We start from the raw sequence: 144179 nt of genomic DNA on the forward strand, positions 1-144179 counted from the left end.
GTAGTAATGGTGCGAGAAGACAAAAAAGGTGAAAAGGGGCAAGTTGTGGGACACTTTAATGGTAGCTGAAACAGTTTCACATTGCCCTTGGGGAGCGGACAGGTGTGGGGTGGCTCCCAAGAGGGGACAAGCAATGCAATGAGAGAAGAAATGTAGGTTTAGCTGTTCTGTTTTATACATGTGGTCGTGAGGATGGGCAGCAAGGGACATGATGCTGAGCAAGGCAGGAAAGTAGGAATGGTTGGATGAGAGGGTTTTTTCTTTCTATGTAGAGAGAAGTCCGGTCTCAGCAAGTCTCAGCAACGCAGAGGCAGATGTGACGGAACTTGGCCATAGCTGGAATCACAGTAAATCTGATGGTACGGTGTTGTGAGTTTGGTTTTTTAACTGTCGCTGGAACAAATTGAGAGTTACCCAGTTGGCTCTTTGCTTTTCTACTGATCAACAAATCTTACAAGCCCTTTTAACAAACTGTTAGTGATAATCTTGTGGGGCAGGGCCATGTGCAGGTGTTTTATCTAATTCAGTATTATTGTGCCTGGCTTTAGTGTAGCTTTAGCTTGTCTTGCAGCTTCCACTTTACCTCCTGGTGTTTTACTGGATGAAATAAAGCAAGTGTTCTGTTTTAAAAAGGGGGAAAAAAATGTCCTGTATGTGAATTTCTAGTTGAATGCCAACCAAAACAAGCTAAATGAAACAGACTTGTTAAATGAAGAGTTAATGGACTGAGCGTGATCTGTCTCTGAGAAACTTGAAGCAAAGTCATTACACTTTATTATTTTTTCATCGTGTTTGTTTGCTCAGGCTGGGTGTGTGCTTCTACAGTTTTTGTGAGTTCATTAATGGGTTAGCTTTGGCCACTTCTGCAAAACAGAACAGCCATATATGGTATTTGCTAGTTCTGATGCTAAGTAAAAATTATGGAAATAACTTTGAATGTTACCTTCTGTCTCTTGCACACAACTTATAATTATGCAGTTATTTTTGGCAAATACAAAATGTCAGAGAAGGAGGGAGGATCACCATTCATTTCAAATGGAAATGATGCATAGTTTGGGGAGCCTCATTTTTTTGTAATTTATTTAGAACTTTTGCCACGTGTCACTAATATTAATTGAAATAATACCAATAAAACCAGGGCAAATTAAGGCAGAAGACAGTTAAGTGAAGAATTATGTTGTATCAGTGCATGATCATGTATATAATGGCCTAAGACCAGGTAGGGTCACATTCAGACAGCATAAATGATGTTGCTGCTGTTGACTGCAGTTTCACTGTGACCCTTCGTGTAAACTAAGGACCTGCCTCTCTTCTTTTAATAAAGGTTCCATCAATCCTGAAACAGGCTTTCAAAACCAGATTTTCATCCTCTCTGCAAACTGGCCTTTTACAGTAGCTGCCCTGCTTCCCTTCCTGATTCACATGTGCACTTTCCCACTTGTGACTATTTATACCTGAGAGACTTGCCAAGTGTTGGAGGCTCAGGTTGTGTTTCCAATGCAAGGCTAATCCAGTTCCTTGGATTTGCTTCTAGCCCACTTTTTGGTGCACTTCCAGGCCTCGGACGCTAGAACTGCTTTTCTTCTAGTGCGTGGAGACCTGGACGCTGTTCTGGTTGAGTAAAAGCACCCACCTCTGCAGTGAGAAAGATTTATCAAATTTTAGAGGCAGACCAAGTGCTAAGGTTCAGGTGAGAGTCTTCAAGTTCATTCTACAGTGCAGATACAAGCCTTGTTTTAATTCTGAGAGGGTTTATTATTTTCCAAAACGAGAGACATGCTTTCAGAACAAGAGCCGTTAAGGCCGCTTTTTTAATGTTTCCTTCTTATTTTGAATTCCAGCAACCTCTTTTTCTCGAGGGGAATGGTCGTAGTTTGGCAGGACTTGTCAGAAGTTGGATGTATTGGCTTATTAGAGGGAGTACAAGAAGTTGTTCATCTAAGCTAGAGGCTGAACAGGTCAAGAAGAGATAACAAGGAATTATGAATGAGGAGTGGAAAAGGAGCCAGGGAAAAATACATGGGCATATGTGAGAAGGTAAATTGGTGCCATTGCCATTTGTCAGGAAGACAGGAGGAATGAAGAAGCAGCTACCCTTTCCCTTCTTCCCAACCTAACCTTAGGCAGTAATGTGTGTCTTCTGTCTGTGCTTCAAGTTGAGTTCTCAGTCTATCACAATCTCTGCAGTAGCTGCAGAGGTGTGACCCCAGGTTGTCTTCTGGGTCATGCTAAAGGCCACTCTGAATTTGTTCAGTTGTATATGGGTTGTTGGTCATTTGGGAAGAGAAGGCTTAGGCAGTGAGCATGAATGCGTTCTGCATCCTTTTCTTATACCCTGATGTCTGTGGAAATTGTTGTGCCTCAACCACAGAGTACATCTGGATGAATGGAATTACCAGACATGACTGGAATGAACAAGGTGATTAGCATGAAAATTGGAAATAAAAGTAAGAAGTATTGTCAAAGTAGTGTTCAGAATCACTTAGGAGTACTGTATGAAATAATTTATGGTGTTAAAATCATAAGATTGATGTTTCCAAAGCTGGGGTTTTGGGTGCTATGCTTTCTGCATGCCTAGTTTTGGATGCTTCAGAGAACCCTGATTTTCAGTGTTGGCTGCTCATCCTGCAGGGATCTGTCTTGTGTTGTCCCTCAAGCTGAACATTTAAAGCAACAATTCCCCTAAAGTAGACCAAAACTCTCTTTGTCAAGGTCTACTTCTAATTCTGTGTCTGCATCCCACCTTCTTTTGCACATCCCTGTGGTGTTGTTGAACTATAGGGCACGCAAAAAAAGTGTGGTTTGTACTGAGATTCCAGGACTCCACAAATGGATTGTGTGGGCACAACAGTGAAGTGTGGAGGCACCGCAGAGTATTTCACCTCTTTGGCTTCAAAATCTGCTCTCCCAGTCTACTGATGGGACATATGGTAGATAGCTCTGAGATTTGTTACATTGCACTAACTTCAGCGTCTCCTGCAGAGTCACAGCAGGAAAGGCAGTGAGCAAGATAACTGGATTTGGCCTCTAGACCACCAGTTGGGCCGCTGTTAAATGGCTGGTCACTGTCTCTCCTGAATAGCCAGTCCACCCCAAAATGATCAGCTTAACTGCATCATCTCTCCCTGCTTCATGTATGTTTAACATTCACCTGTGATGCAGATGGATGATAAAGCTCGTGATTTTAAGAAAAGGAGTGTTTCCGTAGTAACCATATGCCCTAATTTTTCTTCAAGATTATGGGGGACCCCCCCACCCCAAAGTACAGGGCACCTTGGTGGAGGGGAAAGTTTTTAATTAAGTAGGTTTTATATATTATTCATAAAAGCCCTCCCTATCTTAGTAGCTGTTTCCAGAACCTAAATGGTTAAAGTAGAAAATGTTAGTAATTTTGCTGCAAATAAATTGATCAGTATGCAAGACGGTTGTCACCGGCTGAATCATGGTCCACAGTTAAGGTAAACAGATCTGTGATGACATTTTCTGAGCAGAATACCAATGCTGCTACATTTCTTCCCAGAGGTTTCTGACACTTCTTATATGCGGATAAAATTTCTCTCCAAGAAGGTTTTGTTCACAGGAAAGAAATAGCATCTTTGTAAGAGTCTTCCTTAAAGGTGGGATTTATTCTATTTCATGATTTATTCGTTATCATAATTCTGTTAAGAGCACGGAAAGGAATGGGTTTGCTTTTCTGCATATCCTCTCTGTACAGTAGATCTTTCTGATGTGGAGTCTATTTAAACTATCTGGCAACAGAATGCAAGTAAAACAGTATTAATGGAGTTATCAGGAACAATGAAAATGTTTTTTTTTTTAATATTCTCTGAGTGTGAGCTCTGTTTTACAGTCTCTGTGGTTAACATTAAAAGCAATGACTGCCTATACAGCTAGATTTTTAGCATAGGTGTTTCTGTGAAATATTTTTGTCTACATAATTGCTTCATATTTTCAGTGGCATATTCTAAAGTAAGAGGTAAGATTTAGTTTATTCTTAAATGTCTCTGGGCTAGGAAGAAAATCCCCTTTGCAATTGATTGCAATCAAGACCTTTTTGCTGAGACGAATTTAACTCCCATATGACTTCAGGGTATGGAAAAATACAGTTTCCAAATAAGTTTTTGAAATCTGCTTTCTTAGAACATTTAAAATCTCTGTGTACAATGGTATTCATGGGAGAGGGCATGTTCATAATTCTGTATTTAGCCTTAGACACACATTTACTTGGAGGTGATTGACGTCTCTGTCATTTTATGGATTAGCAGTTGGAAATTTCGTGCATTTGTATTGATAAAAGTACAATCTAATTCATTTAATCAGATGCTGGTATCTGAGTTTATTCCCATTTATTAGAGTAGATACTGAAGGATAAGAGAGCCCTGTGGAGAGCGTGCTCGGTAGTACCTGGCATGTAATAGCAAACGTGGAAATGGTCGTTAAAGTTAACATCGGGGATTCAAAGTCTGTTGAAGTTGGCGAAAGCATTTCTCCGGTAGGCTTCAGAGTCGAACCTGGCCTGTCCGTGTCTGGCGTGTGGAGGTGAGGAGAGTATAGCCTGGGTTGCCCGAGTGGCTGAAAATAGTGTGGTTAATAGGACCTTTTGCCCGATGGGCTTACAAAGTCGTGTCATGCACAGCGTCTGGGTGTATTTCAGAGCTTCACAGCAAGGTGTATGGCTGTGGTTTCAGGAGAGAAGCAGAGCAGGAAATGCCATCTCCGGAGCTGGGTGATGCAGACTGTGAGGATACCTGACCAAAGGGCTGCACGGCTCTGGGGAGTGTCTCAGCAAGTCACCAATTTGTGTCAGAGATGAGTTAGCGCTGCATTTCAGGCAGTGGATCTCAAGTGGGGCTTGAGAATTAAAGTTTGGTCTTAAGAGCCATGGTTTAATAATTCTCTGCCGAACAAGAGAAGTCCAGGTTCATCCTGGCATGTTGCACTGTCTAGTAATTCTTGCTGCGATTGTGGTTCACATGCACTTCCAAGATACCCTTGTGCAGCATTTAGCTTGCTTTTTGTGTTTTGCTTTGTGAAGTGCACAGTAGCTGTTTTTTATACAGATCTGTATAACAAAGTTTAGATGAACATGGAATGTATTGGGAATAAATCCCTGTATTTTATCCCTGTATTTTTAGTGTACGTTTGCAGATTGTCTTTTATTTCAAAAAGATCCCTGGACATTTTGGGGGTGACCTACAAGTGGCGCTGTGGAAAATGTAATATCCAGGCTTAGAGGGTTCAGCAGTGAAATTAATTCTGGACAGAAATGGAGGGGCTAATTCTGCTGCTTTTACGTTGAGCACTGACATTGTCCCTGGATTAGTGTGGCTCCTCAGGGATCCCCAAGATGAACAAGAGTATTAGTGCCAGGATCAGAACTGCGCCAGGCATGACAGCAATAAGGCAAGAGCTGTTAGGTGTTATCTAACTGGAAGAATATCCACTAAAGATTGTGAGTGTTGTGCTGGATTTTATTTTAATAGCATTTCTGTGTTCTTTGGCAGATCTCTAGGTAACTTTCTAACTTTGAAATTAAATACTGCATGTGTTTTTGCACTTTTGACAAGTGATTTCTATTTGACACCAACGAACTTCTTTTAAGTAATTTTTTTTTCAGAACACTGCCTTGGTGGTTGTAGATGATTTTTATGAACATTCAGCCTGACCTTATTTTACTTTCTGAACATTATACCCCAATGTTCGTGTTTTAGTTTTGGGTAAAGTAAGCAACACTTGTTTTATTTCTGTTGGCAGAAGGACAGTCCACTCTCAGAAGGTCCAATCTCAGAAAGAGAACAGCTTGTTTCCTAATGTTCGTTGCTGCTGAAACACTTCTGTGAACATCAGTGTTAACATGTGTCTGGATGTGGGTGTAGATGAGCCTGGAAATGTGATCTTTATGATTGTTGAGCCAGCATGTCTTTTTTTTTTTTTCTTCCTTTTTTTTTTCTTTTAAATGTATATAACCAACTTGACACCAGTTCTGCAGTGCTGGGCTTTCCTACTAGTTTGTGCTACAACAGAATAGTTTCATCTGCTTTCAAGAGGCTGCCCTAAATTTATGTTGCTGTAACTTCACACAATTGCAGGTTACCCTTCTGATTTTTTTTTTTTTTCCTTTGGGTCACTGTCCAATGCACATTCCTTTTTTTTTTTTTTTTTTAATGGTAATAGGCTCCCTGGAGTACCTCTCTGACACAATATTTCTATCTGAGATTCCAGTCTATGAGTGTCTTTTTTTTCTCTGTCTCTTGTTTTCTTACCAGAGCATGCACAGACAAGTAACTTCTCAGGTGCTTAGTCAGAGAAGCAGCTAACTGTCCCATCAAGTTTTTTTCTGGCTCTGCCTTCCCAGATTTGCCCTCATTTTTTTGAGATAACATGTTTCTGCTTTCCTGACCAGCTCTATTTTGTAAATGTAAAAATATCATCAAAGATCTGATCCTTTTGGATGTTTGTGGGTGAGTAGAGATGGAAGTAATTTGGGAAGCAGCTGAGATCCATTACAGTATCTCCCCAGAAGTTCTTGCAGCCTGCAGCAGGGAGCTGCTGCATTTGTGAGCAGACTTTTTACAGCCACAATCTAATGCTATTTCTGTGCAACCATCGAACTTTGATACGGCTTCCAACACCCAGTTGGCTGCAGCTGAGCAATGGGTCACTTTGTCAGCTCTGTCTCTAAGTCCTCCTGTAGTGCTCTGGTGTCGCTGTTGGTACACAGGGACTGTGTGTGAGGTGCTTCACTGCTGCTCTGGCTGAGGCAGGTCAGGTTCTGGGTGCTCTGTGCTCCATGGTGGTGTTGCCCTTGGAGTTGCGTTCTTTGCTGTATTCGCTATGTGGCTTGAAAGAGACCCAACCCTCTTGGTTTCTCCATCTGCAGAACTCTAATTCTGTTGTGTCAGGAAAGAAATCTTGGAAAGCTGCCTACTTTTGTTAGCAGTGTATGTCAGTCCTTGAGGGTCTTATGAAAGCTGCAATAGGTCACACAATGGATGGTGTCTTTTTAACATGGGAAACTGGAGTGGAAAGGTAAATTGGGTGTCTTACACGCTGATGTATGTGCAGGTCTGTCACACCTTCAGACTGTTGTGTAAAGGAAAGTTGTCTGATTTGAAGGGCCTGGAGCTTTCTTCCCTCTTAGTTGAGTTTTCCTGTAGATTAGTGTGTGTGGACGCCCTGATTTTTAAATTTTTTTTCTTGTGCTTATATCTTGGAAACGGAAATTTTTGAAGATGTCATTTTAGAGCAGTCAGCTCAATGAGCTTGGTTTTGTTCTCCCAGGGCTGTGAAGACATATTTGAAGCCTATTTTGTGTAAGAAGTTACTTTCTTCATTGTGCTACTTTTGATGTACCATTCTAGAGATTCAAGATACCTACACAGTAATCTTCAGCTTGTACCCTGCTAGAGAGATGATCTATTTGTTGCAGAATGTTTTCTTTCAGGTGTTTTTGGACACTGATATAACTGAGACAATGGTTCGGCCATTCTTCTAGCCTTTGTTTTTTAATTTTTTCTTATAAAAATACACAGTTTCTGTTTTTCCTTTCTACTTGAAGTTTGCTAACTCTCATCTCTTTATATGTTAAAGGCTGAACATAAGAGCAGAAAGCAACTCAATTCTGCCTAGCCACAACCATGTAAATTGGACATCTGATCAAAACTATCTGTCTGGGTCTCCCTGAGTTGTCAGCGGTGAGAGCAAGGGACCTATAGAAAGACGTCTACTCAACCTATTTTGGATGTGTCTCTAAGCATGGAGTGCATAGTAGTGCAAGGATGGTGCTTTGTTTCCCTTTTAGTGATCTGTAAATTTACTTTAAATTTTAGACTTTTAAGAGTAGATGAATGCAGCCCTTGGCCTGGGTTTTCATCATCTTTTTTTAGATTGAGGAAAATGAGATTTCAAGAATTTCTCATCACATTTGCAAATACAGTATTGTTTTTATTCTTAAAATACTGTTCAGAGTTGATCTGAAATTGTTTCGCAATTACTACTTTAAAAAAATCTGATCTCCTTGATGTTCTATACTGAAATGTGTTTCTGAGTGGCAGGGACACTTTGCAGGTAGATTTATTGTGTTTTTTACCATCTGCTTTAGTAAATGAGTGAGCAGAACATTTCAAAATGACCTTCGGTTCTATCCATGAAATGTGAGTTTGAATGTTCTAAGTGAGTTATTGGCATTACACCGCTAAGGGTGCTTACTCTGGAAATAGTGATTTACCAGTTGTTTGGACGCTCGTGCTTTTATTTGTACGGAAATACGCTAATATACATTAATGTAGTGTTTCCACACAGCAGCACCATTAGACGCGTCGGGACTTTCTGTGGTCTGGTGTTGTAGGCAGAGGTCTCGTTGTTTGTCCTTGCACACTTTGTTGAAAAATATTGGATGAGTACTTTGCTGTGTTGCTTTTTAGTTGAAAAGGAGTTAATAAAAATAAATGTACTAGAAGAAATTCATGAAATCAGTGAACAGATAAAATATTATTATTTGAAATGCATAATGTTGCATAATGGATTTGTATAGTGTGGCAGAGATGAAGTGCTTTCCAGACATAGTGAAAGAACATGGATTCCTGTTTCCGTAATTGAAGTTCTTTTGTACTTAGCTGGTGGAAAAAAATAGAAGGATTTTTTAACAGATATGCTTTCCATTAGTAAATATATTTATCTGTAGCTCCAGAAACTCCACCAAGTTTTCAAAGAAAAGAAAAGTCGGAAGGAGAATGCATTTTCTTTCAAGATAATTAAATGTTGTGACTGTAGGTTTTACCTGCAGAGTGGGTAGAGTATATCTGCGTTTAAAAAGTTTTAATTGCTTACATAGTTTACAAGAGTTGCACAGAGGCAAAACGTGCTTCATCCGTGGGATAGGAGAAAAGGGTAAAAATACATTATATTCCACTTTTCTTTTTTTGAAGGTAGTGAACTGTTATTAATAGGTTGTAAAAGTATTTGCCATTAGCGGTCTGAAAACTGTTGCGTAAGGTGTGCTCTTGCTGTTCCTCAGGTCAAAGTTTCGAGGCTTGACGATCTCATTAACCTGTGGCTATATGCAAGGTGCTGGCAGGGGGATGAATGTCAGCCTGGATTTCGGGCTTGGTTCTGCTCTGCAAGGCACCACGCAGAAATAGAGGAAGCCTGGGAGCTCTGCTAAGTTCAGTCTGGTCCTCTGAATGCAACCAGAATAGGAATAATTAAAACCCAGTGTCACCTGGTAATTCATCCTTGCTCTAAACTCTTGACCTTACTGGCAAACTGAGAAGTTTTTGAAGTTTTGTTTTTCTTGGCACCCTGGTACCATGATCCACAGCTTCATTTGTCTTGGGAATTCAGCTCTGCATTTCTCTACAGGGCAGTTTCACTATTGGAAAAGACCTTCATCTGACAGCCCCTCTGAGAAGTGAAATTAGAACCGTTAGGTAAATTGAAATACAGAGGTACCTACCTGCAATTCTCTCATAATGGTTGTTGACAGAACTGGGCTTCTTTTAAGAGAGCTGTGAATCTGCTAGTCTTTGATAGGAGAGCTTTACTTTTCCTTAGAAACAAAAAAGGAACGCTTTCTCTGCTTATTTTTGAAAGGGCCTTACTGTAATGTTGACATCACAGGTTTCTCCTTGAAGGTAATGGATTAAAGGATTTCCACCCCACCCACCCCCACCCTTTCCCTACCTCTGCATTACAGAAATGGCATCAGATATTCCTGGCTCGGTGGCTTTGCCGGTGGCACCAATGGCAAGTGGACAAGTGAGAATGGCAGGATCCATGCCTTCTAGAGGAGGAAAGCGCCGCTCTGGGTAAGCCGTTTCTTTTTTATCTGAAACTGGAAATGACTGGTATTGAAAAACTGAAAATGTACCTATACATGTATGTTTATTATGTAATGTTTATGTACATAAGCTACATTATGGCATTAGTCACTGATGTTTTGTTTTTCTCTTCAACGTATCTGCTCTTCCTGCAAGATCAAACTTGCTGATGTGAGTGTATTGTTTGTTGTTTTGCACGCTTCAAAAGAATTTCAGGTTTGGCAAAGCATCCAGAAACGGATCCTGTGGCTGTTGTACATGTAATGAATGCGTATTGCCTACATGTGTTTAATCTCAAAAGGATTTATCATGTGAATAAAGGTAGCGAGATGTGTTCTTACTTGCACATGCAGACTTATCCAACTTCATCTGAAGTTTGGACTTGGAATCTCTCAGATAGAGGCCTTCTGTTAAAAATGTTTTCTTTATAGTCCTGGGTACGGAAATAGCACAAGCAGTCACTCTTCCGAGATTGTGGTCTACGATACTCTAGGTCTTGCTGGAAATGCAGCATAGTCTGCTTCTGGGGGAAAGGGCCTGAATTAACTTCAGCCCTGGCACTAGCTTGAGGGCTCTGCTAAAGAAGAAAATTTGTTTTATCCAACTTCAGAGGTTGGTGTGGTGTAGGGGTAGTTTTTCCACATCAGATTGTTCTGTGGCAATTCATCCTAATCCTCTGTGTTAGAAGAAAAGCGTAGAAAAAAAGCTGCAGAAGGGCAGAAAACGACTCTCTAGTATTAACACCTCCCCCCATTTTTATCAAAGGTTGATCACAAATAACAATCTTTAGGTGATGCTTTCTCAGAGATGGCTGATCTGAGAGTTCCTGTAAAAAAGATTGATTAGTCTTATAATTAGCCCTAAATATGACAATGGTAAGGCTTAACAGGATTGATAGTATGAGTAAAATCTTCACTGATGGACACCTAAAGCGAAGACATTATTCATTGTGAGAGCTTTAGCGGTTGTTCACCAAGGTACGTTGCCAGTTTTTAGGTGTCTGCTCCAGTTATGATGCTGGAGTCTCAGTCCTGGAATGAATTAACAAGGGAGAAGGTGGACGTCGTCTTGGACACAGAGCTAAGTTGGTGTGACGTGAACACTCAGGATGGTTCTTCTGAGAGGGGTTCCTTTGAACAGGACTATTTGGAGATTTACCCGCACTGAGTGTACTTCATACACTGAGCTAGCTGTATGAAATTGGTCTGAGAAACTCCTGAAATCTGTCTTTAACAGGCACCACATTTTTATTTTGAAACTGTTCAATGAAAAAGCCTTTGCAAACTTGCACTCAAAAGAGAAAGCAAAGCGTTAACATCTTTTCGTGGCTACATAACGTTTATAAGCTTTTGTACTTTTGAGTTGCAGGATAGTTGATCTCTTTTTTTGATCATAAACCATCTCAACTGCGAATACCAGTTTGCAAATTACTGTTACTAAGGGTTGATGCTGCTGACTGTGAAATCTTCTGATTATATTAAATACTGACTTGATATTAATTGAAAGCTATGCTTTATGCATTGCATTTTAAGTATCATCATCTATTTGTGAGAACGTGGAGTGGAGGGAGAGTGGGAGGAACATAAAATCAAATTATTTTAAATGCATTTAACATGCAAATTCAGTAAGTTAGTATAGATTTGCTGTTACACCCAGACAGTGATATTTTATCTGTGCACCACAGCTCTGAACTAATAGCCCTTCTCCAAGCCTGAGCTGAGGGTGCATTTTTTTCTTTTTCCCCAGCGTGTCTGTATTCAGACCTTGAGGGAAAGAATGCCTGCTGTGTCTAATTCCTCCTAGCTTCTCTTTGAACAAAGTTGCAACTAACACTAGGTCCTTTCATTACTGTCCTGGTGATACATCTTTGTACACCTAAATCCTTGGGCATTTTAGAAATGAATGCTTTGTGTCAAACATAAAGGAATGTAGCTAGTGAACACAGTCATCTTTTCCAGCTTCGGTTATCTCTGAAAATTGTTTCTTTTCTCATAATTGCTGAGGCAAGCTGGCAGAATAATTGCTGTATGGACTTGAATGTAGATCAGTTTAAACTCATTGGCTATCCAGAAGGTGTTTCTGCAGTGTAGGCATTCAGCTTCATTGACAGCTCAGAAAAATATTTTTCCTTTCTATAAATTAGACCAAATACTTTATAGAAAAAAGTGACGGCATAAGATAATGCACTGCAGTGGTCAGTGACTACCTTAGATGAATGTAACGTCGGTTCTTTATTTCACGTGGTTTTTCTTTAGGCTTTGCTGTATTAGGGGGTATGGGGCTTTTTCACCTTCCTAGGTCATCTGTACTTGCGGAGGGAGGGTTGGTGGGGTTTTTCTGCTTGCTTGGTTTACAGTTGCATTGGTTTTGTTTCAGTTGAGTGTATTGTCTTGTCTTTTCTCTGCCCCAGAACTGTAAGATCTGGGGAGATATGGGGAGGAAGAGACGTCAGCCCCCCAGCCTCCCTCCCCGGTGGTACTCCCCGATATCGTGCTGAACAGACAGCTGTAGTACAGATCCCCATCTGCCTCTCAGCTGCATCTGCTCCTGATCATTCCTGCCTGCCCCCGTCCTACGCGGTATAATCACAGCAAACCATCTTTTGACATTTCTTGGGAATTTTACATAATAATTGTGTTGCAACGTTCAAATCCTCTCCCATCTCAATTTTTTAACCTGTGCAGGACTACCTTGTTGGAGGGTGGGGGTTTTTTTGTATGAAAATGTTTCTAATTAAAAATAAATATTTTTGTCACAGTATTTATGGTACCCAAACATCTTTTGAGGAAAATATGTTTTAATAAGTACCTCATACATCAGGCCTTTTCAGGATTGACATGAACAGTATGAAAGAGGAAAACAAGATTTATGCTGTCCTTTCAAAACAGAAAAACATAGTGCAGCTCTTTCTTAAAGTCTCTTTTTAATGGGAATTTTAAATGAAGATAAAAGATACTTTCTGAAACTTCCGAAATGATGTCGTTTGTCTTCTTGGAGGCTGCTTCTACTGTTTTGCTAATGTGCAATATACTCTATGTAAACAGAATACCTTATCTGTCAGGGTATGGGGAGTTTGTTGGAACATTACTTTTACGTGTGCTGCTGTGTTCTGCTAAAGGTTACAACTGATTCCCTGTCTTCTGCTCCGCTCTGCTGTGAAGCAGACACGGTGGTTCAGGCAGGACATTGGAATCAATGACTTCATACACAAGACTTTTTTCAAGTTTTGAAAGGGTTATTTTTCATTTTGCACAGTGAAATGTGAAATTAGGAAATGTCTTTATTAACAAAGATAGGACAGAGATACATTTACTGTTGCGTTTTTACAAGTATTGACATTTTTAATGAACTTTATGTTCAATTTCTTTTTTTCTTTTTTTCTTTTTTTTTTTCACAATCTTGCATTGGGAATAAAGTCAAGGGTTTTAGGTAGTTTAACAAAGCAAAGGCATTATTTAAAGATTAGTCTGCTGCAGTCTGGTATTCCACCCTAGGCATTCAGACTCTTCAGTGATGAGCCCACTATATATGTGGTAGGTATTACCTATGGATATCAACCCATCGAGATCTTACAAGATGAGAAGCTGATATCCAGCCATCTAGATAAATAAGTTTGTTAGTCCCACTTACTCCTTTGGAAGAGGGTATGCAGCATGTGCAGCAGGATCAAGCTTTAAACTGTCATCAGCCTCTCTGTAATTCTCTGCATTATATTCCAGTAATAATAAGCTAGACTAAATGTGGCAGAGCTAATATTTGATTTGGGGGTAAAATCCATCTCTTAGCACTCAGCTGGAGTATTTGGCTGGAAGCTAAGAAAATCTACCAAGGCATGGGCTCTCAGTGTGTTGGAGGGGAAGGAATGGAGTTACAAAATTAATCCGTCCCAAATTAAAGCAGTGTCTTTTTAAGTCCCTGAAGAAAAGGATTTTTCCCATAGGCACATGTATTTTCTGCAGCCCTTGTCCCCTGAGTTTGAAACTGGAGGTTTCTCTCAGTTTTGTTTCAGTTGCCAGTGAAACCAGTGAAGGATATGCCTGACGTGATGCTTTTGTGAGTGGTTTCAGGTGGGGCCAGCCCTGTGCCGGCCTGAGTGTGCCCTCCTCTTGTAAACAAACAGCTCTCCTGTAACACCGACTTCCACATTTTCACTGTAGGTAGAAACATTGCGATTGAATAACTTGGGAGTTTGTTCTGGAATGTCACCTACAGGCACGTTATTGTATGTGGGGAAGAAGCGGGTAGGTAAGAGGAGACCTTTGGCTGGATGGTAACGTGTAAATGTTAAATCGCAGCAGGACTGGGGAAATTCAGGCTGCTGGTGCCAGGGCTGAAGGCCCCGTTTGGGGTGGAAGTGGCCGCCCGGGTTCTGGCTTAGTCGCAGACCCTGTGGCACGGGCAAGGGCACTGGCCCTTGGGGCTTGGTGCTGTTTGGCACCATGCAGCTGAGAGGTCACTGGCTTTGAAACCGAACTGGGTGATAACTAGGTGAGCAAACGTGTAATTTGTAGTGAAAATGGTGCTTGCATCACAGCCAATTTAAATATTCATCTTTTCTTAAGACTCTTTGGGGAAAATGGTTTTCTCTCTGCTTCCTCTAGAAATTAATAATCATTATTACCATCTGGAAAATATTATTGTGACTTTTCCAATACTGTTTCCAATTCCTGTGCTTGTTTGCTGCCCTTGTCCTGATCGTACATAGATTTCTGTGGCCCAAACACGTCTTTTATAGACCAGTCTGTCTTGGTTATCAGAGTTAGGAAGCAAGGCAGTATTGCCTGACTGGCAGTCATACTTCTCTGTGCTGAGGTAGAGAGCGTTTTTACGTCATTGTTCCCAGACTCTGAACATACAAATCTTAATTTTTAATCGGTAAGGGTTTCTTTTAATACTGAGATAAATATTATTATCACTTTGCAGGGTTTTTCCTTTAATGTGACATATCTGTTTTAATACGAAGAGCGTTAGAGACATGGAGTCTTTAATTGTATGAAGTTTTGTTACCCTGAAATGTTAGAAGGCTTAGAGTGCTAAAGAAACCTGACAAAATTGTTTGCAAAACAAAACTATGTTTTCCTATCTCCACAAATTAAGTGACTGATCAAGGTCAGTATATCATACTAATGTATTTTCTCAATAAGATAAATACACTAATACAACAATTGTATATGATAATTTTATATCAGTTCGCTTCTTAGTCTACCTTAATGGCAGAGTCACCCCCTTATAATTGGGATATATATTTGTCCACCTCTTTTGAAAAGTATAAAATTGTATAAAATGCTTTGGAAATTACACTATTGCATAACTTTGTAGTGACTTAATGTCGATGGGAAGGAGACAATCACACTGCCTAACGTAGGAAACTAATTCAGGTGGCTAATTTAGGAAGTTAATCTTCCTAGTCTTTCTGTGTAAGAAGTGAAGAAAGAGGCTTCTGCTTTTTGTGGCTCCCTGAAGGAGCCTAACTGGAGGGCTGGGATTTGGCCCAAGGAAGAGCTCTTCTCTTCCTCTGACTTAAGAAGAAGATCTGGGACATAAACCAGGTAAGTTAGGTGCACGGTAGACCCATAGGTCATTGTGGTAACGACCAGAGGAATACCACAGTAGTTGCCATCTGCAGACTGGCTGGTAATTTGAGTGAAAAGTTTGGTAATATAGGGCAAGTCTAAAGAATGTACCACAGTTAAAATCAGTAGTGGTGACGTAAATAATCCTTTAGCAGGGAGGCTGGCAGTTTACTGCTCTACCTCTGGCATGCTTTCTTTAGACTGGGGCAAAAGTAGTGGCCCTATGGTGTGTACAGCTTTAGAACTTTATTTTCTTTAGCCTCAATTTCAGTCCTCTAACATAGAGTCCTCACTGATTTCTGTGAAATTCTATCAGGTCTGAGAGATATTACTTCTGACCATCTCACAAGAACTGCGTTTGTTTAACATTTCCTTTCCTTTTTTAATTTCAATAGTGTAGATTTCTGTGGAGAAGAACAGTGATTTATTACTTTCTTTTTTTGTTTGTTTGTTTGGTTGGTTGGTTTTTTTGTGGGTTTTTTTTGTTTTTGTTTTTTTTTTTTAACTTGTATTCTTTGTATTCCTGGCAGCTGATGAGCTACTTTTAGGGGGTCTGGAGAATATGAGCAAGACTGGAATCCATAGTGTTAACACCTCCAGTCAAAATACAAGGCAAACAAGGTTGAGAATCGCTGGCTTGAACGTTCATGTCACCATTGCCAACGTCATGATTACTGATTTGGAAATCTTGCTTTTACAGAATGGACTTCGATGATGAAGATGGGGAGGGACCCAGCAAATTTTCAAGGTAAGCATTTACAAAGAGTTGGCCAAATCAGTGACTTCTTCAGTGGAGAAAGACAGCTGTCTCACTACTCATGTTTTAAAGTCAATATGAATATGGCTGAAGAACTTGCCAACAACTTGACCTAAATTCTAGTTACTGTTTTTATCAGCTTCCTTTGCAAATTAGGCATCCTGGCAGAAATCTGCCTAATGTAGTTATTGGCTTACAAAGCTGACAGTGTGTGTGTCATAATTTTGCTCTGCAGCTATGTCAAATGAGAAAATTTGTGATTTTTAGCTTATTATTTCAACTGCTGTAGATGAACTTTGGTTAGACATTGCTGAAGTTGTCTTTCTGTCACTGAAAATTAATTTTATTTTGAATTTATTTCAGCTGTTAACTGCTTGTTAAGACAATATGACAAATCCTACAGGTGTGGATTGTTTTTTTAAGATTAAAGCTCATTATGTGCCATTAGGTGTAACTGAATAGTAAAAACTGCCAAAATAAATGTTAATTAACGTGGAATATTTGAGGCTAGAAATAAAAACAAACATTAAAGCACCATTGCCATTTTTTCACTTTTCCTTTTTTTCTGGTCACACTGTTTGCATTTTTTCATTAGAAACCAGGCAGCTGCAGTGAGGGGTAGGTACTTTGAAGCCCACAGATAACTGCTGATCATCCAAATGGTAACTGCAGTTCTGTCCCAGCAGCCATGTCGAAACACAGCTGTCACCGTAGGGTGTTAGCAAGATCTTCCTAGTCAGTTTGAAAGATAAGTATGCTGAAGATGTGTCATAACACCATATCATAACCTACTGGACAAGACCAACAGCACCTCTGTTTAGGTGATATCGTTTACAGAAAGGATATTCCAGTCTCAGGTGTTAAAACTGGTGATCTGAGGGTTAGTCCTAATGTTTGCTGGAAGATACATGTTAAGGGAACAAGATTTGTGATTAATGTGACCTGATTTGTGCCTGCGTAAGTGTCAGGGTTTCTAGGCACACTGATGCACGTGTGTTGGTCTCTCGATCCTGGCTTCAGCTTTTCAAAGTCTGGTGGTGAGGAGAGCCAATAGTTCCGCTGTTTTTATCGGAGAGGTATGCTGCGCTGTGCTCAGGCTCAGTCGAGTTTAGATGTCAGATCAAAATCTGGTATTTAAATCTTAAATGCTGTGAAACCCCCAGATTGTTCTGCTTTTAGAGAGTACAGAAAAACAGTGCAGAGATGCCCGGGGCCATGTTCAGACATCCTTTTCTAGTTGTTCCCTCCTTTTAGGACTTTTTCCTTCTCCATATTGCTCACATGACTGATTCCTAGTTTGTCTCGGTCAAAACTGTTTGGTTAGCAAAGAGCTGCTGTTTTAAATGTTTAAGCTAACCCACGTGGCTTTGACTGAAGTGCCTGAAGAAGCATGCATGCAGAGGTCAGCTGGGACACTGGAAGGGAGAAAACAGTAGTTGGAGGCAGTAACAGCTTCAGCCCAGCCAACCAGACAAGGATGAGTAGAAAAGCCCCAAACTAGTGGGAGCACAGGAGGTAGTGGTGTTAGTACGGTACTCCACCTGAGTTAACACACCTTGCTTCTCAGGGACTTCCAAGCCAGCTCAGGTATCTCTGCATGGCATCTCATCATCACATGGAAGCGTATGCATGTACTTCTTATGTAACAGCATGTGGCCATTCCTCATTAAATCTGTCTTTTTGTTTAAAATTTTTTGGACTCTTGTCTGTTCTCTGGGCAGAGTCAAGTAGAATAAAGTGGCATTTTCACTGGAATGTTTTGAGGCTGCTGGTGTTAAAACACAACATAGAAATAAATACAACCCAAGTCTGGCTTAAGCTTTGTCTTCATCATTTGAGTCTTAATGAGGAAGGAAAATAGGAAACCTCGTAGAGGAATTTGCACAGTTAGAGTACTTAAAATTAGGTTTAATTCATTTGAGAAGAAAAAAGAAAAAGTTCATTATTAGTTTTTTAGAAAAGATGCTTAATTATGCTGTATTACTTTGTTAGCTAATACATGGGACCTTCACAGGCTGGCTGTTGTAATAAATTACATCATTTTGGAAAGGCGTAATTCTAATGCACAATCTCACTTGACTATTCTTGAGAAGTAATACTTTTCATTTCTAGAAAAGCCATTAGCCATATTTTTGAAAACCTGCATTTTCTGTTTTGGAACAAGAAATTTGGTTTCTCCAAAAGTAAGATGTTTTTCAAACAAATGCGTCTTTTTGTAAATATACTGGCAAATGATTAGTATGTTTTTAGGAAAGGGAAAGGAGGAGCAGCATGTCATTTTTTAGTGAAATGTCACGTTGCTGCCTGTCTCTGTGACAAAGCTTCAGAAACAGTGAAGCTTTAATCCTGTGGGGCGAAAGTCCCATTGATCTGGATTTCCTCCAAAAAGTTGCTGCCGATTGGGCATCTAACTTCTGTTGATTTGGGTAGGAATGAGGTGCCTATTTACTTCTAGGGATTTAAGCCAGTTTTAATTTCACTTCTATTTACCCAGCAGTTTCGTCTGCCTGACTGACTTTTACAGTCTTCCCAACAGGCGGTGCAGCGTCTCTACCTGCTAGAGCTTTTTTCTGAAGGCGTCTTTATATAATACATCGCACTTAAGCGCCTGTGTCTGCCCTCCCATGTTATCTGTAGACCATCAGTGCCCTCTGCTGAGTGGAGTGAGTTGTGGTTGCGATCTGGAAAAGATACAGCTCTCACTTCCAACACAGCAATGAATATTTCATGGTCTGCTGTCGATTAAAGCTCAGTGGTGTTTTCTGTAATGGTGCTGGTTGTTAAGTTCCCGAGCAATGAGTGTATGTCAAAGTGTTTGCATAAACCGACTGAAATGTGTCTCCAACTTTTTAAAATATACAAGTGAAGCTTTTGAATGGGCATGGCTTGGAAGTTTCATCAGACTCTACATTTTCTTTGCTTTATCGTTCTCATACCCTCATTTTCTTGCTGTTATTTGTAATAGTTTGCAGTTGTGAAGCTCTTTGCTTTCTGTTCTGCGTTGACTGTCATGAAATGCATGACCCTTGTGAATTTACTTCCTGTCTTTTGTTTCTAGGTATGATGGTGATCAAATCACTGGTGATAAGGAAAAGTTTGCAAGGTAGGCGTGTTCTGTAGAGCTCTTCTGCTGAGAGAAAAGAGGGGGATGTTCGTGTCCAAACAATCTCAGTACGTGTGCCTTAGCTTAGAGAGCTGGTTATTTTGTTTCTAGGTGGGATGATAATCAAAGTACTGCTGACACAGAAGGATGGCCAGGTAGGAAAAAGGAAAATCAAATATGGTTTGCCCCCATTTTTATTTTATATAAAATGCTGTTCTGACTGATCAAAAGTCAGGGGGGTTGGCTGATCCAAAACTGCTTGAAATCAGAAATACTAACCCTGGACCTTAGTGGGTCTGGATTAGCTCCTGCAGTCTCCCAAAATTTAAAGTCCCTCCAAAATTTCCATATAAAAACAAAGTTAGAAATGACAGAATTAGGACATCATTCTGTATACGTGTTTATGAATGCCAGGGTTCCTAGAGCAGACACTTTTGGAAGAGGAGCATAACCCCTCTTTTTCTTTTAAGGGTTTAAATTTGAACTAGTTTCAGGAAAGTTTCAAGGTTTTGTTTGCTTGAACATTTTTATGGCCAGTTGATTAACATACTATTACTTTTTACCTTTTATGATCATAAATGAAATGGACTGTTGGATATTCTTCTCTTTCTTCTCAGGAAGTTTTGCAATCTCTTTGTTTACTCTTTATAATAGTTGTTTTCAAAGTTCAGGAGTATTAAAATACTTTAGTGGCAGACAATGTAATATGTATTTATAAATGTAAAATGTATGTTTGAATATATGTGTTCTTTGTCTCTCTCTCTCTCTCTCTCTCTCTCTCTCTTCTCAATCACCATTTCTGTAAAAATGCTGAACTTAGAGCAAGCTTTCATCATGTAAAAATGAGTTTTTCTTCCCCATTTATCTGCATGTATATACTGACATGTACACACATGTGCTGTCATGTGCATGTGCACTGTCACACAAGCTGTTCCGCTTGTGTATGTGTATACGATCCAACACCCACAGGCACTGATCTGTCTTGGTGCAGACCTCCACAAAGGCGGGTTATCAGCCATTTGGAGTGGAAAGGTTCACTGCTGTAGTAGATAGTTAAGTAGGTAGTGACCTTAACCAAGGGACTGGCTGTAATTTACTGAACAACCATAGGCTATCATTGCGGGCACCTATAGCTGTATTTCCTGAATATCCGGTGGTAAGCGTAGGCGTCAGAAGGAATAATAACACTGCATGTAGCCTTAACAAATGGTATTTCTGAAGACAGTGCCTCATGCGTGTAACACCTGTATGTGCAGGGGCAGGATACACACTGTAAAGTGGGACAAGACCGTGTGTTCCTCTGTTTTGGGAAGCAGCATACTACAATTTGGATTCTTTCCTGCATTTTAAGAAAAGGTTCCATTATTAAAAGTAGCCAAAAAGTGTGCCAAGACTAGCTTTTACTTTCGAGATCAGTCTTCATAACAGCCAGCTCCAAGGAATGTTGCAGTTTCTTTTAACGTTGTATTATCATACCGATCAATGCTGGTGGACTCTCCAAGTGATCACCTTTCACATCTTGCTGGATCGGCCAGCGATCCCACAAGAAAATGTCATACACAGCTCATTGAAATCAATGGAAGATGCTGCTTTGACTTCTGAAGCGTCACATACCTGTCGTGTACTTATATTTAGCTGCTACCTGACAGGTACAGTATGGAAAAAATAAGTTCTAGGCACTGAAGTATTCTGGGTCCATTTGGACCATTTCAGATGTGTACATTGGTGTAATTCCTTAATAGTGATTGAGCAATGGTGATTTACAGTGTGGGAAAACTGAACTCCCAGATCTTCAGTTCTGAAAGATTTTGGTGACTGTTCATTTTGAGAATTCTCAAATTTGACTCACCACCTCAGTCATGTGTTTTCTATAAAGGATGAGAACACTGGAGCCCAGCCCAAAGTGGGGCAGTATCAAGTACTGTCATTGTTATTTCCCTGCTGTGCTAGATTGTTCTCGAACATAAATTCTGACAAGCCAGATCTTTACTTGCTGTCTTTCATACTAATTTTATTTGTTTACTGGGGGAGGGCGGGGGGTTGTATGAACTGTTATACCATAAATGGTCCCAGTGCTGCAGTCTGATCCTGTAGGCATGTAGTGTCTCCCTGCAAGGATGCGGGACGTTCCACACAGCCTTACAGGACTGGAGATCTGTGTGTCATTGAGTGGGTTTTGTTGCAAGTCAGTGCTGGCACTTGCTGCTGACCTGATCCAGCTGTTAGTGAGAGATTTCCTCTAAAAGAGGCCTTTTATAAGCAAATCCAACACCTTGAGCGAGGACTGGAAGCTGTGAGAGGCATCACAGCAAATTTGGGAGTTTGGCTGGAACTGGCAGTCATCAGTTCCTCACATCTTTCTACTTCATTTTTTGCCCTTAAACCAAAGGACATTCAGCTGGTTAAGAGATTAAGGCCACAAGCCAATAGCTAGAAATATGGGCAAATCATATTTGTCCTTCTGTGGCCTGGATTTTCTGTCTGTTAACTGAGGGATAATAGTGCTTAGCTTTGTAAAGCACTTTGCTCTCCTGGGGTGAAAACAGGTAAACAAGTGCAAAGTATGCTTCGTTACCTCTGATTGGAATTCTTACACTGATGATGTCTCCTTTTCTGTTGGTTTGGTGTTTCTTTAAATGTTCAGGGAGAATCATAGTGAAATTGAGAGGCGCAGGAGAAATAAGATGACACAGTACATCACCGAGCTGTCTGATATGGTACCCACTTGTAGCGCGTTGGCTCGTAAGCCTGACAAGTTGACAATTCTTCGGATGGCTGTTTCACACATGAAATCAATGAGAGGCACTGGAAACAAATCTACTGATGGAGCTTACAAGCCTTCGTTTCTAACAGAACAGGTAGATTTTTCGCAAATGCCCGTTTTCTCTGCTTTGTGGTCTTAAAAGATGTGAGGAAGTGCTGAGAGCACAGTCTCAGCTTGATCCTTCACTGTTGTCATAACTGGTACAAGCAACATACCCAAGGTGTGAATACAGACAATTTTGGATTTGATCTTAACTATATAACAAATTTTTCTCTCTGAAGCAGCAAACTGGGTGTTCTTATCATTGAGGTCTGAAAAACAAGTCACCTGCTACCTCTAGTCACTGGAAAGAAATTTTCACCTCCAGAACCGGGTTCTTCCCATCCTAACAAAGTTTCTCTAAAATAGGTAAAAATGAATCTGGAAAGACCTGCCTCTCCCTCTTGGGTGTAAAGGAAGGTTAAAAGTGTTGTTTAGTCTTAATGCCTAAGTTCCCAGCGGCTGAACTGGGCAGAGATGAATCCCATCTGTACTGGCTGAGGTACTTGGTTACATTTTTGATGGAAGAAGGAAGATGCACCCAGTGCTTGAAGGAAAACTGTGTAACTGAGTGCACTGGAAATTCCTACCACCTTCATTGTTTTTGAAGTCCTGTGGGTGTAATGTGCATTTTTGTGGTCTGCACGATTTAAACACTTACACATGTAAGTCATGGCTAGAGGCAATACTTCTTTCTATTACAGAAACAGCAGCTGCTGCTGACCTCTCAGTGTTCACATGTCTACTTACTCTGGCTTTCCTGAGGTGTGTTTCTGGAAGGGCTGTGCCATTCAGCTGGTTGTTGGTAGGGTACCCTAGTCACTTCCCATTGCAACTTTTTGGGGGTTTTGGGCCTTGCAGAATGGCAGAGTTTATCTTCATCTGTGATAATAATGTATACAAAACAGGACTTACTACTCTCTGTATAATGCTGCCAGCTACACAGTGAAGTGGTTCAGAATTGATGTGCTTTCTCTACAATAAAGCAGCAGAAGTCGATGGTCTGTGAAACATTTCTTGAGATGAGTTATCAGTTTCTTTAGTAGAATTTACCAGATTTTAATCCTCACCTTATCAATGAATATCTGCCATTTGCACACTAGCCGGGCTGAGCAGTCTAACCTGGAATGGAACTCAGAGTGTCCAAAGCTCTCTGACTGAGTTCCAGATGCAGTTATCTTAACAAGCTCTGGTGGTCACTGGAGCCACCAAGCAAAGGCTGTTGGAGCTTGTTTCCCAGAACCTGGAGTGGCGGTGGTCATCCTTTCCCGTGAGAGGTTTTCGAGCTCTGTTAAGCAAAGGTCGTGTTTCTGTGTGATGCGTACAAGCAGTTGTTTGCCTGTGCAATTCAAGGTGACTAAACCCCGTGTCTGAAAGTTAGGGACAGAAATACCTTGTTTCAAAGGCCTACAGTCCCCCTTCCAGTCCCCAGGTGTGGTCAGGGCTCTGGGTGCTGCATCTGAGGTGGGTATGTGGGTGTCTCAGGGCAGAAGTGCCCGGGATGATGAGCAGGGGACTGTGTAAAGAAAAGGCCTAAGACAGGGGTGTTCCAGACCCTTTGGATCTCTGAGGTTTCATATTCACAGGCTGGAAAAACCAAGTAAGAATTGATACAACCTTCTTGTGTAGTGGCTTAGGCCCCCTAATGGGAGGGGAGCCTGGGGGTTCCTGTCCTTGTTCCCATTACACTTTCTGCCTTTTATCCAGTGACTGTTTAATTTACAAACAGCTCATCCTGAGGGGGGGGGGGGGAAACAAAAACCAAAACCAGAAAGACTTGTTGGTTTCTTTCCAGTTAAATTATTCAGGATGTTTAATTAAGGGATGAGTTTGCCATATGAGTTATAGCTGTTTATTTCCTCTGTTTGTAATCTGAAATAACTTTTTATTTTTTTTGTTAGATGCCTATCACCCAATATGCAGTGACTTTTAGTTACTTAATTTTCTTAAAGTGCATTGAGATCACCTGATGAAAGGCAATAAAGGAAAACAAAGCATTGTTTGTTGTTAAGATCAGCAGTTTATGGCTTGCTGCAGGTTTGGTTGTGCTGTCATATCAATACTACAGTGAAAATTTCTGCCTCGGTTGTGATCAGCCACTAAGATCGCAAGAAGACAATATTCTTTGGCAGTGACAAATGTGCTATTTAATTCCCTTCTCTTGCTGGCATTCTAATGAAATCCTTTCTTTGGAAGGAACTGAAACATCTTATCCTGGAGGCTGCAGACGGGTTCCTGTTTGTAGTTGCAGCTGAGACGGGAAGAGTGATCTACGTATCAGATTCTGTGACTCCTGTGCTGAACCAGCCACAGTCTGAATGGTTTGGCAGCACTTTGTACGAACAGGTTCATCCAGATGACGTGGAGAAGCTGCGAGAGCAACTGTGTACATCCGAAAACTCTATGACAGGTCAGATATATCTGATGTGTGGTCCTGTGTGTTATGGATCCCTGCAGAGTTTTTCTGATATTCAAAATGCCTGGTTTAAAAGTCTGGTAAAAATGAAATTCAGCAAGATTAAACTGTATTTTCTTGCAGGCGGTGTGGTAATATAAATCTTCTTTTGCATGACTACATTTTACTTCCTATTTGTTTGACTTCAGTCAAACCACCATCATGTAGCTCTGCGTTCAAACTTCTGGCTTGGGTAGGTTTGGAATCTGGATTGTTTTCAGTCTTGGTCTGAAAATCTAGATTGTTTTCCTTTCGTCCTCAATGAACTTGTGACTTCTTTGCAAATATGTGTTTCTTTAGGGCAGTGTTTATTTTGAAGGCAAAAATCATACTTCAGACTTTTCCATTTTCATAAAAATTCCTTGTGGTTTGCTAACGGGAATCCTGGGGAAAAAAATCCAGTGTTTGGCAGCTGAAAATCTAGTGGATTTTAAATGGGAGGCTTGCTTCTGTAGCAGTGATATAAGTTAGCTGTAATTTGTCTACCTATCATTTTGCACATAAAACAAAACCATACTTGTATCTTCAGTATAACTCTAGCTTTTACAGTTATTCATGCTCAAGACTGCCAGTAGGAAACTACCCTTTTCTTTAATAGGGCTATGAGAATTAGCTAAATCCTGTTTTAACTCAAACTTGGAAAGGAGGAAACCCAACTTCTCCTTTTATTCTTCCACGTAGTATGTTAATAGCTAAAGGAAGAAAGCTAGGGGAAAGTATTTATAACAAAATCCTGATCCATGCAAAAGTCACATAATTTCTTCTTGCTTTAGTAATTCGGAATTCTGACCTGGTTTGCTGGAAGTTTTGTTGTGTTTCATAACTCAAAGGACAGTGATCCAGTTTTGAGTGAACCTGCACACTGTTTACAGCTTCCATGTCAAAACAGTGCCAAATTCATGATTTCCTGTGGTTTGAATGTGATGTGGTTTTGGCAGAGCTATCGTGTATTCAAATTGGAAATTCAAAGCGAAATTGTGTGGTGAAAATCCAGATGGATCGAAACCAAGTGAACAGTGAGGGGAACCTGTGCAGAGAAAAACAGCTAAGTTTTGTACAACGAGACTTGCAGAAGAGCACAACCTCTGTTTTTATTGTGTAGCGTGTAATACATTTTAATGTACGTACTGTCTTCCTTCAAGAAGCAATTACTTCAGAGCCTCAGTCAACAGTCATGTTTCGACTTCCAAAAGTGCTCAGTTATGGGACTTAACTTGCTCAAACTAGAGCAGGACTAGACAAACGCAGAGAAACCCAATTGAAAATCCAACTATGTATTTTTTCCAGTTTTAACTATGTGCTTTTCTTTCACACTGAATCATCTGTAGCCAGTGGAAAGAGGAGTTCAAATAATAGTATTTATAGGCTAAATCTTTTCCCTGCCTGAGTCTTTTGGAGTTGTGAGATTGACACAGAAGGCCCGTAAATCTGCTGTTCATGGACAGCTGAACATTTTCCCAGTGTGAGGAAAGAATCAGCTTGTTTAAAGCCAAGGTAGCTGCACTCCTTAAGGTGCAGAGGCAGGCTGAGTGTAAAAAGATGCTTTTTAGGGACTGGAGAGTGTGTGTAGTTACAACTGTTCCAGTCAAGTGCAAGTAAGAACAGTGTAATTGGTCCTAACTATACGGGCCACATTGCGCGAGTTTTCCTTTATAAAGTGATTGTGGTGGCATGTACAGTGCAATTTTTTGGCCAGCTGAACATCTCACAAGCCATAAACACAATCATGTCTGCTTCTGAATCAAGCATAGACATATAGTTGTATGTACATCATCTCTCAGAAGATCACCATAGAACAGATTTTTAACGTGTCTGCTGCATTTTTCTAGCTTTTTAATAAAATTAGTGTAAAGCAAGTGACATCATAATACAGCACTGCTTTTCAAGTAGTTTTGTTTTAAAGATGTGACGGGTGAAATACCTTTAGTTAGTATACTAGTAGTTTTGTCAGTGTGTGGAGCATATAGATAAACAGGAAGCTCTAGATTTGTTCTATTAAACTTGCATTTTCTTGACCCTGTCAGGTACCATTACATAAGAGAAAGTCTTCTGCAAGGACTTTCAGTCCAGCATCAGTTTGCTTATAAACAGCATGCAGCGGGACGTTGGGAGCCTCACTCTCATTCCTTTGAGAATGAACTTTTCTGGGAGCAAGGTGGCTTAGAGTCCATTCAACCAGTTACGCTTTCTTTCCTGTAACACAAGCCGTATTGAGAGTGGCAGCTTTGTAACAGGTAGGAGTAAACCAAAATATTGTGGTGAACAGAAGCAGTGGGTGCCGTAGTGATGTTTTAAAAGAAGTCAAGTAGGCAAATGCGCTTCCTTTAAGTCAGTGTTTATCGAAGCATTTGGGTAGCCCCCAAGGCTCTCTTGGCTTTCCAGAGTTATGTTTCGTGCAGAAAAAAGGGCAATGCAGAGCTTGAAAGAGATGCAAACCACAAGCCATCCGGCTGTGTTTGACATTTTTCCTGCTCAAAGTGAAGTTCACTGCAGGCAACAGGAAAATCCTCATCTTGTAGTGACCTCTGGCTGTTGAGCACAGGATCTGCTTAGGGAAGAGATTTGCAGGTGAGAATGTAATGATATGTTATGATTGTTAATTTTGCTCTCTTCCTCATCTTCTCAGGGTCCATTTTCTCAACCTTATAACCTCCTCCTTCAGCCCTTGAACTGGGGAAGCAATGACAGCGTCTCGACAAGGGAAAAACTTAACTTGCCTTGCATCAGATCAGAGCTGTGTCCTTTGGTTATATGTGTTTCTCCTGTTACAAGTGCTGATCATTAGCGCTGCATTGCTGGGGTTTTCCCAGCACCTTTTAGCCATCCTGCTACCAGGAGAAGCTGCTCCAGACCCTGAGGACTTGGGAGGCTGCCACTGCCAAAGGGGAGCGACAGGGAACAAGCCGGTGGAGAAAGCAGGCTCCCTCTCACATTTCTGCCCCCAGGAACGAGACTGGGACTGGGGCTGTGGTTGCATGAGCGGGTTTTTTTGGCACTCGTACCAGCTTATGCAATCCTCACCTCATCTCACCCTCTCCTCCTTTGGCATTTGTGTGGTACTACAGTGAGTCACATCAAGGGGGCTGACCCAGCCAAAAGCTAAGCTAAGCAAAAAAACCCTGGGTTTGGTAGAGACAGCTCTTTGGCCTACCTTACATAGGGTTGTTCAAACTCTTGTGCGAACACCAAGGAGAAGCGGGGAGCGAATAGTTAAGGGTAAGGGGAGGACAGGACTTCAGGAGCAGTAAAAGCGTATGCCAGATTGAAGTGGCTGTTTAACTATGGCCTGAACCACGTAGTGTGTTTGGGGAGTTAATTGCTTGCTCTATTTTTAACTGTCAGGATATGGGGAAGGATGGATAGTTTCTATTCCATTTTATATCCGTGGAGATTTTATCCCCTGGAAATGGAACAGTTGTCTACTTGTTTATTGTACATTAATTGCTAACACATTGTAGCAACAGGAAAGCTGAACTGTGAAGTATATGTACAGTTTGAAATGCTCTAGAAAAGACAGCAGCTGAGACTTGATAATAGCAACAAATAGTGCTCCCAAGAAGTTTTTACATGCGTCATGGGCATGATTAATCAGAATGAGGCAGATACTCAGAGTAATAATTTATTTTCCCTCTTTGTTCTTGGAAATCTGCAGATAGGAAAGCAAATCACTTCAAATATGGATAAAGATCAGATCCCACAGTAGGGTCCATTAGCAAAGACCTCTTTGCCCTTAGGATGCACTGATGAAACTTGAAGGATGGTGGGTTCAGGTGCGGGTTCAGAGTTGGACGTTGTGAATGGCTGACTAGCACACAGCACAGTGGGATCCTAATGCAAGTGAGAGCCTCCAAACAGCTGCCGACAGCAAATCTCTGATGGTGCAGAGAACAGACAGAACTTACATTTAAGTGCAGAGAAAAACAGCTTTTGAAGAATACCTCTGCTACATTTACTGTCCAAAAAATGACTGAGCAAGTATTATAGTAAACTGTCCTTCCGTTAAAATACGGTGTTCCAGGACACTTTGCCAGACTGATTTCTACCACTCTAATTGTCCATAAGCAGTTCATGAAAGAGTAGAATGAGGAATATAGATAACTCTGTATGGTTTCCTGGAAGTAATCCAAGTGGTTCCATGATGTGTCTAAGATATGCTTGTCAAGGCTGTGAGGTCTGTGTTCCTGCAGCCAGCATCTCCAGTGGTGCGAATGGGAAACGCCCCAGTTTATTATATTCAATTCTGAGCTTCAAGCAGCACAGCATGTAGTAATCCAGCTGTAACGTCTTCCTTCAGCCTCACTCTCTATAGCTAAGGCGAGGCAGGGAGCAGCATATGTAATCCCGTCCGTGGCACAAAGCCTTCTCAGGACATTCAGGATCAGGAGGAGTCCTTGCAAACTGTTTTAGCCGGGTAGTTAAAAGGTGCTGAAACTGTGGATCTGTGACTGCAAGAAAATGATGAGAACCAGAACCTCTACAGCTTTCATTTTCAAGTGATTTAAAAATGACTAAGTCAATTTATTTGCTAGCTGAAAAAGATTAATTGAGGTTACTCCTGGACAGAATTTGTATGCCAAGTTTAATCTTGGCGTGATATTTTATTGCCATATTTTATAAGTACAAAAAAGTAGAACTTTATGATGGAAATGGTGACTGACCACAGCAAAAGTTGAGCTGATAGGTACCTTTTGAGAAGAAAACACAATTGTGTGACAATTTGCTGTGGTTCATGAATATTATGGAAACATCACTCCATGTTACACAAGCAGATATTTGGATTAGGGAACCTTTCTCACAGAACCTTCAAATAATATGTTGTCTTGCAGTGATGGTTTCAGCATATGCAGCTTTCTGTCCAACTGCAAAGCTTTCTGTTATCAAGCACAGCCATAAAATGCAGATGCTGTAGATAGAGTCAAATTGTCTGTAATAATGAGAAAAATAGTGTTAAACTCAAAAGAGGGCAGTGCCAGAGACCAGTGGAGAAGCAAAGTAAAGCTTTCCACAGCACTGAACAGAAGGGAAGTGCTCAAGAAACGGTAAATAACCATATGAAAGAGAAGATTAGGAATAGCTTCTCTCTACAACAGATTTTCTTCCTGCAGATCAGCACAGGAGTTTTTGTGCTGTGAGCTGTCTTGTACTTCCATGTCAATTTTCCAACTCTGATTTCTGCATTTTGTAGAAGGGGACTCTTCTCGTATGCACAGCCAGCCAGTGAATGCAAATGTGCTCTGATTCATGATCACTGTTTTGAACTCTGACTTGAATTAATGATTTAAGAGAGACTCCGACTGATAGGGAGAAGAGCTGGATGAGACTCTTATTTGGCTTCATGTGCAAAATTCTCCAAAGAAATTCAAAGACTAACTTGAGGCATGACCAGAAAGTCAGTCCTAGCAAATATAATTCTGATATGCCTTAAATGTCATCATCAGTAACAGTAAAACTCATGTCTAATGAAAAAGTAGTATATTATCAAAACATTTAATTAATGGGATGACTTCTGCACTGTAGTAGCAAACCACAGAGCTTCTCCTCATCCAGTTAAAAATTGGGTCAACCTATTTATTAAAAAAAAAAAAGTATAAAAGTCTTTTTTAGGTATTGGTGTCTAGAATTTTATACCAAAAATACATGGATGCTTTTGTACCCAGAGCTGCTAATGCTGCTTGGAAAAAAACCCATTTTTTTAAAATCCCTTTTGTTCGGGGAAGTATGTCCTTGCTGAGACAGTTGACAAAATGAGGAGCTGTAGTAAAGCTCCTTTGGGACTTTGTTCTCTAGCCTTTGGTTCGGAAGAGCACATTTTTCAGAGGTTTATGCATTAGAAAGGTAGTCTGCGTGTAAAGGGCTGTTTCAAACGACAGCGCTTGATTTCTTTATTTTTTTACTTCTGTCTGTGAACTCCTTTAAGTATGTGAACCCTAAAGAACCATCTGTCTCTGAAGTGTGCCCAGCCCAGCAGCTTAGGAAGTCAGAGTACGGGGAATTAAAACCAGATCTCGGTATTTTAGATTTTCACATCTTTGCAGAGGATGATTGACCTAGTAAGACCATTAGCCTCTGGGCAGGTATGGAATGAGTTGTATAGTTTTTTGTTTATAGAGAGAGTTAATAGCTACTTGTGCTTTTTATCCCAGGATAAAACAGTGGTTCATCATCAGCTGTTTTCATTGAATGTCCATGAAATGTAACTGTCTGTAAGGTTTTGTCAAGCAGGCATCCAGTAGACAACATACAGCGAAGCAGGGAGTACAAGGAGGAGAAAAAGTTTCCATATATGTGATACAAGATGTCCCAAAATCTTTTATGTCTCCGCAGGACTGTCTGAAACTTGACTTTTAATACTTTACGGGATTTTCCACTCACCCACACACACATATCCACACCCTCCCACACTTTATTCCTTACAAGGGTGGAGGCTGGAGACAGCTGTGCCAGGATTAGTGCACCTGCAATGGCAGGGAACAGAGAGATTTTTGAAAATAGAAGCTTCAACACCGAGGTTATCCCCTCTTTTTCGGGACATGATTTCTCAAAACATACTGCCATGTATAGAATACATATGAGTGTTTCATGTGAACAGCGTATTTCAGCTTTCAGTCGGGTTTTTCTGTAGAAAAAGCCAGTTTTGGCAAGGCATCTTTTCTTATTTTGAGTGTGGAATCCTGGAAGAGATTTGTCTCGTTGTTGACAGCTACCAAATCACCATGTGATACCTGTTTTTCAGCAGTTATGTGGTCACACCGGCATTGCGGAGAGTGAAGAAGATGTGTCAGATGTAAGACTTTCCATACACACCAGCCTGTTGCCATGCTATTGTTCCAAAGAAAAAAAATCTGGCCGCATTTTTCTGGACTTTCTTCTCAGAGCAGGAAGGTCACAGTGCCAGCCAGAGATGGCCGTTAAACTTGGGCAGTGCCAAGCATAGGCATTTGTGTGTTTTCAGCTTTAGTCTGTTCAGCTGGCAGGTTTTTTACATGTAGGATAGAGGAAATGAATGTTCTGCTTCCTCCATCCACATTCTGTTTGCAAGCAAATGCAGTAGATGTTGAGGAGCAGGAAACAAGGAAGCTATACCTGTCTGGCATCTACATCTTGGCTATCCCACTAGCGTGTGCTTAGAAATGATGCCCAAAGCCTCCATGTCTTCACCTTCCCTTCTGTCATCATTTGGTTTGATCAAGCAGAGTTTGTCAACTCATGCAACAAGTAGAAAAGCTTAGCGGGAGAGCTGTCCGAGTCTGTGACTGTGCGGGGCTTTCCAGAAGGAAGACAAGGAAAGCTTTAAATATTCTGTGCATTAAATTGCACATATGGGACTTTGCTTCCTTTGCAAGTGGATCACCCTGTTTTTCAGTTGAAGTGAATGAAACAAATCCTTCATTCAGTTGTGGCTGTGTGACCAGTGACTGTGGTCCCATGATCTTTCGGGGTAACACAGAGGGCAGAAATTGGCTTTTTATGTTGTTTGTGTGAGAAAGAGGACTGTAAGGCCTTACTTAGAGTGCCATTCCTGCCCTTTGACACTCTAGACAATACCACAGAAATAAGAACAACCCAGTCTGCTTTCAAAAAATAGGTACATGCAAATGATCATATTTTGAACGTATAAGACATTTAATCTCTAACTTATTCCAAGGGAATTTTGTTTTGCTTTGGTCTCTAGGGCTGTTTCTGGGGGAAAAAAATGCCAAATGTTGGGAGAAGCCAGCTATGTATAAAACAGTTCGTAAAGCAACTCTTACACAAACACAGTGACCCGGTGGTCTCCCGCTGCTGAGACACACCATTTGGGTGGAGAGTACTGGAAGGAAAACTAGTGATAAAAGTTTGCATTTTTTCAACTTACTTTGGTAATTATAATGATGGTTTAAAGAGGTCAGTGCATGTTTTTACCAAATTAAAGATGCAACTTTAGCCTAGTACTCTGAGACAGATTTATTACACCTGATTAGCAATAGAGAATCCTTTTAGGGTGAATTTTCAAGTGTTTGGGCATGCATGTGCAAGTGGGTTTCGCAGTTGTTATTTTTTTTTCAGTCTTCACCTTGAGTTTCTCACTGGAAACTGCCACGTGCTTAGGTCTGTTATCACAGATGTTTCACTGGATCGTTTTCAGTTGCTGGGTTTCAATGGTGGTGGGTTTTTTTAATGTTCAATATTTATTCAACCCGCTTTGTTTTGTTAAACATGATGAAATATATGGAGTTAGTGATTTTTTTGCCCTCTTTTGAAAAATACTGGTGTTTCACAAATACCTGACCAACTTCTTTGATTAACGCAGTGCCAATAAAGCAGTCCGGACGTGCCCCTTGGAGCCTTTTGGCATTGGCCCTGCTTGCAATCCTCTGTAAATTTCAAGTGCTTCACTTCTTTGATGGGAACTCCACAGATGCTGGGAGGGTGCAGTATTAGCCTTAACATCTACCCTGTGGAGAGCTAGCTTTTCCTTTAGCCCAATTTGAATGTTGGGTTGTCTCAATGAAGTTAATACAACGCACCAAAATATTTTATTGTTACTTGATGAGTTATAGCAACAGGCTAGGGAGGCAGAGGGAGGAATGGTGCCTGGAAGTGACAGTATTCCACCTGAGTGTCCGCTTGATTCAAAGGGGGATTCATTGACTTATCCCATGCTGCTGTCATCTCTCTTTCCCTAGCTGAAGCTCTACTGTTTCATAATACTGGGACAGCAGAGACAGGACTTTCATGGTCTTTGATCCTTCCCTAGCCTTCCACTAGCTTACTGAGACCATGGCACCGGCTTGTTCTCTGTCATACCCTGCGCAGAGCTGCATGGAGGGAAAAGCCAGTTTGATCTGTGGTTTGGTCTATTTTGTTGTAGTGCCTTAGGTCTGGACTCATGTCATCAAACATTCTTCTTTCTGTTTTCATAGTTTGGAGAATTTTGCATGTAATTCTTGAGTGTCTTCAAAAAGAGAATTAAAACCTATAATGATGTTTTGCCTCACATACTTTCTTTTATTTGAACTAAAGGAATAGCCTATAAAACCAACCAGACAGCGTCCTTGGGCCTTTTGTTCTCCTCCCTCTCTATCCTTCCCCATGTGTTTAAATTTATTTCTGTCCCCAGCAAAATATCTCACAAAGTCATCTTGCAGTCATTATTTATTTCCTTTAATGGACTATTCCATGATGTGTCACCAGTTCATGTGGAACAGACCACAGCCAAATTTCAGAACCAGACGATAGTAGTATTTACTAATAAAGCATATATCCCAGTTATTTGAGTTTGATAATGAAGTACAAGTCATACAGAATGCCAAGAGCTGAAGCTTTTTTGGCAGAAGTGTGTTTCAGTAAAGCTTCCTGCTGAGCATTCAAGTGAAACAAATAGGTTAATTTAAAAGCTACTTACAACCTTTATGTATTGATTTATTACGCAGCTGTGAATGGTAAGTGAATAAATTACATATTGCAGTTATTTTGGATAGCTGTCCTGTCATGGGAGTCTCTGCTGATGGTGCCTTGGAGTAACTGTTTCTGGGGTTTTCCATCCTTTTTCTAGTTATAGAAAGTCTGCTCTGCCTTTTGAGGAGCTCTTTGTATCTTGGCTCACTGGCAGGCCTTAGTACGATAGTTTTCTCCAGCTCAGGCTTTCCTGCAAATACATCTGACAGTTGTAACAGAAGTGCTACCCCTACTGCCCAGCTCATTGAACCATGAACTTGGTGATACTTGGTTAGTGACTGATCATGAAAGTACCTGTGGACATCAGAATGTGGCTGTGTCAGGACTTACATGAACCTATAGCAAGATAAAGCTTCTGCTGCTAAAGTTTAAATGGACAATGCAAGGATGAAAAAAGGGAGGATCATCATCCTGCTTTACCGATAGGGATCTGGAAATGGAGATAGACGCTGTTGCATTTATGTCTAGGGAGAGTTTACACTTCTGTATGGGCTTTATTTTATTTTATTTAGTATGCTGACTGCTTCCCCTGTGTAACATAACCATTGTTGAGAGTTCAAAATACATTTAGTCCTTAAAATGTTTTTGGTTTTTTGTGTTATAACTTAACTTCTAACATGTGCTTTGAATTACTTGCTTGGGTTTTTATGTCCAGTTTTTCCAGGTCCATCAGTGGAGAGACTTGCATGTGATCTGTAACACTATCCCTTCAGATAGTCCCTTAAAATTAACTCAATAGCAAGGATCAAAAGCGCACATAGTTTCCTTTTTAATTTAATTAAAATGATGCATATTTGCCCAACACTGCGGAGAATTACATGATGCAGACTGCTTAGTCAAACATGAAGGCAGGCACAGCAGAGACCTTTTGGCCTCATGAGCTTTTACAAGAACAAGTTGTATTAAGCAAACAGCTGTGTAACGTGAGGGGTTTCTTATTGAAAAACAAGAGGGGGTGAGAAAGCTTTTGAATTCCCCCTGTGTGGGTCAGTGTCTCCAGTTGGTAAGTAGGGGACAGACAGATATTTAAAAATAGCTACATTTCAATTGCATTACTTATTTTTTTATTTTTTAAACTTTGCTGTTGATTGGGTCGGCTCTTCATTCTATTGTAAGAATGTCATAACTTGACTCTAATGCTTATACAACGCCTTTTGCAATTAGATGAGGTAAACCTTAACATATTTAGAGAGGTTCAAATAGTCCCCCTGAGAAGCTGGGCTAGTGAGGAGAGTGAGCTTTGATGGTTTATATTTATAAGTGGAACATTAGCCATCGTTACAGGCTAGGTAGTTCAGGAATTTTTTCATGAGTGCGGAGGAAAAAATGAGCAATTGAGTCTGTGTCCTGGTTCTAAGTAGCATCGTGAAAGTGGAGTATTCGATTCAAGTGAAATTTCTTTTCCTTATTTGGAATAATTTTTTTTCAGGTTCTATACTGATACAGCAAGAGGTTATCACTGGATATAAAGAAAGATAAATCAGCTGCCCAGCCTGTAGTTTTCTTTTGGAAGCATAATCATGTTCATTTCTCATTTAAGCTAATTATACCCTGACAAGCATATAGTTGTCATGAGATTTTTATGGACTTTCTGAGAGTCACTGTGGATTATAATATTGAGAATTTTTATCTACAGCTACAGTGTGTTGATAACTCCTATTTCTTATACGAGCTTGGACACTGCTCCTGGCTGCACCTCCGCTGCTGGCTGACTGCAGGCAAGAGAAATCCTTCCTTTGGGCTTCAGTGTCCTCGCCTTTAAGATACGAGTAAAGGTGTGGATCTCCTCTGAAAGTTGCTTTAATGTCTGTCAACAACAAGTACATCCTTGGAGACAGTTATTTATTTTGTATACCAATATATTTGTTTATCGATGTAGTAGCGACGCTTTGTAATCTGGTGGTATGTGCAGTGGGTAGGGATACAGCTGCTGCTTCCTGCTGCGCGATAAAACAAGCATGCCAGAGCGATGGAGCTCCAGCCTGCGAGAGCTAAAGCGTTTGGGTGGAAGGCACTGCCAGCTTTGGAGCAAGAGTGACTGCGTTTTATCCCTGCCGTCCCACAAGCTTCTTGGTTGATATGTGTGCAGTATAATGACAGCTGGGAAGTCCTGTGTGGTCCCTGATTTTGTTCCAGGCTGCGCGAGGTTGGCTGATTTTAAAGTTGTACTGTGTCCTCGAGGGATGTTGGTATACTAATGTGTGTGTATGTGTATATATATATATTTTTAATATATTTTAATATATATATATATAAAAATATATATATATATACACACACACTCCCCATGACTTCATTCTTCTGGAGGAGTTGGGCGAGAGCACAAAATCCTAAATGGCAGAGGACAGAGGTGTAAATGTTGGCTTGCTGCACAGCCTTGCTGGTAGGGTGCAGTCCCCTGTGGGGTGATCCCATCCACTCTGTACAGTCAGACCAGCTGGGAAGCAAGGGTGGGAAGTGTTCCCACCCGCAGTGCTACCTCCCTCAAAGTCTACTGACCCGCTCCTTGAAAGATTTGATATGATTGTGGGTTTAATATCAGGAAAGATTTAGATTGCATCAACCATCTCCACATGATCAGGAACACGTTGTGCTCTACCCCTTCCTTCCCTCCCACCCCCTGCCATATCCTGAGCTTCACGTAAGCCAGGGACTGACTTTGTGATTGTGGTCCAAGGCTGTGATACCAGTAAGGGATGACCTGTGCTACCAGACACCTTCCAGGGAGAACCCAGGGGCCCCTGCACCCACAAGGGAAACAGTCTGGAGAACAGACTCTTTCCACATGTGAATTAAAACTATATGTACACTGCTAACAATGCAGCTATGATACTTATTTTGCATGAATCCAAAGTATGAAGGAGAAAAGCCTGCTGCCTGTTAGGAGCCCATCTGCTCTGCATCACTGTGAGCCCTGGCAGCAGTCCCACGTGGCAGGCTGCGTCTGTTGCAGGGGAAGGAAAGCGTGTTAGTGCCAGTGCCTGCACGCTGGGGTGGTTTGTGAATGAGCAGGGCGTTTTGGTGAATGAGTTAAGCATCACGAGTTAGCAATTTTGTTTTGTAAAAACAACCTAATCAGGCTCTTCCTTTCTATAACTGCGTTCTTCGGGCCTCTCAATGTGTTGTAAATGTTAGCAAGAATTGGTGTCTCTGTTGTCGTAGATTGAGAAGACAATTAACTGCTCGGTGAATATGAAGTAGTCGTGTTAAAATAAACAACAGGTTAGCGTGCATTGCTGTGAGAGCTGCGCTGTAACCTCCAGTGTCAGTGAGAGAGGCATGCTGTAAAATCAGCGCTGGGTTTGGGGGCACAGTGTAGCTGGTGCCGGTCGTGTGGTTCTGCCCTTAGTTTGTAATTTGAAGTTAGGATGGTCTTAAGTCCACCTGTGTTTTCAGTGTCCAGGCTATTCTTACTGCTCATGTGTTTGGTTTCCCCTCAATGAGGGGCCAGAGAGATCTGGGTTTTGTGGGTACGGTTTTATTAGAGTTGTATTGTTTGGTGCATTTGCCCCACGTAATTCCTGCCTTCGGTGTTGTGATGCTGAAGGGATGCTCTGTTTGTAGAGTCTACTTGGTGACCAGCAGCATATTTCTGTGCTATGGCAGTTCCTCTCAGTCTCACCAGCCCTTCGGTAGGTATCTTGTGATTTGTAGGGCAGGGGCTTGGGCTTTTAGGACAGGGATTGTCTCCTCTAATATGTGTATGTATTTAGTAGATCTGTTTGTACTTTTGTGAACATTATGTAAATAATAAAACCCAAAATGCTGAGAGAAGAGCTATGTGACCATGATTTATTTTTTTTTTATGTGGATCTTGTTTTATTTGTATATTGCAAGCTGCTTCTGCTTTGTGTAAACATGAGTTCCTGGAAGGAGAGCCTTCAAATACTGTGTTTGCGTTTCAGTTTTGATGCTTACTATGTTCTTAGATCATCTGTAATTTTTTTTGTATTGGGATCCACAGGGCAGATGTATATTTATTAAACTTAATGTAGCTTAAAGCTCTTGCTGAGCTGCAGTAAACATGAGATACAATTTTATCTCTTACAGTTGTAAGGCTATATATTTTAAAAGGTTTTTATTTTCTTTTAATTGTTGAATTAATGCAGAATAATTCCTTTGCTCTGGCATGAGCTTATCAAGAGTAATTTAATATATTGATCAAATTTAGGCTATTTAATCTTCTTATTGAAGACATTTTGTTTATGTATTCATAGTGCATCCATTGTTTTCAAGAGGGACTCTGCCAGCTGAATACCTCAGTTGATGTAAAGCTGAATGTTCAGCTGTAGTTGGTGTACAGGTGTAAACTGATAAATGAAGAACTCAAAAAAAAAAAAAAAAGGAGTTTCACTTTGCTTTCTGGAACTTTATTGTTTATCCCAAGCAGTGACCTGTATCTTATATCTGTACAAACCGTCGTGGAGTCAGTGTCCAACCACCATTGCTGTCTTCATGCACATCTTTCATATCCCAAGGTACAGTAACAGAGTTGGCTTTCAATGCTACACTCATGAGTGATAAAGACTTTTCTGTGCTGCCTCCCTGCAAATGATAAATAGTTCATTTGCAGTGTTGCACTTTGGCATGATGGGCTGGCAGCTAGTAGTTTTAGTTGAGAACATGCATCTTTAAGCTGACCTCTGCTACTACTTTCTAAAGACTTTAATGTACTAATAGCTTCTCCATAGAAGTCCTTTGTTCTCTAACCTTTCAGTTTGAGGGTCAGCTTACATTTGGAGCCATGTCCAGGAGCATCAATACCTTGACCATCACTTTACTTTTATTGTTATTTATTTCCTCTTGTTTTCCTGCATCCCTGTCCTGCTTTTTTCCGGTTTTATAGTAAGATAAAGATATTTTCAGTTTTCAGGAGGATTTTTGGGTGCGGTATTCCTGTGTCCTGTTTGTCTTCCCTGAGTAGCCTGTGGAGTATTTTTGATGAGGACAAAGTCATCTTTTGTTACCTTGTCCAAACCAAACTTTGTTTATCCTGTATTTATTTTCCCTGGAAAGAAATATGTAGACAATCCAGTGGCTGAGAATAATTGTGAAATATCTAACTTGTTCTTTGTAAAAGACAAGACAGTGTCAACTACAGCGCAAAGCTTGCTGGGTTGCCGAAGGTATTGAGGGCAGGATGAGACTCCATATATTAGTTCAGACTGTTTCCTTATTGGGTCCAAGATTCTGTGCAAGACGGCAGTCCATCTACTGATACGTTAGAGGGAAGTGGAAAATTGTATTATGTACTTTGCAAACAGTATTTTTGTGTGCATGAAACCAAAACAAATTTCTTCTGATCTTTGTAAACGGGTAGTAGTCTTTTGTTGCAAAAGAGGGGTATTTCCGTGCTGTAAACTGGATGTGAATACCGTATGATTGTTTTAAGAGACAGCCATTTCAACTTGCATTGAAGTTTTTGCGGAGGAATGCGCTCATGTAATAACCCTTCTTTCTAATTACAGACTGTAGGATTCTTATGAACTGGAAATCCAGCAGAGAAGGCATTTGTGGTGGAATTAGGTGTTGAAGCTTAGAGTTTTGAATCCACAAAAAAAAAAAGAAAATAACTGAAAAAAGTAACAAAGAACAGACTGTGTTTGATTACCAGGCTATAAACCTTAGCATGCAGTGCTTAAACATGGAGGAACGAATTTTCTAACAGGCTGGTGGTATTGTGTAAAGATGGATTTGAGCCAGATTCCCAGATTTGAAACCCCATGAACTTTCGTAGGCCCAGGCCAATCCTTGGCTTAGGTTCATCTCAAACATTGCAAGCACAGAAAAGGTATTTGAACATTCACAGTAGCAACTGGAAATCCAAAAGGGGAAGGTTCACGGGTGATTGTTCACTATTTGCACACACAAGGGGCCTATCAGTGCCAATATGAACGTTTGTCCCCTTGATCATTATGAGAATGTTTTTAGAGCATGTTTGAAAACACACAGCAGCATAACATGAAGGGAATGTTTCTGGCATGTATCCTCAGCACTTGAATTGGTTACTAACTAATCTCTTTAGTGGGAAGAGCTGTGTAATTTTACCCAAATAATGACTCTCTTGCCCATTGTCCTCACCTCCATGTTCCCCTCTGACATCCCTTTCCTGGAACAACAGCTGACATCAGGTTCCTGGGTTGCATGGTGGATTCCGGCTCAGAGGACATCTAGTTTAGTACAGGTTTAAGCAATACCGCCTTCTGAATGGGGACTGTAGTGGGTAGATTTCAACAAATTTATCAATTATAGCCAGACCAACTGGAGAGATTTACGTGCTGGTTTTAATAAGCATTGTGCTCATTTATTTGCTTTCTCTTTTGCAGCAGAGTAAGCTCTGGCTTCCTCTGAGTTATGCAACTGCTGGAAATAGTAGTAAGACAGCAGTGTCAGTCACAGTAGTGCTGTGATGGAGACACGAATCCTGCACTTGCTGTATCCGAGGGTTGTGTCTGGAGCTGGAGAGGGGAAAAGTTTAATGTGAAAATGAGCTACATGCAATTACCAATTTATGGAGAAGCTCATAAGGGATCCAGCTGGTGATGGCACTGGGTTGTTAGAACTGTTCTTCTGAAGAAACTAGAAGAAGAAATGAAAACAATGCACATGTGCACTATTCAGTTAGCAGAAGTTGTTAGAGCATCCAAGAATGTTTCTTATTTATAAGACTATAATTGCCAACTTTTACATCAGATGTACTTTGTGTGTGTTTCCTGTGGAGAAACCTAAATGAGCATTTATCACCAAGGTAGCAACACCAGTGTAAAAGAGGCAGGAACACACAGTGGTAAGAATATTTTATGGTTCTGTGACAGAGCTATCATCAGAGCATGCCAGCTCCTTGAACTGAGCTGTCTGTATGACACAGAGTTGCAATTTATGCCCATTTGCTTGACTGCAAAATGGGACCTGCCGAGGTCCATCACATGAACAGCTACAGCAAACCTTAAATGATATTAAAGCAGGTAGAAGATGATTTTGCAATTCTGTGCTGGCAGAAGTGGAGCAGTATGGGTCCATTGCCTTGTCAGAGTCAGATGTGGAGTGGTGCCGAGCCTGGGGAGAAACAGCTGTGAGTTTTTGTCTTGAGACCAGGTGACATCGTATTGTTGCAGTTTCAGATTGTCGTAACAATAAGAAATCACGACAAATACTGTGGTACAACTCCAGCTTGTCCTGACTTCACTGTTTTCCATCTCTCTGCACTTCTTCAGAATTATCTGGTAAAAGCCAAATGCTGTAAGTCTAGGTCTAGAAATTAAGGTGAATTTTGAGCAGTTAGTACAAAAATAAAAAGCAGTAGCACTGTATCCAGATTGCCATCGTTAAACAGAGAAAGCTCTTAGTAGTGTATATGCGAGACTGCGGACAGACACAGGGTGCCAGCACATGGGAATATTGCACCGTTCCTTTTTCCAAAGCTAGCATTTACCTGTGCTGTATGGCCACATTGGTTGCATACAGGTCTCACAGCAGGTTGTTCCCAAGTTTATTCTCCCAGCTGTGCTCCACACACCTGGTGACACCAATATTATTAACTTAAAAGCTCCAACAGAGGTATGAGTCCTGGTATGCCGTGTCTTACAAGATCTCTCTTCTCCCAGGGAGTGCACTGACAGGCTTGTTTGAGCTAAATTGAAAGCTTTGTCTTTACTCTATTCACTGTAGTTCTTCCTCTTTTTAATGTATTTTGATCATAACCTTCTAATGATACATGAGACACAAACTGCTCGTTCTTTATCAAAATCTGCACTTATTGTTTAAGCTCTACAAGGTTAACACGTGCACGACAGACTACTGAAACAAGCTGCTGAGAGAGCTTTGTTGTAATATCTGTGTACCAAACGTTTCTCTGACTCATACCCCCACAAACCCCCTGTGGTGATTTTGTAAGTCAGGGCAAAATTTAGACTACTGTTTGTTATCTGGTACATATTTCTAAGACATTGCCAAACAAAAAGCTAAATTTAGAAACTATGACTTTTGTTGTCAGGGGTTCCAGACATGCCAGAGAAACGTGTGTCAGCAATTTTAGGGTTAGTGGCCACGTAATTGTGAACTATACTTATTTTTATAGATACTCTTGGATGATAAAAACTGAGATGTTTCTATTAGCTGTTTGAGTTACGTTTACTGTCACTGGTTTTTGATTATTAATTTTGCTTTAAGAATTTGTGATGGAATGGGAAAAAAAAAAAAAGTGCGCAGAAACTCTTCTTTTGTTTATGTGTATGACCAAGTTATCATGTCCAAAGAGAAAAAAATGCTTTTAATGGTTTGATTTGGCTTGTGTGCTCATATGGACAGCCATTGGGTCCTACACATATATTCTTTTATTTGCTTTATTATATATTGCCTGCATTTGTGAGTCAGTTTGCCTCCTGCTTAATGATATTTTATTTCTCTAAATTGTTTGGTTAGTTGAGGGGATGGGGAAATAGACTGTGGTTTTGGATATAGAAAATGAGACAGACAGACAGACTCTGATGCAGGTAAGGGAAGTGTGTTTCAACCTCAGATGCATCCTACATGATAGGGTCAACGTAACTGAGCTGGGAAATATGGTGGTGTGATTTTTCCCAGCTCACACCTGAATCATAGAATGGTTTGGGTTGGAAGGAACCTCAAAGATCATTTAGTTCCAACCCCCCTGCCATGGCAGGGACACCTCCCACTAGACCAGGTTGCTCAAGGCTCCATCCAACCTGGTCTTGAACACTGACAGGGATGGAGCATCGACAGCTTCCTTAGGCAACCTGTTCCCCTGTCTCACCACCCTCAGGGTGAAGAACTTTTTCCTTGTATCTACAATACATCTGTATTAATAGCCCAACGTCTGTAAGATTTTCTCCAAGGCTTGCTAACTTCTTAACCATCTGAGATATACCTTGAAGATACACCAAATGATGCAGTTTTGCCTTCTGTTGACAAAGTTGACTTTCCTCCTGAAGCAATTATCTTTAGTATACCTTCACAGAATCACTGAATGTGAGGGGTTGGAAGGGACCTCGAAAGATCACCTAGTCCAACCCCCCTGCCAGAGCAGGACCACCTAGAGTGGGTCACACAGGAACGTGTCCAGGTGGGTTTTGAATGTCCCCAGAGAAGGAGACTCCACCACCTCTCTGGGCAGCCTGTTCCAGTGCTCTGCCACCCTCACAGTGAAAAAGTTTTTCCTTATGTTAATGTGGAACCTCCTGTGCTCCAGCTTGCACCCGTTGCCCCTTGTCCTGTCATTGGCCACCACTGAGAAGAGCCCAGCTCCATCCTCCTGACCCTCACCCTTTACGTATTTATAAACGTTAATGAGGTCACCCCTCAGTCTCCTCTTCTCCAAGCTAAAGAGACCCAGCTCCCTCAGCCTTTCATCATAAGGGAGATGTTCCACCCCCTTAACCATCTCTGTGGCTCTGCACTGGACTCTCAAGCAGTTCCCTGTCCTTCTTGAACTGAGGGGCCCAGAACTGGACACACTATTCCAGATGGGGTCTCACCAGGGCAGAGTAGAGGGGGAGGAGAACCTCTCTCGACCTACTGACCACAGCCCTTCTAATACACCCCAGGAAGCCATTGGCCTTCTTGGCCACAAGGGCACATGGCTGGCTCATGGTCATCCTGATGTTCACCAGGACCCCCAGGTCCCTTTCCCCTACACTACTCTCTAACAGCTCAGTTCCCAACCTATACCTTAAGAATAAAATGCTGCTGCCTCATTCCTTATCTAAAATACTGATCTTTAAAGTGTTTTGTAGTGATTTTATTCCCATTCATGGATGGAGGTAAGTTTTCTTGGTTACAATAATTCTGAAATTAATGTTTGGCAATAGGATTATTTCGGAACTTAATTTTTGGACAGAGACTTTTGAGGAAATTTGATGAGGGAGACTTTGAATGTATTCTTCATGATTTCTTCAATTTAGCACAGTCAGGTATGGTGTCTTATACTGCTGTAAACTTGGCTATTTATATCATAGAGTAGTTTGGGTTGGAAAGGACCTTTAAAGGCCCTCTAGTCCAACCCCCCTGCAGTGAGCAGGGACACCTTTAGCTGGATCAGGTTGCTCAGAGCCCCATCCAACCTGACCTTGAATGTCTCCAGGGATGGGCTTCTACCACCTCTCTGGGCAGCCTGGGACAGTGTTTCACCACCCTAATTTTAAAAAATTTCTTCTTTATATGTAGTCTAAATCTGTCCTATTTTAGTTTAAAACCATAACCCCTTGTCCTATGGCAACAGGCCCTGCTAAAAAGATTGGCCCCATCTTTCTTATAGGCCCCCTTTAAGTACTGAAAGGCTGCAGTGAGGTCTTCTCAGAGCCTTCTCATCTCCAGGCTGAACAACCCCCACTCTATCAGCCTGTCTTCACAGGGGAGGTGTTCCAGTCCTCTGATCATTTTTGTGGCCCTGTCACAGTAAACGCTTAGGCTCGTATGGTTTCAGTTATTGAAAGATACTGTACCTACCTTAAACATGTAGGTTTGCTCATGGCCATGTGTCATCAGCAGTGGTGGTTGTCATTCAATTGTCTGGCAGCTGTTCCACTGCGTTTCTCTTGCCCGCTGTCACTTCTGTGGCTGTATCCAGCCCTGAAGCATTGTGGATCTGGGCCAGTGATTCATTTCTAGTCTGTGTTACTAATGTGCAAGATTTTATAGTCAGCAGCTGAGCTGTAGATGCAGAAGTCCCTTCTGTTAGTTCTTTGGTGATAAACAGTAGGATTCTAGGCAGTGGCCTATACCCTGCCATTGCTGATCTGAACCTGTCTGTGGTAATGGCTGCCTTCTGTTTTGTCTCAGGAGAATGGAAAGATTAATCTGTTTCCTCCTTGCTACCTTTGTTCTTTGATAGAGACCTCCCCTACCTTACTGTAGGAGCGTCAGCGCTGCCTCTGTCCTGTCCTCTCTTGAGATGACTTGGTCGCTGTCATCCCTTTTCAGTGCTCTGTCTGTGGGGTGAGATTCTAAGATTTGTAGTCAGCTTATGCTGATCAACAGGGTCCAGCCATGGACCTTGCATAGGCTCATGTTGCTGTGTCGTGAGGCAGATAATCTCACTGATCCAGCTGAAAGTCAACTAAAAAATATGCTGACATGTCAGGTTTTTGTCCACTCTGAAAGGACCCCACCACAAATGCTGCTGTGACACTTGCTGTATCTCATCATCAAGGAGGAAAGTTTGATCTCATGTACTCCTCACCATCACTGCAGCCCTGAATATGTGGTGGTGTTATGGTAAGAGCGGTCTGGGTAGACAGGAGAGCACAGGGGAAGAGAAGCAGCTGTCAGGGAAATGATGCCTGTTGCTTTATCCACAGTTCTGGTAAAGAGTGGAGTGAGCAGATCAAGTCAAAAAGCGGTGCTTGCTGTCATTGTCTTCTCAGCCTCCAGACATTTGACCCTGCCTTGGTAGCTGGTCTTGGGCCAACTGAGAAAAGAGCCATCGCTGTTGTGACTCAGAGTCAGCTTCACTGAAATTGTTAGTTAAGGCAGCACGTAACTGATGTGAGACCAGGATCAAGATCTTTTGTTGTTTTTTTTTTTCCCGTAACTGGGCTAATGGCATTTATCTTATGAACTTATTGTCATCTTAGGTTGTAGTAAATGGAATTAAATTTATGTACAAAACAGTTGCTCTCCCTGGCTTTTCTAGGACGAATCCTGGACTTGAAGACCGGAACAGTAAAGAAAGAGGGTCAGCAGTCATCAATGAGAATGTGCATGGGATCAAGGCGCTCTTTCATTTGCAGGATGAGGTACGCATTTACCTTGTATTCCTGTGATGGTTCCAGTCCCATCTCAGATTAGACTTCAGGCATTTTGTTGCACTAATTTGACTTTGCTTCGAAGCTATAATGACACACTCCCATTAAGCATTTCCAGAATTCTTGCTTTTGGAACTGAAGTAAAACTGAAACCTGTCTTCCTTTATGATTAATGACAAAACAGCATCTCATTTGTATGTTGCAGTTATTTTTATCAGTGTGGGGTGTAGGATTCTTTCCCCAGAGAACTTCATGACAACTTCACCCCTGGAATGTAAGCTATTGTCTCTTCTAGTCAAATTATTTGAATCAATACTTTGGGAACAAAACTTTCACAAATGTAATGAAAGCCCAACGCTGTGTATTTTTTCAGCAAACCAATAATATTAAAAGAATCTTGAAGACAAACAGGAATTCAGTTGCAAACTTGCCAGCTATGTAGGAATTAACCTAAGCCTGGTATGAATTAACCAGATGTCAGCTGGTTGATGCTAGATAAATGAGTAATTGTTAGAGGGTTTTTATTTTGCAATTTTCCAACTTACTCCTGCATTGCTTGAGCTTCTTTAAAGAAATCTGCCTGCCCAATGCTTCTGACTTGGGCTTGTGGGCCTTTCTGTTATTGTAGTGCTAATGGGATAAAGTGCCTGTTGCTATTGCAATAAATTTCTCTCAGTGTGTGGGGGAAAGTACATAATTGCATCTGCAGCCTATAGCAAATATATGTGTTGAAAACAGATGATGCAAAACTTATTATGGAATGAAACATGCAAAGCAAAGTATTTGACACATTATAACAGATGCTTGTACTTTGGTTATGTGGTTGATTTTCTTCCAGTCATGTGAGAAAGCTGAATGTATGGCTCTTGGGTGCCTTTGTGAAGGGTTTATATTCTTCATACCTGTGAGATTATACTTCTTTCTCCCCTTGACTGGGGGGAAAGAAATGCAGCCTGGCAAGGAGACACTTAGAACATTGCTTTCTCTTCCTCCAAGCTGCATGTAGCGGTCATGTGAGGAGGACTTTCTTGTGCAAAGAAAACCAGGCCTAAAGTCCTGTTTACAGCTTTTAAAACAACATTTCACATTGCAATTATTTCCTAGCACCCTGATTCTGTAAACTCCAGTGTGAGAGTAATTTTATACACGCCAGTAGCCCCATTGTTTTGGTAATTCTAAATCTTAATTTAATTGTTCGTTCCTTTTCCTTGCCAGTGACTGGTATTAAAAAAAAAAAAAAAAAAAAAGAAAAGAAAAAAAGGAAAAAAAGAATTATAATAATTAGAAAAAAAAAAACTTTGTGGGAAGAATGAGCCTCAAATAATGTGAACTTTCCTTCTGATTACTTCTTTCATTGTTATTGTTCTTTTTTCCATTGAAAATGAACTGCTTTTACCCTTCAAACTATTTACTTAGCTTCAAAAGGATTGTTACAATTATACAGTTAAACATACTTAGAAATATCACAAAATATACATGAGCAAGTGTTACACAAAGTTACACAAAGTTACTTGACAGTGTAAATAGTTTGTTCTTGCAAACATTAGATTAATATCTACCAACATTATAGCTGGTGTATAGCAGTCGAAATGCTCTATCCAGTGAAGCTACTGGAACACTGAGATTGTTTTGTGTGGATATTTGGGGGCCTGACTTACATTATTCTCTAGTTTCACTATTCTGAAGTGTATGTATTCTTTAGCCATTCGTGGAATATCTATTTCAAATAGTCTTTAGGTTTGGAGGGGCGGAAGGGAATCTTTTTGTAGTCTCTTCTATTTTTTCTTTATAAAATGAAGAAAATATTTGTAGCGCATCCAAAAGGCTCAGCCTGTGGAAGCAGCGAGTTCTAAGAAAACATGAATCTGCAACTTTCTGTCAGAATTAAGTATCTATTATTGTCTACTTAAATATACTAATAAAGATCTTAAAATGCATTGTCATCTTGGGTGTTTATATTAATTTTGAGCCCTTTCAAATGTTAATTTACTTTTAGGTGTGGAAATGCTCCTCTGGATCATTTACCTCTGAACAGAATAACCACCATGAGAAAAAGATACAGGTACTATTACTTAATTTACTGCAACAGTTAGTTGCCATAAGCACTCTCATTTTCCACTGGGCTAATGCTCAGTCAGGGAGTACTACCTGGACAAACATCTGCATTAGCACACAGTGTGAAGTAGTGCTTCCAAGAAGTGCTATGGAAAACAAGTAAGGCTTGAATAGCTTTGTAATGGAACTGATCTTGTATGGAACTCTAGGTTGACAGTTGGTTGTTTCTAACTTAGAAATATCAGTAGATCATTTGTAGTAATTTCAAAAACACAAATCTATTCTGCGTGTCAATCAACATGATATTTCTGTGTTTTCTTTTTATTTAGGAATGGCCTTGGCCCAGTAAAAGAAGGCGAGGCACAGTATGCTGTTGTCCATTGCACTGGCTATATCAAGGCTTGGCCACCAGCAGGTGTGTATCTGTGTCATTGAACTATCTGCAAGGCAGTTGACAACCTGGCTTGGGATCCCTTTTCTGGTGCAAAACCAGGCTGAATTTCAGCAGGGTGGCCCATTTGGTCTCATCTTGAGAAGCTTTTGATATCAAGAAATCAGCTGTTGTTACTCTCGGCCTCCCTGATTTTCCATGTGAAACCCTTCTCAATTTCATGGGCACAGAGAGCTGGGGAAGCTGTCAGTAATGTGAGATTGCAGCAGCTGGGGCCAAAGGTTTTCAGTCTGATGAACTGACAGTAAAACGGACTGATTTTAAGAAGGTAAACACAAAGCTTTTGTACCTCTAGAAAGCACCAACTCGTGCTTCTGTATTTAAGTAATGACTTGCAAGCACCTATGTGTAAAAGTACGTAATTTCAATTTAGATGCATAGGTCTTCACAGTGGTGGTATTAGTGGGGAACATCCAGTGTTTGTGGTAAGTTCTGTTTTGAGGCTGCTTTTCTGGGAAACAAGTCTTTGGCATATTGCTTTGAACTACAGAGAAAAACATTTACCTAGTGTAACTCAGTATTACATATGGGAATATTTACCTTTGAAAAATTCAAAGAGGAGACAGTGGAGCTCATCCAGACATCATCATGAACTGAGTTAGTTGACCTTGGCATTTGCAGTAGTTGAAGAGGCTGTTTGCAGTATGACAGCGCCTACTGGCGTGAATCAAACCAGGAGTTGTCCTACCCATTTGTGGTCGTATACCACAAGCAAAAATCACATTTGTCCAGGGATTATGAATGCTAAAAGGTGGTTTGCACCAAGTCTGTGCAGTGGTGTGCAGACACCAGCATGCGGATGTGAACTTCTTGTTGATTTCCTGGTGAACTGCGGCTTCGGAAGAAGAGGAAAACCTCCCCTCTTGTTGCTAGTAGGATTTAATATACTTCAGTGTGCTGTAGGAGTCAAAATGTTTCAGTTTAATTTCTGTTTCAAAAGAGTGAGAGCACAGTGTGTGTAAACTGCTCTATGAAAATGAAAGAGGGGTTTTGTTTTCTTCTTCCACAAAGAGATTAACTTTTCTACCAGTAATTCCAAACATAATTGAATTCAGCCTGGATGTATGGGATGTCTCTTCAGGAAGGTGCAGGTCGAATGAGATTTCTTTCAGCTCCTTGCATGTTATGGGATGTTTAAAGACATCTAACACTTCAGGGGTGTATGTTGCTAATGCAGAGGTGCAAATGCATGAACTCACGTCAGTGCTAGGTTACAATGTCAGCAGTGAATGACTTCAGGGCTCCATTTCTGCAGGGGAGCAGGCATTGCAGTCAGGAGCATGGGTTGAAAAGGATCTTCCAAATCTTTTAAGTGTCCCATTGCCAGGTATCACATTGTAAGTTCCAGTTTACATTACATCTCCAGCTCTTCCAAAAGCTCCCTGCTCCCCCATGCTTAACAACCTTTCTAATTTCCAGCCCTCATTAGTTTATGGGAAGTTTATGCTGTCTTGGACTATATTTCACTGAAGATCAAGCAGGAGTTTTCCTGCCTTGTGTCTCTGTCTCTCTCCAGTGTTCTGGTGCAATTCAGAAGGAGGTCGTATCCTGTCAGCCTTGACTTTGCACAGTTAAATCAGCCCACTTCTAATCTCCATTCTCACAATGCATTCTATTCTTTATCCTTGTGTCTTTTCTCTGCATTTGTTTTTGTTTTCACTTAACTTTTCAAAACGTGGGTCACTGGCACTGTACACTCTTGTTTCAGATGAGATTGTAGTGATGTATAATGAAAATGATGTTTTCTGTCTTCACGGGCAGTATATGGTATCACATACTTCCCTTTTGTATAGTGCATCCTGCTGGCATCCTAAATCACCTGATAGATATACCAGGCTGCCTTTTTCTCAGTTCTCAACTCAAGATCTTCCAGTTCATGGCAAAAAATAGCTTTGAATTGTGTGATCTTTCAATTAGTAATACGAAGTTTCATCCCATTTCTCTTGCTGTAGTTAGACTGTTATTAGTCCCCAAGGACATGCTTATGCATTTAGTAATGTTGAATTTCATCCCATTTTTATTACTCCACTCCTCAAAATCACATGGTGCTCCCTTATGATATCCCAGTCCTCCTCCACAATGTTAATGCCTCCAAACTATAGCAGAATCCTGAGGGATGTTTTTGATTTTGACACCCTTATGTGGAATTTCAAATCTTCTATGTTACCATCCAGAATGTTACTCATAATAATCATGCCTGAGTGCCTTTTTCAGGGCATATAGTACTGAATCAGGGCCTCTCTCATGAGTGTTTATTTGCCCTTCCAGTCTTCCCCGCTTTGTGCTGGTGATTGTCGCATATCCATTGACTTTTGGAGTTGAATGGGAATATCCATGGGCTGAATTCATCCCCAGTACATTTGGGTAAATAAGTGGCAGCATCACTGCATTTGTTCTCATTTCCATTGGTAATTCAACTGTAATCTGCAAAGCAAATGAAATAACTGCAGCAGTAATTGAATTTACTGAGGCTTTTCTACCCAGTAATAAAATTACTTTTATTCAAATCAGTTAGACAGTAGCAAGCCCCGTGCCTTTGCATCGTCTCTGGATTCTTGGGAATAAATGAGTTTGTGCTAGATTGCAGCTGTTTTTTAAAAAAAAAAAAAAGCTATGGAAAGGATCATTTTCATTTAGTTTTCAATTGCCAAGTGGACATTCTAATACGAACTCCATATCCTTTTCTTCCAGAGCCTGCAATGTGGCACATGCATTATACAACTAATATACAACACGTAGAACATACTTTCATAAATGAAATGACAAATATTTAGCAAATGCATTTAATCTGTACTTATTCTAATTTGTTGAGCACCTGTTATTTTCTCTTTCTGGGTTGTATTGCATTGTCTGTGGCCAATGTGTTAAATTTTCCTTACTCCCACACTGAGTATAACTCAGTTTTGATACAGAAATATCAAGGCAAGAACTGCGCTCTGACCATTATTAGTGTGAAAGACTATCAGGTTTGACAGTGCTGCTGCTGTGAATAGTCTGTGCTAAATCTCTTAAGTAATTCAGATACTTTAAACAGGTGAAAACAGATGACAGCTGGCATCAAAATGGTGTCATATTTTAAGGACTGGAGGTTTTTTTCACAGAGCTAAGGTAGAAAGTGAATTCTGTTATGGCTCAGGTCTGTGGTCAGTGTGAAATTACTTTGCACATCTAGCCTGAATTTTTTTCTTTTCCTCCTTAATGGAGCAGGAAGGCTCACTTACTGGCAGACTGCCCTTTTCCACTGAGAAGTGGGAGAGAAAACACAGAAAACATCACGCCTCATCCTCTGCACAGAACTGAGCTCGGAGCTTACAGCACCTGCCTCTCCCATGTTTCCTAAGAAAGCAGACCCAGGAGTTCTGCAGCCTGAGCATTCTCTCTGTTCCCCTGGAAAAGGAGCTGTTTGGCTGTTCCCTTAATACAGTGTGTTTGCCTCTGAGTGGGACACAGAGAGAAGACCAAGCTGCTTTGAGGAGCGCATCCGTTCAGGCTGGGTTTGTTAATGGTCCATTGATTTTCCTCCCTTGTGCCTGCAAAAGAAGGGTAAAACTAAGCTCAAGTGCAAAACCCGGTATATGATACGTACACACTTATATCCCCATAAATTCTGTGTTGGCCTCAAATAATCAGGGTAAACTTTGTGTAGAAGTCAAAGAAAAAAGGAGTCAGATATTCCAGATCAATGTTCCAACCAGTTACGTTGTTCATTTCTTATGTGGAGTGTATGCTAGATTAAATAATGACAGTGCAGTGTTGGGTTATTTTGAATGAGGTAAAAAGACCCCTTGTTTGAAACTGGCTGAGCACCAATTCCAGCCTTTGTCCCCCTGTTCCCAGTGAAGCATCTTGTGATGCTTAGCCTAGACAATGCTTCAAGTTCATAACCACTCACAAAACTGAGAAATGCTGACCTTCTCCTGATCATTGTTTTCAATTTAAGCAAGTATTTGCTTTTCTTCTATTTTTTTTCCCCTCTGAGCATCTCATTCCTGGAAGGAAATGAATCTTATGTGGTCCATATGATATTTTCCTAACAGCTTTTTTTTTCATGCCGTAACAATTGATGGAAAATACTTGGTGGAGAGAGAAGATACAGTTTTTTGTCAGGATGTTGCTAGTTTTCTGTAACTCAAAGCCAGGACCTGCAGAAAAACACACAGGGAACAAAAGGCTTAGATAGATACTTATTTCAAAAACTTCAAATAAGAAGTCGAAGAATAATGTTAAATTCAAATAATGTTGAAATTTTTTCTTTTTCTTGTTCGTTTTTTATCTTAAAAAAGAAACATTTTAATCTTCCAAGTCAGACTTACGGTAACGTCTTAACCACAGCATGCCAAAGCTGTTAGGTTATTTTAAAGTTTTGGCCAGAATCTGGACGTTTGTGCAAAGTACTCCCTCTTCCAATACAAAACAAAATAGCTGCTTGAATATTCTTTGCAGTGCTGTCATTTTTAAGGCGCTTTTTTTTTAAAGAAGAAATTAGTTTTTGTTTGGATTTTCATGAGATTTTTCCTTGGTATGCTGTAAACATCCACAGCCTTTTTCTGTGAAAGCCTTTTTCCATTGCTGTCTATGGGAGATAAAGTCATACCGTGCAGTGTCATGCACAGGCATGTAACTATCAGAAGTGGTTCTGGTCGAGACAGGCATTAACAGGGGATTTCAGTGACCACTAGACACTTAATTACATCCTTCTAAAGACTCATAAAGAATTTCTTTTTGAGTGAGTGAAATAAAACCACAAATCCACTAACACTATTCTGTGTCTCGCAGAAAATCTGGGGCAGAAGGATAGAGAAAGAAGGTGGAAAATGAAGCTGTTCTGTTAGAGCCAACTGGAAGCTTATTGGGAAAACTAAAAAGTTCCTTATGTCCACACAAACACATGCCATTGCCCTGTGGGAAACTGTTTGCTGGCATAAAGGACACTTGGAAATTAACCTCTAATGGCACAGCATTCTATTTGTGATGCTCAGTTGCAGGCTTAGCTTTGCAAATTGTTGATATTAACTTGAACAAGCATAGCACTATGTTTATTATTCAAGAGGAGCATATATTTGGTGTGGAGAAATAAAGCCTTTCTCAGGGTTATACCTAAAGAATGTGAATAACTAATATATGTTTGTTTTGTTCATGCCTCCTAAAGATCAGTCTCATGGCTGCCTTCCCGGAGGCTTTTGCACCCTTTTTTGAGATACTGATGGTACTTGGTGGTGTTAAGGAGCAACAGCAGATTATGTTAAGAGCTGGACAAACCAGTATTACGTGCAGTACACGTTGTCTGTATTTGCCTGTCCGTATTGGGGTATGTTCAATAGGAAGTATGCTAAAGCAACAGTAAGTCTCTCTGTGAATGCATCTCCTATATAAGCTAACCCTCAGTTGAAACTTATCAGCAAGAGACTAAAGAAAACAAATTTCCCTCTATGAAATGCTGTCAGTAATAGCACCTATACTGCAGACGAGCAGATGATCATTTTGGCGTATTTTTACTCCAGGCACTTTTAGGGAAGGGTTAGCAATTCACTGGGTCACATATTGATTAATTTCAGGCAGATTTTTATTCATAGGGTGTCTTGTGGGATAACCCAGCTAATACATTTTCCAGTGTGTTATACAGAGCAAATGTAATCCATCTTTGGGGGGGAGGTGAAAATTAGAACAACAGCCTCCCTTGCCAACAGAGTGACATCAGAAATGGTGTTTCTTAGCTAGGTTTATTTTTGGAGATTGTTTATGTTGCTTTGAGTTTATTTGGGCAGTAGCAAGCATGGACCAAGTTCCTAAAAAGGAAGGCGTTGTTGAAAACTGCAGGAAAAAAGATTATGCGAAGTGGAAGCCATCCAGCTGAGTATCTTTGCTGTCATTTACAATACGCTGTGCCACTAAGGAAACGACTGAAAAAGCTTTTGAAGTCAAGGGAATATACTTTAAGTCTGTCCCTCTCAAATGGAAAACTCCATTTTAAAGGGACCTTTTGGTAAAGGTTATCCAATTAGAATGCCTAGAATTACTTCCTTAAAACAGCACTTAGGCCTCTCTGGTTAAGTGGCCCCATTCTCAGAAGTACCGAGCATCCACCAGGAAAATCCTCTGAATGCGGTAGGACCTAGCATCACTCACCGTCTTTGAGATCAGACCACCTTTACCGAGCTGTCTGAATGTTACCGTGATTGCTTCAGGCATCAGCTTTTAAAATGCTTGTTCTTTCAGCTGGCCTTTGAATGTGGAGGTTTGCCCTGGTGTGGCATTCAGGGCTGAGGAGGGAGAGATTCCTCGCTCATCTCGCGGAGGGACGCAGGCCTGGCTGCTGTCTTCCAGCCAAAGTGTTAGGTTGACTCTTGGTTGCACCAGTGCTTTCTTGCCTCCCGTGCTTGTGTTCGTGTGCTGCTGCATCTCTTTTGCAGCGCCATCAGCATCCTCATGCTCCTTCCTAAACTGCTGCATCATTTAATTTGTCCTGCTCTCAGGTCACACCTCTAGTCGCTGCTTGGTAAGATGGAACTGCTGGATTCCAGGTGTCATGCCCTGCAAACTGGACACAATTCTCAGTTAACCTTTTTCTACCTGTTTAAAATTTAAATTGCTTATGTGGAGGAGTCCAGGTTTAGTTTTGGTAGCTCACCCTTCCGGGCACCCCGTGTGTATGTGAGCAGTTAGCAGCCATGTCTGACAAAATTTTGTCTAAAGTGGACACAATTTTGAGTAGATATGCTTGCTGCTGCTTTTTCAGGGTAATTTTCTCTCTTTTTCTCAAGAGGCAGCCAAATGTTCCTTTGCCTATTGGAGCTGTCGTTAGGTAATTACTAAGTCTTGTGCTGAAGAAATAGCTGTGTGTAAATACAGCAAGGAAGGAAAACAAAATACTTCTGTAATATGAATCTCTTCACTGTAGTTTCATGTCAGTGGTTTTTGCTCTCCGTGGTGTGCTGGTGTCTCAGAGCATGGGAGTCACTTGTGTTTGGGCTCTTGTTTGTAGTTTGCCTGGTGTGTAACAGAAGAGAGACTGGAATAGTGATGTGTGAAATACCAAAACAATGCTTTGTAATTTAAATGCTTGAAGGATAAACTGATAAACTGCAGGCGCAGAACTGTCCCACAGGGAGGATAAATGCGAGTTTTCTTAATTTTGAGGATGTCTGAATCAGATGAAGGATCTTGAGTGAAAGTTTGGGTCCCTAGTACGCCACGGAGGGACCTTTATCAGAAGCACAAAATAATGTTTAATTGAAAAAGAACGTGTTGATTCCTTCCAATGTTATTTTTAATGTATGTGTTTAATGATTGATTTCGTAAAATACACTCATAAGGTCACATACTGCCACCTTGATCTTCTCATACAGCTTCTAAGAAAACATTTCAGAGGAGTATCCCGGTGTTTGGTGAGGGATACCTCATACGTTTAGAAGCTAAGGAGTTATGCAGGGCCAAGTTTGTATCTCTGGGTAGCAAGATCATTGTGTAGAAGACATGGGGGTTTTGCCCACTTCTTGTAGTGTGTGATGTTCAAATTCATAAGGCACCTCAATTTCCCACTTGTTAGAAGGGACAATAATGCTCCTCCTTTGTAAAGCTCTTTCAGATCCCCTGGTAAAATCCTAGTTGTCTGTCGGTGGCTGCAAATGAAGTTAGGTCACCAAAATAGTGAATTGCACTGCAAATAATGTTTGAATATATTCTACAAAAAATAAGTTTTTTTTTTCTTTCACAGTTTGTTTATTTTCTTTTATTACATAGCTCAATGGGAACTGAAAAATACCTGTGGAGTGCTATTTAGAAACTTATTGTGCGATAAGATTCAATTATTTCGATACAAAATAACTTCCTTCAGAGACTGCTTCGGTTCATCCAGCAGTATTTATAGTCATTTTTCAGAGGCATCGTTTAAGAAAGTTGTATGCTGTCATCCTGTGCACAGTCCAGACATTGATTTATGTTGAGAATTACAAATTTTGAAAATTAAGTGATAGTTGTTTCATAATTGGTGGCTGCTTTGCAATTAATTTCGTTAATGCTTTAAAGTGCTTCTTAAATGATTCACTGTCTGTTGTGACTGAATTCCTTGAAAAGCCTTGTGAAAGAGTTTACAAATCACTTAAAATAAGTCAGCAGTGTCACTCTTGGAAAATGTTTTTTCAAGTGCTTCATAGGAAATTGGTATCTCAGAACTGAAGTTGGGAAATAGCTTTAACTAAAGGCCTAGCCAACAGGCAAGTAAACAGAGTAATCTGGATGTTCCTATTTGTGAAACACTGAGATGGAAATCAGTACACATGTATGTTTTGACATTATTCCTGTGTTTATAATAGCTGCTCCTGTTACACAACTGAAACAAGCACTGTTAGCAAAGCATCCGCGTTTTTTCAGTCTTTCAACGTAACAACTCAGATTTAGTCCATTATACAAAAAAAGTAAAACCAGCTGTTAAATACGAGCACCAAGTCAATGAAAAATCTAGGCTGAGCCTTGGTTTTAAGGCTCATTATAATATATTATTTGCAAAGAAAACTGAACATAGTGTGCATTCACTGAACATACTAAGGGACCACATGGTTCTAGTAACATGCTGTGGAGCAGTACTCATGGAAATGTTATTGTCCATCTCAGTGTATGATGGAATTTTTGCATCTGCTTTGTCTTTGTCAGACAAAATTGCTGCCATGGGTACTGTATATGCATGTGAGGTATGTAGGATCGAGCACAACTAAGAAAGATAATCCAATCTGAACCCAGAGATAATGCATTAATAAGGCAATAAGGTTATTTTGTATGATTTAGAGCATCTAGAGTAGTATAGAACCAGGCCAGCTGCATCCCTGCTCATCCCAATTTACTAATTATAACAGTATTTCTTATCATTTACTTTAGGAATGACTATACCAGAAGAAGACGCTGATGTGGGACAAGGTAGTAAATATTGCCTCGTGGCAATAGGAAGGCTTCAGGTAATGCCAGTCTTTCCTTAAATGAGCTACTTCCAAAAGCGTAATCGGTGTTGTGATTTAGTTGTAAAGGATTTGTACAAAGTTCTGGTACTAGACTGTAACATCTAACATGCCTACAAAATACAAAGCACCTTAATGTCACAGCGAGTGACTTATGGAATCACAGAATGGTTTGGGTTGGAAGGGACCTTAGAGATCGTCTAGTTCCAACCCCCCTGCCATGGGCAGGACTTGTTTAGAACGTGTCAACAGAGAAATGTGATTTTGGTGCATATGTGTATTTAATCCCACAACAGCAGCAAAGATGCTCCTGGAGCATGAGCATGCACAGACCTGCTATTCTCTAGGGTGTGTTGGGCTGAGATGTTCTAGGTTATGAGAAATGTGGGAGTACGGGTGCTGCAGATGGTAGCTTAAAGTGGTTCCCAAAGGCAGTGGTATGCTGCCTGCTATTCTTTCATTAATTCTCTCTCTGGCTAATCAACTACTTGAGAAACTGTGATTTCAGGAGTTACTCTGAAAATGGTAAAGATAAGGCAGTCAAGAGGCATTTCACAAATAATAGCTTTATTCTCAGCGTGTATTGTAGTGCGCATTCAGATGTGATGTCAGCCAAGGAGTCTGTGAGAATAAAATTTTATTTCCCTTTTGTCCAGACGGTTGTAATTGACGTTTTACATTTTCTTCCTTTGTCTACTGCTGACAAGAGTTCTGAGCTAGAGCAGTCGTGGTGAGTCTCCTTCACTACAGCAGGGAGGCTAATTTTTATCTTCCCAGTCTGGGAATTCTGCCATGGGTGAACATGTTTGAGCCTCCTGCATGATCTCCTGTTGGCCTGCACTCTTTGCCATCTGCTGGGATGGCATCCCTCCTTCTGACAAGGCAGAGTAACCCTTTCCTTAGAGCACAGGGGCCAAACCCATCTTACTTGAGGTGAACAGCCTGCATGTTACTGCAAGCGTTAGCACTTCTGCAGTGCGTCTCCATTGCGATGGCAGAGCTACAAAAGTGTTGCATGATGGTTTTGGGGTTAATCGTGCTTTTATAATCAAGGGTAATATATTCCACTAACGGAGAGAAGGAAGTTATGGGGATTCATATGTCACAGCTGCCAAAGAAAGATGATTTCTGAAAAAATCACAGTAGTAACATGTAGAGTATCAAAACATCTGTTACATTAGAAGAACAGCAGGGTATGTGAGAGAGGGCAAGAGGAGGCTCTGTGGATGGGTTTAATCACAAAGGAGTCAAGGTGCACAAATTAAAAACGCTGTTCTGAAACAGCAAATTGAAATCTTGCATACAGTTAACTGGCTAATCTGCTTCGAGACAGAAAAAAAGAAAGTGAGATTTTGCTCTTTTTGTGTTGGGACCTTGTTAACAGAGAGAGCTCTGGAAGTTGTAAGAAAGACAATGGTCTCATTTGCAGCCCCAGTAGGAATGTATGGATATGAAGTGGCCTGATTGCACACGTTTCAGGCAGAGAGCTGGAAATGCATCATTCTCTCTGGTGATATTTGGGGAGCATTTATAGGAGGACTGTGGTTTTTCCTTACGACCAGCCACTTGGTGGCCTAATATCACCTAACTTGACCTCTGGAGAACTTTGTTCAGGTTCTTTGAGTGTTTCAGGTGTCGTTCATCATTCATCTCACCTGAAAGTTGAGTGTTTAGTCTGAGCTGGTCCTGTTGGATATATCTACAGATAATGGTTTGGTCTAGAGGCTGACCTTACTGTCCTAAAATTGGTAGACTGAATTGTCCTCTGCAAGTCTCTCATTTTTGGTTGACAAAGGTGGGAAACCAAGATGCCTAACTTTAATGTGGTGCCATAAAGTGAAATGATTCCAGCTGTGCTTATATCCTTATTATATCCCTCCTTCTTGGGAACTTCTGGTGTATTTGTCTTCCTGCTGTGCTATTAAGCCTAGGTAGGTGCCATGGGGTGAGATATTTGCCCTGCCAGCTAGACTAAAGGCTGTTCTCTGTCATTTATCCGTGATGGGTTTTTATTTATGGCTTCCTTCTGTAGTTAGCACTCTGCCAACGGATTTTGTTCTTTAGCTAAGGTATCAAACTTGACTTAAGGTGACTGTTCTGTGGACTAAATGCGGTGGACTTAATTGGTCGTAGGTAACCAGCTCTCCAGTGTGCATGGACATGAATGGCATGTCAGTCCCAACTGAGTTCTTGTCTAGGCACAACTCTGATGGAGTCATCACCTTCGTTGACCCAAGATGCATCAGCGTCATTGGCTACCAGCCCCAGGTCAGTGAGTCGCTGTAAATGTGGAGACTGGTTAGAGCTAATGAACAAAATTCTGTTTGTGCATTAAAAACAAAAGCAGCAAAACATGAAATATTTGTAGCTGATAATTCATACGTCATGCACTTAATGCTGTTCATTTTTTCTTTGCTGCCCACACCTCTGTAAAATTTAGTTTTGCCCTTTGTTATGTGGGATATCCTTTTATACCTTTTAGATCCAATTAGAATTCTAACAGCAAGATGCCTTAAACCTTGCACAGCTTTCCAGTAAGACGTTTCTGTGATAGAAAGTTAACAGTGCTTGGAGAGACTTTTAGTCCTCTAGATCTTTACTTCTGCCAATCTATTGAACAGTAAGCAGACATAATTTATGGCATCTGTTTTCCTTTAGGCTTACATCTGCTCCACTGAATAGGAGGCTAGTCACAGAACTGCGTAGAATAGTAAATGAACTCCTGACTACCACCACTCTCCCTCGAATAACTCTCAACAGTTGCCGTTTAGAGGCAAAAATAATTTCTTGCACACTTAACTTTTATTTTAGGTAGCTTTATAATAACTGTTTTTACAAAAATTAGTGCCATAAAGCGAGCTGTAGTAGAGGATGCCAGTCTTTTCAAGACACCATTTCACAGGTATTAAAAAAACCACTTAAAATTTGTTTGTAAATGCATGTATCTATGCAACAGTACAAATATAATGTGGGTCATGGTGCCTACAAACCTTGTTTGTATGATTGATCCCCGATTAACTGAGTAGTACCATTAAGGCTGGTAGATCTAGTGACTGCAAGGATTACTTGCAGGTCCGCACGTTGATTTGTGTTGTGGTCTGGGTTTTTTACACAGCTTTATGTTTTATTCTAGGATCTTCTGGGGAAAGATATTTTAGAATTCTGCCATCCTGAAGATCAAAGCCATTTGAGGGAGAGTTTCCAACAGGTGCTGCATCCTGCTCATTTTCTTCTGACATTTATTTATTATTTTTGTTGTTATTTTTTTCAGAGAAGCAGCCTTTATTTTTCATTTCAAGGTGTTTTTCTGTTATGCAGAAAAAATAAGAAGATACAAACCAATTTGTTGCTCAGTTACTAATCAGTTAAGCTGCAAAAATTGTAGTTTAAACTGCAGCATCTGTTTGCTGTGTTTTCAGAAATAAGTAAGCTAGTTATACATTCTGTTTTCTTTTACATAAAATTAAATGAGTGTTCACTGCACAGTTGGAGTCGTTTTGGAGAGCCTGTGTAGGTCCCGCTGTGTTCAGTGGTAACAGAAAGAATTTACCTTCCAAGATAGGCTGTTGATTTGAAAGTAGTTACACTCCTCTCTAATGATGGATTTTTTATGACCAAAATTCTCTGCTGGCAGAGATGACATGCTTCATACTTTAATGGAGTTACACCACTTTACATCAATAGAGAATTTGTTCTGTCTCCCTATTAGGAACTGAAATGCAGACAGAAGTAGCAAAAGAAATACAACATATGGGAAGAGTTACTGATCTGGATTAATTTTACAGTGGGCCACGTTTACATCAGCTATATCAAAGGCGTTTATTCTATTATATAGCTTATGTTTCAGATTGATCTGGGACATACAGGAGGAGTGCTTTCACCAAGCCTTCTGCTGGTTACTGATCTTTTCAACATGTTCCCTACTGCAGTAGAAGATATGCATACTGCAGTGCAGTATGTTTAACAGATTGCTGAGGTTCAGATGATCTAAGTGGTTCCAGATTTTCTGACAACAGCCTATAGCTTTACCAAGTTTTGTTGTTCCATCTTGTGTTGGATGCTGAGATGTATTTTCAGCTGTGAAACGTGGATATGAAGTGACTTCTAAAACAATTTGTATAGCCAACTGTTTATTCAGACATGGCATGCAAAAATGGAGCTTGAAAAGCCCTCTGGGGAAAACAACTAAATGCTGTTCTGTGTCCATAGAGTAGATAGTGAAACTGAGGTTATGGTCTCTACAGAAGTGTTTGAGATAGTTCAAGAGTACTGGTGTCTTACACTATTTCTCACCACCCCCTGCTTCAAGCAGAGACTACCACCCCTGCTGCTGAGCTAGCAGAAAAGACTGTATGAACCCTCTGCATCTGCTTCATGTCCCTTGAATGGACTGAGTTCAAACAGCAGCTAAAGACCTTTTAAATTCAAGATGTTGATTCATAGGCAGGAGCCTGTGAGAGTTAGGAGCTTGAAACAGGTCACCACACCCAGTCGTCTTCTCTACCCCACCTTGGTTGGGGGTGTGATGCTGCAGTTGAACCTACCTGATGGGTAGCTGTCACCAGCAGTCAGGTCTGACTCCCACTTCTTCTCTCCTGCCTGACATCTTCCCCACCCTTCTTACTATCCTGGTACTAGCACAGATGGACTTGCTGGGTAGGCTAGCTGAGGGACTGATTGCTTTTGCATGGGACTAGTTTTCAGCTGGTTCAGCTTCTTGAACTTGTGCCTGATCACATCAGTGGTGCATGAAGAGCAGCGAGAATGCGTATGCTGTTTTTCACTAATGCCCAAATGCTTGATTCCACTAATTTATCCAAGACACAATGACAGAGAGCTGCTACATAATAGCACGTCAGACATCCACCTCTGAAGTGATGGCCTGGGGCTCAGAAGGGCTGACTGACTAACATCCAAGTTAATGACTTGGTCCTCGCTGTGTTCACTTGAGAGTGAGATCAGGCTGTGGGAGACTGCTGGTGTGTTCCTGCACTCAGTTGCTGGGGACTTCACTGCTGCTACTCACTGTTAGGCATGTGCATAAATGATTAGCTGGATCAGGGACCTAAATGATTTGCTTTAGGTCATGCAAAAAGACAGCAGGAAAAAATGCAGATTAGAAGTGAAAGTTCCTGTTCACTCAGCCTGTGTCCAATCTATGAAAATATTGTGCTGTTTCTTTAGTAGGCAATTCCTTTTTCGGTATATTTTTATTCAGTTCAGTAGCAGTGTGATTTGAGCTGTAGTTTCAATCATGCAATAGAAGACTGAAATAAACAGTTAAACTGTGCACCAGGTGTTTTTTATTTCCAAGAATGTAAGAAAGTAAAGGTTAAACATTAGCTTTGAAATTTTTTGTGCTATCTTGTTTGTGTGCACTGTCTTAAGACAGTTCAGGATTTTCCCACCAGCAATCTCTATGCTTTATATATTATTACAGAATTAGTGTTTGCTTAATTGAGACTTCAGGACAATAGATCACTGCAGTTTGTTTTATTATTGTTAGTTTGGCCTTAGAAATCTTTTCATTAAAAAGGTAACTGTGATTTCCAATAAACTCTCTTTTTTTTCTCTAAAACCCTCTGAAAACTTGACATTTCTAATTGTTGACAGTATCAGAACCAGGTCGGTGCATAACAGAGGAGGGAGGGAGGGTTTTGCACTTTTTGGTCAATTGCCAGTATCCATCTCAAAGCTTTTACTTCCTTGGGAAGATAAATTCATTCATCAGGGTGGGAAAATCAGTCCAGAATAAGATAGTCTCAAGGCCAAGATCAACAAATAGAGTTTAGTATCAAAGGATCCAGAATACAGCTATTTGATATCCAGTAGGATGCTATTCAGATTGGACACTTTTACACAAGCTCTGTGTTTTTTGCCCTGGGTGTGGTAGTAGAAAATTGCTGATAAAAGAATGACGCTCACTGAACTCAAACGAAAGAAGCCTTTACCTCAGTATTATTTTGAACTTTCCTGGGCATTGCTAAAGCTTTTTGTGTCTTCTATTTGCATTCTTTCCACTTAATCCTGTATCCCGTTGATCAATTTCAAATGCAGACCTCTGGAAAAAACAGGATTGGAGCATTTTTCTAATCCAATTGCTTGTCAGTAATGACAGAGGGTAAATACTGGGGTTTCTACTTTTAGAGAATGCAGGCTGCAGATAGCTAATAAAAAATAAATTCCAGTGGGTAAGTATTAAGAATCCACAATGAGATGTGGCATTTTTTTGCAGTAGACTTTCCCTTTCCTTCCCTGAGGCACCCCTGAGATAGCTTGGTGGAAAAGCAATAAAAAATAAACACAGATAGCCCACGTAAGTGCCAGCGGAATGACTTGAAACCATATATGTTTTTTTCTGACTTAAACCAAGGTTGTAAGATAACACATAAAATGCAGTTACAGTGCCAGCATGCAAGTATTGTTCTGAGCTTACTTCTTTAGCTGGCTGCTTCTTACTTCTCACTTGATGCCCAGCTATTGACTTCAACAAAACTTCGGCTACCAAAGCCAGAATTTGATCTGAGTGTTGCCAGACATCTGAATTCTTAGTCATAAACAAATAGGCTGCCCAAGCAAAGGATTTGCTCTCCGTTTTCATTAATACTGTTAAAATGGACAGTGGCTTATTGGTGTTCTCTCTGTTCAAAGGCTGGCTCACTCTTTATTGTTTTGAAAGACAGAAGCAATTGTTTCTTGTTAGCACTTTGCCATCATAGATGGTCTTACGGTGTGTTTGGGGAAGAACCCAAACCAACCATGTATGGTTTCTAAAAAAAAAAAAAAAGCCATCTTTCTTAAGTATTACCCTAAATTTTCGTGCTGATGTGTGATTTGGTGTATCACATATACGAATTGTATAGCTAGGTATCCAAGCAGAAAAGCAGATAGTCAACCTCAAAATGTTTTTTTCTGGTGGGCTTTTGTTTCAGCTGCAATGTTAGGTTTATGGTTTACCTATAAGCACTTAAATGATCCTCATTTTGGTTTCTGTCAATCTCTTGATAAGCATTCAGCATTAAAACCCTAAAGCTTCCCTATTGGGATAACAGCACAACCTGTTGGTTATCCTGAATCTGTAGTCTTCTTATATGCAGGCTGGAAAATGGCATTTTATACAGCAAAGCGTGAGGGTTTCATTCTGAAGGAAATAGCTGCAAACATGAATCAGATTTTGCTTATTGTCTTCAAATGAAGAATCCCCTTGCTGTGTCCATGGCTTTCTGTAATTCAAGTTTAGTAATAGTAAACTGCTGTTTACTATTCATTTGCACAGCAGGTAGCGATCTCCTTTTATTAACCTTTTCAAATGGTTTTGCAGGTTGTGAAACTGAAAGGTCAAGTCCTGTCTGTGATGTATCGTTTTCGTACCAAAAACCGGGAATGGATGCTGATCAGAACCAGCAGCTTCACTTTTCAGAACCCTTATTCCGACGAGATTGAATACATCATCTGCACCAATACTAATGTAAAGTATGTGCCTTTCCAGATGCTTGCATACATGGTTTTGAAAGAATTTAAGCATTGCTTGTTGCTGCAAAGCACATTCCGATTGTTTTGGTAGCCTGTTTCTAGCTACATTTGTTTCTCTGTAACAGTACAGTCTGTGACAGGGTTTTCTGCATCATGAGATCTCACAGCGTAGCTGTTTCTCTGTGTCATTATCCTATGATGCTTCCAGGGCCTGGCTGCACTGGGGGAGAGACTTCCCTTATCTGTTACATCATCAGACAAGCCCATTGATCTCAGGCCAGGCTGCCTTAGTCTAGCACAGAGCTTCCAGCGGCAGACCAGCTGTCCTGATACTGGAGGAAGGTTAGCCTGATCCCTAAGCCAAAGAGAAAATTGCGTGTCTGTGCTCATTGTGATCATAGCAGTCTGTAGTCCTGGGCATCATCTCCTTGAGCGATGTCTACTCTTACGGCTTTTGAAAGCTGCAAAATTATTTCCTAGTGGACTTTAGTGGGAAGGGTTCCGGATACTCAGTTAAGGTCTGGTGGAATATCCCCAAGCATGGGGATAGATCCAACCCTTATCTTAAGAGGGAAATTAAATCGTCATGGTTTTGAATTAATATTTTCAAAAATGTGTCATTGGACCTTTTAAGAGGAGGTCATCCTAGGAGTATAGTGGAGGTTCATCACTGTATAACTGAGCAGAGATGTGTTTGGAGCCTCCTGACTTCTGAGCCAGTAACTGCAGAAGCTAACCTCGCCTTGATAAAGTCATGGCTTTATAGTGTGGGGTTTTTTTATAAATATTTCTTTTTTCCAATATAAACTTAATCGACTTCTAAAACAAAAACTGCTTCTGGTCTGACCAAAGATTTTTTGCCAAGATTTTAGCTCAGAGGAAATTACTGGTTTTAAGATCTCAACCTGTTAGACGGCATAGTGGAAATGCTGAACGAGCAGTCTACTAGTGGAGCTGCATGCTGAGAGCTCCACTTGCAAAACCAAACCCCTGGGGCTTTGGCATTTGAACTTAAAAGCTAGTAAGTGTCTCTGGGTGTTCTTTGCCTTGCTCCTTTGGACATGACACATATCTGGACTAGAAGGGCTGTGCTTTCACTCGCTTGTTGAACCCCAGCATAACAATCATTTTCCTCATTTTTTTCTGCATACCCAAAAAGTCAGGCTTGAACAACTGAGTAGTTAAGCTCATTGAAAACAAGCAAATGTGTCTTGAAATCAGACAGCTAAATATCTCCCTGTCTGCACTGTGAATCAAAATAGATATTTCCACACTTCTGCTATCCCGTATTTCTTTTCTAAATAATTTGTATATGCAAAAACAGGCCTGCAAAATAAAAAGCGACTTCTGAAATCTGTCCCAGGCTGGCTTAATTGCACTTTGCTCCCAGGAGTCCACAGATCAAAAAGAGGGGCTGTAGACTTAATGTTGTGTTGACTCTGGGAATGTTTTTTTCCAAGCTTCCACTATACTGTTCAGCTTGGCATCGCAGCACTTACTGTGATGAATAGGACTGTGCCAGCTTCTGGCTCTTGTTAGACCTCTCTTGCTAGGTTTGAATAACAACCCAGAAATGTTGACCTAATATGGAAGTTGCCTGCTGCTACTTTGACAGAGGATGTTCCCTCTTCCCTTTCATGTAGAAATGTTCTAGTCTTATGGCAAGATACAATCCGTTATACATCTGCTTTTGAATAGCAGAAAGAATGCGTTATTCAAACTGGTTTCTGTTTTTCCCCTGTTCTCTCCTACTTCTCAGACAGATTTCCAATAAGCACTATTGTAATGCACTGTTCTTCCTGCCTGTTTCTGTATTTTTTTATTATTTTTTTTTCCACATTTGGGGTCATGTTTTGACTTCTGATTTCCTAGATGCCTTGTGGAGTTGTACGTCATGGTAACTGTTGATTTCCGCCTCCTCATTCAGCTCCTGCTGGGGCTAGATGTTCGGCACCGACCTCAGCATATGTGGCCATCTTCACGTGTCGGTGGAAGTATCAGATGCTGAGGGTCCAGCAAAGTGCTTCACGCGGAGACCAAGCAGGGGTGCCTTCCACTGTGCACTCGGAGGCAGTTCTGCCCAAAGACAAATTTTGATTTTGTCTGTCGCTGTGATAACCTAGCCAGCTCCATAAAATACAGCTTTGAGGCAGTTGAAACTTCATCGTGAAATTGTGAAGACAATGTAGCCAAAAGTTCTAGGTTAAAATAAATTTTTAACTTAGGAGGGTTTAAAGCCACAGTACGTACATCTGTCTCTCTGCGTGTCTGTTAACAGAATAGCTCTCCTTTTGCGCTGGTCAGTGAACAGCGTTTTCCAAAAAGACTGTAGAGGGCAGTGGTGGTTCCACTTGTGAAGGGATTAATTACTTTTTTTTAGTTGGTGGTGGTTTGATTTGTTTGTTTTGTTTTGTTTGTGGGGTTTTTTTTAACATACTCCTTTGGAGCTTCAAACAGTCAACTTTCTAAACTTGCTTTTGGTGCGGAAGGATAACGAAACATTAGGTTCAAATGTTCATTTAGTTCCTTGCAAAAAAAAAAAGAAAAGAAAACTTCTCTCAGTTTCACTTGGGTGTAGTCATCCAAGAGAAACTTCCTGGAGAAATGAAGCATTTAACATTTAGCATTTGTGCTGGGTTCGGCTGAAAAAAAGAGAGTTGCCCCATTTGACCACATCTTCCTGTATAGCTGGGACTGTTTGATTTCCAAGAAGAAATAATTATTGTGATCAATGTTTATTTGACATACAAATAGAGCAGCGTTTCAATAGAATAATCTGTCATGGTGATAGATAAAACTATATAAAAGTCTCTGTATACATAGAAGAAAGATATTTTTCTGACCTTTGTGGAAATTCTGATGTTTCATTTTTGTAAGCCCCAAAGCCCTATGTTGCACCACGTGCATTCGTGAATCTACGGTTGTCCTGAGTCTCAAGATTCTTGTCTGGGAGTGAGCTGGCACAGGACACTGCTGGAGGCAGCCTGTCGACTGAATCAGCCAGCACTTGTGGGAGAGATGCTTTCTGTTTCAGATTCTCATAGGCCAAAATACTGAAGAGATCAACTATTCTGATAAAATTCCAGTCTATGCTAGTGGTGCTAAAGACTTGCATTCTCATGGTCCCTGTGCCATCTGTGGGCTGTGTGATCCCTCCAGGCCGGTGTAAGACAGACCCTTTCACAGGGGTGACTTTGAAACCATAGGCTGAAAGAGATAGAGGGTTTCTGAAAGAGGATTTTACAACAGCAGCCCCAAGGCTTTTATTACTCCCTTTTTGTCCAAACCAGACACAGGAAGCATGTGTGCCTGTATTACATAAAAATAACTTGGTAGGGCTACAGTAGTATTGTTTCTCTCCCACCATAGAGACTCTTAATTTTAAAGTTCAAATCCTTTTTTGGTTGCTCTGATGCCTGAAAAAGGAACGGGTGACTTCAGTGTTCGTAGAGAGAGATTAAATCAGTTCAAATCCTCTCCAATATCAAAGGAACTTTCACGATATCTTCCCTTTTTCTCCAAATACACTGAATGAGGTACATTTGAATGAACTATCAAAACCTTCAGATTCACTGAACCATTCCTTGTTCAAGCCAAGGGCTTTCCCAGTTCCATACTGAAACTGTGGGTGAGCCAGGAGTTCCTGCAGTACAGGCGGTCCTCTCTGTTGTCCTAGACAATACCTTACTTGCTATGTTGAGTATCCTGTAGAGCCAGGAAATTCCTCTTTCATTTACTCCTTGAAGTTGAAACCAAGGAGAGGTTGGGTTTTGGTTTCAAAGTCAGAAGGCAGTTTGAGTTTTGCCCAAACTGGTAATAAGCTCTTGTTCTGTATCATTTTTACGAAAATGATCTAGCACCTGGGTGACTGAAGGGACCTGCAGGTGTCACGTGCTTTGACTGTTCAGTGAAAAGGGCTGGTTAGATGGCAAGGTCTGAAGCAACCATGACAGCAGCGCTCAGCTCTCCCTGGTCATCTGGTCCATGAATTGTTGCACAGTTTCTTTCAGGTTTCAAGCATTATTTGAACTATTTATACAGTAGCATCAAACAACAGCAGAGGATGCTAACGTGGCTTTACATTTCAATCTCAATTAAGTGCAGCATAGCTTGCACAGAGTTCCGTGAAGATACGCTTAAGTATTTGGTTTTTATAGGAAACGGATTTGGGAGGTTGTTCCCAAAGTTCAGTGCCATTAACACAACGTGGTATTTATATTGTACTGCAGCTTAACGAGTATTAGAGATGAAAGATAGAGAAGGGTGAAGGAGCACTAAGTTAGAAGTGCCTACAAAACAAATAACTAGTAAGTATGCTGTTTTGTTTGGCTCATTTGTATGTATATGGCTGAATCAAGAAAACATACTTTATACGGAACAGAAGAAACCTAATGTGCTGTTTATTGACACACGCACCAAGTTGTTGGTAGTAAAAACAAATGAAACAGTGTAATTAGCTTTCACGTTAACAACGGGATTTAATGGGTGTTTATTGTCCACAGGGTGGTATTTAGAAAAACTTCCCCATAGATTTGCCACGATTAAATTACCTCCTATAGTTCTGCTGGAAAAGTATGCATTTTATGCTTGTGAACAAAGAATTTCTTTGCATTCCAGATGTAATTTTTAGGAATTTTCTGTTGGCTAAAATAATGTGGAAAATCCATGGCTCTCTAGTGACCTGGAAACTGACTTTTTTTTTGCATGTTACTCGTAGCACAAAAGTGATTCTGTGTATTATGTGTTCTTACACCCTAAGGCTAGGAGAGGGCTTTTGGCCATCTACTCCGATCTTCTGCTTGTTGCAGGTCACAGATTTTTGTCTAGTTTGCCATGGAGTCTAGTAACTGGTGTCTGAGCAAGGTGTCTTCTGGAAAAGCATCAAGGGATGGAAAAATCTGTTACTTACTTCAGTACCTTGTTTGAGTGGCCCCTCACATTCCTATCAGTTTGTCTGCAAGTTTGTGTCTCAGTCCCTTGACATTTGAATCACTCTAGTTCAAAATTTAAAAGAAAATTTAGATAAAAATCTAGAATTCAAGCCTGTGGCCCAAAATGTATTGTGATTTTCCAGTGTTAAATCCATAATCTTGCTATTTTGCAAAATCTCATCTATTACCTCCTGTTACGTTATAGTGTCTCTCTGGGTGTGTAATTCCTGCCCGTTAGGCGATCTTTCCTTCAGAAGGAGGCCAGAAGCATACAGAAACTGTGACCGCTGTCAAGTATCAAGCCTTGTGAATTCTTGTCAGTCCAACTCCAATCTTATCCTAATCTCTGAGCTTTAGCGTAATTTGGGGGTGTTTATATCTTCTTTGCCAACTAAGCAAAGAGCCTCTCGGAGATAGTATGCTACCTGTGCAGCCTCAGGCCAGAAGTAATCTTGTGAACTGTGACCAAGCAACAAGAAAGCGACTTAATGGAAGGTGCAAAACATTTAGACAGTTTTGCAGCTGCTGAGGGTTTTTGTCATTACACAGGCAGTCTTCTTTGAGGTGCTGCAATGCCAGCAAGCTCCCAGCTTCACCCTAGAGACTGGTTCAGTGCCCTTTGCGGTATTGGCCCGTGCCAGAGCAAGGCGCTCTGCCTTCTCCGTGGCAGTGCTACTTCTTCAGACGAGGGCCACGGCAGAGCCTTTCCTTGCGACAGGGAAATCCCCAGTCATGGTGCCTGTGTGTCAGCTGGCGTGCTGGCTGCAAGCTGCTTTCAGCACAAAGTTGTGGGGGCGATGCTGTGGCCGTGCTGCTTCAGGGCTGTTGCTTGATCAGGCTCAAACCCACCGCTGGGCTGGCAAGATCACGTGGCTCTCGTGCTCTGCCGTCCCAGCTCGGTGTTGGGACAAAGCTGGGTTTGTCTGTCTGCAAACAATCCTGCAAACCTAGGCTCAGACAAGTGAGGTTCCTAATGACCCAACGTGGGGATGGTGTAAGTCCAAACAAGAAAGCGTAAGTTCACATTGTAATGGTAAAATTCTGGTCTTAAAGCATCAGTAGCGCTATTGCCATTCATTTCAAAGGGATTGGGTTTTGTTTCTGATAAACCATACTGCACAGTGGCGTTTGTGTAGAAGTTGTTTTGTTACAGTAACTGCAAAATTTCCAATAACGACAACTAATATAACTGTCCCTGATTTTTTTTTTTTTTTTAATTAGGAGCTTTGAATTTGTGTCCTTTCAGAATTAAAAAAAAACAGTGAAGAAATGGATTCAGAAGGTCACTGGGCTAGATATACTACAACTATGTAAAAGATCTGTACGTTTTTATAGATAGGCAATATGTGCACATGTAGAATGTGCATGTGCCTGACTTACCACCACTTGCATGCTGTCCCTACAGGTCACCTGTCAGTTAATTCTCATGACTTCCAATGATTTTATCTGTTGATTTTGGGTAATTGTTGTAGTTAAGTCACAGTGCCTGACACTAAACACAAATCAAGTGCATTTCAAGGACCTGCAGAGTTTTCAGCACTAAAGTTCTTCATTCTGGCATATGGCCCCTAACATTTATAAGCTCTGGCAGTTTCTTTTGAAGTATTTTTCTATTGCTGCTGCACATGTAATTTTTCCTAAATTCATATAATTGGATTAAGGCTATTACTTCCAGTGATTTTTATCTTATTTAAATAACAGATATATTTCGTTCAGTTCTGATTAGCATGAAAAGGATAGTTGTGTTTTGCGTAGCATTTGTCAACACAAATTGATTTTATGTAATGTCTTGGTTTTATATAGTAGCACAGGCAATTTATTTCTGGACATTCACTGCCTCAAAAGCTTTCAAAAATTGAATAGAATCTGGACTTGTATCCTAAGAAGAGTAGCACCAAAGCATGTTAAATAGGTTTTATTACAAAGAAGGATTTATATGCAGTTCTTTCTAGCTCGACAGGTTGTTCCATTTGGTCTGCATGCTTCAGAGAGAGCTTTGATCACTTTTTCTTATTGACTGGCACAGTTCTGCGTTAATGTTACTGGAGGTTTCCTGTTTACTTCAATAGGATCAGTGAAGGCGTCTGGTATATTCATTGTTAACATGAGGAAGACATTCTTGGTGTCTTAGTAGTGAATTCTTAAATCCTTTGTAAGGAGGTTGTATTCCATCCTCCATTACTTGCCCACCTATATTTCTGTGCTATTACAGCAAAACTCTTCATGTGCCCTGTTACATTCCTGTGGTGCAAGCTTTCTCAATGAGAAAGCCTTCAAAACACATGAATCTCACGGGAAAAGATTTACTAAATCATCTGAGAGATGTTTCACTCTGAATATAAAATAGGAGACCATAGCTGTTCCTTTTTCTGTCTTAATTGGTTTTTGTAATGAAGTTATTTTGTCTCCCTTGCAGACAACTTCAGCAGCAGCAAGCAGAACTTGAAGTACATCAAAGAGATGGGCTGTCATCCTATGACTTATCTCAGGTGAAGTTTCTCAAGTTTTTATTTTTGTGCCTGTGATCTTCTAAAACGTAAAGCAATGGCAAATTTCAGCAAAATTAAAGATACATTGTGACTGTCCCTGCATTCTTTTTTGTCAGATATGATGGAGGGAATTACCTTCCTCTGTGTATCTCAACAGGTGCCTGTTCCAAGTATACCAGCTAATGTTCATGAGGGTGGAAAGTCTGTGGAAAAGCCTGATGCTATCTTCTCCCAAGAGAGAGATCCTAGATTTGCTGAGATGTTTGCTGGAATAACTGCTTGTAAGTTAATGTCTCTGATGTTTGATTTTTAATACTGTATTAAGCTTGTTACATGATGTGGAGCACAGCTTCAAGAGGCTGAAGAGAAACTAGAACATGACAGAGAAATTTCCAAGCAACATCAGCCTTCAGAACCTTTCCTAGAATTTGCCTTTGGTTGATATTTCCCCTAAAGATGACGAGGAATAAATTCAAGGAGGGAAGGACAGCTTTTGCATCACCAGAGCTACCTATTTTTGATTCTATTTTCATTTCACAGGGGCACCTTAAGCAGTGTTCATAGATACTAAACATACTGAGCAGAACTTGCCATTTCTAAGTATATATTTTCTTTCTTAAACAGCAGATGTGAGTTCATCTCTCTAGACGTGGATTAAGTTACCATGTAGTCTTAAGATAGGCCTGCAGTTTTTTTACCAAATCACCAGCTTCTGCATTAATGCTTTCAGAGGCATATGCTGCCTTGAAGGGTAACAAGTTGGTTACGCTTCAACTGGTCAGTTGAGGCAACTCCAGTCATGTTACCTGTCAGTGAGTCCTTGCTTTTTTTTCCAAAAAAAACCTCTTGAACTTGTTGGCAAGCTCTTATAAGAGCGATAGGAGTCTCAGAAATAATATGTTCTATATTTCATGAAAATTGCTGTGAGGACAGAGTTCTTACTGAGTGCCCTCACCGAAGGAGGGTGTGTTCTAAGAGGTAGCAGCCAGCTTGTCAGTTGGACAGAGGCAGCTGACTCAAACTAGCCCCAGCCTATGCTGGCTGTTGCCCTAACAGACAGAAGTCATTGAGAAGACTGGCAGCTGAAGGGGTCATCCGAAATATATCTGTAGGAAACCAGGCTCATTAATTCTACTGCTCGTGGAAGAACTCATAATTGTTTATTGTTCTTAACTGTCCTCACTGAAAAGAGAAGTTTTTACATTTGTTTTAAATAAATCAACGTGCAAGTGTCACGCAGTGCCTGAAGGAAATGACCCGCAGGGTTTAACTCCAGGGGTGTTGGGAGATGACCTCACTGCATTGGTTTCTTATGTCTGGCTTGGCCCTCTCAAATGGAGAAGGCATTGTAACTGCAGGATAGACTTGATATTCTGTCCTCCTGTTGCTAGGACTTCTCTGTTGTTCCTGTTCATCTTTGTCTGTCTACTCTAACAGCTGAGGCTATAAAAGGGGTCCATTAGAAGGTAGCAAGACTCCAACCCTAAACACCAGAATATGTTTTTCCAAGCAAGAACATCTTGCTTTTTGGCTGCCTTATTGGCTCTTTTTCAGGCAGCTCTGAGCTGTTTGTGAGGAGGGGTTAGGGTTAAGGGTCTAGCAAGCTGTGAGGTAGCTGGGAGGTTGTGTTCTTGGAAATGCCATTTCTCTTTTCATTCTTACCAATTTACAGGCTATGCTTTTTTTGGGACATTCACCCTGTCTGAATTTCTCATGGGAGCTGTGATCAAGGTCTTCTCTGAATGTTAAAAAGAGATGGTTCACAGTTAGAGATGAGATATGCTGTCCAAAACCAATATTGACAAACCTGCGTGTTGCCTACAAGACATTTATATTATGTTGATACCAAATCTCATTCTCTGCTGCGTTCTGTAAAAATACAGGTTTGACATAGGGAGATTGTTGCCATAATTGCATGCAGTGGCCACACATAATTAAAAAACAGAAGTGGGGAGAGAAAGCCTGGCTTCACCAATTCATGCAAGTGCCTTGAAGCAGGGGATGATGCGGTTTTTAACAGAGATCTTTGTTCTACGGGCAGAAACACTGGTCCTGCTGGGAGAAGGGCATATCATTGACCAGTACAGTGATGGGGTTTAGAGAGAAACAGGTCTAAAGATGCAGGTAAAACACCAAAACAAAATAGGTTTTCAGTGCTGTACCAAAGGTGAGAGCAGAGAACTAACGTGTAAAGTGCTAAGTGGGAATACAGCTGGAGAGATGTGGGCCAGATTGAGGCTAAAGAACATTCAATGTAACTCAGGAAAGAGACTTTAAAGCCAATTTAGCTGTTAGTGATTAGTTTAGCTGTTCCCTTTGTCTTGGCCTCATCCTGCGACACAGAGCCTGGTAGCTGCCATGGCAACTCTGCTCCGCTTGAGGAATTCCAGTTCATTTAGGGTACTCTCAATTTTGCTGGTGAGTTGTTCTCAAATATCTAAAGTACCCACAGGATTTTGGCTCAGTCTCTTCGAACCCTGAGATTTTGATATCCCTGTAAAGGGTAGCCTTAGAAAATGGGACATCTCATGCAAGAATGACTTTACTGCAAAAAAAGGCAAAATCATCTGTCATTCTTCTCAAAGATATCCCAACCCATTCTCAATTCTTCCTACTACATACGCAACCTTCTCTAGACCTTGTCCCCATTTCTCCTTGGTTTTCTATATGGGAGCTCAGGTTTGCAGCCCAGACTCGGTGTCTGTGCTGGGAAGTACGTAGCCAGTGAGGAATTTCTACAAATTTCTACATTACAGAGGAAAAGCAATGACAGCTTGCATCAGTGGCATACGTGCTCCTTCTCCGAGGCTCCTGGGCGGTAATTTGAGGTGACTTTTTTTCTTTGGGAAGGTGAGCTTAGATTCTCGTTAGGAACATAACATAAAAGGAACTTAGGTAACAGAGAAGAGCAGGTGTGTGTTGGAGGCCTTTGGTGAGCCACAGTCACATGGTCTCTAGAAGCTAGGGGAAACTAAAAAATACTTTATTACTTGTGAGTTGAGTGGGCCTTTTGTCCCGGAGGGCATCTTGTGAAATGAGTGGGAATCTGAAAAGAGCGAAAGGGAAAATGAGGAGGCAGACTCGATTTCTAGGCCTGCCGGAGGTGCACAGCAACAGATGATTGCAAAGCCATCAGCGAGTTGTGCAGTGTTTTGCACTTGGCAATAGTAAAGGAAGATGGGGAAAGTGAATAAATGGTGGTGGAGCAGACCTTTAAACTGTTTTAAGAAAAGTAGCAGTAGTGAGGCTTCCCTGGGCTTTGGAATAATCCTCTGCCAGAAAATTAAATTAAAGGACCAAATGGCACTGTTCACCCAATGTTGTTTCATTCAATTAGAGGTTGATCTCCAGTTGCCATGTTAAGAGTAGACTATAAAAGTTAATGGCAACTCCGTGTGTGTGTTATTCACCACCCACTGGGATGCTTGCATCCTATTTCATGGCTCCCTCAAGCCACATATAGGACAGCAAAATCCGTAAGAGACCAGTGCTTTGCCTTGCCACAGCTCAGGTGCGCAAGTCTTGCAGACACTCGGAAGCAAAGTGCCTCCAGCTGCCTGTGAGATTGTGATGCAGGTAGGGTCTGTAGGATCGCCCAGCTTTGCAGGTGCTCACCCCGAGATGTGCAGGCGTGCCACCAGGCTGCCTGGGAGGGTCCGGTACCCCTCTCCGGCTGTCCTGGAGGGAAGCAGGCTGGCAGCTGCTTAGGACAGGGGCTCTTTGACACTGTTCCTTGGGACGTTTAACCCAGCGGAGTGTGGAACCTCAGCTGCTGCCTCAGTGCAAAGAGGCTGCAGTAACAGCAGCAGCCCTGGAGGGCTGCTTCTGGAGCCAGAAACATTCCCTTGCCTGAGGCTATCCCCAGGTAGGCTGCAGGGCTGTACGTGCGTCAGACCTTCTTCAGACCAGGCTTGTTTCCTGTGACATTCCTCCATTCGCCGGGCAGACTCTTCCATCTTTCTTCCAGAAAACCTTTGTTTCCCCTTTCCAGTCTGTAGCTGGGACTCTGTACTCCTCACTCGCTGCCTTGGCCAGAGCCGCTCCCAGTCTCTCCTTCCCACTCCTGCCTGCGTGGTCGACAGGAGCTTCCAGCAGGCCCGGAGCAGGTCTGGGCTGCATGGCCAGTGGGCGCGTACCAGTGTTATGTTCCATGCAAACAATACCATTAATGAGGTACATCCTGGGAAGAGGGTATGAAGTAGACACAAACCAGCTGTGCCTCTAGTTTCATACTGAATTATCATATAGCCCTTTTGTGTCGTTCTTAATGTGTTCCACAGGGCTTCTTCATAAAGCTTTAAAAAGGAAAGAAAAATCCCTGCTGCGTATATGCATTGCACTTATTAAGTAATTTTGCTTTCATTTTCTCATCCCCTAAACTTTTCTCTTTCTGTGATTTGGTTTTCTTTTGTAGCAGATAAAAAGATGATGGCCTCAGCGTCCACAGCAGGAAGTCAGCAGCTTTACTCACAGGGAAGCCCATTTCAGCCAGGACATTCAGGAAAGGCTTTCAGGTACTGTAGTCCCGATTCTGAACGTATCACCTTCTGTCTGATAGTGGAGGACTGTTCCCCTTTGATCTAGTGGAAACAAAACCAACCTAAGATGCAAGGGCTTTCTTTACATGAGTGAACTTTGCTTTGTGTACACTTCACTCCTACGTGATGTCTCAGCACTTAGGCAAGGCTTACAAGCTGAGATGATTTGGATATCTCTGCTAAAAATAGTGGCTGGTAAGTAGTTACTTGTTGCTGTGATGACGTAACTGGAAAAAAAAAGCTAAGAAGCAGCGACAAATCACGAAGGGAAATAGATCTGAGAGGTGATGGGGCAGGCTTAAAGATCTGAGGAACATTCAACCAAGCTAGAAAGGTGCAAAGATTTGTTTTGCACTTACAGTTGTCAGTACTTCTGCCGGCTGCCTTGAAGGGCATCGGTGTGGACCTTATAAAAGGGAACAGAGGGATGCCTCATCCGTAGTCCCTGGTGAGGGCTGGGACATGGGCATGAATAGTTTTCTAAGGCAGCTTCCAAATACGTAAGGTGGTGGTCTGGCATTTTCTGAGGCATTTTTGAGTTATTCCAAGTGCGTATTGTTGCCTGCCAGCTGGAAATACAGATTGGCTCATCTGAAATTTAAGAGTTTGCCTTTGTTTCCAGTCACTTTTTGAGAGTGTGGTAACAGTGATGATACTTACCTTAGTGCTTTTTGTATCACCATTCTGGGACTGTCATACTGGAGTTTCATTCTCCTATTTTAGACCAATTAAGGTTGTGAAAATGAAGGAACAGCCATTCAGAGGCTGTTGGTTCCAGGAATTAGAAAACATCTGTAAACGATAACTTTATTTAAACTAATGTGTTCTTAAAGTTATAATTGCTAATAATCTCAGTGGGGAGAAATAAAATCCCCATGTGTGTGTTTTGTCAAATTAAAACCAAGAATAACTTGGGGGGGGATATGACAGTAAATTAAAATGACTTTTAATTGGATATTGTATACTGGATGGTTGACTTGCCATCTTGGGGTTTGGCCTTTTTTGTTCATTTCCTTTGTTAATTCCTGATGTTCAGCTTTTTTCCTACTGCTGTTCTATTACATCAAGTAAGGACACATCTGCCAGCGTTTCCACCCTCGATGAACTGTCCTCCCTGAACGCTCCGCAGGCTGGTCCGTTCGGTTACTGAGCCTGGGCGCTATTTTGCAGAGTCCTGGTTTCAGAGCATATGTTCCAGATGCAGTCCAGGCCCCTTAGACGATGGGGCTTGCCAGTCCAGCTGAGAAGGTGTCGGCAGTAGGTCAGCCCTCCCCAGCAGCTGTTTTGTGCTTCCAAGTTGAGCCAGCTTTAGATGGACTCCCTGGTCCACATTTCCATCTCTGGAGACTCTGTGGTAATAAAAAAAATAAAAATAAAATTTAAAAAATAGAAAACAAACTCTGCAAAGAATTTCTAAACACACACTTTGCTTTTAGACAGCTTAAGAAAGACAGCATAACAACTCCCATATTCAGATGCCTGCCACGTTTTGCTTACCGCTCTGGGAGGGATTTTGTCAGTCTTCTCAGTGAATTCAGAGTCCTGCATCCTCTCTGCTCAGCCTTGTTTACTTCTTTTCCCAATCTGCTCTCTTCTTTCTCTGTAAAATGATTGTGCAAATAGACAATAGGGAAGGGACTGGAGAAAAGAGCAAGCTGTCGCAGTTGATGCACAAAAGCATTTTTTATGTGTTGTGTCTTCATTTATATTCATTTATATATGACATGTAAAATAATAAATATATATATTTTATATATAAAAGCAAATTCACAAGGTGTGGTTATATAGATTCAGTTGTTCGAGACTTCCATGAGAATAAAATGGTAAAGTGGAGGAGTCCTTCTAGTTAGGAATTTCTGGGAAATTTCTCTGTAATGAAATTCAGTGATTAGGAAACAGCTAACATATAAACAAATTCCTTTGGAAATACTTTTTTTTTTTTTAATTCCAAAGCTATTACATTAGTTTCAGTTTTTGTCTTGATTATTCTTTTGCAGCATCAGTTGGTTAAAATAGGAATTAAATGCTCCAGTTTTTAATTTATAACACACACTTCCTCATTTCCCAGACAGGAAACAAATAAAGAAGTACTTACAAGTATCATCTTTTTATGCATCTTTGTTTAGGGTGGCATTTAAGCAAATGCTTACATACTGTTGACTTGAAGCACAAATTTAAAATTAAGTACCTGCTTGAATACTCTCTGCAAGCAGGTTTTTTTAATGCATTAAATACTAAACTAGTATGGAGCTATGTGTTTATGCACTGTGTGTTAGACTGATTTTTTTCTTGCAAGCCCTTTCAAAGAGTTTATAAAAGTCTTAATTCAAAATGATTTTGCCCTCTGTGTCTATTTGGACTGACATTTTAGAATGTCAACATGTTTGAGAGTGTTGTGATGGTTTTAAGTCATTTTTCCTTGAAACAGATTGAACAATTAGTTTTAATGTGACTATCAACACTTCCATCTCTGGAATACTATTTGTGCACCAAGAATATATACTACAAACGAGGCACTATTTCTGTTCCTTTAGTTCATCTGTGGTACATGTGCCTGGTGTGAACGACATCCAGTCTTCTTCATCAACAGGCCAGAATCTGACACAGATATCTCGCCAGCTAAATCAGAGTCAGGTTGCCTGGACAGGAAATCGCCCACCATTTCCAGGACAGGTATTGATTAAAGGTGTTTTATTTTCATGGTCGTTAAAGATTTGCAATCTCTGTGGGTTTTTTACAAAAGAATTAGTAAACCCCACTGATAACGTGATTAAATGTACTTTGTCACTATCACTTGCGGCTGGGCAGAAATCGGTTCCCCCACTTGGGTTCCGTGGCAGGTTATAACAATTGGAGGCAGCTGCCCCATGCGTCACCGCATTGAGTTTGTAATCATGTTCATAACAGTGACATGCCTCTGTTCATGGCACTGACATAAATCCCAGTGGAAGGTCTCAGTCCTGCACTCACTTTTACGTGTGCACAGAACAAAATAAAAGAGGACAGCTGTTGTGCTTTAGTGCTAAGCCTGCGCATTGAATCTTCCTTGGACCGAGACCTTGCACCCGGCAATGTTACCCACAGTTAGCAGTTACCAGAAAAGGGCACGTACAAATCCAGGCATGAAATCAGAGCAGAGGCTACTTAGCCCGTTGCCCCTCCGTTATCACTGCCCAGTGTAGCTCGTGCTTTCTCCTGTGCTGGAGGAAACAGCACATCATGAGATGCCCTGCGCTTGACAGTGGTAGCCCAGAAATGACCTCTTGTTCTGTGTAACAAGAAAAAAAACCTGGTTTGAAACCCTTTTAAAGACAAAGAATATGAAATAATCATGTTTGATCTATCATTAATGCTCCTCTTAATCTCTCTTGACTTTCCGTTGTTCAGCAGACTAGAATGGCATGTTGGGGAGGACACTAAATAATTTTTCAGTAACTGACTTATTTCCACATTACTCACTGATTCTCCCCCACCGTGGTTATTCTGTCGCACCTGTTTAATGAAATCCAGTTGTAACGCTGACTTTCCTTTTTTTGAACGATATGGAGTATGCTGAGATTGGCTAAAAAACTTCCTCATCCCTCTTACTGTCCAGTTCTGTCCAAGTCAACAGAGTTTGTATGTGAGTACAGGGAAACTGAAATTCATTCATCCATGATAAATAAAGTAAGAGTTAAGCCTTGCAGCAGTGACACAACATGCTCTCGCTGTTGTCACGGAAGCCTTTAGAAACGTACAGTTTCTTAGCTTGGAACGGAGCTGAAGATTTAATAGCATCTTCATCGTGTTATGTGCCTGTTGGGATCTGTTTTCCTCCCCTGGCTCCCCTCCATTTCTCCAAGAGAATAGCTTCACTTGAGTGCATTGATTGCCAATAACAGTGCACATCATTGAAAGTATCCAGAGGTGTAATCACCTGTAATTTCTATTTGTGGAACTGGTTAGGCAGTGAGTCTTTCTTGGGAGTGCTGGATTTGTTCATGATGCGGGAAATGGTTTATAAGCAGATTCTGTCTGTAGCGTGGTGTGTTGCTGTAGCCCAGGACGTTGGGTGAGGCACTTCACCTCCCTGAGTCTCAGTGTACGTGTCGTAGATGTCTCAAAGCAGTCTGCAGCGTTTCATCATTTGTGTCACATTCTTGGAGATCCTATGACGAAGCCATTATGTAGGTGAAAGTGACAGCAATTTGGTTTTTAATACCCTTGAATTAACTCACCTGCCCAGTTAAAGCAAAGTTAGACTATTTCTTTGCCCCTCCCAGGGCTGGTGATTCACCCTCCCTCCCAAGGCTTTTACAAAGCAAAATAACTTTGCCGCCTGTACTTCTTAGGCAGGGAGAGAAAGCAGCTCATTAGCTTTGAAACTTCTTCGGCCATTTTCCCCCAAGCACTGGAAACTCTGGTCCTCTGAGAACTGCATATATGCTATAAGACATTTGGATAACCGTGATTTTACTGTGGCACTGCAAAATCAAAACACCTGGCAAATAAAGTTGGATTCTTTATACCTATTCAGTTTGAGATTAATCCTTGTAATGGAGGTGAGGGAAACAATATTTTTCTAAACAGCTCTGATATTGAGTGCGTGCAAGTTAATCAGCAAGAGAGCTATAAATGTTGGGTTACAGTTTGTTGTGTTCCTTATGCAGCAGTAGGTTGGCTTTGACAGAAATTAAGTATGGCTGAGACAGGAATAACGTGCCTGTTCGCATCTGCAGAGTTTATTTAGTCTTTACATTGTTAAAAAGCAAGTCTGCCGTGCTGTTCCTCAACAGTAAAACTCATTCCTTCTTTACCCCTTCTTCCTCAGCAAATTCCGTCTCAGTCTGGCAAGGCTCAGTCATCTCCCTTTGGGATTGGAACAAGTCACACCTACCCAGCTGATCCATCGTCATACAGCCCCCTTTCCAGCCCAGCCACCTCTTCTCCGAGTGGGAATGCCTACTCTAGCTTAGCAAACCGAAGTGCAGGGTTTGGTAAGTTTTAAATGACATAACACAGAAATGCACATAAAAATGAAATTATCCAGCATTAACTTCATTAAAAATCAAACCCGCCCCGATCTGTTCTTTTGATGGGTCAATGGGGAAGCCCAGGTGGTGAAAGGGTTCTGCTTTCTCCTGTTGAGCACAGTGGACAGGCATGACTGGTTGCCTTCATGATGCATCTCCTCCACATCCAACACACTTTAGAATATTGTGGCATTTTATGGTATGAGAGAACTTTTCTTTCCCCCAATAAATGGTGTCATGAAAGATTCAGAAGTTGCTTACCTCATTCGTACACATCCTCCCAAATGTGGTCAGCAGGTTCGATTTCTTTTTGCTTCTCAGGAGAATGCTTAAATGGCACAAATTTCCATTCTTTTCATTTTTCAACTTCCTGACTGCATAGTGGTGTCCTCTTGCCCAGAGATGGCTTGTTGGAGTTTGGCTGGAGACAGGATTTTTTTTTGTACCCCCACTGCTACTAACCCAATCAGAGTAGTACCGTGTTTTGAAATGGCTTTGTTTTCCTATTACATGCTAATTTAGTGGCTTTCACACCATGACCCAATGGGTGACCCCTTCGTAAGTATTCTGCACTCCACCAATATTCAAGAGTAAAAAAATTGTGGCTCCGTCAGTGATAAACACACATGGAGTCCATGAAGGATGTTGCTGGCTGATAATAATGTGCAATTCCAAAAAGCATCGGTAGCGGTGTGCTAATGTGTGTCGTTTTTCTCTTGTCCCCCGAGAACAGAATTGGTGCGGCCCGGCTGCAGGTCAGCCTCGCTGAGCGCCGGCCTGCGCTGCCTTGCCTGGAAAAAGCGCACTGGAACGGAGCTCTTCCCCCAGAGCTTGTTCATGCCTCCGTTTCCACCAGGCTTTGTACATTTGTTTATGAGACAGCCTTGCATTTCAGGCCTGAGCTACTTGGCAAGAACCCTTTCACCTAATGAGAAACATTTCCTGACCTACATCAGTTTGGATACTATTAATAACACAGGCTTCACAGAGACGAATGTCTTGAACCTCCGGCTGGCAGTAACCATTTTGCTGAAAAGACGCATCATTTGCCTCACTGAGTTGATTTCAGTGTATTGTTCTGAGTAAAAAAAAAACCAACAAAACCAAAAAACAAACCTTGCAGCTTTCTTTTAGAGGGTAACTTAGATGAATTTTGTTTCGGCCCATAAAATGGTTGCAGGGTTTCTGAGTCAGCTGAATTATTGGTTGTGGTAATGTCAGTAAGGGAAGAGCTGTAATTATCTACTTAGCTGTGACAGAAATACGTCACTACAGCCTGTTTACTTGCCTGTAAAATGTTCACTTTATCTGTTTTGCATGTTTTAGCTGGTAGCCAAAAGGACTGGATTAAGCACGTGTTTCTGTATTTCCTAAAGCCGTGGCTATGAGTAGTGACTGATTTGACATGATCGAGCCTGGTTATCGGAGCCCTGACATAACACATGTGTGGGAGTTTGGCACCCTTGGCAGGGGGCACTGATAATCGGGGAGAATCAGATCTACCCAGCTTGGTTCTCTGCAGTGAGGGGAAGATAGGCAAAAATAGTAGGAGTAGTTATGTAGGGAAAAAAAATAAATAAAAAGGAGAAAATGTTTGGAGGAAAAGGATAAGCCTGGTCGCAAGCTTTCTGAAATGCGAATTCTTAGAGGGGCACATTGTAAATAATTGAAGGAAAATTACCCCAAAATTTTTTACATTTGGGGCCAGTCTGTAGAAATACAGGGTAAAATGAGTCCAGTGTAAGTGTGGCCTGTGACTGTACTCATGAAAAGTGTATGTGTAATAGGTGACTAAATTAATGTGTGTGGCATCATGTTCTTTTCTGGTAGACTATTTAGAAGAAATCCATCTCCCTGAAATCATCATTTTAAGTGTATTTACCGTAAAACCTTGCTGTTCATGTTACTCTGTGAAATTTAAATGGCCTCTGACTTTTAAGAAATCATCACCATACGAACAGGATAATAATTTGCTATAAGCTGCATGTTAAATGAATCATTTTGCAGCTGTAATATTTGAGGACAAGTTAGTCCAGCAAGAAACACTCTGCATTTAATACAGCAATCACAGAACCACAGAATGGCAGGGGTTGGAAGGGACCTCTGGAGATCATCCAGTCTAACCCCCTGCTAAAGCAGGGGCACCTACAGCAGGTCACACAGGATCACATCCAGGCGGGTTTTGAATATCTCCAGGGAAGGAGACTCCACAACCCCCCTGGGCAGCCTGTTCCAGTGCTCTGCCACCCTGAATGTAAATGTCTGCATTTAATACAGCGAGGCTGTTGTCTGTTGATCTTACTGGTTTTGCATCTGCTTACAGAATCTTACATCTGCTTACATGCTTCTCAGATGAGTAGGTAACTGGGCATCCACTGCTCTGTAAGAGTTAGTCTTTTAAAGAGAAAGAGCATTCAGGTGATGCAGTTTAGTTTTTAAGTAAAATGGCAAATATTCCGTATTGGTGATTAAAAAGGGGCGGGGGAATGCTTGAAAATTGTCTCCAGTGCCGGGTTTATGGTGTCACTGTGCGTTTTGCTGCAGGCAGTTCACCTGCCGTGTCTGTGCAGCCGCGGCGATGAGCTTTGCTCCGGGGTTGGCCCCCACCCTGCAGTCAGGGCTCACGCTCCCGTCGGCTTCCACCCCGCGGGGGCAGGGTGTCACTCGGGGTCTTTTTCCTAAGACTCATTTGCAAACACAGGCATGGGTGGATGAAGCCTTAAAAGCAGGCAGGCGTTCTGAAGGAGGTGCTCTCTGACTTCTGCCCTTTCTCCCCCCCCCCGGCCAGCTGAAGGTGGCCAGAGCAGCGGCCAGTTCCAGGGGAGACCTTCCGAAGTCTGGTCCCAGTGGCAGAGCCAACACCACAACCAGCAAAGCGGCGACCAGCACTCGCACCCGCAGCCCAGTCAGACCGAGGTGTTCCAGGTGAGGAGAGCTCAGCGAGCCCGAAGTCCCTCTCACAACTGCTGAGCTGAAGAGCTGTGGCCCTCAGTGAGGGGCGTGCTAGCAGGGCTCGGAGCAGTTACCTCTTGCTGTGTGCGGCCGTGGGTTTGCCCTGCTCTCAGCTGGCATCAGCTACAACGCAGGTGGTTTTGCTTTCTGCCAAAGAACAGCACCTTTGCTGATTTAACGTGCTGTTTTCCCTTCTCTTTGCACCCCGTGCTTAGGGCTTATGTGTTTTGCAGGGAAGCCATGAAATAGTCCCAAATAGAGTGTCTTTCTTATCCTGGTGCTGGCCTCTTAAAACCCCAGTCAAATCCAACTAGATATCAGTGTAATTCTCTTCTGATAGTTCCAGCAGTAAAGGAGTCTGATACTGCATAGAAGATAGTGGCCAATAATTTTTTGAGGTTAAACCCAGTCAGTTATCAAATAGCTGGTAAACAATCCTCTCCAACTACCTAATTTTGTAATATTAAGTATCATTTTGGGCCTTTACTATAGATGTAGTGGGACTTTATAAGTTAACTAATAAGGTCTCTGTGCTTGTTTGACTTGTTTTTAAATTAGATCAAGACGACAGTTTGCAACAAAACAATGCAGATAAATGCAGAAAAGACAGTTCAAGCCCCAAGCAAGATTTAGAAGTGGGGCACCTCATTATCTTTTAGAAAGTAAATTCACCTGCAAGACCGGGCTCGTGCTCAGTTGCTCTCAGGAACACTGCAGAAGAGACTGGAAATATTCCTGTGTGAACGAACCATTGCTTCACACAGGAGCAAATAACATCACTACATCTGGAGCAACTGCCTGTCTGCACGCTCTTACCCCACGGCCCAGGCAAGATTAATCGGTCACATCTCTCTGTAAGCAAAGTTTAATCACTTTGCATATACTTTAACCCAAAAGCATATTCAGGGTAATTCCAGTGGAGCTGATGGCAGCATGGTTCAACGGCCCACAGAGGCACGGGGCTCCAGGCAGCCTCTTGCTTGTGTCTCAGGCAAATGCTGTGTCCCAGCAAACATCTTAGGAAACTGGTGGGAAGGAGGGCCAAGGGAGAACAGGGCTCACCTGCAGAGCTCTTGGAGGTGACTGTGCATTTGGAGGGGATTAGTGTAATAGCTGGATGTGACGAGAAACTTGGAAGAAGTCAGTTCAGAAGCCTCCAAGAAGTTGCTTGGACTGTTTGTGCCTAAAGGCAGCCCTGGGTCAGCTGGGCATAAGGAGGGACGCAGACTCTAGAGGGGAGCTACCAGGCTGGGTCTGTACCTGAGGAGACCTTGCCTCAGAGGCCCCAGCAGCAGAAATGCCTTCAAAGAGATGGAAATTTAAACAGGCAGGGGCAGCTACAACTTCCCCTTGGCTGGGGAGGAATGTGGGAAACCGTAAAGTAAGTGCAAGTTGTGGTCAGAAGATGAAGGCTGACCCTGGCAGCTGAGAAACTGCCAGTTGTGTTCACAGCCTCTTTCACCACCATTGACAGGGTTGCTAGAGAGACCTCAGGTGGATTTTAATCTGTCTTTATTTTGGGGTAACTTCTCAGTACACAGCAGCTCTCAGTAGTTGTTCCTTCACAGAACAAATCCTGAGAGCTTTCTTATTGCTCTTTAGGTTTTGTTTTATTGTAAGGAGAATGAGCCATCCCTGGCAAAACTTGGCTTTGCAGTAAGAGCTTATTATTGTAAGGACTGACAGGAAAAGCAAGCGTAAACTCTGGTTTTCTCAGCAAGGGATATCTTCTCCCTGTGGCTTTGGTCTCCCGCTGAGAGGAAAGGTTGAGTATTTTTTGAAACCTCCTGCAGGGACCTCACTTGGCTCAAGACACGTGGGAGCAATTACCACGAAATCCCGTTTCTCCTGAGAAGTTCCTGCTATTTCCTCTGCCTTTGTATATGCATGAAGGCTGCTTGGACATCGTGTTAGCTGGGGTGGATGTCCAGTCTTCGCTGTTCCTCAGAGGACGAAGAGCAGTAATACATTCACTTAGAGAGTGCTGGTGAGGAGGTGAGGCCCTCCCCAAACCCTTGCTGATAGAGCAAGAGCTCCTTTCTTGTAGGGTGCAGGTGCGGGATGTTGAATACTGCCCACGTAGTGAAACCGGAGAGTTTCCTTCTCTCCATGTGTACCTACCCCTCCCAAAGGGAGCTGTTTCAGCCTGGGAGGAGTGTGGGGCAGCTCAAATGTGCCTTATTCAGAGGAGCGATCCAAAACTTCTGCCCTGCTGAAGTCCCACCTCCGGTTCAGAAACGCTTCGGCAAAATACAGGTAGCACAGGTCTGGTTTTCACCTTATTTATCTAACCTTTGGCCTTTTCTGGTTTTGCACTGAAAAGATGATCAGGAAACAGTTTGTGTCTGGATAACGTGTTAGCAAGTGACACTTGGCTTTGATTTTTCCTTATCGTGCAGGACATGCTGCCGATGCCGGGGGATCCAACGCAGGGTACTGGCAATTACAACATTGAAGATTTTGCTGACCTGGGCATGTTTCCACCGTTCTCTGAGTAGCTTGCGAAGCAGAAACGGAAGTTCTTCTCCAAGGCCATTTCAGCGTAATTTTGGCTCTGCTTTTTCTGTGTTGCATTTCTGTAGAAGCTACTAAACCAGAAGACGCATTTCTCATGTTTCAGATAGTGGTGTAGGGCTTGCTCTCTCCTCCTTGGGGTGCATCAGTGCTGACAGAGGAGCTCCAGCACTTGTTAGTGTTCATTGAAAGCTTCATTTTTTTTTTTTTTTTTTATTGTCATCTACCTCAGAGATGAATTTTGCTTGATTTAAAAAAAAAAAAATCTCTGAGTCTTAAATATTTGAATGTGAATGATACCTAATATTTGCTTTGAATGGTAATTTTTAAATAGATAATGAAGTAACAAAGACTAACAGAGAACAGGTAAGGTAATGTCTTGTTACAGTGCCTACCGCTCAATTTCGATGCCTTGCTTTAAGCTTAAGTTTCTGGAAGCAGACACAATCTTCTGTTTTCTTTGATTCTGTAGTTTTTAGGTCACTTTAAACGTGAGATTACGCAACATAATGTCGGCCTCTCTCACCAGAAGATTCAGCTCCGCCTTTTCTAACTTAAACTTGAATGTGTGTACATTTTGGTACTTTATGTATATCTTGTGCTGTATGAAGTGATTTCCTGTACTGGTTTCTTTTGCCTTTACAAGGGTCCATTCTGGAGTGTACTGAAAAGGTTGACGATATATGTGGAGGATTTAGATATCGTGGGAGTCTCCATCACTTCACATAGGTGTTCTTACTTTTAATTCAGGTGGTTCTCTGTTCAGAACAAACATTTACTTGCATAAGCTATTAGCCTGGTTTTGCACTGAATTGAGGCCTATAACTCTATACATTTCTCACTGGCTGCTTTAATTTCTATTGTTCTTGCTTTCCCAAAAATATTGCCTCGTAAAAAATGACTGTAAACACATCAAGATTGCATTTTCTATATCAGCTGCATTTCCTTTCTGTGAAGTACTTTTTTATACTGTGAAACCTCACATTTTAACAGTGCAAGGGGGTGGCCTAGGAAATCATTCAAGCTCATTTGCTGCAAGCAGTGAGATGGTTTTGTAGTGTATAATTTTTTTAGAGTGAGTTGGTAGTAGATATCGATTGAACTATTGTCCACTGCGTACACGGTGATAACTTGAATTTTTGCTTGGATTCCCAAGCAATCACTTCTGTTAAACCCTGTTTAACCCTATTCTGTTAAATATGGGATTTTCAGCTTATCAAGAACGTTGAGGACTCTTGACTATTGTGAAAGCTATCTGCTTTTCTGTAGAGGTAAGTTAATCACCTTCCTCTTGGGCGAGGCACCTACCGTATGTCTTCGTCAGAAATGTGGTAGAATGTTTTTTATTCAGTATTTCATACGCGTGATGAGTTACAGAGGTTGGGTTGTAAGGTCAGCGTTTTTATCCAGATCTTTTCTTCTGGAATGGGCAGAAGAGAAGGAATCGCTCACAAAGGACAAGGAGCCCAGAGTTCCTGCATGCAGGTGGTTCATAACCTTTGAGGCTGGACGGTGGTAGGCAGCCTTCGCAGAGGAGGAAGGGGGCAGCTTCCCTCGGCCTTTGTGTATTCAGGGACCACCTTGAAAGAGCAACCCAGGGCATAGCCCCCATCTAGAAGATCTCAATGTCTGCAGCAATTCTTAGACTTCACAGCACTAAGGTCTCCCTTCTTGTGGCTCCTCTTGAATTCTGGGGTGCCTCTGACGGGAGGCACCATGCACATCCCTGCAGTCCATCTTGTCAGGGTGGTATCTCGAAAAGCAGGCAGGCCCCTGTCCTGCAGCCTGCTCTGCCACACGGGTCTCATGCTGACAAGCAGTGCAGGCTGCTGGGCTGCAGCGGGCATGACCCAGGGACGTGGCTGTACCAGCCATATGGTGGTGATCCCTTCTGACTTCACTTTCCCGGCCTTCTCCGAGAACAGCATGTAGTTTTCAGTATCCAGGAAGAGTCCTTCCTACTGTTTCTCTCGCTAAATCTGGGACCAATCTCTTACCCTCTGTGCAACTGGGGCTAGGGACTTGTTTTTTAGGAAATTTTTTACTATCTCTAGATGCAGTACTTGAGAGGCCTCAGATCTCCTGGTCTGTACTTGCCTCACCAAAATCACGCTGAGAACAAACAAAAAACCTCGTATCTCTTCCCTTCCAGAGAGCGGGAAAATACCTTGTTAGGTGAGCAAGCCATGCGCTTACGCACTATTCTTTTAAATACAGGGATGTTTATCCTCTTGGAGCCTTCTCCCTTTCCGCTCACGCTGCTTGGATGAATGACTGCTCATTGAATCAGACAGGCAAAGCTCTGCTGTCCCAGAGTGAAGCTCACTGATGTCTGTAGAAGGTGCCCAGGTGCTGCGCCGGCTGAGCGAGGCGGTCAGTGTCTGTACAGCAGGGCCGGCGTTGGAAAGGGGCTAATGGGGAGGGAGGGAGGGAGCAGTGGATGCGCAGCTGGGATCTGCACAGAAGACGCTTGACATCATGTCAGTTCTTCTAAAATATTTAAAAAACATTTCTCCATAAAGTGAAAAATTAATTGAACAAATGCTGTTCCTCTGTTCTGTTTTACCCAACAAACTGCTCGAAGTACATTTATAATTTAGTTTTTGTTCCTGAATTCGATCTAGAAGTAAGTTTTTAAAAGACATTTGCTTTCTCCTGACATCAGTGATGATAACTTCCTTTAGCGTGTCGTGGGTTTTTTACTACTGTGGAAGCCTTCTCATGTACAGAATTTGGCTGTGCAGCTAGAAATTGCACTGTTAGCAGAATTTCAAGCACACCTCTCTTTTTTGTTGAGTTTTTAAATAGAGTATTATGGGGTTTTTTTAAGCCAATATGCCTGAGGCATCCAAGTATGAACTGCTTCTCACCTTGTAGACCACTCCTGCCTTCCTGATTGGGAAAGGGGGGGGCTACTCTGTTAAGGGGCAGTCCGGGTAGTGCCAGGTTTGGGTTCTCCCTGTGAGCCATTACCATCCCCGTTTCTGTTCTGCCATCCCAAGCCAATGCTTTCTTCTTGGCGTTTCCACCCTTCTTTTTGCCTTCCCGCCCGTTCCCGGCCATCCCATCTCTGCAGCGCTTCCCCCCGCCCCGGTATGGGAGGTGTTGGGCCAGCGGGGAGGGAGCACTTACTGAGCTTAGAGTTGGGCAACTCTGTGCTGCTGAGCGAGCGAAGGAGGCCGCTGAGCATTCGCTAGCGCTACTGGGCGACCCGCGCCGCCCTCGCCGCCTGCTGCCGCCGTGTCAGTGGCTTGCTCCTCTCCAACAGCCTTGTCCCAGGTCTTGTGGCCCAAAAAGCTGCGTAGCGTTGGCTGTGCTGTATCTTTTCGTCACGTGCTTGGTTGCTAAAGCGACTTGCTTACCCTATAGCTGAAGTTACAAAGTGCATTTGGATTGCTAATGTTTTTATTGCCTGCCGTTGGCGTAGCTTTGCTGGCACTTTGGCTGCCCGTTTCCAGAATTTCCCAGGTGGTGGATTTCTCATTTCTTTTGTGTTTTTTAAGCTGGAAATAAAGCTGTGATTTCTGATCAAACTGTGTTGCAAACACAGTGTTTGTGGAAACTGAATCTTTTGGGTTTTAAACTGATGGAGCAAGAAGCTGCAAATAGTAATGGTCTGGGTGAGTTATTTCAATGAGCGGGCATGTAGACTGAGAAGATTTTAGATACTAAAATATTTACATTCATTTATTCAGACAAGCAATCCTGTTTAACTAAAGGGACGCCCTCCATCACATTGTTACAAGTGCTACTGACAGTACCTAAGTGATGCTTTAACCAGATAGTTCCATTTGTAGCTTTGTTGCCTTTTTTTTTTTTCTTCCGTAGTACAGTCTGAAACTGTAAATACTTCTTGCAGTACTGCCTTTTTAACTCTTAATTACTTTTGGCACAGTGTTAAATAGTGTTGGATTTACCCAATTGCTATGACATATATTTTTATACATAGGTGTACTCTTTTTTCGAGAATAATACAGCCATTTTGTCATTAATGCCTTATCAGTGTCATACTGCTGTTGCTCTTCGTTTGCAAGGTATCGAGTGGACTAATTTCTAGTTCAGATATTTTCACTTTTCCTGGCAGCGCTCAAGTTTGGCTTCAGGTGATTTTTGCCAGAGTCCCATTTTTCACAGTTGTTAGCTGTGAGAAGAAGAGAATGTGGGCTTGGTTTTGTTTCTATTAATGGAGCAAAGAAAAGGTAATGGCATCTAATTGTCTTTAAAAGGTCAGTCTTTTCCTACTCTAAACCCGAGTGCATTTTATGGAACTGATGACTATGGGCACTGATTACTTTGTGTATATTAATGGTCTTTAAAAAATTAAAAAAAAAAAAAAAGAAAATAACAAAAAAATAAAACAACTCCAAAAATGGGCTTCTGTCATTGTTAGGCACTTGGTTACGTATCTGTTTAAACTCTTCATATTGATGTGAAATCGTGCTGTGGATAAAGTGTATTTTGTACTTCTGAATGTTCTATATTTATGACTAACAAGTACAGAATCAGTTGTGTGTATGTATAACTAATAACTGCCTTTTTAAATTTCATTAAAATAAAAATGTCATGAGCTGTTGTTAATTCCTGTCTTTCTGTAAATCCGTTGTTGGGAATCGTCAAGTAGGAAATAACCCTGAATTGTAAGGTTTGTGCCCAAAATCAGAAGATTAGGCATTGATCTTTGTCTTTGAAATCTCCCCCTGTGCTGTGTGGTCGTGGCCAGAAGTTCCCCTTTTATCTGTCTTGTATAAAGGCTGTCCAGAGGGAGCGGGAGAGGAATGACAGTTTGAGATCTCAACCTTTAAAAGAAGTTCCAGAAAAACATTCATTAACAGCCCTGTTCTGCTGGTGACTCTGAGGTGTGTGAATCTCTATCTGTGTTGTAGAGGGTTTCATTAGAGCACAACTGATTTAGAATTAATTCATAGTCTGTGGGAATTCTTGTTCACTCCCTGGGGTGGTAACAGTGGTTTCTTTGTCCACCTTTTGGTCTCATTCGTCAAAGTTAAAAAATACTTGTACCCTTCCCACAAACATTCTGGTGACCTTTCCAGACTTTCTCATGTAAAGTGCATTTGCCTTTCACCGTGGTTCTTCATTGTGTTTATGCTGTATTTCTTCGTCGACTTGGTAGTTTGTGAGCGGGATTTACCTTGCTAATAAATCCAGAAAGCTGGTGGCTGGGCCACGGCGGGAGCTGAAGGCGCTGTGCTCTAGGGCGTGCATTCCTGGTGCAGGGTAGGTGTTTTCACAGCTCCTACTCCATTTTCAGGGCTCTGCCTGTGAAGAGCAGACACGGGCTCTGCTGGGACCCGACAGGAAACCCGCGGTCAAAGCAGGGTGCTGGGATGCAGCCACCAGCCCCACCGGCTCCGTGGGGCTCTGCTCACTAAGTGCTCATCCCAGAGAGGGAGGCTGGTCAGTGACAGTGTTCCCTTTGCGCTGTTTTGCTGTGAAAATCGGGTTTTCAACAAAGTGATGTTCTTTTGGCATTTCCCTAGACACTTGTGAAAATCTTTGATGACTGAATATGCCCCAGACCGTGAGCCCCGTTTGGAAATGCACCGTACCTCCATCACGCTTGGTGTAGGTTTGGTGCATTTTAATAGGCTCTTAGTTGAGCCTGGTTTTGAGCTCTCTTTTGAAAACATTATCCAAGAAAGGCGGGTGTTGCACAGATGGTGTTGCACAGATGCTAAGCAGAGCGTGGTGTGGTCAGGCTGTTCTAGGATCCCTCCTAGCCCTCCTTTTGGATTGATCCTCATTGACCTGTGCTCTGATGTGTATGTCTGGGAACCAGCGTGACAACTGGGTGTGAAAGTGCTGGGAGCTATTAATTTTGGTGTGGAATCCAGATTTAATGATACTGGATGTGAAATGGAGCCAAACGTTTGGTGACAAATAGTCGCTGCGGCTCGGCATGGCAGGACACCCTGGTAGAAATCCCCACACAAAGGCAGGCACACAGGAAAGAAGCGCAGTTGAGGCTCACTGTATCCCTACATTTATCACCTTTGGCTCCATAAACTGGCACTAATGACTAACAGCGACAGCTTAAGTCTTCATTACGATGATAGAAATGTATTTCTCTTAATCTTTCCATGGGAGTTAATTCTTAGCCACATTTCCATCCATATACCATCATAGTTCAGGAAGCATTACTCATTTAATTTTCCCAGTTTCTCTCCAAGTTGGATGTAGCAGGGACAGATACAGGATGAATTCTTCCATCCTTTTTCACCAAATTTCAGCATATTCCTGATTGGAAATACTTGGCATCATCTTCCTTCAAACTTCTGGGTCTGGCCCACATAAAATAAAATGGAATCATTTGAACTGTATTAATGGATTTGGGATCAGATCCAGAGGTTGCTAGGGCATCTTTTCATTAGCTCTGGAAAAAATTATCTTCTAATTATAGACTGGCACTAAATGCTAATATTCAAAATGTGCCATTTGGGACCCAACTGAAAAAAATGTCAACCCAAGGCTCACACGTGGAAGATGCAGCAGCGCTGAAGCGCAATGACCGTGGCTCTGGCCGACAGAAACGCACCAGCTCTGCCCACATTGCTGTAATTACCAATACGCCGGCACGGCTCCCAGCCACAGGAGAAGGTCCCAGCCGCAGCGGGGAAGCCTGCCCCAGGCACGCACCCCGGTAGAGAAGCCTGAATCACCCGGTGCTTCGGCGTGCTGCTGCTGCTGCCGCTGCACAGGGCAAGTGCCTCTGCTCAGCTGAGAAGGTCCGGTTTGAGATAGATGAAATGCTTTTAAAAACAGGACTTGGAGCAGGGAAGCACTGCAACGTCGAACTCCTCTGGTGCACCCTATCATCCTAAACGTGTTTTGGGTGGCTCACGTAGCCTCCCCCCAGGCACTGCCCATCCCTGGTTGCTGTGGCTAATCACCCTTCCCTTGGAGCCCAAAGCACTTCTGTGTGTGGCCCTGGCAGGAGGCAGCTTTGATCTGCAAAATAAAATCATGGTATAGTTATTTTCCACTTAACGCTGGAATTACTGGCCAGATAGACCCATGGTCACTGAGGAGCAAAGATTTTGAAGACCTAAGTTGCCACTTGCTTTGTAGTTTTGAGACCTCCGCTTTGCTAAACAAGCACAAGAGAAAACGCTGCCCCGCACATGTATGCACAACCCACGCTGTCTTCTCTCCAGTGTGTGTAGCAGGAGGTGAAGACTGGACCGTAATACTTTCCACTTAATCAAGGAATTTGTGCTGCCCTCCTCTCTTCATTTCCCTCGTGGCACGCGGTTTCAGCGTGTCCAGAGCCAAATGTGCGTGTGAAGGCCCAGGACGAGGGATACCAAAACATGACTCAGAGGAGACGTAAATGCTGTGGGATTCCTTCCTTCGTGTAAATCACTCTCTTTCAACCAAATGTCACAGCTTCTGGTTTACACAATTCTGAGCAAAAGACATCAGGAGGCAACACTGTACAATGCCGGTGACTGAAGAATTAATTTTTAAATTTTTTTTTCAAGAGGAACTCTTGATGGGTACATCGCATCCTCCATTACCTGCTGCCACCTTCTGCAGTCACCAAGGGAGCGCAGAGTACTCTGTGTGAAAATTTAGGGCTGCTTGAGGTAACCTGCGTTGCTCTGTGGATACGAGGGGGACTTGCAGTCTGCTTGCTCCAGCGGGGTCTGCTGCGGGAAGCACGAGTGCGCATGGAGCATCCTTCCTTCACAACACAGGTAGTTAGAAACACCACCTCCTGACCCCCCTGCAGCGTCCCCTTGGCACCAGCCTGCAGTCCTCCCCGCACCTCCCTGTTCTCCCCAGTGCTCTCCAGTATGTGACTGCTCAGCCCCTCAGAGCTCCTGCAGGGCTCTTCAAAACAGAACAAATTACGCTACAGTAAAGGAAAATCTGGGTTTGGACATCGATTTTACAGAGCATCAGCTAATCACAGCCTCTTCCTTTAATACCAAGCACATGTGTCATCGTGGTTGTGTTGTGTAGTCAGGAAAAGTCCTTGACCGATGATTTATTCAGTGACGTAAGAAGAGGCCTTTGTCATTGAACCCACGAAGCTTAAAAACTGAATATTTGCATCTGTGCTGATACGGTGTGGAAAAATATCAAAGCCTTTAGCTGAAAAATGTCTTGATTTTATTCTATGCAGCCCTGAAACTAGACGGTTGCAGCTTTATGAAGAATTTGCAGAACTGATACCTTGATGAAGTGCTTACCTCTTCCATTGCCTTTTAAAAAAATGCAGTTGGCAGGGTTGAGAAAAAAAGGTATGCGTGGAAATTTGTGAAATTCCTGTGAAAAGTTTTAATTACTGAGACACCATAAAGTGGTGTGCACTTCCCTGATGCCCTCACTGCACAGAGATGCTTAATCTAAAGGCGTTCTGAATTGGAGTTTATTTAGATTCTTAACATATTTTTTGTGACCTCCACGATTTAAGGTCAGAGACCTTAGCAGGGAGTCAATGGAAGTTGTCACTTTAATCATTTTAGTTCTAAAGATTCATCAAAGTTATGCGAATTGACCTAAATTTTCAGATCCTGCTGAGGGAGTGGGGTTCTGCACTAACCTACCAAAGTTGACCTGGATATATCATCTGGTAATGAAATACTGGAGCAAACCCACTGAAGCAAGTGTCAATTACATAAACAAGGCTACTAAAAGACAAAAGCCCTAATTCAGTAAATGGTAATATTTGATATTTATAGATCACTATAGATATGCATGCCACTTCATCGCAGACTGTACACCCACTCCGAGCTCAGGCAACAGTTTTCCTTTGACAGGTTTGTAAAACCCCCATTTTATCCCTTGCACCACTGTGTCGGTGAAGGGTGGGTGAGTAGATTTTTGTACCGATGTCAGTAAGGTGTCAAGGCAATTTTACAAGACTGTTTTAAAACCAAGCAAGACTTGAGCATTGAAAAGAGAACTTTATTAGCAGAAGTGGGAACGTCACGTAACGATTCTGTTTTTCTCTTGGTTTTGTGCTCGTTCTCCCATCAGGAGTATGTTTTGCAGCCATTTAAAACACGAGCTGAGCTTCCAGCAACAAGTCCATTAATAACTCCTACTTCCAGCAGGTTCTAAAATTGGGTTAAAGATACCCTGAAGGCTCAAATTTCTTTGCTGTTAAAGTCTGCCTTCCAGAAGAGAAAGTCTCTCTCTCAAAAAAAAACCCAACCAGCTTTCAGTTCTTTCAGTTTCTTTTGGTGGTTTCTCATGAAGAGAATATGCACTAAATGTGCTTTTGTCTTCCCCCGTCACCTATGAAAATGAGTTTAAAAACCGTACTTTTCTCAAATGTGTCCAGAAATGCTGCTGAAATGGTTGCCACCCTCCTCTGTCCCTCACCGGACTTGGAGCTTGGCAGTAATGGAGGAGAAGGTCTGAGTCCTGAACCGCAGGTTGCAGCGGGGCTCGGGAGGTTCAGTTTGGAGATCTGGAAAAACGTCTTCACTCAGAGAGCTTGTGCAGCGTGGGAACAGGCTGCCTCCTGCTGTCTCCATCCTTGGCTGGACAGAGCCTTGGTTGACCAGCGATCAAGCTGGGGAGAGCCCCGCTTGCCCTGTAGGTGGCAGAGGGGGGGCCATGGGTCCTGTGCCTCCAGTGTTCCTGGGATTCGGTGGGGGCAGCTCCAGCGCTCAGCACAACCGTACCGTTAGAGAAGGCGCCAAGACCCTTGGGTGGCCACCGACCCCGCGTCAGTTAAAAAGCCCAGCTGGCCTCCTCGGCAAGTTACAGCAGCCGCAGGACCGAACGTACTCGGCCCCAAGACTTCCTCAGGCTGTGGCCACCTCCAGCTCTGTCTCCTTCACGCCTTGACACATCCTTTCCCCATATCCAGAAGCCCTGAGAAAGTGCTTTGCACCATGCTGCCTGTCACGTTATGCCGCCTAGCTGTTCTCACGCCCATCCTCCTTTGCAGAAATTTGCTTCACAAAGAGCAGACCAGTTCTCTAAAATGACTCAAGTTGTTGACAAAAATCCCCTCAAGCTGCTGACAAAACCCCAGAGATACAGTCTATCAGCAAGGCCAGTCCCTGAGTTTTGCAAGCAACTTTTCCTTTTTATTACAGGCCCTGAGAAACCAAGCGAGGGAAGAAAGGAACCAGAGTGAGGCAACAAAATAGCTATTGCCTGATTTGGAACTCTTTTTACTGGATGATCTCCAATATTCCATCAAATAAAACCGTTATTAACAGCAGAGAGAAACACAAACACGGCAGTTACCAGACGTAACAACAGTGGGAGAAGTAAACAACGAGGATATTTAATGGCTAAGATCACAATTTAGCTACCAGCTAAACTATCTTCCTGTAGGATTGTTTCCATCATCATCACCCAGAAGCGATATGGATTGTTGTCCATGCAGTTTCTAGGTCAAACGTGAAATCTACTCAATAACCTCGATGCTATGGCAAAAGTATCCTGTATTGAAGGAATCTGAGAAGGCAGGCTGTAATTTCCAGTGGTGTCACAGTATAGGCCCTAGTTCAATACCAATTTAGGTTTTATTTGATTTTTAACTGTCTGAACTAGAACTAGAGCCAGTCATTTCACGGTACGTACAATCCCATCGTCATGCAAGCTCCTCTTCATGTAATATTTGGTATGTTCATCAGCTTTTTGGAAATTGATATTTTTTAACCGTTGCTATTCCTGGGCTAAAAGTGAGCACTGCTGCTGGTTTGCTTTTTCACTTCACTAAGGATCTGCAAAGCTGTGGTGCTCTCACCACCACCACTTGTGTTCCTTCACTACCAGGAAAAGTGACAAGCGGTTGCAGTGTGCTTATGGATGACCTCAATTTGGAGCATAAGGACTTGCACAAGACCGTGTCAGATGCATCACTTCTGGTTCAGAGGCTGGCTCAGCCAAACCCGCGAGGTGAAGACAGAGAAGAAAGCTGGAGCCGATGCATCCCTCCGCTGTCGTGAGTTGGGTGCTTTCGACCCTGGGTACCACATCAGGACCCTACTCCTCTCCCGCCCCAGGACTATCACATTGATCCTCAACATCAAGCCGTGAGGAGGAGGTGTCTTTTTGGGACACTGACATACACAGGGGTTAAATGACTCTGCACCAAAGCAGATCACTGGTGACCCAAAATTACAACGTGGGAGTTCCTGACTCCTAGGCCCGTGCTCATTCCACTAGACCACACTGCCTCCTGAGAAAATATGTTTTAATGGTATCTGGCCAGCTGTGTAAACATGTCAAGAGACAACCATGTAAAACTGAGCTGCTCCCATCATGCAAGTTATAGTCTATTTTATTAGCAAGTACAAATCCTAAATCCCTCCTCCAAAATGACATTTTCACAAATGAAAAATAGGGAAATGAGGAAAAACAAAATAATTCCAGAAAATGTTGATGTTTGGGGCTACAGGTGACATGACCAAGTTCACTTCCCCTTGAACAGTGAGCCTGTTCCCCTCTGCCAGGCTCTGCTTTCCAACCTGGCTTCTTGTCGTTTTGGGGACAGATGGGCTGATGCCGATAGGGCGGATGGGAAAGGCACCTCGCCTTTCACCTTGTCAGGTTTCCTCAGCCGTAGAACAACAGCCTCTCCGCTGCTTCAAAATACATTGCTGGAAGAATCAAAGCTATCAGTTAGTGCATCCTGAATAATAATGAGGTCTGAGCACCCTCAGTGCTCAGCATTATGTTTTCTCATTTTGCCTGTATTATGGAAAGACAAAACTTTGCCTGGTGTAGGACATGGCCGGCCACCCAACAAGAGATCTTTATTCTTTTATTAAAATCCCCCTTTTCTGCCCAGGCATTGCAGGGTACAGAACAAGCGATGTATGTAACACCAATGTGACCCATCCTCCCAAACACAGTTGTAGCAACAGCCGATGCAATGAATTTTTGCTGGGTTTGGTTATAAAGAGCAGAGGACGGGCTGCCATTTACTACCACTCAGAGAGGATCAAAAGCAATGGTTTCGGGTAAGTAAAGTGGCCCGGCACTTGCTTGAGCTGATTCCTCTCTGACAAAATGTTTCAGGCTTCAGTGGGCCTCATGTACGTCTTAGAAGAAAAGCCACTGCTGTACTTGCTCCTTAGTTGACTGTCAAGGGCCCTTCTCTGGGCTGTGTAGGTGGCACAGGCGCTTCAGGACTCAAATCACTTCCCTTTGCTCCAGCGTGTGGGCACAGCTGCATCAAAACCAGTGACATTTCTCACTTCCGAACAGTTTGGTTCATGTTCTGGTGTTAATGCAGTTGCTAAGTGACAGCATTTCCCCGATCCCACCGCTCCATACTCCACTCTAAAGCAGCAGAAAGCTTTACCCACCGGAGCAGGCTGTGACAGCACGTTTCAGCTCTCAGCTTTGCTCTCAGCCGTGTATCGTGTTGTTCCTGCAGCGTTTAGCAGCAGCACTTGCTCTGTTCCTCTCCAGCAGTTACATGCAGAGCCGGGTTCCCTGGGGAGGTCCACCCGTGCAGGGCTGGAGATCCAATGTGCCGTTCCTGTGCTGCTGACCGCATGGTGACAACAGGAGAGAGGAAAGTTCACCTTCTGTGTCACTTGCAGCAAGCTCAGTCCTCAGGGGCTTCAAGGTCCACAGAGGTCTTCTGGGGCTGGAGTCTGAATGTCAGCAGTGCCTAATGAGCCAAGCACTGCAAAACGGCACAGCTCAGCTCAGGCTATGGCTCTGATTATTGATAATTGATTATTTTGTTCTTTGTTCAGTGGGATTGTGTTGGAGCCCGCGAGCTCTGCTCATGCTATCGTGTTAGGCAGTGGAGATAAAAATGAAAAGGAAGTCTCTGTGCCAGTGAAATACATGAAAGATGGTTCAGAAATTCCAAGTGTGTTAATTACGGAGGAATACCTAGTGCAGGCAGGAAGAAAGTTTTGAGTGTTGGATGCTAAAGGCCTGCGTTGGCAAGGCTGAGAGCAGGTATTTCTCACAGAGCAAATCGCAGGTAGGGAGTCTTCATGGCTTGTTTCTTATCTGGGTTTCCTGCTGGGACCATCACTTCCCTGATTGTCCCCTTCTTCCTTGCCCTTCCTTTTCCCATCCCCAGCCCTTTCTGGCCTGGATTTGTCTCCAAGGGGTGACCCCACCCGACGGGTGAGCAAATGCCTCTCTGGATGTGCAGAGTGCGATACGTGCGATAGAAGTACAGTGACATGGAGCTGACTCTGGCTGTGCTGGGCCCCAGCGTTAGCAACGCGGAGGCTGTAACCTCGTACACGGCCTTGGTGCGTCAGTGGAGCCGCTCAGCTCACCCGGCTGGGCACGTCTGCGCCTCTCCTGTGCGTTACCCCGGGAATAAAGACAAGCTGCCCGTGGGCGCGAAGCCCCGCGCGGTGTGGCCGTGCAGCAGGCGGGCTCGGGAGGCAGGGCTGGGTTCACGAGGAGATGCTGTTTGGTTCACCAGCCCCATCCCAACCGGGCAGCTGTTGGCAGCTGTGTGAGGTTGCTGGTGGGTCTGTCGGACCTGGCTTTCTTACGTGAGGCTCTTCTGCTCCCCTTTACACTGAGGCTGGAGGAAGAGCACCCAGCTGCCTCGTAAGCTGTCCGAGCAATGGACTGGCTCTGAATTTTGCTGACGAGGACTGCGGTGGAGGGTTTTTGTAGAGGCCCCAGCTCAGGGCAGGATTTTAGCAGGTGTTGAGGTCTCCTCGAGGCCAGTTTCCGGCAGGCTGAAAGCAGCCTTTCAGCGTTACCAGTGATGACATTGGGTGAGAAAACATTTTTTTTTAAACAGTAGGTTCTTCAAAGCAAGATATGAAAAGGAAAAAGTCCTTCTCAAACTAGAATTTGCTTCCTAGAGTAGAGCACCAAAAACTAATGAAAGCCAGATGCCTTCATCTGTCCCAGGAACGGGAAAGAGAAGTAAAGCTGACCTCAGCAGCCTGAAAATCTGCGGTTACAGGAACCTGCTCCTGGGCCCAGGGTCTCCCAGGCAGTAGAGGAGTCCGGGAAAGGCTCCCGGTTGTGACACAGAAACACAGTGCATGCAGGCAGCGGAGGGGACCGGTTCTGCTGACACAAAATGAAGCAGCTTCCACAGGCTGGACTGCTTCCAGGATTTGCCCAGAGGGGAAGGGAGGATGTTGAAAGCTGTTTCGGGGCATCCAGGACTCCGGTACATTAAATAAAGCCCTGATGAGTGCGAGAGCCTGGCCTGAAGGCCCACTGTTGCAAAAGCTGTGTAGGTGTTTAGGGTCCTTCGTGGATGGAGACAGCAATTAGGAGCTGAGTTGTGACAAGTTGTGTTACACAACCATCAAAGACAAGCCCAGTCTGGCCATCCATTGACACCTGCTTTCATATTGTGGTGCCAGTGTGTAAGGCAGCGCCGGGCTACGCTCCCATGGGATGTTCATCCTACCCTTCTGCATCAGCATTTTTCAGGAAAAGAGGTGGGAGTTGTACATTTGTTGATGGAAATGCATGAGCATGGCAGAAATAAGTCTGACACGCTTTCTGAAGGACCAAGGTCACCGTAGGAGTGTGTGTGTGCGCAGGAATACATGTCTAATGTAGGTGCATCTGCATGTATAAATGGATACACATGTCTGTGTGCATATAATCACTCAAGCAAAAAATATATGGGCTGGAAAATACCTGAAAGGGCTACAAATAATTGGTATGGTGGGCAAGAGAAGAAAGTGCCCCCTTTCCCAGGGCTCCTGCAGCCACCCCAGCTCTGCCAAAAAGACAATGGCAGAAAGCCAGGGGGAAAGAAAGGGATTGAGGGAAGACGAACCAGGCTGGGTGTCCTCTGTTTCACACTGAAAGTACAGAAACTCAGGGACTTAAGTCTTTTTTCATGAACCTTTCATCTGAACCGAAAGGGCTCATAAAAGCTATGCTCACTAGTCATGCCCCTGGGCTTACATACAGAGCTCAGACTGCGGATTTCATCCAGTCCTGCTGATTTTTCTGGGTGGAGATAAAACACCGATTTCCTCTCAGGAAAGTTCATCTCTTCCTGGGAATGGTTAAATAGTGCTGACTGCGTGTATACCTTCTGGGAAGAACAAGAGAGGAACAAACCCAGCCAGTTCCAGGTTTTGCAAGCGGTGCAGACATCGGAGAATAATCTTTAGTAATGAGAGACTGATAAGCACTTTGTCACAAAGGCATGTGCTTGACTGATCCTGAGGTCAGAGGCTTCTGCCCTGGTGTCCTGGTTCAGGCCAGAGAAGGATGCCAGATCCAGGCAGCTACAACTCTCATTGTGCTCTGGATCTGGCTCATACTCGTGCTGCCTGCGGGGGTGGGTCAGCACAGGCAGCACTTGGCATGGGGAAGCCGCTGCATATTCCTCTGCCTGTCCTAGCCGCCTCTCCTCCCGCACCGTCCTGGGCCCAGCTGTCAGGTTCTGATTAATGAGTGATCCACACCAACACCACACCGGTCCTCCAGTTACGCTGACTTCTAAATGGCACATAGTCCCGTAGACACATGTATGTTATTAGCATTGCAAGTCCAGCAGAGCAAGCAGCTCTTCATCATATACGCTTTCGCCAAGACATTATAGCACAGTTTCCACTTCCTGGCAATTAACTCAGTCATTTCCATTCAACATCAAGAAGCGCTACATTCACAGATAGATAGGTCGAGAAGTTTGGGAGCTTCTTATTCCAATTTGGAAACCCCAGCAAACTGCTATGCAAAACATTTTTCCTGTAATTTAAACGAAGAAAAAGAAAAGACTTCAGGAGTATTCCATAAATGGCTATTTTATCTTCCCTCTGTTTTCTATTCCCGTATCCCTCCTAAATGTAACACAAGCCTAGTATCATCCAAGCCAAGCATGTACCAATGACTTTGAAATTAAATAAAAGTGGGACTGGTTATTGATGGTATCAATAGATACCAATGGATATCTGACAAAGCTTCTCTGTATATCTAGGTTTTTTGCCATTTTTGTCATAAATGAAGTACCAATTTAAGATACTGCTTCAGATGCAGAGATGAAATGCAGCTGAACCTCTCCTGGAAAACAAATGCTGTCTTGTGTACCCTTGTACAGGTTTGAGGGATATAAAAGATATAAATAAGAGGGGGAAGATCTGGCAGGACCTCAATCAAAACTCTTTGCTTTGCCTTGTATCTTACCAGGACAGTCACTGAAGCAGATGCCTGGATTTAATGTGAAATGTTTTTTAAGGCTTTGTTTGAGAAAGCTGCCAGGAGCTGATGCCATCATTACCAGCACAGGTATTTATTGAAAAATCGAGTGAACTCTTTTCTAAATAGGTAAGTAAAAGACTTGCAGACTGGTAAAGCATGAGCAGTGGTGTTGCTCAGCTGACTGGGCACAGGCTTGAGTTTCAGATGACCTGGGTTCAGCCCTTGGCTGTGCTGTGGACCTACACCCTGTGACCTCGAGTTAAGGTCCTTCTTTTCTCTCACCCAGCCGCGGTGTTTGTCTAGCTGTGTTATCTCTGGGAATTACTGAAGACGGTAAGGTTAAGCATCAAAACCATAAATCACATGAGGAGCTTTTGGGGAGGGAAAGGAGGGCTGAAGGTGGATGAGTTTCCTCCAGCTTTGCTGCTGTCCTTGCCGGTACTGACTCGGTAGCATCCTGCATGGTCAGGGACGGGCATGTTGGACTCGGACTAGGCTGGGCAGGTTGCACAAAACACAGTGATCCCTGGTAGCCCTGGCTAAGCGGGCAGAGCCAAGCCCCTTAGCTGTTGGTCTGTTGATGGAGTGGGCCCTATTTATTCCCGTACGTGGGTTCAGTTGCAAAGTCTCTGCAGCCAGGACTGTTTTCAGTCTGGTGGCTGTGCCCAGAATAACAGGAGCAGGATGTCAGGGGGAGCCTCGAGAGCTGCTGCAGCACAAATACTGATCAGTCCCTAAAGAGATAATGTTTCCTGTCTCTCGCTTTTAAGAGAGCCTTGTGGGCCAACGGAATGGAAATCCTCTCTGTTTTACTGGTTGTGGTCTCCAGTTCAGGCAGGTGTAACAGGGACGTGCCTGTTTGCTGCTCCATTAGCTCTGGATGTTCTCCAGATGCCATTGGGGAGCCGTGGTGGCTCCTGAGAAAGAAAACATGCCCATGAAGGCTCATTGGAGTGATTACTTGCTATCCCACACCTTGGGAAGCCATTGCTATCTGTGGCTCTGCCCTGAGGAAGCTAGGTACCGGCTGGATAAGGGCCAGCCCTGGGCGAAATGGCCGGGCAGAGTGTGACAAGGGAGCCAGGAGGAAGGAAATGAGGTCAGCCCTGTGATCCACACCAGATGCACACTCACGCTTTGCTACGAGCTCGTTACCCCCTGACCACACACTGCCCTGGTCTGCAGCTACGGCTGCTGGGGGAGCTGCCAAACTTGGCAAGGACCCGTCCCATTCCCGAAGCTCCCTTTTAGGCATGAGGCAGCCCTTTCCCCAGGGCCCCGTGTGGAGCGGTGGTGGCTAAATGAGTAACAGAGGTCTCCCTGCACGGCCAGCCATAGCGCAGTGTCGAAGCATGGTGATTTGTAGGGACTGGTATGGTCCCTTCCAGGCTTGTGTGGTGGCTGATGGATGGCCAAAGCTGAAAATGTTGGCGATCACAGAAAACATTTGCATTGCCTATCAGGGCATGAAAAGTCATGGGGTTTAAAAGATACATCCACCAAGTACAACCAGTAAGTAGTTGCTTAAGACAGCCTGCTGCTGGGACAACCAAATCATGGCCTCAGGGCAAAGAGGGGAGAAGATCCTGTTCTCTGCAGGTCTGCTGGCAGCAGCCCAGGCTCTGTCCTGAACTCCTGCAGGACCAGGATGACTGCGATCCCAGGGGCTGTGGCGAAGGAAAGAGGAGGCGAGCTTGGAGAGGCGGCTCTGCGGGAGCTTCTGACACCAGGAGATGAGATGGAAGAGCTGGAGCTTGGCCTTTTCGTGACTCCTAGTAGCACTGATTTGTTTGAAGAAGTAGCAGTTGGAAGGAGATGGAGAAGAGCAGACACAGCTGTGGAGTAGGAGGCCAAAGGAGAAAGAGGCAAGGCAAGGGAAGACCACTGCTAGGAGACTCATTCAGCCAAGCCAGCTGCACATCTCGTGGCGTGTTGGGTTTTGGTTTTTTTTTTAATTTATTTTTATACTAACATACAATTAAGCTGATCTATTTGTTTTATTGATGTTTCTCTACTACTGAGTCATTTCCTGGGGGTGTAGGAAGAAAAAAGCATTTTTCTCAAAGCTTCAAAATAGTGTTTCAGGGTTTGGGCTGAGGATTCTTTGTTTGTTTCTTTCAATGAAAAAGCTACATTTAAAAAAGCATGAAAAAACAGAGGTTGACAACCCTTAAACTTCTGTGAGCCAGAGTTGCTCTTTGCTCACAGAAACGGGTGTCTATAATGGGTAGCCCAAAGCAGTGTACGGGGTGAAGGATGAGGCCTGCCAAAGCAGCCAAGCACCAGACTGCCTTGTCATCATACTCACCCGCAGAGGTTGATGCTTTTTCCAGCTCCTACACACGTCACTGCTGTCAGTGCCTGTCTGCTCCGCAGCATGCTGACCTTTCTTCTGGTTTACACATCAAAATGGACTGTTTTGGCAGCGGTTTCCCGTTCAGGAAGACACATACCTTTGCGCTGTAGTGGACGTAGGGCAAAGCTAGCTATAGCCCCTGAAGCTTATGTGTAGGTAAATGCTGTTGGTCTGGGGAAGCCTAGTGTGAAACAGTGGTGAGTCTGGAAATTTTTTTTTGCCAGAGAGCTATGAGTACAATGTGTTAGTTAGATGTTTGACTAATAAAAGTGGACGTTGCAATCATGCTAATTTGCTAGGGATTAGAGCCTCATTAAAACCAAAGAAGCAAAGGGGCTGCCAGCCTCAGCGCTAAGCAGCGCGCACTGACAACTGAGATGCACTGTTTTTTTGAAAATAAACAGCAGTTAACCACCTTGAAGGTGACGTCACACCACCCACAAACTTCACTCTATCCTGTCTTGTCTGTGGACTGGGAACAGGAGAGCCACTAGCCATGGCGGAACGAACAGCAAAAACTTCCATTGACATCAATGAGTCCTGGGCTCACCTTGTGGCCTTTTTTGTTGGTTTGCTACACACATCCTGGAGTACTTGGTGTCCAGAATGTTTTATGCGTAGCTTCTCAATGGAGAAGGAGGAAAATATACACTTCCAGTGTTATTGTTTGTACATCACACAGTTGGCATGAGAGGGACCATTGCTCTTGGTCGAGCACTGGTGTAATTAAGCTGGAAGTCAAACAGAGTCAGTGCAGTTAACTCAGATCCAGAGAGGCTTATCTCACTGCAGTATTTAGCCGGTTGCCCTCCCTAAATATCATGCCACGAAGCCAGCAGTGGGAGAAAAGAAAACATCTAAAGGTGTGCTCATTGACCCAGTGAATATGGCAGGAAACCACAAGAGGTATGTTGGGACCATGCACAAAGCAAACTGGATCCTGCCTCTGCTCCCGGATTCTCACGTCTTTCTTTCATGGTGCTGATGCTTGCTAGGACCCTTAGCACCACCTGATGTGCAGGAATACCTGGAATTAAGTGCTATCCTGAAGTGCTAACCCTCAGAAGTCAACAGGCACATGGTCAACATCAGGCGCTTGTCAAATATAGCCTGCCTGTGGAAAACAGCTTGATTTCTTATTCACAACAGACTGTATTAACCCATTGTCCACTAAATTGGCAAGGGGCAGTGATTTAACATTTTCAAGCAAAAGGAAGCAAGAGGATACTGATGACTAATTTCCTCCAAACAACGTCATGTGGGTCATCTTCCTCATACGTTGTTTGTTTTATGGATTAGTCTTTAGGTAGATATTCATATATCAACTATTATTTTCCGCTGTGAATTGTGGTTTTCTGCCCAGCAGCAAGTCCAGTTTCCAGGGTAAGTGGAAGCCAACTCCTTTCTAACTACGCAAAAGATGAATTGTGTTTCCTGCAGATTTAATGTCTCTAATGTTAGTGGTTGAGTAACAGCCGGACACAACGATGTCTTCGGTAAGGAAACATGCCAACAGTTGTTGCTTAGAAGTGGATAAAACTTACTTTTTTTTTAAATTTAAAAAAAAAAAAAAGTGTTTTGAATGATTTGAAGCTGCAATAACAGTCCTTTCCAGTCAAAGCTTACCCTTCACAACAACAGGATGCATTGCTCTATTTAAGCAAGTAATAATATTGGTTTTAGTCACTACACGTGCTTCGCTTCCTGTTGGGGGTATTGCACAGAAAACTAACTCGTTGCGTATCAGGTAACTAGTTCATTGCGTATTTACAGGTTTTATATACAGAGATGGTTTCCAATACCATCTGTGCGTAAAGAAAATGTATCTTTGCAATAAGCTAGCGTGATCTGTTTATTGGCTGTATGAGCTACAACGAAATTAAGGAAAGCAGGCTCTAAAGGACTGCGTTGCTCTGTTAGCATTAGCAAAGCCATGTATATTTAGGGTCTCAGTGCTTCTGACTTACAGTCAGAAAAATTTACTGTCACAAAATGTTCATTCTGGTTGTACAAGACCTTTCACCTAAAACTCCCAGTTGCTTAAAAGGCAATTACTGGGAGCAATGGCAAGATTTAGCCTAAGGACTTCTGCATTTGCCCTCTGCTAATGATCTGCTGGGATTCTGTCATTTCCCAAAACATAAGCATAGCAGCAGTAATTCTGATGTCTGTTGCTGCTTCCTTACTTATATTAACAGTTTATTTCATGGCTGACTTCCCATCTTGCCGAGTTAGTTTCTCCATGTCAGGCTGTACTAATGAATAGAGAACAGATGCTGAGCTCGCTCTCTTCCAGGGGAAAAAAGCACAAGCTCGGCTGAAATCAGTGGTGCTGCTCTGCTTTGACCCCGGTGTAAGGAGGAGCCTCGTCTGCCTTCAGGTAAATGCCCTGGGGCTTTTCTTTCAGCCAGGCAAGCGCTGCTGCTGACATTCTCCTAGAAGCAATTAACATTTCAATCATCTTTGTATTTCAGCAATGCAGTTCCTGTCATAGAGCAGTAAGACACGACAGGCAATGCCCCGTGCCTCCGAACTGAGAGGCTGTAATGAGATCCCGAGAACCTCCCTTGTGGTGGAGGACAGGCTGGATCTCTGCACTGCACATGTAGTGCCATGCTGGGGAAGGAAACGCGTATCAAAGCTGGTGAGGACTTTTGAGTATGTAAATCAAGGCTGTGCTGTGGTCTCCGTTTTAATCTATCTACACACCGGTGGAGGGGTTTTAATCAGAAAACTATCAACATTTGCAGACCCAGGGTTTCATTCATCATTTGAAGTCAGACTGAACATCTGCCAGCCCAGCAATTGTTTTAACATTTTCCTGCTGAGCTATCCGCTGCTGGGAAGAGGAAGGGGGGTGTTAAGCCACCATCTCACCCCAAGGGTCAAGCTTCCTTGTCAGTGTAAATCGGGAGCCTCCTTTCAGTCCAGTGGAGTTAGAAATAAAACCATGATCAGAATGGACCAACCATGCTTTTCCCCAATGCCAACAGCCAAAAGGGGAACTAGGTCACACTAAACAGTGCGCTTAAAGGGAAAAAGAACCTCAAGGGGAACCTTGTCATTGAACTTCACCTTGATCCTCTTGCCACTGAATCACGGTCCCTGAACACTTCAGCTCAAGCCATGTTTAGCTCCTTTATCACTTACACCCCTTTTCCATCCTGTTCGCTCCTTTGGCCAGATCTTTCACTGCGGTTAATTGAGCTGGTTTCACTGATTTCTGTGAAGACTGGCCAAGCCTCCCAAGCTGGAGAAGCAGGTCACCGTGCATCACCTACACTGGGGCTTCAGGGGGAGTTTGCCTTGATTCTCTCTTAACTGAGGAGCCTTTCTGCTGACATGTGAAGCTGCATTTTCACCTCTATTTCACCAGACTGTGACAGGCTTCCGTAGGAGGAACGCTTGGGAAGTGGTGTGAGGAAAAGGAGGGTCTGGTGACTCAACATCTGTGCGAACCATGCGTATGTTGGTTCAGATAAATTTAACTCGGGACTTACTCTGTTTGAGAAGCTTCAGAGAGAAAACAAAACCAGCAGATTGTAAGTCCCCAACGAGGGGTTTATTGCCAAATGGATGCACCACATCAAGCGCTTACAAGAAACAAATGTATCCAAGAGGGAGAAATAATCCTTCTGTTAAAAATTACTGCAAACAAAACTGTGAATGTTGCCATCACTGTTGAAATTTGAACTGTGACAAAGTGGAATTTCCATCCCTCAGAAAACTGCCTTTTGGCCCAAAGTGGGAAGCAGAAAGCTTTCTGTTTAAAAAAATAAATTAATTAACAGAAGCCACAGGATCTACCCTTTAAACCCATTTACTTTTTAGACCCATTTTCTTTTTAGACCAGGCTAAAATGATGCTGTACTGTATTGAGTTGTATTTATTAAGCTAATGATCAGCTCTAAAATGACCCAGTCCAGAAAAAAAGGGAAGTAACTTAGTGTTACTCATTTCAGTGGAAATACTGGACTGTTTCAAGTTAAGCACCAGATTAAGTACTTAATCAGTTCAGAGCCAAGAATCATCCAATTTCTGTAAGAAAAAAATCAGTCCCATCTCAGTACAACTAAAGAAGTGCCTTGTACTTTAACCAGTTTTCCTTTTGAAATATAGACAGTAATAGCAACTTGTGAAAACAGACCCCTCCCAGGCTGAATCACAAAGATGCTTGGCAATGAACAGTAAAATACAGGTAGTGACGTTTGCTGTAAAACAAAAGAGCCCCACTTCACCCTGGTACTCCCATATTCTGCTGTAATGCTCTTGCCTAGAGTACAGTTGCAACTGTTTTTCTTAGTATAGTGTGAATGACTCAGCCCAAAAGTTTTTTTTCCTCTGTTCCCCCCAAGTGACCAACATGCAGGAAGAGGAAAACAATGTGTTTCACACGGGAAGTTTTCCAGTATCTTCATGAACTGGTCAGACCTTCCTCCTCTGCTTTCCAACTCTGCAATACTTCTGCTGCAAGCTGGTAATGGCTACGGTTGGACTGAAAAGGGATGGCAAAGGGGACCAGCAGATACATAGAGCTATGGACCGTTCCTGGTCCACTATTCAACAGTGCCCTCGCTCCCGAATTAACTCCAGCGTCACCATGAAGCTAGCCAGCCCCCCATCTAGAACGCAGCTCTGGCATTTAGCACAGTTGCCAAAAGCCTTGCTGATGCGAATCAGGCTGATTGCCTGTGGGGTGGGGGTGTCTTTTGATATCCAGTGCACAAAGATCTGTCAACCTGGTCACCACTCTGAAGGGTTGTGAGGCATCATCTCCTATGGCATTTGTAGAATCCCATCTTTATTACCTGCTGACAGGCATAAGCACCAAACTCCGTTTTATTATTGAACAAAGTGAAAGCAGTGACATATTCAGATTCTTGTGGTTGTGGGAGAATGTGTGCTTAGCTGTAGGACAGCTCTCAGCAAATTGTGACTGTCACAGAATTGTTCCAATTACACCATCATTATATACGCAGTTAATATGTGAAAGCCAAGGGAGGCAAACATATGCTTTGGGTTTTATCTTCCGCACAAGCCTCTAATCTTTCCTCAGGAAATTACCATGTAGCTTATCAGTACCGTGGCGTTAATTTTTAAAACCTCAAGACTTCAACCAAAAGGAACTGGCCATTTACTGGTTTTCTGTCTTATAAATGTAGTTGTTGCTACCTCATTAACTATTTAGCATCCTGGCAGTCTATTGCAATGAGCTTAGCTTGGCAGAACCTCAGGGTTGTAACCCCTGAAGGAAAACGTCATTGCTCTCCGTATCTGATAGATTTTGGTTAGTAGAGGTTTAAAAGCAGCAGTAACAGACCCTTAATAAGATATGTTTGGCAAGAAGAGAGAAAATAACTATTAAGCTGGTTACATCTGGTTTTCCTTCTTTTTGCCGTATCTAATTGCATACTTAACATTAATCTGCTTGGATTATTTCGTTTCTGGGTTTAGCCTCCACATCACTGTCACTGAATTTCATTACTGCTACTTCACCAGTAAATAATGTCTTTTTACCTACATACCCAGTCTCCTGCAGTCAAAGTGATGAGCAGCACGCCTCTTCAAACACCCTGTCAGACAAAGGTAGGAAGGATGACTAGCTAGCTCCGTTCAGCTCTGTATTGCCAGAGAGTTCGTATGTGCAGAGTCTGATAATTACATATAAAACAGTATGAGATTTTGGAAGATTGGGGGCAAATCTGTGGAAAGCTTTACGCACTTCAGAAAAAAACTACCTTTTGAGCAAGCGTATTTCCCCTAAAGTACCTCATATATAACAACAGATGTTGCCCAGCAGGATCAGCAAAAAAAGGGGAAAATATTTTTTCATAGAATCACAAGTTGGTTGTGGGTTTTTTTCTGGCTATGTGAGTCAAGAAAAAGATAAATGTTTCTTCTCCTTAGAGAAATGCGAGAGTTTGCTTCTGTGGTCATTTTTCAGCATTTGGGTGTAGAGGGCTGATTCGTGGGGCATGGGCTGGGGGAGGGTTGGCAGGCTCCCATGCAGCAGTGCCCCTGGTGCCCACCCATGGCCCAGCATAAGGGGCTCTCAGAGAGACTCTCTCAGTCATCCTGGCTGGCCAACAGCCCTATCAGTGAGTGTCATCTATAGAGAAGAAGGGGTCTGAAAATAAGAATATTAAGTGCTTCCTAAAAAGGCCGGGCTGATCTGAGCCTGGCCCCTGTAGTCACCGCTGTATTTGTTTGCAACTCTGCAGGTGCCGAGTGTGTTGATTGTATTAGAAGTGGATAAATGCAATCTGATAAGGACAACTGTGATGTTCTGCGTGTTGGTAGGAATCATGAATTGCAAAGAAATGGGGTGAAGAGCCAACAAAGCAGGCAGCAGTTGGCTGAAAAGATATGGGGGTGAGAGTGGATTGCAGGCTCAATGGGAGCCAGCAGTGTCATGCAGCTCTTAACAAAAAAATAAAAAAAAAAAAAGAGGAAAAAAGGCAAACATCATACTGGGATAGATCAGTGAAAGTACAGTCTATAAGCTGTGAGATCATCCTACTATTCTACTCAGCATGAGTAAGGCCACAGCTGGAGCACCATATCCAGCCTGGGGACACGCGGTTGAGGACAGTTGTGGGTCAGCTTGAGAGAGGCTAAGAACAGGAGTGACTCAGAAACAGGAGTTACAAAGAAAAGTTGAAGGAACTGCATTAATCTGAAGAAATGACTGAATCGAGGTAATGATAAATATATAAATAGTGCTGTGAAGAGGAAAAGAGACTATTCTTAATGTCGATTGTATCAAAGGTAGTGGTGGCCTTAAATCGTAGAAACACATCACTTTTGGAAATTAAGAAAAAAAAATGCCAACAGGAAGAATGGAGATACAGTAGAATAGGTTGCCTGCAGTTGCCTCACTAGAAGTGTTTAAGAACAGGTTAAAACATGTTGGTTCGGTATGGCATGGGTTTGCCTCCAAGCAGCACTGGGAGACCTCTGCAAAGGTCACTCAGTTCTACTTTTTATGCTTCTGTGCCTGGATGTAATTGTATTGCTTTTTTAGACATCAGGGAGCAAATAGAGAAGACTTTTCTAGGAAACTTCCCCTAGACTACGAACATCAGGGTTTGATCTTTCGGAAACCACAATGACTAAAAGGCAATGTGTGGGAATTCAGTTTGCCAGCCAAATTACTCTGAGACAGCGCAGGGGACTCTCTCAGCTCAGTTTCCCCTCTTCTTCTCTCTGTTCTCAGAATTTCACCTTGGGATAAAAAGATGCAATATTTGGGTTTAAGTAGGGAGTTGGTGAGGAACAAAGCCAGAACGTGTCTTTTCTGCTGCCTCCTATCGCTCTTCTCACAGAGAGGAGCATCTCTGTTCATCTGCTTCTACCCTAAACAAAATCCTTCTTCCATTGATCCCACATGCCCGATCCAGTCAGCCAGTGCTACGTTCAGAGTATACTCGCTTTTCCCGCAGCAGGTTTGGTAGTTTCACCTCTTCCTTCCAGATTCATTTTGCCAGGGTGTCTGATTTTTTTATCTATTTGCCATGTTATATATGAGGTACTTCAGGGGAAATATGCCAGTTTTCCCCCATTTGCTGCCAGAACATCAGGGTGGAGAATTCAAGATGAGTATCACAAAAGCAAAGAGCAGGCTTGGGGCAGGCAGCTGTGCTTGATGTCTCGCTGTTGTTGCCATAGGAGGCAAAAAGAGTGTCACCAGCACGTAGTGACAGGTAAAGTAACCCCCAGCAGCACCACCAGAGAAGAGGGAGTACGTTCCACAGCTCAGTTCCCTGCTTCCTTATGCGCTGATAAAAGCATGTTACCACAACAACAGGTTTTATGCCAGCTTTCTAGGGAGAACAGGGGAGATAACAGCTTAAAGAGAAGGAAGGGAGGAGTAGGTGATGCTTGACAGTTGGGCTATCTGCTTTCCAGCCTCACATGCATGCTCCAGGTGAAAACATGTGACCTGCTTCTCAGATTTACATCTCTCAGTGAGTCCAGGGATGGTCTCAGACGAATAGCATTTTTTGGTTTGTATGATTTGAGAAAACTGAGTTTGAGTGATGTCGAGAAGAAAAAATCTCTTATGGGAGATAAGAAATAAGAAAGAAAAACCACCCTTGGCCCTTCTGTGCTTGTACTTTTTAAAAATGAAATTCAAGTGGATTATGACAGATTTATTCCAGCTGAAGAATACAGTTCAGAGTTTGGATGTGAAGATTGTCTTCATTTGACAGATAGTTGGAAGTGTACACATGCTTCAATAAAGCATTGCTGATTTCTGACAGACAGTAGTACGCATAAGCCTAAACATACTTTTCTATTTTAATTACATGATCAGTACTCATGAATGGGAGCTTGAGCTTTATCTCCACTGACCTTGAAAATCCCCTGGAGGTTTATGATGAAATGAAGCATATGTTTTCTGGTGATTTCTGGAAAATGAGGAAACATAAAAACGACTTATTCTAGTTTTGATTTTTTTCAGGAAAAAATGTGATACACCATCAAAGCTTCCACATTATTGCAGGAGAATCTGGAAATTCTCCACTTAGTTCCTGTGACATACATGGGATTTGGCAGTCGTATGCAGATATTCAGATTGGGATTTCGTACATGACAGCCTCTCCCCTGAATATCTGCATGAGTGTAAACCACATGAACAGTAATTCTGGCTCTCGCTGATATATCAGGTCATCTTAATAGATGAATTATTATAATGAATGAAATGTATGTCTACACTTTGGTCACATTAATGACTGTGTAGTAGTGTAGACATACACAAACTAGCTTTTAACTGATAGCTTAATTATTGGTCTAGCCACAGCAACACAGAGCACTGGCTCTGTCTGGATTTTGTTTGGTAGCAATGCCTCAGTGCTTACTCCAGTTTCAGACCTGAATGAGGCCACCTTTAGAGGGCCCAAAGAGTCTTTGTTACACCCACGCTGAATGCATGGATGGGAGTGGAGTGTGAATCAGCTGCCCTCCGAAGGTCACCACTGCTGCTGGGAGCCCAGCTGGAAGCCATGGCTCCCAGTGAGCATCCTGGATGTGTCAGCAGAATAAAAATCCTCACCAAGGGAGAGGATGGAAAAATGGTGGACAAGGACATGCATGCAAAAAGAAATACATCTGTGTGAAAGTGCTCAGCAGGAACTAATTGGCCTTTCACCCCAAATACTAGGTGACTGCAAGGTAGATAGATGAAGTGATTTTGATGTGGTTTTCTACAATTAGTATTCCTCTTTTTTTAATTTGTTTTTCTCTTTTTTCTCTCTCTCTCTCTGCATTGTCTTCATAGCCATGTCTTACTATTTTTCACACTTCTTTTCCCTAAGGCTCTCACTATGCTTCTTCCCAGTTCTTCCCAATATAGCTATGCAGATTTACAACCCCTTTCATTTCCCATGACACTGCTTACATTCACAGGGCAAAACCCAGCCGTTTCGTGCCAGTTTATGCAGCCATCCTCCCCACCACTCCTGAATGACTCTAGACTGCTATTCCCTTGAGGACTAAACTGGATTGGGATTTATTAAACCCTTAGCCCCCTGTTTGAATGATAAATGGCCTCAGGCAGTAGGCGCTAAGGTGAATGCACACTGCTCCTTTGTAAAGGCACAGTAAACCACGCTACAGAGTGCACTGCCCCAGGCATTCCTAAACTATCTTGTCCTGTGTCAGCAAGATGCCTTAAGAACTCTCTATAGAGCTTTCATTGCTCCATTCTCCCTCTGCTCCCACCCTGTGCATTTCAATGCAGTAAGGAAAGGATTTCATCCTTAATTGAAATTCCTTTCATCAGCCCAGATATAGCCTGAACAAAGATACTGACATGAAAAAGCAGTCAAGAACATATCTTTAAAATGTCAATTTGCCAGTGACAGGCATAAAATGCAGTCATTGCAAATCAAGACTCTAAACCCTCATTGTATATCACATAGCTGCTGCCACTTTCCCCCTTCCACTATCCCTCCCCTAAGTTTTGATGTTTGTACATCTTTGTTTTCCTTTCCACATTCTTCTCATACTGTATTCACAGCAAATCTGAGGATAGCTGGGTCTTGATTAAACTTCTGCAAACCTTAGAGAAAGCTCTTTTAAACCCTGAACAGTGTCATTTATCTTAGACTCATATTTCTGAAGAAATCGATCATTCAAGCTCTGTGGGTTTTCCTCTACTATTTTCCCTTTTTTAATTCATTCTGGTAAAGTAATTGATGCACTTTTGTCCATACAGACCTGTAAGTTTAATGCTACATGGGTCTGCGTGGCAGGAAATTGCTACGATCTTGCTTGGCTGCAGAAAGAGAAATAAGAAATGTAAGTTCTTTCCACTGGCACAATGTGGGGAAGGATACACCCAACAGAAAAACCTAAGTATGGGCCATCTACTGAAGGCTATATTTAGTTTGCTTACCCTGGGTGACTAATTTAGGTGTTACATCTTAAAGTCTTGACTATACAGAGACCAACTCTGGCAGCTTGTGTGACTGGAAACATCCACCACCCTCTTGAGCTTCACGGCCACGCTAAGCACAAGGACCACCTTCAGCTGTCTGCAAAGGAGGCTGCTGCGTTGGACTGCCAAGGGTGGGTGAAGAGCCATGGCCCCCGTGCCTGCTTTGCTCATGGCAGCATCTTGGAAAGGAACACGGTGTGCTGCTGCCAACAGGGAGGCTGGTCTCTGTGGGGTGGAGGACCTGTCATGTCCCAGAAGCAGCAGCTACTGCCCTGACTCTCCCTTCCTCCTGGCAGCAGGAGCAGCAAGGCCAGCCCTCAGGGGCTCGCTCTCTGGCTCTCCTTCCTTGCTCCATCCCTTCCTTCTGCTCTCTGCTTCCTCTGCAGCAGTGGTTTAGCATTAGCCTGGCACTGGTTTGCTGGGGGGGAGCAACAGGAAATTTTAGGTACCTCTCTGAGAAACCTGAAACTGGCTCAATGTTTCTAAAGTGCTGTTCGCTTTAAAAAACTTAGTTATCAACACCTTTTTATTACTCCTTATTAGTGCCTAGAGTTTTAGCAGTGAAGCGAAGAAGAAACAGATCAAAAGCCAAAATCTAACTGTACAACTAAAGACCAGCAAACAGAAGAATACATGGAAACAATGAGACGCTGCTGGTCGAAGTGCATAGTGTAGGCATCACTTTCAAATCCTGACTCCCCACCAGCTTTGGCTGCATCGCAGCTTCTGTCTTGAGGCCTCTCCAATACATCGCCATCGTATGATCCCTCTTTTTTTATTAGCTCCACTGGCTAATGCTGTGCTGGTAGCACATCCCAGACAGCGTTCTTGACTTCATTGACAAGGTTTTCAGTGTGTCCTCACACAACTTTTTATCTTCTTGTCAGTAGCACCAGAGTGATACGTGTCTCCAGTAAGTTCCTGGTGTCACCATCTGTTGCCCACACATTGTCTTTTTCAGACACACCACTTCCCCCTACATCTGCTTGTGTCTGAGAGGGTCCTCTTCCATCCCCTGAGCAAATCAATTTTTCTCTTTCCAATCCCTCCTTCAAGCACACCTTTGCCCAGAAACTGCAAAGAACTTGACAGTGACTTGGCTGATGAGAAGACAGCCAAGTATGCTGGTGAATTGTGCTTCATTATTTCCCCTGCCACCTCAGTTTGGTAGACTCCAGTGTGATCTCTTGCCTTGTGCTTCAGCTGCAGAAGACATTGCTTTTTCCTGTGGATAACTGCTTTAACATATTGTAGAACAGGCCTGGGATACACAGATACTAACTTACATGAGCAGAAAGAAATACTACTTGCACACTTCATGCATGGTTTGTCCAGGAAATAAGCAAAAATGCACCGAGGCACTTCCTCGTCTGAATTTGGCATTTGTAACCAGTCCTGCAATCAGATGATGGCTGCACGTGTGCAGGTATTAGATGTGGACTGTTTATCCAGCTGTAACAGTCACGCAGTTGGCAAGCGGCAGCAGGAAGTCAGGCATGGTTAGTGTTTAAGATACATAATCTTCACAATGCTGCTGCCAGGTGTCTTCTTTGGCTTCAGTCTCACTGTCTTCTCGCCCATTCTTTTGTCTATCCAGTGTTCAGGAAAAGGAAGTGGACTGCAAAGTGCTCTGCCCTTGTAACAGGCATGGTGGAAATAATCAAGGATGTGGTGGAAATAATCAAGACATAACCAACCACTGTGTGCTCTATTTATTATCTTTACCTTTTTGGTAGCTATTTGAAGATTTTCCTGCTCACCTGAGGCATCTTTCTAGGTCCATTAACAGTTAATTAAAGGCTGATAGTAAAAGTCTCCCAGAAAACATGTTTTCCTGTGGGTTACTTCCCAACTCTTAGTGGGCTTGACGATTTGTTTATTATTAAATGCTTGCATATTCTACCCTTGCAGGCCATATATTAACATTTAGTGAAGAAGCAGGGTACTTCACTGAGTCTTAGTGTCATGTTAGTTAGAAGGCACAGCAGTAGGGACATCTTTATTTACAGATCATTAAAAAGATGAGTTCTGCGGTAACAGAACAAGCAGAAATACTTGTTTTTCTTGAGCATTTTCACAGTATTTGGTCAAGTGAAAACTATGCAGACGCCTGCTGGCTGCAAAATGAAAAAGAGCAGAGGGAAGTATGGAGTTGGGGGAAAAGAGATTTGAAACAAGAGGCGCTGCTGGACTGAAGCAGTAGTATCGAGGGGAACGTGCAGAGGAAAGAGCCAAAATAGCCACTCCTCAAGGAGCAATTTCAGATGTTGAGCATGAGAAATACTGGCACACTCCCTATCCGTTGTCCTTCTGTGCCCACCATAGCTGAGGACCTGCACATAATGACGTCAGAAGACTTGCACATCCTGGAAGTATCCTCAATCCAAGGGGAAGTGTGAGATCTTTAGCAAATGAGGTGGCTGAGAGGAGGGAAGCAAAGCTATCCATGGCAGTGGAAGTAGCCAGCATGGTTGTTTGGCAGACTACTGCAGTTAGGACAGCTCTAAGACTTGTCTAAAACATCTGGAGAACAAACCAAGCTCCGGGCAGCGACGCGGACAGGGTGCGTGTGACAGGCACAAAGCTGTCTGTGCTCAGCTTTCCACAGCCACCCCTTCAGCCCAGCAAGCTGCAACACAACCCCCCAGGGCTTCTGTGGATCCTGGAAGGTTAGAGATGTGGCTGCCGCTGAAGCACACAGATGGATGGACAAAATTTATCTTAATTTTCACTCTCTTAAGCACTTGTGCATTACAGGTCTCTGTTGACAACCTGGGATACAGGACACACACTAAATAAGCACTAATTGTAAGTCCTGATTGCTTTACTTTCTTGAGCTACAAACTCATGAACACAGCGTTTTCAGTTTGCCATGATGGCAGCAGTACTCAGGAGCTCCTTTTTCTTACTTCTCTGTCCTTCTTATCTAGCATGATTTCCATTTCAGTCACTCCCACTTGCTCCTTTCTTCATTTTGTTCTCCAAGACTTTGGCAAATGTTATCTTTCTTGAGGAGGCACCCTCTGTGGGTGGAGGCACCACTGTGCAGGAACTATTTTAGTGCACGAGAGATGGACTGAGATTAACGTAAACTACCAAGCCTATGATGAGAACAATGAAGAAACTCTAACAACTAATAAGGTTTGCACAGCCCAGTTCACTTGAGGAGCAAATTTCATGACACTTCCCCCTGGATTCAAAGAGGACACTTTAATCTCACTACTATAAACATGACCTAAGGAAGGACGAGGGTGGAGCATGGGAAATACTGTCCTTTTAATTGTCTATTCTTTGGAGCAGCAATCTACTCATGATACAACAGCCTCTGCTCTCTGGCTCCAGGCAAGTCGTACAGCCTTTGAAAGGGTTCTGAGAAATGTTAGTTTCAGTCGGTGCTACATGCCCAAATTCCAGCTCTTATCTTGGTTTCAGTGTGTGTGCAGTTAGAGGGACGCGTAGCGGCAGCACTAGACAGGCTTTTCTCAGATCTCATCCGCCAAATCATTTCTCAGGGTATATCCAGGGTTTTCTCAGGGTTGTATCAGTCTTCCTGCACTATGTATCAATAGTGCCTCTTCTAACAGCGTAGGTGGAGCTTGAGGCTGTTTGTGATCCCCAAGGGATTTCACAGGGTTCCTCACTTATCTAGTCTGTATTTTCTTTATCCAGATTTTTCTATCACATTCTACAGAGCAGAAGCCCCTTTCATCATTCCATCGGATGTCCCAACAGCCCGTAGGCAGGGCACGTTGGACATCTCTGCCACCTGAAGGGACCCAGCGTCAGTAGGTGGGACGTGCTTCATTACGCTACCTGATCTCTGGGCTTTGTCACCCTCCCAGCGGGACATGCCTGGGACACATGTAAATGAGTGCTCTCAAGAGGAAACAGTCTGCCCATGCCAGAGGACACACTTTCAAGCTGGTTGGAGATACACAGCCTTCGTTTTCTCCCTTAACAGTCACCATAGACACTACTATTGCTGGCTGAATTTAGGACTTCTAAAATTCCCATTGTTAGCAAAACTAAAGATTGATGAGGATGGGGGTTGGTCTTACTTTTGACATTCCAAAGACAAAGGAACATCACACATGACTGACCCTTTTGTATATGGGTTTTGAACTAACTTTCTTACAGTTGGCAAATGTTTGCACTGAAAGAGAAGTTCATCTCAAGATTGTCACTGATGAAATGACCTCGGCTCAATGCTCTTCTTGAGTTTTTGAAACCTTCTTCCTCACAGGTAGCAAGTTGAGTAATGGACAAACATTAGAACACCATCAAGGGGTGAAAGTGCGTTGCATGCCTGAAGTCAGGACACTGGTTGGATGTATATGAATTACACAGTAAGTGCAGCTGCACAAGCGTAATTTTCTGTGCATTTTCACTTGGGCCATGTTACAGGGCTTTTTTCAGCAAGCACACAGTGCTGGTTAATTAACTTACAGGTATAGTTATACCCTGTGTTAGTACGTTACACGTAAATATGATCAGTTGTCTTTTGCTCACAATCTTTTGCGTTCTGCTCTCCGGGTCAATGAACATGTTAAGAGACACAGTACCACAATCACCGATTCATGGGTTCTGCATTTGCCCTGAACGATTTGCTAATTTAATCAATGAATTATTTGGGATATGGGTTATTAGCCTGATTTCCTAAGGAAATGAGGCTTCTGTAATTGTACGGTTTTCTTTTAAGTTTTCTGTGGTATCCCTTGAAACCGATGACCAGTATCAGCCAAATCTACCAGATTTAGAGGTCTCTATAGCTTTCAAGTCTGGGATGCACAGCACTCTAGACACCAAGAGAGCTGAGCTGTGGGCGCTACCAGCTGAAGAGCGGCTCTATTTGCATTTCTGCCCGACTGCATCGGCAATTCTCTAGAAGCGAGCCTCAAGGGCACCGGGTACCCCTCACCCCAACTGCCGGGGAGCAGCCTGCCGGCCTGGCACCACCAGGCGAGCGGCCCGCGACCGGCACCCTGGGCCCGCCATGCCGCGCTGCGCGGGATGAACGCGGCCTCAGCAGCCAACAGCCCTTTCCTCAGGGTGACCCGAGCGCGCTGGGGCTGGAGGACTCGGGAGCAGCGCCCGGGGATCCCGAGGGCTGCGGGAGGCCAGAGGGGCCATCCCGAGGAGGGCACAGCGGCCCCGGCCGCCAGCACCCAGAGGCCGTAACCCCCCGCCGCCCTCCCGCCGCGGCGCGAAATGGCCCCCCGCGCCCCGCCTGCCCCTCACCCGCTGCGCCCCCACCCCGGGCGCCGCCGCCGCGCATGCGCGAGAGGTGGGCGGCCGGGGAGAGGGCGCGAACGCTCCTGCTGCACGTGACGGCGGCGGCGGGGGGCTGCCTTAAAGGGCCAGGCGGCGCGCTCCCCGCTCGCGCGCTCGCGTCCCGGCTGGGGCTACGGGTGCCCGCTCCCCTCCCCTCCCCTCCCCTCGCGCTCTGCCCCGCCCCGCCCCGCCGCTCCCCGCGCACCTGCTCGGCGCCCCGGCGCAAGGCCTAGGGGGCAGCCGCGAGCCGCGGCGGGCGCTGCGGGCAGTGCCGGGCACCCGCCTCGTCCCCGCCGGCACCTGCGGCGGGCGGCCCCGCTCCGCGCCCCGTAACCCGGAAGCGGTGCGGCTGCGAGGAGGGGAGAGCGCCGGGACATGGCCGCTGCCTGCTCCTGCCTGCGCGCCGCAGCCGGCATGGCCCTGCCCGCCGCCACGCGCGGCTGAGCCTCGACCTTGCCTTCCCCTTCCCGACGGATCCTCCTCCTTCTCCTCCCGCCGCCGCTCGGACGCTGCCTGGGCCGGGGCCGGGGGCGGTAGCGCTGAGGGCGCGGGGGGGGCCCTTGCTGCCTTGCGGGGGCCGCGGGGCCGGGCGTCCCTGGGGGCTGGGGCCGGTAGCGGGGTGGAGCCGGGCAGGCGGCGGGGGCCGCGTGTGGTGCTGTGGGAGGGGGGAAGGCCCTTGCCTGGTGCGGCTGCATGTTCCCTGCTGGGGGGCCGGCTCCAGCGCGGGGGGCCTCTGCTTTTAACGCTGGAGCGCTGCACTGAGCCGTAGGATCTGGGGATTCATTTTATAACTGTGTACATGTACGTGCGATGTCTTTTTCTTTGAGGGGGTGTAGGGTGGTCGTTTAGAGAGTTGCATTGACTGTAGCATTAGTTGTGGGATTTTTAAGGGCTGGTTGTACTTCGTTTGTGTCTTGTGGGGTTTGTTTTTTTTTTTTTTTCTAGAAGCACGTTTTCAGGCTTTGAAGACCCGCACTATTTTTTCTGAACTGTAGTTCCTCCAAGGTTGTCGTTGTTTGCGTTTTGGGAGGGCAGCTGGTACCCTTGCAGGAAGGTGTGCAGGTTGCGTTGGAGGAGGGATCTGGGTCGGTTTGGTTTGACTTCTTTCCAGGATAGGTTAGTTTTTCTCCAGTGTCTCTGATGCCAGAACAAGGCCCCAGAATGAACGGTTTCTCTCTGGGCGAGCTCTGCTGGCTGTTCTGCTGCCCGCCTTGCCCCAGCCGCATCGCTGCCAAGCTGGCCTTCCTGCCCCCGGAGCCCACCTACACCGTGCTGCAGCCCGAGCAGCAGCAGGAGGCCGGGGCGGCAGCCGGGGCAGGGACCCCGACGGGATCAGGCACCTGCAGCCTGCACTTGAGCGAGCGGGCGGACTGGCAGTACTCACAGCGGGAACTGGATGCCGTGGAAGTGTTCTTCTCCCGCACGGCTCGAGATAACAGGCTGGGCTGCATGTTCGTACGTTGTGCCCCCACTGGCCGGTACACGCTGCTCTTCTCACACGGTAATGCTGTGGACCTGGGCCAGATGTGCAGCTTCTACATTGGCCTTGGTTCTCGCATCAACTGCAACGTCTTCTCTTATGACTACTCTGGCTATGGGGTGAGCACCGGCAAGCCCTCTGAGAAAAACCTGTACGCAGACATTGATGCAGCCTGGCAGGCCCTCAGGACAAGGTAAATGGATATTGGGGACAAGGTATTTCTGTATCTCTGTTTAATCCTAATAAGTCCAGCCTCTGCACAACTAACCTGCTGAGAGGTGAAGGGGAAGGGTTTGTCGATGGTTTGCGTTATTTTCGTGGCCTCACCATGTGTTCTACTGACAGCTACAGTGTGATTTGCTGGGTGGCTTCAGTTGTTAAAAGGCTGCACAAACCTTCATCATCCTTCTAGATTTAGGGGTTTATTCAGCTGGATTGTGTGTTAGCCATTGCTTCGCCATTGAGAATCTCCATCTTGAGCAGGAGATGCTGCACTGGTTGCAGTTTGAGCTTGCAGGGTGCAAAACCCCTTTTGTTCAAGACTTCCCCACCACTGTCTGCACTGAGAGGTAACCCAGGTGATCCAAAGCTTTAACTGAATTTGGCAGTAGCCTAGGCTAGTGTTTACCAAGAAACTGCTGGTGTTCTGTGATGCATCTGGGATTTCACACAAGCTCGTGCAACACAGACATCTTTCTCTTTTGGCAACCAAACAGCTTAGCAAACTGGGTAAGATAGCAGGGTGGAAAGAAAAAGTGTTGACAGGTGGAAGTAGAGCTGGGGTTTCTGCCAGGAGGAGGTGCTGAAGTAGGTGGCATCCAAAGGGCTGGAGCAGCAATGAGAAGGCTCTGGCAAGGCGGCATGGCCAGTGGGAACAGGGAACCCTTGGCTTCTAGGAAATTCTGAGCAGAGCTGCTGCCTCTGGCTCCTTGCTACGACTGTTTGCCATCCCTAGGCCTCTGTTGCTTCTTCTGTCCACAGAAACAATGAGCTCCTTTTGCTGTTGCGTGTTTCTTAAAGTAGGACCTTGCAAAACGTGTCCTGAAAGAGAGCTTTAAAAAGCTTAAATTGTTGCAGCAGGGCAAGAGAAAAGAATGATGAACATTTTCTGCTCTTGGCTCTGGGGTTGTGTAGATGAACATGGCTTATGTGAAATGAGTATTTAATGCCTATCTTGGGGATACGTGCCAGCTTCAAAAATAGTGACAGGAGTTGTTACTAATTTAGATAATTGGCTTTTCGAGGATCCAGGGATTGGTCAGTCATGTAGTCCAAACAGCTTTTGACATTGGTCTGCCCAAGTCAAGTTAAGAGCATGGGGAAGAAGGGTGTAGGAGGAAGTTACCCTTTCACAGCATGTGTTCTGTCTGTTTGATGAGCAAACCAGATTCTGGGTTCGTTTTCCAGGACTCTCAAAAAAAAAAAAAAAAAAAAAAAAAATTTACAAAAATAGGAATTTTGCTTGAATGGAAAGAATATGGGTTTATGTAAAGAAATAGTTTTCACATGCTGTATGCAGAAGAAATTATTAAATGCCAGTGTTATGCATATGGATGATGTAAATAAGGTTTTCCTCCCTTAAAATGCTATGTCTAAGCCTAGTTAATGTTTGTCCTTCAGTTTTCTCTGTTTCACTTAATGTTTAGTTGATTATATTTTTTTTTGTTTAAAGCCTTCTAGAGCTCTGAAAAAGTGCTTTAACATCTGCCTGGAAGTGCTCCTGTCTTGACAGGCATTTGGGACGTGTTTAAGATCTACATAGATGTAGAAACAAGGAGTTTCTTCATTTCAGTCTTTTGAGAAGCCTGACCCAGCAAGCAATGCCAACACATGCCCAGCTTGCTCTGAGAGGATTGGGCTCATTCTATTAAAGTGTGACTGGAGGAAGTTTGTAGTTTTATATTAGAGTAATTTCTGTAGTTTATACAAGATCTCAGTTCTGCTTTCCTCCTTAAATTGAGGGGTTGAAGTTTGCCAGCTCTTGCTTTGCTGTGTTTGTAGGTCCTGTATCTTAGTGCTACCTTCAGACTGCTGTTAGAGCTGTTGTGTTATCAATGGTTAGATTTTTGGGAGCCAATGGGTATATTACAGTATTTTAGATGCCCAACAAAGAAATTGGTTACTGTAAAATGTAAGCTTAAAAAAAAATCGATTCTGCCTGTTAACAGATGACTGTCTTCATATAGGTATGAGCCGAAACTAGTGTTTCTGCTGATGAATTCTCTAAGTAGTAGCGTGAACTTTACGAGACTGATTATTTCTTAGCCCTTTCTACTTTCCAAGTAGCTCACAATTAAGCTGAAAAATACAAGTCTGCCTCTCAAGGTAAAATGTCACATTATACCACTTCTGCTGCAGCAGTTCATTGGTAGGTTCCAAGAGTTTGTGTGTGCTTTCATTCCTAATGCAAATTCCTAACATTTGGCCTGTACTCATGTGGTAGTGAACTGTAATGCAGAGTTGAAAGTGAAGTCTTTAAATAGGAGAGGTTTGCTATGCCATTGAAAGCATTTAGTCATCTGTGCTAAGTTCTGTGGGAAGCTGCTGCTCTTCTGAATCCACCAGACGTTCCACCTGGCAGCAGAAAGGAATCACAAAAATGTTGGAAGTCTGAGATTTTTTTTTTTCTTCTTTTTAAATTGTGACTGCAAGGTACAACTGATACTTAGCAAATACTAATTTATCAGTGTGTTTTGAAAGTTGCCCTGAGTAAGGCAGGGATTAACCCTACACTTGGACAAAACAGATTGCTGCCAAATTTTAGAAACAATGGTGAGCTGACTGTGGTTGCAAACATGGCTGCAAATTTTGACTGTATTTTTTTCAAGGTACTGAAATGAGGATCTTGCTATCACATACACATTTAGGTATGAAACCTGACATAATAAACAGTTATAAAACTATCTTGTAAACAATGGATGAAAAATAAAATCAAGTTTTCTTGTTCTGTTTCAATTGGTAGCTTATCTTTGGAGAATCAGTGACAACTATTGTCCATTCTTTTAGTCTTTGTAAAGAGTAGCTTGTTTTCCTTAATTCTAATTAAAGGAGTATCTCTCCTCATGAATAAAGTATGGTCTTAAATGATAATTTTACTAATTATCAAGTTTGAATGCTGACTGTGTTTCAGCCCAGGTAAAGATGTTGACATTTTATTCCCTTGAGATGAGTTTTTATAGATCCTTGAGAGGTCTGACTGTAGCATTGGTCGCTCTAGTTCCATTATCAAGTATTAACCAGTGATTAATTTGGGCTCTTATGTATATTTATTTCCACTTGATTAACAAATTTCCATCTGGTATCTAAATGTTTCTCAAAAAGAATCTTCTGTTTCATTGCTTCAATTGATGGTTTTTGTGTTTTATTTTAGGCAGGTTGGTCTGTTTCTGTTCTGTTTGTTGCAAAACTAGAACCAGATTGAAGAGAAGCTGTATTGGATTCTGGCTTCTCTCATGGTCCATATGGTTTTAAGTTACTGTTTTTTATTCAGATGTGATTAACTCTTATCCTAATATCTGATTGACTTAGTACAACATCTGCACAGAATGACTTGATTGTCGTCTTCCTTCCCCCTTCCCTGAATTCTGCATGGCAAGGTTGAACTTTCTAACACTTTTACTTAAAATTGGGATACATACTTATGGCTTGGGTACAGTGCTTAAGCACAAAACCATGACCGCTCTGTTGATTGCATGCTATTTATATTAAAAGCAGTTTGTATGTTCTCTAAAAATGCAGAGAAGATTTGTGAATGTTTTAAAATCCCAAATGAAAGAAGGCATTGCTTCCCTACTCTCTGCTTCTGTAGTAGAGCATCAAAGAGGAGAACCTATTGGTCCATCTTTTGGGTATTGAAAGGTGGTGAATAAATAGCTTAGAGCTGCTTTTGTTGTATTTAACCAAATACAGCTTGATGGTTTTTTGTGGTGCACAATACAAACTAGTATTTCTTGTTTCTATTTAAGCTTTTGATAAATAATAGGTGGTTTTGTAATGTTTATATCCTTCACTCTCAAAACACGTATGTTTGAGTTTCTTTCAGTCCGTAGGAGAGCATTGGTTTGCTTCCACTTTTCATTAATGTTTCTTGGTCAGTATGGCACGATGAAAGGAATTGAGCTGTGAAATGGTACAGTGAAATGCAAGGGCTTTTGATCAATGGATAGCAGATAGTTTGGAATGTTCAAATAGGTTTTTTTTTTTAAACTTTCCCCAAATTTAATGTTAAAAAACCCAAACAACCGAACTGTTTATTACATGGGAATTTTATTATTTGTGGTGCTGATTACCAGTCTCCTCTTATTGCGGTTTCCTTTGCAGGAGCTGGTGCAAGTGTGTTATGGCTTTCATTTGAGTAAAATTAGGAAACACACCTGATTGGATTAGAGTACAGTGATAACTAATCTTCTGAGGTTGTGTCAGTTTAATTTGTTTTCATTCTGATTTGCTGAAGTGGTTACAGCTTTCTAGGTGAATAATAGCTTCAGGGTTTTTTTACCTTGATTTATCAAAAATAGTTAATTTCTATTTTTAATTTTTTTTGCAAGAGAATCTTCTTTCACTAGCACTGTGTTTCTGTGCATGATTTTTAGATTGACTACTTAGAGGTTTTAATAAAAAGTTACCAACTTAATTCCTGACATGGCCAAAGGCAGTGCTTGGCAGAGTCATGATAAATAGTCCTGGAGTGATAGGGTTCCCCTTGTTCATGGTGCATCGCCTGGTAGATTTTTTTCTGTCACTTCTTTTGATAGGGCATTTCTGATTTCCAGTGTTTTAACAATGTTGATATGTCTGCAAACGATTGTTGCAAGAGACTCTTTTCTAAAACTTAATTTATTCTACCTGCCACGGTTAGTACTTCAAGAAAAACTGCATACAACTTTGCTGAAAAGTAGAAGCATGTGGAAGTCTCCTGTCGTCTGTGCAATGAGCAGAGATTAATTCAGATGATGAGCATCTCGGGGACAAATACCAACAACTGTTTAAAACAGGTGCTCTGATGTTCAAAGTTATTCAAAATGTTTACTGAGCTTTGGTGTCATATTGTATAGTTTAGTCACTGAAGTAAAAGTAGTTTTGTTAAATATTTCCCTATTTCTGTCAGGACTGCAAGATCAAAGCTTGTTTTTTAAAAAAACAAAACAACAAACAAACAAAACCCAAAACTTTTCACTGTCAAGAATGTTTTGCAACTAGTGTTATTTGGGAAGAAAAATAAGCTGCCAAAGAGCCTTTGGCTAACAATACTTGATGTCCTGAGAGTAGATGGTCCTGAAATGTAGCTGCCTGAACTGGAGATGTTGGTTTACCCTGCACACAGAGGTTGTAGGACCTGGTTCTCAACATTGTCAGAGCATTAAGCATAAAGATTTCTAAAGGAACATGTTGTTAAATTCTACATGCTGAAACAACTAAAGGTTTCTGTCTGCTTTTTAGTGCTAAATTGTGTGAAGTGTACAAGAAAGAGAAAGGCAAGATTTTTCCCTTGCTCTCTGGATAGAGAAGTGTGTCACCTTTTGAGACGGAGCTGGTGGTTATTACACAGTGGCTGTTTGACCTGTGCATGTTACTGGTAGCACTTAGATATGTTCAGTTTGTCCTTAACGCTGGAGTATGAGCTGAACCATGTAAACCTCAGTGGTTTTGTTCTGAAGCCAGGGTCAATCTCCAGTCCATCGCAACCTCAAAACTGAAAAATCCCTCCAAAATTCAACCTTTATCCTTTGTTACTCTGCTATTTTGGCATGTTTCTAAGTGCTGGGCTAAGTTTACACTACCTCATTACTTGTGAGCATAAGTAAAAAGAACAAAGGGGGGAAAAAAAGCAACAGCAATGCTATCCAGGACTGTAGATACCTGTGGGTATAGGTGGAGAACACTTCAAAGTGGGTTATCTGCCAGCAACTGGTTTTGTGGGGAATACTGTCACTTCTTGAGCAAATGGATATTTGTATTTCCATATTGAATAAAAAAAAGGTTCTTTTTGGGTTTCTGGTTTTTTGGTCATGTGATGCTTCCACACGGGGAGATAGACTTGGCACTGCCTTTGTACTAGCAATTAGCTGTTTGGAGCCTGATTTCTGTAGCATATGTCTGAATTTCTTATTTCATTTTAATGTGACATTTTCCTGGTGGGAGGGCAATGTGATTATAGTAACTTTTAAACCCTGCCCCAAAAAACTTCTAAGCAAAAATATCAAGAAATTAATTTCTCAATTGTATTCTCTGGCTTTAAAAACAACTTGCTCTCTTGGCAAAAAAAAAAAAAAACTTTTAAAGCCAACATCCTCAAAATTATGTAGCACTAAGAAATTAAATGAACAAACAACATAGCTGGGTTTTTCTCCTAAAGCTGGTAATAAATTTAATTAATAGCTAACACTCCCTTCTGCCCGCCCTCACAAATATAAATCAATTACAAGGCTGCACTGGAAGCAGTTGAAATGAGTCATAAAATAAGCTGCAAATGTGTTGTACCTAACATGCTTGTGCACATAGAGGCTTGCTTTTGCCAATTGGCCCCTAAAAAGGGCAAAAATCTTTCTCTGTTGATTAGGAGATCGTTGCAGTTGGCATTTCACTTGAGAGAAATTCAAGGCACTCATCTGTGTGCAGCATGAAGGGTTCCTTGTGTTTTTCTGAATCTGGGAAAGGCACATCTTTACAATTTTTGAACGCTGGTGACTTTTAAGTGTCTCTTCATGGTAATTTGAGTATATGTTGATTGTTTATATTGATCTGAAATAGAATAATTAAGGATTTTTTTGTCTAACTCTCAAGACTTGGGGTTTTATGGGCTAAAATACAATAGGTGGACAAACCTTTCTTATAAATAAGAGTTGGTGGATAGTGGATAAAGAGATTGCTTGGGACTAGTACTTGTGAATTGAATAAGTAGTTTCAGTGACCCATTTGATACTACTTCTTGGCTGTCCTACTTTCCAGTTTTTAGATGAATGGCTTACACTGGTCTTGTGTGCTCAGCCTCACATGATGATGAAGCTGAATTTCATTCCTGCTGTCAAACGAAGTGTTTTGTGGGCGTGGGTTTTTTATTTTGTCAGGTTTTGTGAGCAATGGAAGTGCGTGATTGTAAACCTAGGGCACTGTACGAATAAAGGTGCTTTTAATAGAAGGCTAAGAATGTAGAGTGGGATGAATAGTGCGTAGTGTCAGCTTAAGGACTGAGGAACATCTTTGCATTCTTTTTCTCAAATTAGCCTTTGGAATAAATAGATTATTGTGGCAGGTTTGCACATTAAACTGTGCCGCCTGCAAACAATCACAGAAAGGTGGGAACATAGGCCAGTTGTATAATGACAGTGTTATACTGGCATTACCTATATCCATATCTTTATTCTATATGTTTTTAACCACTGTGTTAGCTTTACAGAACAAAGCTTCACCTATTGGCATTAAACATTGTGGTTGGATTTGCTGACCATGAGACCAAATAACACAAAGGCGCAAAATTTTGCTAAACAGTAGCATCTGGCTCGGTGCGCATCCACCCACCTTCCAACCCTTGGTTTCATGTCTCCTGATGAGCACATGCAAGTCTCTGGGAAAATCCCTACAGTCATGAAATAAACCTGTAACGTCTCAGCTTTCAAAAAGGGGAATTCCATGTGGGTTCACAAATGAAGAATGATATTGATGTGGGAGATGAGGTTTTAAGTTAGTACACTTGCCTCAAAGTCCAGAGGGAAAAATTTAAATTAGAGGTAATCTCAAAGTATTGCCTCTGTTCCTTTTGTATTGCAAACTTGTTGGAAAAACTTCATGCGTGCTTCCCTGATGATAATATTATTTATTGGTACAGTCTCTTGAATTTCTTTCTAGGTACAGCTTTCAAGATGAAAATGCTTTTTTTTTTAACTGTTAACTTGAAATTAGTTGTTGGTTTAGACAGTTTTTGGTATACTTTTATGAAGATCTATGTTACTGTGTCTGTTTAAAAAGTCCTGCTTACGTATAGGAATGTCACTTTAAGAACTTTGCCTCTTGTGAGCCCTGTTTGTCAGCCAAGGCATGCTGCTGAAACAAGCTGCATACATCCGTGTCTGGCAAATAACCCTTCTCAACGCATACAGTGTCAGCTAGTAGCTCAAAAGTATTTTTATTATTATCGGTGGGTTTTTTCACAGGACCCTGCCAAATTTCTGAACTGGTCTAACATACTGGGATCTTAAATTTAACTTTGTGATATGGCATGGGCATTTCTTTTTGTGTACAGCAAGTGAACAACTATGAAGTAATGGATAATGGGATCCCTCAAGCCCAAAAACTGTGAGACCAACTTCCCCATGTTTCTCATGAAAACACCCTTTAAATAGTATGGCTTTGAATGTTTCTTTTTAAATAAGGTTGTTTAGAAGGAGTTATGCTCAGGTTATAGGATCTTTCTGGACATTTCCTCCTCTCTGCTGCCTTTTAGTTAGCCTCGCTTTGGTTGTTCTCATAGAACTTAAAACATGGTGTTCAAAAACAGCAAAGAAGCAAATCCAGTTATGTATTTTTTTCCAGTGTACAGATAAAGTTAAGGTTCAGATTATTTTATCATTAGTCCATTAATCTTAATGGCCATTTATAATAAATTAAACAAGACACTTTGGCTTAACTATTACACTATATAATAAATTGCAAGCCTTAATAATATGCACAATAAAAGAGAAGCCAACAGTAATGCGGGGGTAGACTTCTGCTAAGCGTTTTGCAATGGTGTATGGAACCATCTACACTTTAAAGGAAACTTTGAGTAGTTAACTTGCTGCCTTAAGCATTGGACTGGTTTGTTTATACAGATCTTAATCTTTCTCCCATCTCTGTATAGTCTTCCGCAACATCTGATGAATTTATTTAGGTAGGATGTTGGCTGTGTGACAGCCTGGGGAAAGGGGCATCTTTCAAGAAAACGGTCATGTTTTCAAAGCATGTTCTCCGTGGCAAATTTACGGAAGTCTTCTTCAGCATACTACTTATTCTTTATAGCTTCATTTCTCACAGAAGTGTGTTATGTTTTGGTGTGTTGTTTTTGGTTTTTTGTTTTGTTTTCTTTGTTTTGTTTTAAATGAAGTAGCTAATTCGGAATAATATTTACTTTGGAGGTGTTCCCTGGACAATTCTTACCTTGAGGCAGCTGGTCAAGAGCCAGTCTTCTCCTTCCCCTAAGACTGGAATGTACTTAAAAAAATATTATGAGGAAAATGTGTAATACAACTTAATATACAACTTTATGTTGCCTACTGTAAAAAGCTTGTCTATTTTTCTACTAAAGCATGGTTTTCAGTGTGTCTTAATAATACTACAGGAAAAGTTAGCATTTCAGTCTGGGGATGAGCATCTGGCCAAGTTTAACCAACTGTAAATGTACCACAGTTGTAGGAAGAGGTGGGGTAGTGTTTCAGCTACAGTTTTGCTATTTTTATGCATCTAGTTCATAAATATGTAACCTTTGCCTCAGACTGGTTAATGATTGCACTGTGAGTTAGCATACATTGCAGGCATCTCGTTCTGATGCAAGCAGCAGCTTTTCAGGAGTCAGTATAGTAGTTTAAGATATTGAGTGTGACTGGTATGCCTAAAAGGTTTTGACTTTTGCTGAATCTCTGCCAGCTTCCACACTTCTGTTTCTCTGATACAGAAACCCTCTGCCCTCTCCCCTGAGCTCTTGCTAATTATTCATGTAATGTGATGTTCACTTCTAAAGTCCCCTGTGCATAAACCAGTACAATTAGTTCTTAATCCTGTTTTTGAAATTTTTACTAAAAATCAATCTGATAATGCAGAAACTAGTATCTGTGAAGGAATACAGGCACAAATATCGTTGTCTTTTAAAAAAGAAAAAAATATTCTACTTCATATTTGCATTAACAAAGAACAAAGGTGATAGAATGTACTTGAATATAACTTGGATCTGAATTCTTAATGTGAAAGATAAAGTTGTCATAAATCCTCAATGTTCACCCAGCTTTGTAGAGAGTGTGAGGGTTGTAAAGTCTTCTTGGTTTGTTGAGTTCTTGTCTGTCCTGGGACTAAGCAAGCTGGTGCCAAATACGCCACTCTTCCAAGTAGGGTGCCCTTCTGTCAAAACCCATCTAAGATCTGTAGACTGTTTTGCATAGAGCATTGAACAGACACTATTGATATAAATGGGATCTGGCACTTTCCAGTTATTTCAGAAAATTATGCTTTCCGTCCAAAGATCCACATTAATAATGTTCATAATGAGTAACACTAAACCTAAGGATCTTGGATGTTTCTTACCTGGATGTAGTTCTAAACTTGTTGCATTTCAACAGCAGGAGAAACTGAATCAAAGATTATTAGTCTCTTTGGTTGGACATTCATGGAAACTTTCTATTTTTCTTTTTTTATCATTAAGTGAGTGATAATTTGGAATAAAGGAAGCAATGTTATCTTAAATGTAGCTAACTTTATTACTGGGATTTTGAAGGGGAGAGGAGGAACTTGATTTAGCAGGCATTGTTTGTCATTTGTTACTCTATTTTCCTTCTGCTATTCCCGGTGCTTCCGGGCACTAGTCTAACGTGAGCTATGTTCTTTCCTGCTCTTCACTGTAGAACTGATCGGACTTCCTCTTCAAGTGTTTTTTTTTAAAAATTATCATTATATATTTCTATTTTGCCACAGTCTTGGAAGCTTTGTGGTACTAGGAGAAAGGGAAACACTATTGATTTGTAAAGGTAATTGTGTGTAGAGCTGAATATGAAAAATGCATGTTGGGGGAGAAAACAGCAGGAGCTTGTAACTGAAAGTGCACGTGTCGTCAAATGGTGAACCGCAGAAAACCTACGTAGCCGAAAAGTTACCATCCAAATCAGTTGGCATTTGGCCACAATGTAGACATTAACACACCTACTTTTCCAAGCACTGTACTGTTATCTGTTATTTCAAAAATAGAAACCCCAACAGTACCAGACTTCCTTATGCTATGCTGGTTTGTTGGTAGACAGTTAAGTGCCAGTGTGGCACGTACCGGAATTACTAACGTTTTTCCCTCCATAACCAGTTGTTCTCTGGTGCTATGGCCGTCAAGTAGGGAGCCTGCTTGCTTTACAAGGACTGCATCACAGATAGAAACAAATAGGGTGCTGAATAACATCAGGAAGCTGCTTCTCTTTTCCCTTTTTTTTGTATGTGTGTGTTTTGTTTTGTTGTTTTTTAATTTTCTAAGATGCATCTGCAGGTCAGTTTCTACCTTTAGCATCAGCTGAAATAATGCACTTAAGTGATTGCATTAGTAGTTGTCCCTGATCCACTGCTAGGTACTTCTGCTTCTTGTGGAGTGGCCGAATTGGTAAGCATCCTTTTTTGTGGGGAAAAAGCTAACTAGCAAGAAACCTTTCACCAAAAAACCTACAAAATCAATTGACCCTATTAACTGGGTATGTTGGCAGAAAACAAAGCATGCAAGGGTGCTGTTTGACCATCGTTAAAACCTGTTGGTTTGCACAATCTGGGCAAAATGTCTTTTACTCCATAGAAGCTCGGATGATCCCAGATAAGATAGCTGGATAAGCCGAACAAGTGTATATGACCTGGTTTCAGGGCTGAATTTTCTGGTGTGAGTTTAGGAAAGTTGTGAGAAAGTTAGTACTTTTCTAAATGTACAGAAGTACATTTCTTAGGTTAACATTTGTTACTTTAAAATAGGTAATTTTTTTTGCATATAATTAAATGCAGGTATCTGCTTCTGTAATAAATTACTGTTTTGTGCCATCTTTTAACGTTCCTGGAGAGCACAAGGCAAGCTTCATGAGCACTTCAACTGAACAGAAGTGCGCAGGAGAAACTGTGCTAAATTTCATTATTCACAATTCTAAGTAGTATTTACTGGGAGAAGGAAGGAGGGATTTAGCCCCTGGGTTTGTGGTGATAAAGGCTTTGGCTAGGAAATTTGATTTTTAAGCTCTGAACTAGTTATCTGTGGTCTACTGTCTTAGAACATCTGGTGCTGTTAATCCTGGTGATTGCTATATATTTTTTTAATCATCTTAGCTTTATATTGATTGTAAGGGGGTCTGAACGTTCATTGTGCTAAAAGTTCATTAAAGGAACGTGTGCAAGAGGAAAATGAAGTGTAAAACAGTGCAGATTTAAATATTGGCTTGATAATATATTGATTTTGTGGAGCAACAGATCTTTAATCCTGGTAGAGTCAAATCAGCCCATCTTTGAGCAACAGGAATGGAAGAACTTGAGGATGCGAACTTGAGGATGCTTAGGAAGAAAGGAATTGATGAGTGTGATTTCGAAGTCAGAGTGCTAATATAAAAATGGCTCAGAGAAAGTACACTTTTCTTATTTCTGAAAAGATGCTGAAAGAATCTTTTCTAGTAATAGATTGCTTCCATGAAATTACTGTTGTCTTCCATTTGGCAGTTATCACTCTTGGTATTTGTTAGAGTATTTAATGAATCTAGCTGAAAATGGGTAATTGAGAGAAGACAGGAGAGACTCATCAGAGAGTAGTGTTTCTCTGCGAGGCTGTGAATTTGCTGCTGCTTTGAAAGCAGGTGCTGAAGCGCGTACAGATTCACATGGTGATACAGCTCAGCGTTTGGAGCCATGACAAAACTTGTGTTTTCTCCACTTCTCTGGGGGTGGGGGAAAAATAGAGGTTACAGTGTCACTTATCCAAGAAGGATTTCTTCCTATTTATGATTCAGAAGACATGGCAGTGCAGAGGAAGTGCCTATTGTTTTGATTTTTAAATCAAAAGAAAATACTGCCTTTCTTCTTTAAATCTGTGGGAATGGTTAGAGTAACTCAAAGAAACATGAAATATTTCCAGAGAGTTAAAGAGGACTATCCAAGCAGGATGTGTGCTCTCCTGGAAATACAGGCCACGACACTTCTTCACTTGGCTTCTGCATAGAGCCCTTCAGTGTTTGAGATAGATACTGCAAATCTTTGAGAAGTCCAGTCTTAATAACTTTGTTATTCTACAGTGCTTGACCATATTAATCTGAGTACATAAGGGAAAGCGAAATCCTGCTGCCAGCTGAGTCATTTTCATATAATGCTGGCTGATAAAATATTTATGTACTGGGGACAGATGCATTTATTGGCAGTTGGTTCTTTTCAGGAATATTAGGCCCGGTCATGGGTACTAATCACTTTTGTTTCAGGACCTCTGCTGTTCTTGTCCTTCATCCTGCCTTTCTGCCTTCTTATCCCCTTTCTGGTGGAGACTCTTAAGTCACTGCCAGAGCTATACTAATGCTTGTGGGTGGGAAGAAATATTGCATCGAGTTTGTCTGCTTGCATACTTGCAAGGGCTTATCCATTCCAGCTCCCATTTAATCCTCTCTGACTCGGGCTCTGGTGTTCTCTGGGAGAGACTGCGTTCAGGTTTCCAGGGATCTTTGAAGAACAGTGTGAAAATGGCTTTACCTTTGTCTGGCGTAATAGGATTTCAGATACAAGCACCTGCTGTTTGTTGAGATGGTTCAACTTTTTCTTTGTTCTCCTCTGTTAGCATTACAGGGATAATACTTGAATCTATTTTTCAGCTTGTTTTTTGGATATAGTTACAATTGCCTGTAAGAGTTGTTAAGGAAAGTGCTATATCAATGCCAGATGTTTCACGTTTAGTGGCTTGCAAGTTATATCAGAGAATCGTACCAAAACTAGTCATTTAATGCTGTTAATCTTTGAAAAGATGAGGTACTTTGTAAAACTTGTAGATGAAATAGCTTTTACTTAGAGAATGAAATATAAATAAAATTACAATAAATAGGTGGAAAAGAATGCAAAAGGAAGGCAAGAATGGGAAAAAACCATCAGACAAACAAGTCATGAAACAGAAACCCCACACACCAAAGAAAAAGTTTAGTTAGTTGTGGTACTAGTAGCCTGGGTAGTTCCAGGACCAAGCCCTATAGGTATCAGAAGTTTTTGAGTAGTCTGCTTTGAATTTTTTTTTTCATCTAACCTTCCTAGTATTAGTCTCCGAAGGATTAATTCCAGTTTAGCAAACCATTTAATTCTTCAAGAGCATCCACACAATTGCCCTCAGCAGAATATATATATATACTTTTAAGATCCTTAGGTTGGGAATACCTTTTTTTTTTTTATGAAGTTACAGAGTGTATAACTAATCAGCTGTGCAAACCTAGAAGTGAGAAATTTTAGGTGAGCTTTGCAGCTTGATTAGTTTAGGGTTAGCCTTGTTTTGTTACATACTTACACAGTGATAACTATATTTTCAGGAAATACAGCCTCATATATTTAAAGAAAACTCGTCCCATTTCTTTTTGTCTTGACTGTTCTGGTTTGAGCGCTTCAGCAGTTTTCCCCTGCTTTTATGAGCAACTGAGCTGTACCTGGCAAAAGGGTAGAAACCTTGGAGATGGGCGGAGCAGGCAGCAGCTCTGGTCAAAAGCCACTGCCCTGCTTCTCAGATAAGTAATCCCAACTCATGAGTCAGAGACTTAAATCTTGCATAGGTGCAGCTCATGGCAATTAGTGCTGCAGCAGGATGGCCTCGCGCTGTTGCGTGGTGCTATAGGTATGCAGAGGTAAGGGAAATACATCAGAAAGTTAATTTAATCTTTGAGAGGAGGAGTCAGGGTAAGAGTAGTGCTCAAGCTTGAGGTATCAGAGGTGCTCCAGTAAACAGATGGGAGTACTAAAAGAATACTACACTGCTCCTGAACAAAAAACCTTTGAGAACTGTTGGAGAGCAGCAAGATTGCTTTCTCCAGGCTTATAAACCCTCAGTCTCCCAGTGTTGAGCCGAGGGTGGTGAGGAAGGTTATGTGATGGGCTTGGGAGGTGAGCCAGAATGCATTGGCTCACCGTGAATTTTCAGCCTCGGGAATAAGGCGAGGCTCTCCAGTTTGGAAGTAACTGAAATCTAAGAAACAGCCATGAAAGCACAAAACTTGTGGGACTGCATAACCAGTGTTAATATTTGCGCTTGGCTTTTTTTAAAGTTTCCTAGGGAATTGGAGGAGACTTTTTTTTTTTTTTTCCCCAAGCACAGTTTCTATGTTAATTGACACATACTTGTTTTACCTGAAGTCTTTATATGAAAAGATACTGTGTTTAGGTACATGGATATCGTCAAATCTTTCTTGTTCATAAGAACCCTTATAACAGAACAAATTTAGGGAATCGTTTATTTCTTCTTTCAGCTTTTGTATGTGCGATATCCACAGTGAAAATGCAGGGGTTTTGCAACAGTCAAAGGATTGTCAAAGTTTTAATGTTATGTTGTTTAGATGTTTTGAGGAGTATGCTCGTCTGTCTTAGCTCTGCTGTATTATAAACCATAGAGTATGATGTGTGCAGTTGAAATAAAAATGCCACAGCAGGATAGAGATGAGAGAGAAGCTGGGGGTGAAGATAATGAATTCCTCACCCCAGAAGAAAGTATAGACTGAGCTTCTCTATGAAAGTAACAGAATTTTCTCTGCTGTCTCAGGTTATTTAAATATACCTCAGAGACTGGCTATATAGATTTTGTACACTGGTTACAGTAAAGAGTATATAATACAATGTAGCTGACTGAGATTTTGTCAATTATTGATGCTGTGGTCAATGAAGACAGTTCTTAGTGGCCAGTGGAAACTTTCCTGTCTTTGATAAATAAAGCTTTAGACTTCTGCGTTCCACATTTATTTGCTGCAGGGTATCTTAATTAAATGCAAAATACACTGTTAACGTTAACTCCAGTGCTCTAGTTTTAAAATAACTGGAGTGAGAGAATCATTTTGGTATACTATCTACCCGTTGTGTCTTGGGACTAAATGGTGTGAATCGAGATTGCTCTAAGAGTGCACTTTAAGAGAAGCAAGAAACTATGAGGAGTAGAGAGCATGTGTGTATCTTCAAAACCATAACCGTGTGCCTTGTGACGTAGGGCTGGCTTCAGAACTCTAGTTGATTTCTAAGGTTGCTAAAGCAAAGAAAGTTGAGAGGGAAATTACATTTGAATATATCCACATGTTTAATTCCTATTTCCACGGTTAGTAGATGCTTATCTTTCAATTTACAGCACTTTTGGGTTGAATTTGCTCCTGTGATTAGGAAGATGAAATAACCCCCCAACTCTTAGGGGGCTTTATTTAGGAATTCATTTAGGAAAGTGCTCCCTTCCTCTCATTGCGTGAGTGCACACTGAGTGTTGGAGTGTTACTCGCCTTTTGTCACAAAGTAGAGGAATGGTAAAGGCAGGAGTTCAAACAGAAGGCTCAGCCACATCGTTGGTCACTTTGGTTGGTTGTCCTACAACAGTCTGGTTTTGCTTGTCAGTGGCCTTGTTGCTAACTTTCACTCGATATGAAAAAATTAATGATTGTAGAGGCAAAATTACTGTGTTCTTGTATCAGCGTGCTCATGGCATAAGTTCCTGCTTAAATTTCAGTGCACGTTTAATGAAAACTCTTTGTTTCTTCATTCCCTGCTGTCGGGGCGGGGGGGCAAAACCCAAACCAAAACCCTCAGTCAGGCAGAAGCAACTGTTCCAAATCTGTTTGTTGTTTATACATGCAACTGCTAGTTAATGTGGTAGACAAATGAGTAACCTGACATAAACCAAACACCAAAATTTAGTATTCTGGGTTATTCTGGTGGTGAAAAATCATGTTATAAGTACAGTTGAGTTCTCAGTACAAGAGAAAACAGAGGAGGTTTTACTTTGTAGCTCCTTAAAAAAAAAAAAAAAAATAAAAATTGATCTGTAAGCACAGATTGCATATTTTCTGCTCATTCTGTCTTTTATATTACAATGTTTTGCTACTGTTTAACTAGCTTGAAAGAGATTTCTTCTAGAAGGCGAGTTTGCAGAAGTCATCTTACCTGGCTGATGATGCATACTATGTATTTTTTTAATGCTCTTATGTTTCACTTCTTTTTTGACTCTTATTTCTGAAAAATGCTTGAAAAATTAGAATGGATAGATGCAGTCTGATTGCATTTGTCAAACGATCCCTGCTGTGAGATCATTAACTATAAATGGTTGTGAGGATAGAGCCTGATTTATGAGTAACAGATTGCAGAATGGACCTGCTACCTGCCGGCTGGTTTAGCTGTGGCACGGCTGGGCTGGGGGCAGGGTGGGGGTAAATTGGCTCAAAATGTGTGACATAAGATGTGGAAGTGATGCCATGGTGTGGTATGAAATCCTCCAACAAAATGGGTGTTACAGGAGGAGAAGGAACTGGCTTGTAATGGTGAAGCTGGGGGGGGGGGAAAGGAGGCGAATGGATTTACTGTTCAAGAGTGCTTGGTTTTGCTCTGAGTCCTGAGCAGATTTACTTTAGTTAGGGAAGGTGTTTCCCACTTCAAAACATGATGTGTTCAGGAGCCTGTGTTCAAGGCAGATGAACACAAGATAGTTTAAGGTTGTATTTGAAAAAGGAGCAATTTTTTAGAGGAAATAGTATTATTTGGATTTTTTTTAAAAAACAAAAACAACAACAACAACAACCACCAAAAAAACCCCAAACAAACAAAAACAAACAAAAAACCCCCAGCAACTAAACACCCAACCCTCACCCCAAAGCTACTCAGTGTAGATTAGCAAAATTCAATTAATTTAAAATGTAATTTCATTACAGTTTGTACCAGGCAATGCCATGAACTAGCCTTCCTTTGCCTGCCCTGGTTGTTCAGGGCAAACTTGCAGTGGCTTCACTGCTCAGCAGTGTGTAGATCACCTGCTTTTGTCACGGTTGCTTGAGCTCACGAGTGATATTTAATATCCTTTTTAAGACTTGGTTGAACTTGGAGCACTGTTCTCAATATTTCATAACAGATCACTGATTATCACAAGACAGAAATCAAGAGCAGTTCTAGTGATTTGTGCTTCAGTATAATTGTGTTACTGCAGTGCAGATGGTCATCCTAAGAAGTGCCTGGAAGTTCCTTCCACTTGATCCATTTATTTACATGAAAAGGAAAGCTGGCACATCACTGATTAGCACTACGATCACATAGTCCAGCAAGCCTGTAGTGATGTGATATTTGCAAAGAATGAACTTCCAAAATAGCTTTAAGAGGGCACTTTCAAGAGTCATAGGTTCATTCTGTAACTCCAGTATTAGTTAGCCTACATTGGTTAGCACTGGAGTTTCTCCATAGCATAACCAAATGACTGTCTGGTGTGGCAGTAAAATAATAGTGATATAAAACTGTGGCAGATTCCATGATTAAATTTCTATGGCAGCCATTGAAATTATTTTGAGTGTGAACACATTTGTGGAATTACTTGTCTGCTCCTGTGACAGTGTGCTGGGATATATGCCAAAAAATTTGTCTCTCTTTGCAGCTTCATAAGCCAGAATACTATGCAAGCTGCTTTTGGCTCTTACTACAGTAAAAATGTGAAGTCAAAGAGGGTCTGCTGTACCTGAACTTGAATCACATAGTACATATATGTATTGGACAGGAAGGAGGTAGAGGAGGAAGAAGACATCACATGGTTTAAAGAGTCAGTGTCTATTGTGCTTAGTAAAACAGTGAAGAGTTTTAGACCTATGTTTGTGTGAATTCAAGGAAACTGGAGTGAGAAACTGGCACGAGGTCTCTTGCTGTGTGCCAGGGTTTCCTGTGAATCTGGAAATAATTCTGATTTTTCTCATTTGACAGTTGTTGTTATGGTTAACACCAAAAATACTTAATCTAATGCCTTGCTCTCAATTTAGCGTTGGCATTTAGGCTGAAAATCTGCTGTATTTCTGTGGTATTTCAGCTGACACGCTGGAGTGGTACTTGCTGAAGCACAATGTGAAATTCAGTGTTTTGTTCTAGTATTGTAAATTACTTGCAATAACATTTATTGACCAAATGTCTGTTGTTCAGGTTTTTTTAACATAAAAGTCCTATTGTCCCAAAAATCAGGGTTTTCCTTGGGTTCTTGTCTAACTTCATATAGTTTAGACAGATTTTTCGGTTTGGGGACCCCATGCTGTATTCCATGTATCAGTATCAAATGTTGGTACTGTTTCAGTTTAGCTTTTCCTAAACCAATATTTGGATCCCATTCTGGATCTTCCCTTAAAGACAAATATTGACTGGGATCCTCCTGCTGGTTCCTTTTTTCCCTTCCTCCTCTTTTGCCTTGTCTAACACCGTTCTCCTTTCCTCTGTAGTAAAAAAGGTATTCAACAGAGCCCACCTGTCCCCCCAGTTAGGGCTGTGAGTCAGCATAATCATTTCTAAAAGCTGATACACTCCTTCAGGATTCCCTTGGTAGAAACCAACAGACTTTTTTTTGCAGCAGGAAAAGGGACATGCATGAGGACTGCATACCCTCCATCCCAACAGCCTGGCTCAGCAGGGCCTGTGTCACTGGCCGAGAATGTCCTCTCGCTCTACTTGAAATAGGGCTAAACCCCTCATTTCTCGTTTCCTTTCTTTCCTAGCTCTTTCTGAATTTTCCTGATTTTTCTTCCCCTTTGGCCCTGGGATTACATGGGGGATGGGAAGAAGGGGCTAGGAACTGTACATCCTCTTGTTCCTTACCCACACAACCTAGAGATACATGGTTTTTTCCCTTTTTCTTCTTTTCCTCAATACATGGCATTAACATACCTCCTTCTAATCCGCATGTTTTCTTAGTATTGGTGTCCTTATACAGAGTCATAAAGGCACCAAGGTAAGGCACCTCATCTCATTTTACAAATTGGCGACAAAACACCATCAGTTGTGACATAGTATTATGGTTCACCGATCCATTTGCTGGCCAGACTTCACCACCATCCAATTTATAAGTTGGCCACCTTGGTTACAGTAGGGTTTTTTTTTTCTTTAGTCATTGAATCTACCCCAAACTTATTCCAGTTTTTCAAAATACAACCCCAAGGGCTACAGGGAGGAATTGTGGATTGGCCTGATCCCATTTCAACCAAATACCCAACTACCTATGACTACGACCCCCCGGTCAGCAGTTAATGCGCACTTGGCTCTCACCCCACTGGTCAATTAAGACACCCTTTGCTGAGCATCTCAGTGCAACTCAGTCGTTTTCTGTGGTAGTAAAATAGGATATTCACCAGTCCAGGAGTTTGCCCTCCTTTCACCCATGTACAAATATCTCTTCTTGGTGTTGCTCTTTGAAGTCGCTCACCGCCCTGACGCCAGAGGGGTCCGCAGGAGTCCCCGATCAACAGGTCAGTGCGTGCTGGAGTCCTGTCCGGTCTGATCCAGGCAAGGCCTTATGACTATCCCTTCGTGGTCACCAAAATGTTGTCCCCAAAATCAGGGTTCTTTTACCCAGTGTGCAATGAGCCAAAAAACACATGTAGTCAAGATACTTGTTTAATTCATGTCTGCACAGAGATGGGTGCTAGGTGGTAACGTCACAAAGCCAGCACACCCCAGTTATTGCACAGTAAGCATTCGCACATCTTGAGCAACTGTTACCAGTACTTTCACAATTACTTTTACAACTGGCTTAGACATCTCTGCTCTTACTGCCTCTTGCGAGGTCTTGCCTTTACTTAAGGTCACAGTATCCTGGTTTTCTGCTATGCATGTTCTGTGGGGAAGGGGCTTTAGTGGGTAGAGGGCTTTCCCTACCCTACCTGTGGGTGGGGTTTTTACTATGCTAATTGTATTACAATGAGGATAGGTTACCTTTGGGCAACTTCTAGTCAGCAGATGTTTTTCTTATCTGCACTATTGTTCCTTCAGTGTAATTGTGTTAGCTTTTGCCTAGTCCTTATTAGTTTCTGACATGCTTTCACTATCCTCCTTTGGCTATTTGTCATCACTATGACATAAGCTCTTGTTCAAGGTGTGCAATCTGCATGTGGGACTTGTACTTAATTGAGGATTTTTGGTTTTCCTTTCTAACCCCAAAATTAGATTCTTAGATTCATACTGGGTTAAATAGCTGCTTATTTCTTAAAATGTAGTTCCATATCTTATGGAAGTGTGTAATGATGCTATAGGAAAAAAACTACCTGTGTTTCTTAACAAGTGATCCAAGTTTCTTTGGATTATAAAGTTTAGAAATAATGCGTTTTGAAAAGGGAGTGAATAGTGACAAATGAGTTTGAATAAACAGGAAGAAACAGGCTTGAAGACTAGACTAGGAAGATCTTATGAGCACATGTATGTGCTAGTAAAAATACTCTAGAAGTCATTGTTTCCTCCAAATGTGGTGTGATTTATGTCGTTCCTGAGGTGTGCTGGATTTTCTGTGTATCTTGAAAATGAATTGTTTTGTCATGGTGTTTCCCTTGAGAGGGAAACAATCTCTGTGCAAGAATGCCCGAGCTGGTTGCTTTGATTTTTCTGGCCTTTTACCTTTATGTACTGTGTGATAAGGAAGAATTTGACCACTGGTAGCTGCCTTACCGTAGTAGCAGTTAAACAGCAGGTCTCAACAGCATTACAAAATGGGTTTTGTGTAGCCAAAATGCTCTGCCTGGATAGTTACTGTGACTGTTACTGAAAACTGATGTGTTGCTGTT

At 42.3% G+C, this 144179-nt stretch overlaps 2 protein-coding genes and 1 long non-coding RNA gene across 3 annotated transcripts in view; 2 read left to right on the forward strand and 1 right to left on the reverse strand.

The window, feature by feature from the left end:
* Window positions 1–9696: 9696 nt before the first annotated feature.
* On the forward strand, window positions 9697–87056 carry ARNT2 (aryl hydrocarbon receptor nuclear translocator 2). The gene is made up of 18 exons (XM_086471847.1): window positions 9697–9806; window positions 16092–16139; window positions 21896–22109; window positions 24251–24464; window positions 45598–45700; window positions 47706–47771; window positions 48094–48179; window positions 57087–57163; window positions 59297–59431; window positions 60297–60371; window positions 64485–64636; window positions 71984–72056; window positions 72214–72337; window positions 76471–76570; window positions 79129–79267; window positions 81405–81570; window positions 84395–84531; window positions 86958–87056. Exons 1-18 carry the CDS (start codon window positions 9697–9699, stop codon window positions 87054–87056), a joined length of 2118 nt encoding a protein of 705 aa, XP_086327973.1.
* LOC147414693 (uncharacterized) lies at window positions 77388–82161 on the reverse strand. The gene is made up of 4 exons (XR_015183831.1): window positions 81868–82161; window positions 80087–80742; window positions 78092–78194; window positions 77388–77943 (listed from the first exon to the last, which is right to left on the reverse strand). It is a non-coding gene; the product is annotated as an uncharacterized LOC147414693 (long non-coding RNA).
* Window positions 87057–122384: 35328 nt separating the features above from the next.
* The window catches only part of ABHD17C (abhydrolase domain containing 17C, depalmitoylase), a 30956-nt gene continuing 9161 nt past the window's right edge, over window positions 122385–144179 (forward strand). The window contains exon 1 of the mRNA XM_009951955.2: window positions 122385–122917. Within this exon, the coding sequence (XP_009950257.1) occupies window positions 122385–122917 (533 nt within the window). The remainder of the gene's footprint in view (window positions 122918–144179) is intronic.

Source organism: Leptosomus discolor, chromosome 11, assembly GCF_034619465.1.
Source record: "Leptosomus discolor isolate bLepDis1 chromosome 11, bLepDis1.hap2, whole genome shotgun sequence".
NCBI lineage: Eukaryota > Metazoa > Chordata > Aves > Leptosomiformes > Leptosomidae > Leptosomus > Leptosomus discolor.

Excerpts from the sequence above, each read along its gene's own strand:
- ARNT2 (XM_086471847.1), top strand. The coding sequence starts at position 9,697 with ATGGCATCAGATATTCCTGGCTCGGTGGCTTTGCCGGTGGCACCAATG. Across the intron at positions 9,807-16,091 it reads GGAGGAAAGCGCCGCTCTGG|AATGGACTTCGATGATGAAG; the intron begins GTAAGCCGTTTC and ends TTGCTTTTACAG. Across the intron at positions 22,110-24,250 it reads CTTCGTTTCTAACAGAACAG|GAACTGAAACATCTTATCCT; the intron begins GTAGATTTTTCG and ends TTTCTTTGGAAG.